Source organism: Passer montanus, unplaced genomic scaffold (genome assembly GCF_014805655.1).
Source record: "Passer montanus isolate IOZ18808 unplaced genomic scaffold, ASM1480565v1 scaffold20, whole genome shotgun sequence".
Classification (NCBI taxonomy): Eukaryota; Metazoa; Chordata; class Aves; order Passeriformes; family Passeridae; genus Passer; species Passer montanus.
In genome coordinates this window covers 2701409-2842621 of record NW_024366592.1, presented here as the reverse complement: position 1 = coordinate 2842621, position 141213 = coordinate 2701409, and the positions used below count along the sequence as shown (strand labels likewise).

The 141213-nt window shown below is 47.7% G+C and overlaps 2 protein-coding genes and 1 long non-coding RNA gene across 4 annotated transcripts in view; 2 read left to right on the top strand and 1 right to left on the bottom strand.

The window, feature by feature from the left end:
• The window catches only part of ADA2 (adenosine deaminase 2), a 20046-nt gene extending 14403 nt beyond the window's left edge, over window positions 1-5643 (bottom strand). Inside the window, exons 1-3 of the mRNA XM_039707908.1 lie at window positions 5111-5643; window positions 3841-4166; window positions 721-946 (exon numbers count right to left, since the gene is read on the bottom strand). Of these exons, the coding sequence (XP_039563842.1) occupies window positions 721-946; window positions 3841-4153 (539 nt within the window). The 5' untranslated portion in view covers window positions 4154-4166; window positions 5111-5643. The remainder of the gene's footprint in view (window positions 1-720; window positions 947-3840; window positions 4167-5110) is intronic.
• Window positions 1-23542, top strand: part of LOC120501540 — a 42143-nt gene extending 18601 nt beyond the window's left edge. The window contains exons 5-8 of the long non-coding RNA XR_005627337.1: window positions 610-758; window positions 13096-13223; window positions 20538-20645; window positions 22817-23542. This is a non-coding gene — a long non-coding RNA (uncharacterized LOC120501540). The remainder of the gene's footprint in view (window positions 1-609; window positions 759-13095; window positions 13224-20537; window positions 20646-22816) is intronic.
• A 7580-nt stretch (window positions 23543-31122) lies between these two features.
• LOC120501596 (cat eye syndrome critical region protein 2) lies at window positions 31123-131020 on the top strand. Of its 2 annotated transcripts, XM_039708093.1 has the most exons (19): window positions 31123-31287; window positions 80331-80425; window positions 100523-100706; window positions 101399-101538; window positions 102008-102112; window positions 102721-102770; window positions 105067-105236; window positions 105960-106037; window positions 110643-110799; window positions 114461-114590; window positions 114876-114913; window positions 114995-115086; window positions 115360-115486; window positions 116869-117302; window positions 118392-118520; window positions 118605-119412; window positions 120904-122308; window positions 123153-123258; window positions 123465-131020. In XM_039708093.1, exons 4-19 carry the CDS (start codon window positions 101483-101485, stop codon window positions 123468-123470), a joined length of 3891 nt encoding a protein of 1296 aa, XP_039564027.1. In that variant the 5' UTR covers window positions 31123-31287; window positions 80331-80425; window positions 100523-100706; window positions 101399-101482; the 3' UTR covers window positions 123471-131020. The 2 variants fall into 2 exon arrangements, with proteins under 2 accessions (XP_039564027.1, XP_039564028.1); XM_039708094.1 differs by lacking the exons at window positions 31123-31287; window positions 80331-80425; window positions 105960-106037 and having other exon boundaries at window positions 100550-100706.
• Window positions 131021-141213: the final 10193 nt, after the last annotated feature.

The following is a 141213-nucleotide window of genomic DNA, read 5'->3' as shown; positions in this document are numbered from 1 at the left end:
GGTGGGAATGAGTGCCTCGTGCTTCCAGGTGATGGGTGCCAGTGGGGTTTATAAGGCAGGCCTCAGAAAGCAAGTTTGGTGTTTAGAGGAACAGTTGGGTTGGGTTTTATTTTGGGAAGTCTGAGGGTTTTTGCTGGTGCAGTAGTTAAATAATTTGCCCAACTTCTTGCTCTAAATCAAAACAATGACTTTGCAAAGGATTTCTCTGCTGTTGGGGAGAGCCGGTTCATCAGCTACCTGGCTTCCTCACCCAGTTTTTGGATACCTCACTGGATGAGGCACCATGCAGCCCCGTCCCACACTGAGAGCCCGTTCAGTGCTGAGGAGAGCTGGGGCCAGGTCTCATAAATTTACTTCAGCATGTGTGCAGAGAAAAATTCAGTTTTTATGGTCCCTGACTCTGGTAAGGGACCATACTTAATGCAGAAGCCTTCAGGCTCTTACATTGCTATTTACTTTTTCACAGCCCTAGGCGGAGTTCCTCACTCGCAGAGCAGCGAGCAAACTGGGAAAGCTGGACCAGGATGAATCAGTTTTTATGGTCCCTGGTTCTGGTGTACTTAAGGCAGCAGCCTTCAGGCTCTTACATTGCTATTTGCTTTTTCACAGCCCTAGACGGAGTTCCTCACTCGCAGAGCAGCGAGCAAACTGGGAAAGCTGGACCAGGATGCTCCTGCTGGCTCCACCACGGAGCACCAAGAGGCCACCCCCTCCACTCACCCTCTGTCAAACTCGGCCACGTCCCTCAGCTGTCCCCGGTAGGTGTCCAGCAGGAGCCACGGGGAGCACGGGGCCGGTGGCGGGCGCGGCGGGCGCGGCCGGGAGAAGCGGAAGCGCACGGAGCCCGTGGGGGTGAAGCAGATGTAGCAGTCGGGCAGGTAGGAGGCATTGAACACCAGCCAGCCCACGCTCAGCATGGCCAAGTCGTGCAGGTGGAGCACGGCACCTGGTGGGGGACAGGAATGCCCTGGTGAGCCCAGGCAGCTGGGGAGAAGGTTTAACGGGGTAGTCTCGGGTTCCCTGTGTTCAGAATGACCCCAAGAGTTCCTTTTTCCCAGCCTGATGGTCAAAGAAAGAGTTGGGATTCTTCAGCTCTGTCTCACAAGGTTGTTTATTATAGATTATCTCAAATACTGTTTTTCAGACCCACACAGGTCTGCTCTGCAGGTCTGTCAAGGGCACACTGTTCTGTCCTGGGCTGGTGTCTACATTTTATACTATGAGTTACATGTACTTTATTTATCATTATTTTCCAATACCTATCACCTATGCTAGACTGTCTACTTCTATTCTAAACCAATCCAAAAGTGCCAATATCACACAGAAGATGGAGGCTAGGAAAAAGGACAGGCCAACACCCAGACCCCTCCATCTTGCCTCCTAGACCCCCTATAGTAAAATCCCCGAAACTCCACTTTTCACCCAGTGACTAATTCATTATTACTCTACTTAAACTTCTGTGACTTGTCATTCTTCATACAAGGTTGGCAATTTGCTCCATGGGTTAAGATCAAAATCCCAAGTGTTTTTGGCTTCCTGCCAGGGGCACGTGTCATCCAGGGCACCCAGAGGGGTGTCCTGGGTTCTGACATCATAGCAGTTTGTTTGCCCAGGTTTAATGGGGTAGCAGTTTGTTTGCTCATCCAGGGGTGTCTGGAAATGCTTCTAGAAGGCTGTGGGTGAGTTCTCCCAGCAAGGACTCCAGTGCTGCTCTGCCTCCCCCAGGCTGGAGGATGTGGCCCCCTCCACATCAGACACTGGGCAGGCAGAGCGTGACAGCTCCCTGGGAGCACAGGGAGGGGGGAAATCAATAGGGAGCTCTGCTTCTCCACTGGGATGGAAAATGCTCTGAGTTATTAAAGGTCTTTCAGGCAGAGTTTGCTGTGAGCTGGCTCAGGCCCCACTGTTTTAGAGAGAAACTTGCACAGGAGGCAGCAGTTCACAAGGCACGCTGGCTGAAGCACACCTGAAGCAGAGCTCTGTATCTCAGCTGTCTGGATCCCAGCTTCAGTTTTTGTGTCTAGTTCTTGTCTCTTCTCTCAGCTCTCTGGAGCTCTGGCACACACCAAAATCCCAGACCACGTTACTCTGGGGAATTGCACTCAGATGCAGAAGTACAGTTTACTTCTGTGCCTTTTCAAAAGCATGCTCACTTACATTGTACATCTGCTGCTGGCCAGCACAGAGGGCCTCTGGGGCACTCTGTTATTGTGCAGTAGGTTGGCAGCTGCCAGCCTTCCTGGCACAGGAAGCATCCTCTGTGTGCTCACCTTCCTCATCATTGCATTTTGCTGAAATCTCTCCTTTTCCAAAGACTCCTGGTGTTATTGGTGCTTGAACTAAGCCTCACCTTTGTAAAGGGAAGGTACTGTGAGAGCTGAAGTCTTAGATATGTATTCCATTAGTCTAGGGGAGACCTCTTAGTCAAAATAGCTTTGATGCCCTCAAGGGTAAAGGGAGGACAGGAATAGCAAGAACAACACTGGTATGTATTTGACATTACATTAAGTTCCAGACTATAATTTATAGTGGACTAATCTAATATAGAGTCTTGTCTATGATATCCCACTACAGAGGGTCTGGCTGTAAAGATGCTGAGGAGCTGTGGTTGCTGCTCTCAGCAGAGCTGGTGCACCAGACTGGGCATGCTGCAAACCTGACCCTCCTCTGGCTGGCAATGTCACCTTCTTCCCTATGAGAGCAGCAACAGACATTACCATAGTGCTTGAAACAACAGGAACTCCCAGGGGCTCTGATCAAATCCTACTCAAACAGCTACAAGGATGTGATCTTGGCCCTAAAAGCTTAACAGCCCTTGCAAAGGGCAAAATTCCAGGAGCCTGTTTAAACTTTGCCAGGATTGAAAAGTGTTAATTATTTGTTTTGACTCCCACTTGGTATCAATGATATTGGAGGTGAAGAGGGGAGTACTTTTAAATTTCTAACTGTTCAATTCAGCCATGAAAGGATAATGACATTTCTGACACACTAATTGTTTATGTTAATGGATTGGGATGCTGCAAGTCTGAGATCTGCAACTCACAGGAAAAACTGGGAGGGAGAAGGTGGGAAGATTGCTCAGGGTCACATCCAATCTGGCTGTGAAAACTTCCAGGGATGGGGCAGCCACAACTTCTCTGGCCAACCTGTTCCAGTGCCTTACCACTCTCTGAGTAGACTTACTAATATCTAATCTAAACCTCTCCTCTTTTAATTCAATTCTGATCCCCCTGGTCCTGTCACTACCTGCCTGTGTAAAATGTTGCTCTCTCTCTCCCTTTTACAAGCTCACTTTAAGTGCTGGAAGTGACAGGCTTTGACTTGTACACCACAAGCAAAGAACATAAAGATTTCAGTGTTAGAGGTAGCCCCTTCTTCCTCTAGTGCCCCCAGACTTTCCAGCACACTTCCAGGTCTGCTACAGAACCAGGTGCAGAAACACTTTTTGGGGGATGCAATGCTTTTGGCTGAGATATAGAATATGGTTGGTAGCCTGTTTGTGGAATGTGTATGTGGGGAAAAAGAGAGGCCCTGGCTGGAACATGCTGAGTAAATGGGGATGTCTGGTATTTCTTGTTGCCTTTGCTTCCTCTGTCCCTTCTCCACTCTTGAAAGACTTAAGGATCCATATTGTAAGTTAAACCAAATGCCACAATTGCTGGAAATGTGTATTCACCCAATCCATCCCCCTCTTCCTCTCCTCAGGGCCTTTCCTGAAACCCAATGAGCCAAATTTACAGCTCTCAGAAGCTTGTCTCCCACATCCTGTGTTTTGTCCCAGCTCAGAAAGCAGAAGATGAGAAAGGATGAGTGAGTTGAGGCTCCTTAAGCCAAGCCTACCTTTAGGCATGCGCTTTATGATGCTGAACACCGTGCTCTGATCAATGAGGCTTTTTGCCCGGAAGAAGTGCATGCTTGGAGGAAACTGCCCTGTAGCTATGGCTGCTTCCACTTCCTTCTTCTTGAGCTTTACGAGCTTTGTACTGAGCTGCTGCTCCTGCCTGCTCAGCACCAAGTTGCCCCCTGTCTGACGGGCTTTCTCCTCCTGCATCAGGGAGTCCCGGTCCTTCCAGAGGGGGCTGGGAAGGCAGGGGGCAGCCAGAGTCAGGAGAAGGCATGCCAGCCTTACACCTTGCCCAGATGGAGGTTTCATCTTAGAGCTGCACCTGGACAGGGAGAAAACATGGAGGCATTAGCAGAGGTCAGAAGGGAGCACCTCGGCAGTGGGGTGTGAAGTTGTTGGCCCATCGTGCAGAGGCAGTGGGTTAATGGGATGCTCAGTGCTGGGAGGGACACCCGGTACCATTGTCCCCTGAATTTAGGGCTAATGGATCAGCACACTCCCTGTGGCTGCACACAGCAAGGCTGGGTAGGTAAAGAGATGCTGCTGCTTGGATCAGACTGGCAAAGGGGGATTGCTGGGGTCAGGGTGCAAGCTGGGATGGAGCTCTCATTGAATAAGGGGTGCTGGCTGTGCTGATAATGTCCAGCTAAGGCTTGAGCTGATCAGATCCCCACTCCCTCCAGCTGAGAGAAACTCCTGTTGCACCCTTTTAGTATATTCCAGCTATCCCAAGGGTTAAATTACAGGCAGGATACCCCAAGGCTTTCTCTGCAGTAACAGAGGTGTGTGCTTTCCTTGCAATCCCAGAGGAAAGGGGATGGAAGTGAGACCATGGGAGCTGTAAGAGATCAGAGGAGGCAGGCACATGTGAACTCTGAGAACCCTCCCTCCCCCCCAAAAAAGCACAACTGCAATATAATCCTTCAACACCAGGCCTTGGTGACTCCGTGCCAATCTCTCCAGAGCAAAACAGGCTGGAGAAGGGCTCAATATTTTGAAATAAGCCTATGTGAATTACATAGAAAGGCCCTGCTTGTGTCTTCTCCTTCAAGCCTCTCTCTCCTCCACCTGTAGGTCCAGGAAAACATCCCCAGGAAACATCCAGGAAAACATCCCCAGCCCCTTTAGTGGGTTGGAGGTGTGCTGGGGAGCCAGCAGAGCAGGGGGGCGGCTGCAGCCCCACCCCAGGCCTGGCTCTGAGCTAGAAAAGGAAACATCCCCCCAAAATGTGATCCTAACCGTGCTGAGAGTGCCTCCGTTACTTACAGCTCTCCTCTCCCGGCACCCGGAGCTCCGCGGCCGCGCCGGGCTCTGCCCGCTGCCAGCCAGCGCTGTCCCGGCACGGAGGAAAACCGGGATTGGGATAAAGAGCAGGGTCCGTCCCGGCCGTGCCGAGCCAGGCACACCGAGTTCCTCTTCCTGTGCGGCCGCCCCGGCTCGCCCAGCTTTTCTTTCACCCCAGCTGCCCCGCTTCATGAATATATAAGGAGGAGGAGGAGGAGGCAGGCGAGGTTGTGGGAAAGTGGGACAGGGGCAGAGACTGAGGAGCCGGGCTGCCAAAAAAGCGGGGTGGCTCAGGGGACCCCCCGGGTCTCTAACCCATCGGTGCCTGGCAGCATCTCTGGGGGTTTGTCTGTGCAGCCGAGCCGCGTTCGCTGGAGCGCACACGCGGCTTTAAAATGTCCTGGGAGAAGCGCACGGGAGCGTTCCCGGTGCGGGGAGACTCCGAAGCCCTGCTCGCTGTCCTGGGAATAGACACGGCCCTGGATATCTAATCCTGACCGGCCACAGAGCCTGGAATGCCAGCGACACTGCAAACTGCTCGCTAATGCTTTTACAGCTGAGAAAGCAGCGGTTTGTACCTCGGCATGGTCCTGCCCACTCTCTGGGAATGGGGCAGGCATCAATCCAGCCCTGGGACACAGGGCTAAACTGGGAAGCGAGTCAGGTGGAGGGGGGATGGACTTAAAAAAACAAAAAAATCACAACAAATACAGTAATTTCAGTATTTTATTTCACACAGTTCAACGGACTGGAGTTTTAAACTGCTTAAATTTAGGAATTTTAAACTACTTTAAACAGGTGTTACATAAACAGCTCTTCCAGGGGAGAGCAAAGTCCATTTGGTTTAGTTTAGTCCAAAAATTTAGTAATTTTAATTATTAAAACAAAAAGAACTGTCTTGTAAGTTAAGAACTACTGGAAACAATCCTCAGCAGTCACAAATTGTTTTTGAGGCAGAGACAGTGGGGTCTGGCCAATAATGTGTTAAATTTCATTAGCTGGCACAAAGGACTGAAAGCAGGGTGTTCAGGTTGCCCATCCTCCCTCCCTGACTGTCCCAGCCAGACACCTGCCAGCTTTTCCTCCTTTCCTGGTCCCTTCACTCTCTGCTGTCACTGGGATCAGTCCCAGCATCCACGCAGGGATCAGCCAGGGATCCCAAATATTCCCTCAGGGCAGCATGTCCCGAGGGTGGCTGTGCCCCTCAGCAGGATGGGTGTCCCTTGAGTCTCTAGGTGATCCTGCTCCCAAAACTAGAGATCAGTGGAGTGGAAAGATGACCCAGATATGCTCGGCAGCAGCTATTGGCTGATGAAAGCAGCTCGAGGATGGGAGGTGTGAGGAGGGAAGCACATGGAGTGAAAAGGGATGGCTCAGTAGGGACAAGAGTTCTGCCTCCAAGTACCTTCCAGGGAACAATATCAGTGAAGGAAGGGAATTGCTTTAATTTACTTTAAAATAGTAAAGCCTAGCGTTAGTTCCATAAAACCAAGTTCAGCCCAGGCAGTTGGAAAACTGGCTCTGTCGTGAGAAATCCAGTGCTGGAGGCAGATTCCCACTGTGGAGCACTGAGGGGGGTTAAAATGCTGTGTGAGGGATCTCAGGTAGCTTACAGCCAGGCAGGGGTCTTGGGAGCGCCTGCCAGAGGACCTCAGAGATTTGTAGTGGTTCATCCTTTCAAATCACATTTGAAAAACAAAACCAAAGTCCAGTGCTCAAACACTTCTTTGATGGGACTTTTCCACATAAGCAGTTGCAGACACTGCCAGGAGAGTTTTGTACAGATGTTGCAGAGGTTGGACTAGGAAATAAGCAGGTGTTAGAGAGGCTTTGCTCTCTATTAAAATGTGGTGCGTGCTCTGAAAATAAAAAATCCTGGTGAAATGGGACCACAGCTGCATTTAGGTGGGATCTGTCTGGACATGAAAGGTGGAAAGAGGGAGAAGAGGACAACCAGGAGCCCCATCTGGGGGAAGATTGGGTTTGTCTAGTGCTTGCAGGCAGCCAAAACCCTGGCTTCAGACTTCCCTGGGAACTGAGACATGGTATAGGAAGGCTTGGCCTGTCTCAAGGACTAACACGGAATGTTACAGTTGTCATTTCCACACCAACACATCTCTCAGCTTCTTTGCATTCTTCCTGAGAACCAAGTAGCCTGGTTGGAGGTTTTGCAATAGTTCTGTGTCTGTCCACAGCAGCATGATTGCAGTTCCTGTCCAGTCTTGTGTGGCCCTGGAATAATCTTCCTCTCCCTGGCTCTGGTCCCATGTGCTGTTTAGCCAGGCATGCCCTGCTCCTTCATCAAACAGCCCAGCTTTGCTTTTCTTTCTGGGGTGGCTCCTGGTCCCTGCTGCCCTCTCAGCTGCTGCAGCTGCACCCAGCAGTGTTCCAAAGCCCCTGTCCTGGGTGTGTCTGTGCAAGCTGCCCTTCTTTATGCCCAGCTGCACCTCAGATGCATCTGAGGCTTGAAATAGCTGGTGGCCAGCACTGAGTGCTCCCAGCGAGTTCCCCCTGCCTCAGTTTCAGTTCCACGTGTGAACTGCTCTCCTTTAAACCTCCTGAGCCCCTTCAAGGTGACAGGGACCATTCCCAGAGGATTTCCCCACCTCTCCCTCCTGCCCCTGCCCTGCTCCCACCACCCTGCTCCTGGCAGCAGCAGCAGCCCTGCACAGGGAGCATGGGCAGCTCTGGGGGTGCAGGAAGAGGGAAGGAGCACAGAGGCAGCAGCAGCAGGCTTGCAGATGTGTGGTTCTCACTTCATCTTTCAGCTCAGGTCCTGTAGAGTCCCTCCTGCTGCTGTGGAGGGTCAGCTTGCAGTGTGCCAGCCCCAGTTAAAGCCTGGCACGTGTGTGGGTGACAGCAAAAGCTACAGAGCTAAATCCAGCAGGGGCCAGACCTAGGGGTGATGCAGACCTGGCTGTGCTTTCTGTGGGGGACACCCCTTTTTGTGTGTGCCAAATGCAGACTGGCTGTGCTTTCTGTGGGGGACACCCCTTTTTGGGTGTGCCAAATGCAGACCTGGCTGTGCTTTCTGTGGGGGACACCCATTTTTGTGTGAGCCAAGTGCAGACCAAGGAGCATTTCTGAGAGCACAGAGGGTGGGGCTGCCTTTTGGCTTCCTAGCCTCTCTGAACATGTTGTAATCTAAGCTGCTTTCTGGAAATATCACTGTAAGGCCGGGAAGAGAGGACTGGAGCCGGGAAATGTGTCCCTAGCTCACCAGTTAGCTGTTCTTTCTGTGCCAGCTGCCTCATTTGTGAAATGGAACCAATTCCCTGCCTAGCTGTGATGGTTATTTGCTGTGTTTGCTGGTGCAATGGCCGTGGTCCCTGGGCCAGCAGCTGTTGCAAAGCAAGTCTGCATAAGAGATGTAGTCTAGTCTGGAGAGGGAAACCATGAGGTGGGACAAGGGGCAGGTGCCCAGGTGAGGGAGGGCAGGCTCTGGGGAGTCCCTGCCTCTGCTGGACCTTCTCCCAGCCCAACAGGGACATCTGTGGGAGCCCTGCAGCAGAGAGAATGCTGGTGTGCCCTGGGTCTTGCTGGCAGCATTGCTCCCCAGTCTGCAGCCAAGCTCTGCTCACCCTCAAGGTGCCCCATGCCCCTTCAAAAGCCCTCCCTCCCCTTTGCTGCCCAAGCATGTCTCAGTGCATCTGTTCTTCCACTCCTCCTCAGCTACATCCATAACTATCCAATGATTCAAAATGAATAAGACACTTGAGATGCCACAGGAGCAGGAGCTGCTGATGGAGAGAGCCAGGGAAAGGGCTAAATTCCCAGGCTAATGATGGATCACTCTGGGAGTGCAGTCATTGATTTGTAATCATTGCCTGGCTCCCAAATATAACAGACATGAATTCCTCTGACCAGCAACCGAGACAAGGTGCTTTGGGCTATTCCCAGCACACCTGCAGAAGCTCAAATCTTGCTCACAATAGCAGGGCTCAGAGCTCCAGGAGCCAAGCAGCTCCATCAGCATTTGCCCTCTGAGAGGGGCTCAGCAGTCAGCACACACACCCAGCTGTCCCTGCTGCTGCTGGAGTTAACATGCAAATAAATAAGTGAAACTGCATCATTTCCTTCCAACCCTCCACAGCTGCCCACCCCAGTTCCCTGCTGCTGTCACCCCACCCTGGAGGTCTGGGAAGCACAAAACCAAGTGAGCAATGGGGTGTATTAACACCCCATGGCTTTGGGGGCAAGCAGCAGCCATTCAAGGGCTCCCAGGGCACGAGCTGAGAGCATTGGCTATTTGGGAAAGGGGCTCAGTGCCATCCAAGGCAGGTCCCAAGCTGTCACCAAGCCTTCTGTGCAAAGATTCCCAGAGCCTCAAGTTTATTATTTGTATTCTTCTGTTCTCTTCCTCTCCTGCCCACAGGGACAAAAATGAGAGCAAACTAGGCGACCAAAACATCCTGGATTAGCAAGTGTACTTGACTCTCTCTCTGGGGGATGCCTTTAGGGAGGGTAGAAGCCCAGTGCTACCATGGGAAGTGTTTTCTTGCTTTTTGTGTTAGTCACATCAGGTTTCCTGCCTGACCTATGGTGTCTGTCTGTCTGTCTATCTGTCTGTGCTGGAGGATGAATACACAGGGGTTAGTGTGGTTTTGGGGGATTTTTCCTAGCATAAAAGCAGGCAAAATTCCTGTTCCTAGGAGCTATATTCCCTGTAAACATCCTCCCCACTCCCAACCTTCTACTCCACCCACCTGACTTCCCCAGGCAGAACCAAAAGCCAACCATGGCTCTGTCCTAATCCCTCCACCTCTGTCCCTGGGGTCCATCACACCTTGACAGAGAGGATCTGAGTTCATCTGTGGTCACTCTGCAGCTGTGAGCTCCCCGTGACCTCTGCCAGGACATCCTGAGTCTGCAGGTCAGCCATCCTCTCGTCTCTCTGCCTCTCCATTTCTCTGTGTCTGCTTCTCCCACACAGCTCCACCATCACCCACACTTCCAGCACAATCAGGAAAAAGTGCAAGGCCTTGCAGGGGCACTGCACATGTTTGTCTCTCTCTCTGACCCCAGCCTCTCATAGAAGTCTCACCAGAAGAGACATTCTACACTGAATCCCAGAACTATGGCTCTAAGGCTCCAGAAATATTTTGGAATGGAGGATAGCAAGGGCTGTGGAGCACATCAGCAGATACACCCAATCTTCAGCTGCTCAGGAGTCACCCCATTTTGTATGGTTTTTTTTTCCTCCTGTGCATGAGGCAAGCAACTCAGGATTTAGAATGGGTTTATACTGAAAAATTAACAGTAGTGAGGAGCATTTGGGTTAAAACACGACTGGCCAAAAGTGCCTGTGTTGTAGCCAAGCTTCATCCTGCCTAGGCAAACATCCAAACTTTATTAAAGCCTTGAGATGTCAAAACAAGGCTTCTGCACAGTTCCCTTTGGAGGTACCTCCATATACCATGCTGCAAATGCAGACACTGGCTTCAAGCCAGTCAGCACTAGCAGCCCTGCCAGCAAAACCTCATTCCCCCAGGCTCCTCAGGCAGGGCTGTGCTCTGCAGGGATCTGTATTGCTCTCAGCTGTGGCAACACCTGAGCAACAGAGTTTAAAGCGAGGTGAAGGGTGCTCATCCCAGCAGCAGTCACCTGCCCAGGGTACACCCTGAACAGCAGAGCTTGTGATGGTTACAGGCAAAGCTCAGGGCATTTCTGGCATGCCTAGGCTTGTTCATCCTGTTCTTCAGAGGCATTTCAGCCCAGCCCAATGCACTCCTGTCCCCTGGCACCTCCCAGCCTTACCCTGCAGGTAGTGATAGGTACAGTCTCACCTTTGGCTAAATCCCTGCATCTCCTGAAAGATGCTCTTCCCCTAAAGCACTGCAGCACTGCCTGCCTTACCACAGCAAGCAGCCAAGTCCCCAGGCACTCACCCCAGCAGGGTGACAAAGGCATGGAGCACACAGCCAGGGCCACTTTTGCAAGACCTTCAGCAAGAAGCTGCAATGACTGAACTCACAAAGTTCAGGCACAGAGATTTTAAGGAGGCTTGTGGGGTCTTTGACCCAAACAGCCCATGTCTTTTGGTAGCCATGAGATGCAACTACTTTTCAGCCCACCCTAGGAACAAAGAGCTCAAGTCCACCTTGTTTTAGTGTTGGTGAGCAAGCCTTGTCTCTTGAACCTCACTGCCAGATCTGAGAGTGGCTCTGTGCTGCTGCAAGGTTCTCGTGGAACCCCCAGCTGTGGGAGCCAGCTCATCTGCAGGGCCCAGCCCACCCTGCATCCCAATCCACACCCAGCACAGCCCCCTCCAGAGTGGCATGTTGGGGAGCCAGTATTCACAGAATCACAGAATGACTGGGTTGGAGGAGACCTTAAAGATCATCGAGTCCAACCCAGCCCCAGCACCTCAACTCAACCCTGGCCCCCAGTGCCACATCCAGGCTTTGTTAAACACACCCAGGGATGGTGACTGCACCACCTCCCTGGGCAGCCATTCCAGAACTTTATCACCCTTTCTGTGAACAACTTTTTCCTAATATCCAACCTGTATTTCCCTTGGTGCAGCTTGAGGCTGTGTGCTCTGGTTCTGTCAGTGCTGCCTGGAGAAAGAGCCCAACCCCAGCTGACTAGAGCCACTTTTCAGGGAGTTGTAGCGAGTGATAAGGTCACCTCTGAGTCTCCTTTTCTCCAGGCTCACCATCTGCCTGAAATTCCTCTTTCTTTCACTTTGTGGAACATCCCTCCCTGCTGTAGCACACATTAAGATTTTGGTATGTGGCACATGGGCGCAGGAATGCTGCTGCCCAATTGCTGCTTTGAATTAGAATATGGGAGAGCTTCTTCCTTTCTATTCTGCCTGACCAATAGGTCCTCTACAGACACAGGGTGACTGTTTCCTGCTGGTTTGCTGCTTTGAATTATAATATGGGAGAGCTTCTTCCTTTCTTCCTTTCTATTCTGCCTGACCAATAGGTCCTCTACAGACACAGGGTGACTGTTTCCTGCTGGTGACAACCCAGGCAAAATTACAGCACCATCAGGGGTGTAGGCATCAATCAGGGTGTCACCTGTGAGGGCTGCCCCATGCAGGAAGGTGAGCCTGGAGCTGGGGGTGGCAGAAGGCAGGCCTGGGGCAGTGGCCAGACTGGCAGAGGTGCAGGCACACAGTACCCAAGCAAGGAGAGCAGAGCAGATCTGGGGATGGCAGCCAGGCTCAGCCACAGCCCAGAGACTGCCAGGCCAGTCCTCGGTGACGAGACAGGTCCAAGGTCAGCTCAGGGAATGAAGTCCACAGAGCAAGGTCCACACAAACAGGGCACATGGCACAGCTGCAGGTGCAAGGCAGCAAGGGCAGGAGCCTCAGCCTGTGAGCAGCCTGACAGGCCCTCGCAGGGCTTCTTAGCAGAGCTCTCTTCCACATCAGGCACTTGTGTGATTATCTAAGGCAGCCCTGAACCCAGGCAGTCCAGCCCCCAGGGGATGATCTCAGACACCAGCTACCATGCTGTGTGAGCCTTCTGAAGGCAGGTGGAGATGCAGGGGATGAATATAATCTGCTGTCAATCCCCAGGCTGAAGCACCACAGCTCCTCAGATGCTGATGGTGACAGCAGTGGGCATTTTAAAGTGAAAGGTCTTTACCAGACTGCCTTCTGCAGCAGTGAATTTCTCCATTTTTATAATGATTACATGGAAAGAATGTGGAAATTTGCTGTTAAGAAAGGGAGCAAATAGTGAAATTGTAAACTGCTTAAAAATAACTGTTTTAATAAAGTTTTGAAACTGAGCTGGGGACAGAAAGCAGTGCAGTGCACAGGAGGGAGCACTGTCTCAGGGATAATGTGTGTGTACACAGACCTTAAACTGAAACAGTATTCATGTTTTCACTCTGGAGAGGGAGAACTATCAGCCAAACGCAGATTCTGACTGATCAGTGGTCCTGGTATCTTCTTTTGTTCACTCTGCTGTGAGTTGACCTGAACCAGATCCTGTCTGCATCTCTTTCAGGTGTTCAAACCCACTTCTGGGAGACAGCAGGAAAGATGAAATGCTCAGCATCCTCACCAGTCCCTGAGGAGGAGGGATGGCTAGCAGCCACCAGCACCTTTTCTGGACCCAGATGATGATGTATCAAGGTACAAAAGTGTGCTAGGTTCACATTTTAGGCTAAATTGCTGTAATTGCCAGCATGGGATGGGGGCCAAAGGGAATTCACTGAGGCAGTCGGGCTCTCCAGCAGCCTGGCAGCTCCTTGGTCCACAATGAAATTAATCACTGAACTGAGGGAAGCACACCTTAAATGAAAAAAAAAACCACCACCAACTTTGCTGAGGCATCACCTTAAAGGGAAAAACCAAATGCCACAACTATGCACGTCCAGCCTGTTGAAATGACACTGTAATTAAAACTTAATGAAAAGTGCCATTTATCAATGAGTTTTATTAACCTTGTCTAAAACCATTTGGACAGATTAAAACTCCTCTTGGTCTTTTCCTGCCACGCTAAAAGCGGCGAGTCACGAAACAAATCAATAATGCCGGCCACATTGGTTCTTTGTTCGGGGCAGAAGGAAGCTTTGCTGCTGGAAAGCTTCAGCTGGCATGGCTTCAGCCACTGGGATGCTGCTCCTGGCCTCTGCCAGGGCCCCTGCTGGCGAGCCCCAAAAGAGATTGCCAGGGTACTTACATGGGCACACAAAGAATGCTCCCAGAAGCGCTACCGGGGACCAGCTGTCCCACTCCGGGGGACACTTCCAGGTTATTTGCATGAGCAGATATCCATCTATGCCCCGGGGAGCACTGCCAAGGCCCCTGCTGGCACACAGCAGGGGCTGCTGCTGGGGTACTCACCCCTCACAAGGGCTGTCACCGACCCTGTGTGTGCCCCTTGCAGGGCGCTGCCCCTCCTGGGATCAAAACCACACAGGGCCCTGCATCCCAGCTGGATCCCTCCCTGCTGCTCCTTGGCTGGCCACAGCTCTGTAAAGCAGAAGGACTGCCAGAGCCTGAGCCCTCCCCTCACCCAGCTGCGTCCGTCCCTCTCCAGCCACACGACAGCTGAGCAGCCCAGCACTGTGCCACCTGCTCCCCACCTCCAGCACATCCCCCTGCAAATCCCAGGCACAGCCACCCCAGGGATGCTCAGCCCGAGCTCTTCGCCCTCCTCCTGCAAGGCTGCAGCCCCACAGCAGCCACAGGGCCACTCAAGCTGTGTGCAGTGGCCAGGAGAGGAGTGGAAACCTTGGAAGGAGCTAAATACACCTGGCTGAGGCGGGCTCACACGTGTTGTTTGGCTCGCTCAGGCTGCAACCCTCGTGCTTACCCTGAGCTCCTGCTGTGGCTGGGGCTGCTCTTCTCCCCCTTCCCCTCCTCTGCTGTACTTGGCAGCACTTGCCACAGGACACCACTTCTGTGGAACCACTGGGAGTGTGGATGTGCTGAGGTGACTCCACAATTCTCACACAATCAAGCAGACACCAGGCTGGGCCCTTTTTGGATGCTGACAAGCCCTCAGTCTCCGTTCCAGCCCAGGGGAATTGTGTCACTGGGCCAGCATCCCTTCAGCAACTGCAGCTGGCACACTGCAGGGGTGTTCAAATGGGTGAAGCACTTTTAGACAGAAAAACATTCAGGAGCTTTCTCTTTGGAAGTGCCACTGCTGTGCAGCAGAGCCAGTGAAATCAACCTCTGGGAGAAAATAAGAAGAAATTTTGCCTTTCTGCTTCCCACCTAAGTAGTTAAGCAGTGGAGCAGGCTGCCCCAAGACATTTGTATAAGGTAAAGGATTTCTTTGCACCTTTTCATAAGTGCCCAAGACGAGCCCTTATGGGGGTCAGGACTCAGTGGACACCTCCCCTCCAACCTTGCATTGCCCCTGGGACTGGTCAGGATTACAGTGAGCATATTTGATGCTCAGCAGTTTAAATAAAATAGAAAAACTGATTTGTGTTAGATAAGACTAACTCTTGCTCTCCTCTAGGTCTTTGTTTTTGCCAGGGATCAGCATTGTGGGCAGGGGCATGCAGGAGAACATCCCTACTGCTGAAACACTTCCCAAACTCCACTGGGAAAGGTTGAATTCAGCTTTGGCAAGCAGGGCTTACATCACTAGCAGCCTTTGTTACTTTAATTATAGCTTTTAATATTGCCTATAAGGATGTTTGAGACCTGCTGAACTCTTTTCTGAATCCAGCTGAGACCCCTGGGCTCCATCACACATGGCAGAAGCACATTCCATAGGTAAATGTACACAGTGTGAAAAGGGACTGCCTCCAATTGCCCTCATATGATTTCTAATGTAATTGAATATCTCTGGCTTTCACACAATGAAACACAGTGATGAGTTCCCAGTGAATCTTTTTGAGCTGCTCATTCTTTCATGGAGTTTTATCAAGCTGCAACCACAATGACTTTTACCCAACTCTGTCTGGGGACTCTGCTTTTGTTTTTACTGTGGGGTTCTGCTTCCTATTTGCATTATAAGAATGCAAATTATAAGTAAGTACTCTGTCTAGTGTCAAAAATAAGTTCTTGATGCTCTTACCTTTCCTGCTCTTTGGGTTTGTCAGTTTGTTTTTTTTGCAGTAGCAACACCAATGTAGGAGATTGATCTGAAGGGTTAGCGAGCAGAATTTGCCATGTTGATAAGTGCATGTGAGGAGGAAAACCCCACTAAAGCCTCAGGGCTCCTGTTTAGTTTGCAGGGTTGCAGGACATAAAAATCCCTCCCTGTTTAATAAATTGAGCCAATGTAGTCCAGAGGAACTAAGAGACAGATGTGGAACCCTATGATGCCAGCACTGCAGACTCGCTTTTCAAGCTAGAACAATACTTTAAAATGAACAATTCATTACTCAGATCCGTGAAAAGCAAATGAAGCTCAGCCTTTCCTAACCTTGACATTTTCCAGACTACTGGCCAAATCCATGGGTAGAACATTTCATGTTGGTAAAATAGAGGAAATAAGGCAAGAACTGTTTTTCTGCTGTCAGTCATGGTTTAAAATATAATAGGATAAAAGCTTTATTTTATTTTAAGTGCTGGAGACACCAAAGGAAGCAAATGCACATCTTGATTTTATACAGAACTTGCTCTGTAGGATGGCATTGTCATTAAAGGTAGTTGAGGAGTTTTTTGCTTTCTCCCTCTATTTGAGCTGGGTTTTTTTTTTTAACAGTAGCTTCAGGGAATTTGTTTGCACTAATTCATTCTTCACAAACATTAAATACTTTCATTTATCTCTGAGATCCTTTGTCAAAGTTGTCTGGCTGTGAAGAGCATCAGAGTTTGCTTCTAACAGGAAAGAAGGTGTGCAGTTGTCTCTGCAGGAAATGAGCCCAAGAACTGAACTGTGGCCTGGGTCAGTGTTGTGTGTTCTCTTGAGTGCAAGGCTTCTCCATTAAAGATTTTTCTCTTTCTTCTAACATGGTTTGTTAGCTTTCTAAAAGGACACCTAAGGATGTGACTTAACCTTGCAGAAGGAAGGAAACCTCAAATCCAGGCTGCTCTCCCATGCTGAACTTAGAGCAAATCTTTGCAGAGGGTTCAGTATTCTTGCTAAATCAATAAGAACCACTGTACAGTGCATGGAAAATAGGGAAAGCCTGGCTATGTGTGAGTGTTCCTTGCTGTATGGAAAAGACATTTGCTTAATGACATCTTGCATGTAACTAAAACACAACAGCAACCTACATGATTCCCATCATTTCAGTCCAAAGGAGTATAAAATCCCCTTCTTCTTATCAAAATCCTTGTTGATACATGATGGAGGATTGGTCCTTGCAGAAGGCTGCTAAGGATTCTGGGGGTGCTGGCTCTAGCCCTCTGATTGGGGTCCCCTGGGATGGAATGTAAAGTTCCCCCTGTCCCAGTCTGGCCCCAAAATCCTCCCTTGACCCCTGATGGGATGGAAAAAGGTTTTGGGGGCTGGTGGTGGCAATACCCTGGGCTGGAAGTTTTGGCCAGTTCCCAGAGTGGGGCTATGGATGGCAGGGAGATTTGGTGGGATGAGGGCTGTGCAAGGTGATCAGCAGGACAGAGCTCCTCATCTCTAAGGAATTGCTGAATTGGGATTATTCAGTCTGGAGAAGGCTCTAGGGAGAAGTTATTGTGGCCTGTTTGTACTGAAATAGCTTTTTATAAGAAAGATAAAGATAGGACACATTTTTTTCATGGAGTATGTTGTGGTAGGACAAGCAGTGCTGGTTTTAAACTAAGAGAGACTAGATTTAGACTAGATGATAATGAACAAATTTTTTATGGTGAGGGTGGTGAAACACTGGAACAGATTGCACATGGAAGTTGTGGATTCCCCATCCCGGAGTATGTTGTGGTAGGACAAGCAATGCTGGTTTTAAACTAAGAGAGGCTAGATTTAGACTAGATAATAAGGAATAAATTTTTTTATGGTGAGGGTGGTGAAACACTGGAACAGATTGCACATGGAAGTTGTGGATTCCCCATCCCTGGAAACATTCAGGGGCAGGCTGGATTGGGCTCTAGTATGATGTAGCTGAGGGTCTCCCTTCTCACTGCAGGGCAGCTGGAGCTAAATAACCTTTAAAGGCCCCTCCCAACACAAACCTTTCTGTGGCTCCATGACACATGCACAGTCCCCCTTCAGAGGGGGAGCTGGCCTGGTTGAGAATGCCTTTCTGATATTACTTATCTTTGCTGAACAGCACCACAGAGTCCCAGAGCATGAGGCATCTCTATTTCTAATGACTAAAACTGGCCTAGGTAAAGGCTTTATGGCTCTGAGTGTTCCCTCTTCTGATGCAGTCCCCAGAGACACAAACCAGAGGAAGACTGAGCGAAAGCAAAGTGCAACAATTAGTAAGTTCATTCACCAGAAGGCCATTTGCATGTCCTGTTGCAATTGCTGCTCCACTTAGCCCCTGCAGGCTGTTTGGGCTGCCAGGGTCTGCTCGCTGGCATAGCTTAATGTCCTCTCTGCTGTTTGTTTTGTCCCTGTCCTCCCCAGTCCTGCCTGCTACGTGACAGTTTCTGCCAAACAGCGTTAGTGCATTAGCCACTTTCCAAATGATTGCTTCCCCATTGGGCAGGGTCTCTTCAGAGCAGGAGGATGGAGACCACGATCCTCTCAGCTCCAAAGAGATTTTTTCCCCTCTCCAGTTAGTGGTATTCCCTGAGCCCTGCTGATGAAAGACACAGATGTGTCTGCAGAGGAGGAGCTCTCAGTGCCTGCCTCATTCCCCAGAGTCCTCTTCAGCCAGTTTGATGTCTAAGTGGAAGGGAAGAAAATAAGCTGACAGTGGGGTTACCACCCAGATGATTTTCTGAATTGATTAGCTGCTTTTTCACAGGTCTCACAGCCACACAAACAGCCACCTCCTTGGATCTCCCCAGCTAAGTAATGACCTCGGCTAGGAGAGCCCTAGAGAAAGACCAGCCATAATGATGTGCTGCTTCCTGTGAAGGAAACAAAGAAAAAGCCAGGGGAAAACAACATGAAGGGAACTAAATAACAGCTAGGAAGAGGCAAGGGAAATGCAGCTTGCAAGAGTGAGGTGAAAAAGAAACACCTTTCAGCAGCAGCTGAAATTTGTAGGTGAGTGGCTGGGCAGGCAAGGAAAAGAGAGCTCAGACCACAACTTTTTGAGGTCAAGCCTGTGAGCACAGGGCAGGCTCCTCAGCAGCTGAAGGCCTTCTTTGGGTGTGTTATGATAGAGGTGAGGTTGTAATAAAACCCAGATCCCTTCGAGCTGTCACGTTCTGACCAGCCCACTGCCACACGTGGGACAGCCAGGAGCAGCCTTAGCAGCTCTGGCCATTACCTCCCTGACAGGGGCCCCTGCACCCCAAACCTTCCCTGGCAGGTGATTTCAGCCCCCGTGGGCATGGTCCATGCTGCAGAATCCCCCAGCAGTGCTGTCCCCCATTCCCAGTCCCTGCCCAGCTGTTGCCTGGCTCTCTGTTGTCAGTCTGTCTGCCTGCCTGTCTGTTTGTCCACGGAATTGCACCCAAATGGCAAAAAGCTCTGTGGTGTGCAAAAGGGAGGGAGTGCCCAGCCCAGCCCAGCAGCCATAATTGCTCAGTTTCTCCCAACATTTCTGCTGGGGAAGGCTCTCCTTCAGCATCCTCGGGCACTACCACTGAGAGGAAGATGCATGGCGGGTGGGGAGGGAGGTGAAGCCCCTGCAGAGGGCTTTGGGGTCCATCAGTGTCCCACAGAATGCCCCAGGGCACAGGGCAGGCTGTGCTGCACTCTGCTGAGGTCGGTGGTTTGTGCAAGTGGGGAGGCTTAGGCTGGCCTTTGAAGGATTTAGATCACACATTGAAAATCTGTTTTTGAATGGGAATGGTCCAGCTTTCCTTATCTTTTCCTCCTGCCTCCTTCTCATACCACAGAATAATGCAGATTAAAAGAGTGCTGTGGAGCCTCCTCCCTCTGCTCCTTCCCATCTGTGCTGTGCTATCCTGCCAGAGGTTTTTAACTTGACCACAAGGAAAAAAAACCCCAAACCAAAAAACAAAGCTAGAAATAAACCCCACAGCCTCTATATTTCCTCTGCAAGTGCCCCAGCCCAGAACTGCAGCCTGCTGCTCTCAGTGCCTCTAATTAGGTAAGCAAGGCAAGCACTCATTAGCCCCACCTGGGTCACTCTGTGACTGGGAAAAGGAGCCTAAACCCCCACACAGCTCTAGAATGAAGAGGTGAGAGGTGGATTTGTGCCCTGTGCCAGCCCCTCCTGGCAGCCTGGGTGCCTTTGGGTGGTGGCAGTGGTGCTGCTGGCAGGGATGTCCTGCAGGGAGGGTGGATGTGCTGACACTGCTCCTCTGCAGAGCTCCATCTCCCGGGAGGTGCTATCAGCTCAGATTCGGAGAGGCACTTTGGGAGGGGCAAATATTTGTCACAGCACTGCAATTTTAGCTGTTCTCGTGCTGTGAATGCCTTGCTGGTAGTGGCTCTGAGGGCAGATCTCTGTGGGGAGAGAGGGAGGCTCTGGCACGGTGGGTATGACTGCGGTGACAGAGTTTGGCTTGACACTCTGTTGAGTGACACTTGATCTGCTGTTTCATAGCCATAACTTCAGAAACAGCTAAGCAAATCCATGTGCCAGCTTAATTTTAAAAATTAGATGTGGGTTGTTTTTTTGTTTTTTGGGTTTTTTTTGTGCTAAAGTTATGGCATAAAGCATAAGTGAACACCAGAACTATTCCCTGTGCTATAACACAACTATTTCTGTCCTTCTCGATCGAGGTTTTTCTCATATCAGCTGTTTCATTCAGCTGTGATTGTGCATTAGTGTAGAGCCCAAGGTGATGGGTAAAACACATACATGTGGGACAAATCAATCAGCCTCAGGCAGTTTTTAGGCTTTAAGTAAAGGCACTTACAGGCTGGATTCACCCAAAATGGGCAGGTGGAATAAGTTTTGGAATAGAAATAAGTGTTTGGTTCCTTGTTAAGTTCATTATTGTTTTCAGGAAATTGGTGCTAAACCATAAAAGGCACCTCTCTAGGGAAGGACAAGGGAAGGATGGGAGTATCTACTCTGCCTGGAGACAGGAGTGGGTGAAGAACACTCAGCACTGGTAAGTCCTCAAAAGAAAATTCAAAAGAAAGGCCTCTGTCCTTCCCTCTTTGTTAGAAAGAAACAGCACAGGGCACAGCAGCTGCAGCAGCCAACAGCAGGAAAAGGATGGGGAGTACCTAAAATACTTCTTGACTCTGACCAGATCTTGGGACTGCAGAGTTCTGCCCTCCTCTGTGTCCCCCACCCTCAGGTGGGAGGAAATTTGGAGCTGAGAAGGCCAGTGGTGGAGGCTGGCATGAAGGACAGCCCTGTGAGCACTGGGATTTTCAGGCAGAATGATCACTGATACTTATAGCACTAAAAAAAACCCCAAAGGATACTATTTTTATTAGCCCTTTTCCTCCTGTATTTTTTTTTCTCAGCTGGATCAAAGGAATTGGTTTGGCTGGTTTCTCTTTTATTTCAAGTCATCATTGCTTTTCTTTCTGTTTGTTAATCTTCCCCAGAATGGTCTTCAGAGTTGGGGTTGGAAAGGCTGCAGGGGAATTTTGGTTGTCTGGTTGGTTTATAATTAATATCCCTGTTGTAATGGTATCTGAATGTTTTGCTAAATGAATTTTTGCTTGGTTTTGCTTTCAACTCGATTTCTATGATGCTGCTTCAGACAAATGGTAGCCCTCTCTCATGGGAAAGAAAAAATCAGTTGAACAAAGTACTTGCTTTGGAAAGATGAGGGTGGAGTTGTTCAGAGATTCTGAATTAGAAAGAGGCCTGATAAATCCTGCACCATAAATCTCCCACCCGAGGTGGGTGAGAGAGCACTTCTCTACCACATCTCTCACTGTGCCCAAACACTGCCAAAGAGACTTTTAACCACCAGGACTGGCTGAAATCTATGTACAACATTGCCTCTTAGAAGATGGGATCTCTAGAAACTCCATCCCCTTCCCCCCACCCCACAAATGCACATTTTCCCTGTGGAAACTGAGCTTTCCCCCCATGGAGTCTAGGTAAGGGTGCACATTTTGTGTCACTGCTAGGAACACAAACGCTAGCTGGGTGTTTGTGGTGACAAGAGGTGGTGGAGGGATTTGCTGTTTGCCTGATTTTCTGGTTCTCTGATTTAAGTTTCTTAGCCCCCTCAGGCTCAGCTGTGGCTCACTGCCAGGATTTGATCATATTTTCAGGACAGGATGAATTATGTTTTATTGTCCATGTAATGGACCAGTATCATTTAGGATGGAAGAGACCTTTATGATCATCAAACCCAAGCCCCAAGCACTGCCAAGCTTAGTGCCACATCTACGTGTCTTAAATATCTCCAGTGCTGGTGACACAGCCACTTCCCTGGGCAGCCTGTTCCAGTGTTTGACAACCCTTTTGGTGAAGAAATTTTTCCTAATATCCAATCTAAACTTCTTGAGGCCATTTCCTCTTGTTACATCATTTTTTACCTGGAAAAAAAAGACCAAAACTCACCTTGCTATAACTTCCTTTCTGATAGTTGTGGAGGGTGATAAGGTCCCCACTGATTCTCCTTTTCTCCAGGCTGAATACCCTCAGCTACTCCTCATAAGGCCGTTCTTTGGAGGAGGAGGGAGATGTGCCCTGTAATTTAGTGACCATTCATTCTAAATGAGAAGGTTAATAGCTTGGCCACTTCATATTTTAACCCTAAGCTTTTCCCCCTCTCTAATTGTAAAGCATAATAGGTTTTATTTCCATATGGCTGTTCCCTGTGGGGCTCTGTCTGGATGTATAAATCGAACCCTTCCTGCCACATTTTGGGGCTTGGGGGCAGGTTCTGCTCTCACAAGAGCACAAAGTAGGGTGACCCAGCTGCCAGCAAAGTCACCCCATTTTCCTGCACTGCTGGGAGTGGCCCCTGGGAGCAGGCAGGGCAGATAACTGCAGGGTGGCTGGGTGCTGAGGACTTTGCAAATCCGATTGTTGATCTGGGTGATTAACTTGGAGTGGTTGGGGTTTTTCTGGTGCCACGGTCTAGCAGGGCAGACGGTATCTTGGGGGCTGGGGCACACAGACAGAGCTGCTGGCATACATCCTTCTCTTCCCAGCAGGAAAAGGAGGCTTAGACATGAAGGTGAACCAGGATGGCTGGGTGTGGGAAACCCAAACCTCGAAAGCTATTAAGTGCAGAATAAGGAATAAATCAGCTGGCCCTTCTCTTGCCAATTTCTCCTATTTACTTGTATTTTCATCGGGTCACAGGTTTAAAACAAGTCAGTGCTTCCACAGGAGCAGCCGTTCCACCACAGGCAGGTGGTTTGCAGCAGGATCCTCATCTTGAACTCAGGGAAAAGCAGAAGTGCACTGGCAGAGCTGTCTGGGGAGCTGGGAACAGGAACCTAGAGGTTCTTCTGGCCAAGACTGTGATCTGTTTATCAGATCTCTGTTCAGGAGCCTACAGCATCCTTCCTGCCTAACCGTAAGGAGCACCACAGCTTGTATTGATATCCTGCTTGCATGGGAACCCCTAGAGCTGAGCCTCAGGTGTTTGGTGAGAGCTGCTGACAGTGAGCCAGATGGAGGACAGTGTCATCAATGGATGACAGTGTCACTGACAGTGCAAGCAGGTCTCTTCTTTCCACTTCTGCACTGCTGGTTTAAACTGGGCTGCTGACAGAGAGAGCTGAGCAGCCACTGCCATTGTGTGGCTGCATCCAGCCCTGGGGGGGCACTGAGCTGAATTTCTGAGCTGAGTACCGGGCTGAGGTAGAGGGATGTGATTCTGGTGCCTTGGAGGATGAAAGTGGTACCTGCAAAGCCTTTGTCCAGCCCCTGTGGAAATGCAGTGGGAGGAGCAGCCTGCCTCTGCCAGGCTGCTGTCAGCCCTTGGCTGTCCAGGCCCCCCACCCCAGCTGACACAGCTGCTGGAGAGCCTGGGGTGACAAGGGGTGCAGGCAGCCCTGTCCCACTTTCAGCATCTCAGGTCTTTTCTAGCAGCCCCTAGGTTCAAGACTGTGCTCCTGTGGGCATCCGGGCTCTCCTAACCCATGACAGAAAAAGCTGAGTGTCAAAACTCAAAACTCCCCAGTTACAAGCAGGACTGCTCTGGGAAAGGTCTGGAGATGACTCACTGGATTAGTCACTAGCTCTTTTTTTTTTTGAGGCTGGGCACCTAAAATCCCTTCAGTCCATGAATCTGCCAGCCGTCCCCCATTTCAAGCTGCCTACAGTCACTTTCCTCCAAGTGACTTGACAGGTTTTGAAAATCTTTCATGGACCTTGTTCTGTTTCCCTGACGCTGGAACCAACATTGTGTCTAAACCAGTTTAAATTAGGTTTATCCCTGGTGAATTTATTTACACATACTGAATTAAGTAAACCAGTAATAGTGCAGCTTAACTGTTTCAAGAGCAACTACATTAGGACTCTGGAAATAAATTATTTTTGTTATATGTCAGGGAGATTTTTCTACAAGTAAGGCAGACCTCACACTAAAGCCAATACTGGGACTGTCAACTCCCTCCCCTTGGTATTTCCAGAGAAACTGGATTAAGTCACTGCACCTCATGTAGAATAATAATGTTTAGCATGTAAGTAGAATTTTACAATTTCAGAGCAATGAACACAGATACCATGTGATGGTAACGAGAACTGGCCAGGCACTAGCATTAACTAATTAAGTCTTGCAACTTCCCTGAGGTATCTAAACATGACCGTTCCCATTTTATAGATGAGGAAAATATACCTGAATTGATCTACTCACATCACAGAATAATTCAGTGAAAGAGCTGGAGCCATGACTCAGTCCTGCTAATGTTTGGATGGCTGCTCAGCCCTCTGTGAGGCTCTGCCTTATTTCTAGGCCCATGCATCAGCACAGCCTGGTAGCCCATCCTTAGCAAGACTTAGAGATCAATCACTTGCAATTTCTGCTGACTGCTGTGGAAGGAATGGGCTTAGAATATCTCTCTAGCCAAATGCAGCAGCCAAGTGTGGAGGCATTGGTGATGTTGGAAAGGGAGGCTGGTGAAGTCACAACAAGTTAGCACTCCCCACAGAAGCAGCATAGCAGGAAAAGCAACTGGCAGGTGGGTGTCAAATGAAGCTTTGGAAAGGCTGTGTTGGCTGAAACCACCCCGGGCTTTGCCTTTCCAACCCCACCACAGCTGCAGGCATTGGTGTGCACACAGCCAGACAATTTCTAATCTGTATGGGCTTAGTGGTTCACACCAGCACTGCATCTGGCCCAGAAACCTCGGTGGGGAGCACAATCCTGGCACCAGCACAGAGCAGAAAACACTTTCCTGAGTGCAGTTGGTGCTCAGCACTTCTCACAGTGTGTGAGATCAGCAGCTTCACACAAGTACAGCTTTCCCTCACATCACCACTTCAGGTCCAGACTGCAAAATGCTGGTTACCACAAAGAGACTTTCAGCCAACTCTGCTCACACACCACTAATCCCCATCTAAGAAGGTGTTGAGCAGAGACCTGAGTTGTTGTGCTGTAAGCAGAATGGTATTTGAATTCCCCTCTAGGAACACAGACCATCTCTGCTGGAGTGACTGATGAGGACGCTGCCATGCATGGAGCACTGCCCTGCTGTGCAGCACCCTCTGCATTTGTCTGGGGCTGTTCCCTCTGCCTGTGAGTGCTTTACTCCTGAGCTGGATGAGCTCAGGCTGTGCTGGTGAGTCCCAAAGAGCCTCTCACTGCTGCAGGCGGCAGGAGCCAGTCCTGGAGCACGCAGCACACATATCAGCACCACTAACTGCTGCTCTGGAAACAATTAAACATCTCCTTGTTTGTGCCCAAATGCTGCTGCCTGCCTGTGGAATAGCTGTGGTCAGCAGGAGCAGAGACAGCAGATCTGGGGAGGCACAGAAGCATAGGGGATTTTGTGTCTCCACTCTGCTTCCCAGTGAGGTTTCCAGGGCAGATCGCTGTCTCCCCATCTTCATTCTGTTCAAGCCAGCCCGTGTCTGACTCATCTCTGTGCCAGATGTACCCAGCAGCAGCTGTGAGCATGGATGGCCACAAACAAACCCCCACACAGCAGAGGGCCCCTCTCTGCTGCTGCTCTTTGGGGAAAGATCCACGTTCCCTGGCTTCAAATCCATTGCCACAAATTATCATTCGCCTGTTGATTGCTCTCTAGGGGACAAAACATCAAGTTACAACCTGTGGTTTTCAGCCCCAATGGGTTAGGAACAGAAAATCTGTTGAGACCTAAGGCTTAGATCTGTTGGTTTGATATGTAGTTCAGTAAAGCACACAGGAGAGGAGCCTTGATGGAGGGTGTTTTGCCACATCAGTGCTAGCCAAATTCCCAGTAGAGAGATGCTTTTCAGGGAAGAGAGTCCATGCAAGCTAAAGAGGCCCAATGTTGCTAGTTTTCTGCCTAAACCAATGGTGATATGTGCAACTGCTGCTTTGCTTCATGGAAAGTGTGGCTACACTTCAGTAATGTGAAATTACTTCTCCTTTCCAGTGGTTTGTTCAGCTCAAAATAGTGTTGTGGAGTAAACATCTGGGATGCTGCAAAGGTAATCTATCAGATTCTCAGATGCTGGGTCAGGTTCTCAGAGTGGCTGCTTTCACCTTGGACAACTGGAATGTGTACATCCAGGAGACAAAAAATAGATCTTTCACAACTGCAGTGTCCATGACATAACATGTCTGTGCCTGAGGAGCTGGAGAGTGCATTCCAGCCAAGCAACAGGTTCTCCAGCAGGTGAACCTCAAACCCACACTGCTGAGGATGCAGGCTGCAGGAATCATGGAAAACCTGGTGACTCAAAGCTGGAGAGAAGTGTTTGTGTCCCAGCTAAACCTGCAGCCCTGTTGGTGGCAGCTGAAGTGTAAGTGCATTGATACCACACATCCAACTTCAGCACCAGACCTGTGCAAGCTGGCTCACTGCACCACAATGCCAAAAACAGTGGGAATGCCACTTTCCTCTTGTTCTACTTCTGTTTCCAATTCCTGTCTCCCACGCTTTCCAGCACTGTCCCTGTTCTTTCTCATGCCTCCATTTCACAGCTGTTGTCTGCACCCACCCATCTCTTTTCTATTCTCTGCCTGAACAACTGGCTCTCCTTTCTATTGACTCCCTCCTCTTTTCTTTTGATAACTTAAACCTTCACATTGTTAGGCTGTTGAGACTGCACATTTTCTACCTTCCTCACCTCAACTTCTTAATCAGCCCTGCAGTGTCCCATTGACCAGCAGACCTTGCCTTCACTGTGCATTTCTTGGTTTATTCAGCTTATCCCTCTCTTTCTCTTTCTCTCTCCTTCACAGTATTCCAGCTTCTTCCACTCCACAAGTGTTTGTGACTACAGACTTTTCCTTACTCCCTGCTAATTAGTATTAGTATTTACTTCCCCTTCCCAGAGTATTTACCAGTTTTTCTCATTCCCTGCTTCCCTTGTGTCTCTCATCCTACACAGTCTCTTGACTGCAATGCTGTCCTCTATTTCAAATCTGTTTTGCTCTCTTTCAACCACTCCTCTTGGCTTTCATGCCTCTTATGTCGGCCCCTTGTGTGCCACTGCTTTCCCTACTTCTTAGGAAATCATAACTAGTGGCTCAAAAGAAGTAATTATCAAAATGCAATATGGCTTTTTTTTTCTCTTGACTCTCCTTGTTTAGTTAAAAGAAGCAAAATTTCTCATCTGCTTCCACACCTCTTCTGTGATCCCTCTGGCTGCCTCCATGATTCCGGCTCTACCACTACCCAGAAAAATCTGTGCCTTTCTTTTCACTGTGCCTCAGTTTCCTTGATTTGTTTTTTGAGTAGGAAAAGCAGATCCAGGGTTCAAAGCCAGTGCTAAATACTGCAGCCTCTGCTCTGTTCAGGATCGCTTTTCCACTGTGCTATGGAAACAAAAAAAACCTCTTTGCTCAGGAGGCATTGAAAAGGAAACAAGGGACTTGAAGATGGATCAAAATATGAATCCTAGAAGGTAGAAGTAGCTTGGGGTGAAAGTAGGTAGCTAAATCACATCTGTCTTCTACTTCATAACTCAGCAAAAAGAAGGGAAGGCAGTGAGAGTTGATGGTGTTAGATTGTTGAGGGAGGTCAACACAAAGAAGGAAGCAGTAAAATTCAGACAGGTTAGAAAAGGGAGATGAAGCTTTTCACAGCCAGAAATGCAAAAGTTCTGTTTTGAAGGAACAGAAATGTTAGGCTTTATCTATTGTTAAATAATTTCCCCTGATTTAAGAAAACTTGAACTTCCCAGAGCCAAGTCCTGAGAACATGCTCCCAGTAAGAACAGAATCTGAGATTTGGTTGGTCCTTCTGCAAGTTTTTCTTCCTTATGATTCCTTACAAGGGAAGCCTGCAGCTCCTCCTGAACCTAGTTTATAGGAACATAGTCCACTGGGCTTTAGCTGAAAGCCAGCTGGTGGAAATGCAAGGAAGTTAAGAATTCTTTTAAAAGAGATCTTTATTAATGGTAATATCACTTCAGCTGGTGAGGAACTGCCCTGTGCCTGCCAGTAATCTATCATCTTTCAGAGGCAGGCTACAAGAGATCTACCTGTCATCAACCTAGCATTACATTCAAGCTTTAGATCAGGCACAGGTGACAGGTGTTTCTGGAGAAAGTGGAAAACACTCCTCCCTTCTTTTTGTTCCTAGATTAAATGATTTGTCATATACAAATGGGGACATGCAGTCCCTGCAACTCTACAACCTTTTTTAAAATTTGCTTTTGGCACTTTGAATTGGGTTTGTTCGGTTGCGTTTGTTTGTTTTTCCTCCAGAAAGTGAGCTCACAAATCCACAGAGGACCTTGAACAATGAAAACAAGAGGTTTTGATTGGGTCCATCAAGCTCAGTGTGGCTCTACATGGTACAAGGACTGAACCTTCAGCCAGTTTGGGAAGAAAGGATGAGAAAAAGCACAAAGACAGGGGAGGAGTGTAAGTATGGAAGGTAGAGAGCAGCCAGGACTGGATATTGAGCTAAAAAATCAGTGGTAGGAGAAAGTCTTAACAGCAGCCTAGGGGAAAAAAAATGATCAGAGGAAGAATATAGCATATTTGGAAAGGACACTGGCCAGAGCAGGCTTTGGTTTTGTTAGTTGTGGACAGGAAACTCATAGCCAAAGGTGGCTTGGAAGAGAAGGAGCACAGGGATCAAAGAAGAGGAAATGCCATCGTGTATTCACCAAGTCTCTGCCTACTGTTGAATAGCAGTGGGAGAGCAGAGCTTTTTGTGCTTGAATAAGAAGTTTAAAGAAGTCTTTTAAGAGCAGTGTAAGAATCTAGAAAAAGGAAGCAACCTTAAGTGATTGTGGGCAGCCCCTAGCATCCTGGAATAAAAAGAACAATATAAGAGAAAACACAGCCCAACAGAAATAATGGGGACGATAGAGGGAGCCAAATTAATTCAGAAAAACATTAGGCAAAATTGGTACCGTAGCTCTTCTGACAAAAAGAGGGATTAGGGGTCTTCATTTAAAGTTCACAAAGTTCTTAGCAGGGTAGAGAGTGGGGATACTACAAAGCTGTTTGACCCAGTGTCAAGAACAAGCAAAGATGCAGCAGTAAGATAAGGCACAGCTGGACATTGCAGGAATTCAGGGAGGAATGTCAGCAGAGAGCAAGACAGAAATGCAACATAAACTCCCCTTACAAACACCAAAAGTTAGCTCTGTGGAAGAACTGAGCATTAGGTAATATTGTAGAATTCTGTGACTAGCCCAAAGGAAAGTGTGCCTGAGGATTTGTCACCTCTAGATCTTTCACACAGGACTGTTGGTATTTTATAGTGATCCTGCATGTTGACAAAGTGCCCTGAGCTGGCCTGCCCTCTCCTCTCCCAGTTACTGCAGGGAGCTGGAGCTGGCTCAATCCAGTGCAGGCAGACACAATACACAAGAGATCAGATTCTGTCTTGCTCAAGACCAAGTCTTGCAGTCATTGTGCCTTGAAACACAGGCAGGGTTTCAGTATAGCGTGTTGGTCTCCTTCAAACAATAAATGAACCAAGTCAAAAGCTTTTAGGGAAAACAGATGCAAAGGCTGAACTTAGAAAGATAACTAACAAACCACTTTAAAAAATAGAGTACATTTTGGTAAAAACCTTGGTGAGGAAGGCATAGGAACTCTATTCTCTGTGTGAAATTTACACAAGGAAAGCAAGGTTTGTGTCTGAATAAAAATCAGGAGTCTGATGACACCTCCTGTGCCATCCTCTTAGCCATGCCATTTCTCAAGTGACCCTCACAGACCCCCAAAGAGCACAGCAGTTGACACACCAGATGAGCCTGGTAGCCTTCCTAATCCAGGCTTCTCACTCCAACAGTTGCTACCCTCTGATACTTCAAAGAAAGGTGCAAGAAACCCCATAGTGGACAATTATAGAATAACCCGCCCACAAGGGAAGTTTTTCCCTAATCCCTCGCCATCGGTTAGTGGTTATATTGTGCCTTGAAGCCTGACAGTTTATATCCCTTCTAAAATTTATTTATATCCTGTCTAATGTGACCATGAATGTTCTTGGTATCCATATAAATGTCTAATCCTTTTCTGAATCCTGCTAATCTCCTGGCCTCAATGAAACCTCGTGGTAACAAATGCCATGTGTTAATTACACATGGTACAAATATTTCCTTGCACCATTTTAAATTCGCTTCCTTCCAATTTCCCTGGTATCCCTTGATCCTGCAATAGGAAAAAGAGCAATGAAATTAGAGCTTGTTCCTTCTTGCTGAGCCACGCTGCTGCTCCTTGATTTCTTTTTTCTCTAAACTAGCTTGTTCCCATCCTCAGCCAGTTTTCCCTGGTCGGGCTGTTAGGCAGTGGCCTGAGACACTGCACAGAGCTTATACCTTCACCTTGTTCTCTGTTGATATGTTCATTTTGAAGGGAAAAAGGGAGAGGAAGAGGTCTCAGGTCGGGGACTCTGAACTCAGACTGCTTCATGTCAGCAGCAATAGGATGGCACTGACTGATGCCACCAGCCTTTCCCTCGGAGTCAGAGCAGGGTATCTGCAATGCATTTTCCCCTCAGGCTGCTCCTGAAAGGGCATATCACAGACCAGGCTGTGGGTGGCACAGAGGTGTCCCAGGGCACAGGAGGAATGGGGACAGGGAGTGTGGGTGACACACAGAGGTGTCCCAGGCCACAGGAGCGTATCCGGCTCCTCACGGCAGCCGCACGCGGAGAAGAAGAAGCGCCGCTTGGGCTCCCTCACTCGCAGACACAAAGTGGGAGCAGAAACCCAGGGGTTCGCTGCACCAGGAGCCATCCCCGGCAGCGGCCGGTGCCAGCCAAGGAACCGGGACCGGGACCGGGACCGGCGGAGCCGCCTGAGGGAGCCACAGGCCCCGCCCCCCGCGCTAGCCCCGCCCCTGTGGGCGTGGCCGGGCGGGCGCCGGGGGCCTGTTGTTGTGATGAGCGCGGGCCCCGCCCCCTCCTCGTGCACGGCCGCGCGCCGCCCCGCCCTCACGCCTTTTGCCCCCGCCCCGCCGGGCCCTCTCCGCCCCGCCTCCCTCCCCATCGCGCCTTCCCATTGGCGCTTCCTCCACGAGGTACTGCAGCAGCAGGCCGGAGGAGGACGGCGGCTGCGGCGGCGGCGGCGGCGGCAGCGTAGCCGGCACCGGCGGCCCCGAGGCGGCGGCGCTGGACGAGCTCCGCTCCTGGTGGGAAGTCCCGGCCATCGCGCACTTTTGCTCGCTCTTCCGCACCGCCTTCCGCCTGCCGGACTTCGAGATCGAGGTGAGGAGCCCGCGGACGCCGCGCCGCGTCCCGCCGCGCTGTGCCGCCGCGCTGCCGCTGCCCGGCGGGTCCCGCACGCCGCTCCCGCTGCCCCCTTCGCGGGGATCCCGCCGGGGCGTTCGCCGGCAACTTCCCCGCGGCCGCCGGGCGCGCTCGCAAACTTTCGGCGCGCCGGTGCCGGGCGGCGGCGGCGCCCCGGCTCCGCGCATTGTTCCGCCGGGCCGGTGTCCGCACACAAAGGTGGCGGGGGGACGGACGCGGCACGGAGCCCGCCGTGCCCAAAATGGTGGCGGCCAGAGGCGGGCCCGGCCCGGTAGCCCCCCGGCTCCCCTGGGCGCTGCTCCTGGGCGGGTTTGCCCAGCCCGCTCAGCTGTGCCCGGCTCGGCTCCTTTTGTTGCGGGTGGGGGTCCGCACCTGGCCGGGTCCTGGCGAGCCTTTCTGCCGCATCCCGGCGAGGCCGGAGCGCTCCGCGGGGCAGCGCGCCGCTCATTGTGCGGCTCAGCGGAGCCGCCGGGGCACCGACGGTGCCTTCACCGCCGCCCCTGTGCCCCGCGGAGCGAGCGCTCCTACCTTCTGACCCGTTTTCTCTCGCAACTTTCTTGTCCGGATTTTACTTCGTTTGTTTTTTTTTTTTTTTTTTCCTATGATTTTTTTTCTATGATTTTAATTCTTATTTTCATGCGCGCCGCTAATGCCCCGTAAATATTTTGCGCGCCGGCTACACATGTTGCAAACAAAGTGTGTCCTGGTAGGAAATCTTTTGTGCTTGCCGTGAAAAGCTATTCTTGCCAGCGCGTTGGCAATAAACCGGGTGAATAACGTGGTGGCGTGTGTTTTTTAAAGACAGTAATTGCCCCGTGAATGCGAATTCCAAAGATGCTTAAAAGTTCAATGAGATGCGCGAAGCCCCAAAGAGCAAAAAACTCCTCGAGCAGGATGTGGATTTCTGAAGAGGGGGAATCCCTTATGCGGCACGAAATCTTGAAAGGGGATAAGATCTCTCAATGATGCAACTTCTTGCGAAAGAGAACTCCCCTCCCCCTCCTATTGATGCCAAACCATTAAAGGGGGAGGCTCTCCGGGCCCAGCAGCGTAAAGTCTTGAAGGAACCTGAATTTACAATGATAAAAGGGCCAAGGCACTAGCCTTTCACCTTTGGAGGCAATTAGCATCTGGCTTGCTTCACAAATGAAGTAAATGTGGGCTCCCCTTTGGTTCGCGGAGCACGCTTAGGCTGGGGGAGTTAACATCATCACTCGGAACAAATTAACTTGCTTTTTTGGGGGGGGATGCCCGGGAGGAGGAGGAGGAGGAGTGCGGGCGCGTTGGTGCTGGGGGTGTTGCGGAGCAGAAGCAGCACGCCGAAAACACGGTCCGAAAAGCTCCGTGCACGTGGATGGCCGCAGCCCGTGGCAGAAATGGGTTTTGAGGCATGGCGTTCGTCCGAGGGGCGGTGGGAATTGCGGGTAGAACCGGGATGCGGCTGTCAGAGCTCTGCTCCTTTCGGGCACGTGGAGTGAATTTCCTTCTCCGCCAGAGTGTGAGCAGCACCAGCAGTTTCAAAAGTTGCTGCTCCTTGAAGCTCACCATCTCCTTTCCTCTCTGCCTGGTGTAGCTGTTCCGCTCTCACCGCTGGTTTCGGGGATGTCTGGGAACAGATCTTTGCACAAAGAGCTCTCTCAAATAATTCACAGTCTGAAACCAATAGCCAGCGATTGGAGTTACACTTTTTCCTAACAGTATTGCTGTGTTTGTTTTTTGTTGCTTTATTTGTGCTTTATTTATCTGCATAAATAAGATTTCTTCCACGGTTTTGGACTGGCTGGTCTCACTGCTACCTCTGAGACATGCCTGAGTTTCAGGGGTGTCTGAATAAAATGGAAGTGGCTATTCTTCTAGGGGTTTGTGGAGATGCCAGGATTTAAAACAATTTTAGGTGGAAATAAAACCGTAGCTATCCATCAAAAAGTGAATCTGTGCTCGTGTATGAATGATGTTTTCTTGCTTTGGTAATTGTGGAAAGGTGTGCTTGGGGCTGAACACCAATGGATTGGGGTATGCCCCTTCCCTCAGAAGTTACTGCTTTTCACGAGTAACCCTGGGTGATTGCCCCAGTGCATGTGGGCACAGAGTAAAACGGGTGCTTGGAGTGACTCTGTGAATGCAGAAGGAAAAATGGAGCTCTCATGCTCAGAGGGTTTCAGCTGGAGGATGCTCAGGCTCAAACCCCTTGAGCTTCACAGCTGATGTTTGTCCAGCTCTGCCCAGTCTCTCCAAGGGATGGCCTTACACTGGATGCAGCTGTCTCTTCTTGGATTTTCTCTTCTTCCTAGGAGGTGTGAGCTCCTCTGAGCTTAAATTCTGGCTGGTGGCGCTTTTCTTGCTGTTTTTCTGATACCTGTGTATCTCCAGGAGGGAATTTGCTGCTAAACTCTTACAACATCCTTACAAAAGGCAGAAGTTTTGAACAAGCCTTAATTCTGCTCGAAACAAATATCCCCTGCTCTCACTCTCCCTCCAATTTCAGCAGGCAGGTCAGGTTTAGGTTTCACTGCTACCATCCCTGCAGTCCTCAAATGAGACAAAACCTGATCTTTCAATTTGTGGTGTTCTATTGGTCATTTTAAAAAAGCTCTGGGTATTTTTTGGTTTTTTTTTTTACCCTCATATCCCCCCCCTTCCCCCCTGATATTTTTTTTCTTCTGGTGGTTTCTCCATAGGAGCTGGAAGGCTCTGTAATGATAGGCCATCTGGACCTATCCCTCCTGTGCTGAGCAGATTTGATGAGGGTATTTGAGAAGTTTGGGGCCTTTAGTCGTCTAGAGAGGCAGAATGGAGCTCTTTTTTTTTCCCCTTTTCACTTTTTAAATGCGAACCCTTTACCCTATACTTCCTGGCTCAAAAGAAGGTGAAGCTTCCAGGCTTCCAGATGTGGGACTGCCATCAGCAGCTGGATGGCAGAAACCTGGGAATCAAATGTTTTTTTCATTTTCTTTTTGCTGGACCCGTGCAGAGCCAGAGACCGCAGGGGAAGGGGTGTCCAAGGAGAAGGAGGAGCATCCATCAGGCTGGACTCTGGGCATTGTTTGGGGAGGGGGTGGGCACAGCTGGCCCTCAGGCTGGCTCTGGCAGATGCAGGCGCCTGGGTTCCTCTTTTTGAATCTCTGCTGCGGCAGCATCACCCGGCAATGGGCTCAGGAGGGGTTCAGCTACCGCCAGCAGGTCAAAAGTTCAGTGGGACAGAAGCGGGTGCTTCGGGACGTGTTCAGCTTCATGCTGTGTTTTCACATGGATCTGAGGATGGCAGAGAGCACTTCTGCCTTCTGGGGTGGGTTGGCTCCTTTTTTTTTTTTTTTCTTCCTCCCCTTTTAAATGGCTGCCTTGTCAGCCATCTGCTGTACAAAACTTGCGTGCCACTTCAAAAGTGGTCTTTTGGTTGTGTTGGCTCGGTTGTCATGGCATATTTCTTGGTGGTTTGTAGAATCACAGATTCACAGAATGGGTAAGGTTGCAGGGGACCACACTGAGTCATCCAAGCTCCCTGCATCACACTAATCTGCACTGGGGGGTTTGTCCTTACCTACTCTAACAGGAGGTGTGGCTGTGTGGGGCACATCATTATTTTTTTGGTTGTCATTGCCTTGATGGACAGAAAGGATGCTTTCCACAGTCAGGTTAGTGCAGGTGATGATGGGTAGTGATTTATTTCCCTCTTTAAGACTGGACTGTAATGTGGGACACCTCTTGTGTCAGAGTATCTCCTGGCCGTGTGCCCTTCCCCTCTGCAACTGAAATGTCCTCCTGGAGGCTGTGGGGATTGTTTGTATCGAAAATATTGGGAGAATATTTAACGTTTTCAACCGTATTTCTGCACAGCTTGAAAATGCTGGACAGGAGCCAGTGTGGTGTGGCCACCCAGATCCTTGGCATGTGCTCTCAGGAGCTGTGGACTCCAACATTTAGCAACTTCTACCTGGGTAGGTCGAGGGGTGGTTGACTTTCCAGAACGTGCTTGGAAATAGTCAAAACATTGTTGTTAACTTAGTTTATTTGGAAAAGGGGGAAAAGCCACATTACACAGGGAAAACATAAATCTTTTCCTGTGGTTTTTAAAAGCACCTTTGGGCAAATTGCCTCTGCTGTTAACTTCACTACAGCTTTAAGATGCTTTTCCTTGCCTCTTGCCCCTTCCTAGCACTTCAGGCTCTGGCTCTGCCTTAGGTACATTCCTCCCACCCACAGGCAGGGAGGGCACTGCTGCTCTTGCCTACCTTTTTCCTTCTCTGGTGTGGTATCTCCGTGCAGGTCCTTGAACAGGCTCCTTCTGTCAGGAATGTTATGTGGCTGTTAGAAACCAGCAGCTGCTGCTGCTCCCCCGGGTCCCCCAGGAGGAGGAAGAGTGTGGAGAGAGGGAGAGCAGAGAACAGGGTTTCTTCTATCTGTGCAAACTGGATACAGCTTTAAAAGAAAAAAAAAATTAATGTGTTAAACAGCGTGTTAGAATTTTAATGCTTTGAAAGGAATTTTTCCTAGTGAGGGCAGGATGGCCAAATATGCTCTGACCTCCACTGTGGTATCATGTTAAGTCCTGCTGAAAATTCTCTGTGGATCCCCTTGCTCTGCCCTTCGGGTGTGTCCCTTGAGATCCATGCCACCAAAATGGCACAACCTTCCTGTTCTGTCAGTGGCTTGTATGGGGTTAATTACACAGACAGGAGGGTTTGGTACCCAGGTACAGCCTCCACCTCTCTGTAGTGTTGGGGTCTGGTGCTGCATTCTGGTTGGTATTACAGCAGCATGTACAATGTCTACTGGTGCCTCATCCTGTGGTAGTTGAGATGGCCAGGTGATCTCACCTTTCTGATCAGAAGAATTTAAAATCTAAGTAAGATCAATGCAGCAAAAAGGTGCTGCAAGCTGATGAAAGTGTTGGTGGATTCATGTAAGTCAGCTGTGTTCACAGTTTTGAGTTTAAATGCCTTTTCAGTAGAATAGTTCAGTCATTAGGATGTCCATCCCTCCTGCCATTTGCCTGATCACAGTAGGCAACATTAAAGTGGAAGGCAGTGGGCAGTGACTGAAGCAACAGCCAACTATAAATCTAAAACTTCCCTCTCATGTGAAGCACCTTGCTTTAGAAAAAAACACATTGAGGAAAGGTAGAGTGACTGGCAGTGCAGGGAGAGGTGCTGTACAGAGAGTAGACAGGGTTGGAAAAGATTGTGGAATTCACATATACTGGAAAGACAGTGTTGATCCTGTTGTCTGGAGAAACCCATTTATGGACCATTCTGAATTTGGGTTATACACTAAGGCCACTCTGGGATGGCTCTGCTTCCCCTGGGCAGCATCAGCTTCATCCGAGGGGGTGAGCTGGCTGTTTGTTGCTTAAAAAAACCAAACAAAATCAAGGGCCAGTACTGGTTTTATTCCTTCTACCTGTCCCATCTGTTGTTTGGTGCAGTTGCTGCAGTGTCCCATCTCTCTCCCCATATTCCAGCACCAATTCTTCCATTGCTGCTTTTGCTGTCTTAGTTATTCTGTGTGTAATAGAATCGTTAGCACTCTACTTGTCAGTGCTGGGCTCTGGAGTTCATTGAGATTAATGGAGGGGGAGGCAGAGAGATGCTGCTCTGAGCTGTTGTTTCAAGTGGTCTGCAAATTGGAAAGCAGTTTCCATTTCAAATGCAAGTCACATATTTCCCAACCGTAGATCTTAAACTTTTACACAAGTGTTTACATTTTATATAATGATACTCTAGTGTAATTGGATACAAAAAAACCCAAAAAACAAAAAAAACTAACCAACAACCAAACAAAAAAAAAAAAACCCACACCAAAAACAAACCAGAAAAACCTAAAAATAACAACCACAACAACAACAAAAAAGGAATAGATAGTTCAGGAGGCTGATACATGAGTTAAAATGTTACCTTAAGCCTGTGAAAAGAAACAAGTAGTGACTGCACGAAGCCAAAGGGTGTCTGGACAATGATATGGAAGGTTATTTTGACAGCAACATTTTGAATGGATCTGAGTTAGGTGACAGGGGAGTTGGGGAATGACTGTAGCAGTAGAAGAGAGAAGGGAAGGAGCACGATAAGAATTTCAGATGGAGCACATGGAGCCTGATATTTCAGATTTTATGTGGTGTTTGTATAGGCAATTCTTCTGCTGGCACAGCTGACACTGAAAATCATGCCTGGTGTTAGCTGAAGTGTTTGTGTACCCACAAGTTTAACAGTTTAAGCTGAGTTTATTTTAAGACCGATTTAAGATAATCAGGTGCAAGTCTTTCCCCACTAGAAAGAAAACATAATAGTTGGTGCAGGAACTTAAATATGACTTTGCAGTTTGCTTTGTTTAAGAAGACCCAAGTACTACAAACAAACCTGTGCCAATTCAGTCAACCGATTTAAACTTCTGCACAGCACATCTAAAGTTTTTCTTTGTGGAATTTGCTCTAAGCGGACCAGCTAAAAGTAACACCTTTAAAGTGTTGCAGCTTTATATGTAGACCTGCTTAACTGTGGTCTTTCTCTCCCAGCACATAATGCCGGCAGAGCTGTGCCATTCTGCCCCTGGCATCTGTTAAGTGCCTGCATGAAGGGTGAAGAATTAACTTTTGTAATGGCAATGGATGCTTTCATAGACTTCTTTCAGGCAAAAATCTCCTCCAGAAGAGAGCTGTGGGTAGAAATGACAACAGCCAAGGAGTTAAAATTCCTGAATTAAAAGTTTATCATGTAAACATTATTGTAGGTATGTATGAATTTAAAAAAAAAAATTTCCCCCCCCTCCTCGTTACCAGAAGCAACAGCATCTGCTGTGGTGGTGGGAACAATGCAGCCTAGTGATTCCTCCTTCCTTACAGTAGAGAATCCTGTTAAACACACAAGGCTGTGCCTCAGAGTGTATCCTTTCAGCAGGCTTGTTCCTTTTAATGGGTGCCCATTCCTGGGGTCTCCATTGTTTCACCAACAATAGCACTAGGGGCAGCTGATTTGGTTGACAGAAAATGCGTTAATTTAACAGATCTATTCCCTTTAGCCGGTCTCCTTCCTATTGTGCCCCAGTTCTCCCCCAGTTCCTGGGGAGGAGGGCCTCGGGAGCAGGGTCTGTTAGGTGGAAGGCTCCTGCAATTAGGAGGGGTTTGCAGCCTTTTGTGTGAGGAACAGAAAACAGCTGATGGGGAGAAGTGGGGAGAGTGCAGTTTGCTTACTGCCAGAACACTCATTTTTCTGCTTTTTGGGGAGGGCTTTACAGGGGATGGGGGAATAGCTCGACACTAGGAGCTGATGGCAGTCAAGGTCTTTGCTTTGCTCAGAGGTGGTCTTGCAGCCCAGTGTGGCAACGCCTTTCAGTGCTGGCTCAACTTCTTGACAAACTCTTTATATTCTATAAATGCTTAGCTAAAACACCAGCTTCCCACCGAAAAAGCAAAGCTGCTGGTGTTATCCGGGGTAGGACTGCAGAGAGCTGGCTGGGGGAGGCAGTATGTAAAGTTAACACCAAATTACTTGAAACATGAGGGGTGTAATGGTCCTCAGGGACCCTTTTCTTGGGCTGGGCCACCAGTTTAGCGTGGTTTTTGGACTGGTCTGGTTTAAACAGTGTAGGTTATTCACCTTGGGTGCACTTAGGTTCAGCTCTTCCCTGTAGTAACTCACCTTCAGTAACATGGGGGTGTCTCTGTTGGTTTTTACATCGTGGTCAAGCAGACACATCCAGCCTGGTGGGAAGGAGGGTGCCTGCACTGCTGAGGGGGCAGTGAAACATGAAGCTCTTCTGCTCCTGGGGGCTGCCGGCTGCCAGAAGGATCTCGGCTGCCAGAAAGAAGATCTCGCTCCCTTTCAAGCCCTCGCTTCAGCCACGCTTCTGACTCTGTGGTTTGCCCCTTTCCTGGCAGCATCCCAGCTGCTGGCTGGGTCCTGGCTGGGTTTTTGTGGGGGTTGTAGGTCTGTGGTGGGAGCAGCACCTCCTGCTTTTGGTGCTGCAAGCTGCCGGCTCAATCCACCGTGGCTCTTGAAACTCTAGCCCTAGTTTAGTTCTGGTTTGCTGGGGCTGGTGGTGTAAAAGGAGCTCTGGAGGGTCTTTTTCCTCCTCTTTGGTAAAGCTGTTAATTCTCTGGCTCCTTCTCTCCAGCTAAGCCTGCTGTAAAGGGGCCAGAGCTTTGTATGGCCAAAGGGTTGGAAGGCAGACCTAGCATTCTCCTTTCTGCTGAGCTCTGTATGTAGGGAGTTGTGTGGCAGCAAAAATATTTATATATCCATAACACAAGGCAAAGAGGGTTGTGGTCGGAGGTTTTTGGTTTTTTTTTTTACTTGCTTAGTTTTTTTTGTTTGTTTTAGGAGGCAAAGGGTGAGAGTTCACTTAAAGAGCTTGACTCTTAATAGTGCTTGTCATTGTCGCTAATATAAAACAAATTATGAGCATGGGAGAGGAGTCAAAGGCTCCCTCTTCTGGTGTTCTGAGAAGGTTCAAATACTGAAAAATAAGCAAGGAAAAAGACCCCTTCCATGCTTTCTTGTGATATTTTGTGACCTCACTTAGACCTAACCCTTGCTGGCCCACCACGTAAGTCTCTTCGTGTCTCATAAATACAGAACCTTAGTGGCTCTCAGTGGAAGTGAAATGCATTTTCAAATGCAGAATATGTTGCACTTGTAAGTAAAAGTGAGTCCTGGTTCCAGAAGGGTTCCCAGTCTGAGCATGGAAAATGCATGTCCCTCCCTGCCTGTGACGTTTCTCAGTGCTTCCCTTTGCTTCCCCTCTTTACTGCACCCTCCTCTTGCAATGGTAATGTCATTTGTGTCCCGTGCATTTCCCAGGTCACATGTGTGCATTGGCATGTAAACATGTTTGGGATGATTGGAATGGCCAAGTATGCTGAGCACTCCCTCTAGGAAAGCCTGTCTGTCCAAGGCTCTGGCATGCTGTTGCTTTAGCTTGAGTCAGTCCAGAACTCAAAACTTATTAGTGGTTGATTGATGGACAAATGTGCACAAGAAGTAACAGTTTGTTGGGAATTTTAGATGAGTTTTCTAAAAACCATTATATAAATTGTAATATCTCTGAAATTAATAGGATTTGAGAGCATTAGAGAAGGGACTTTTTTTCCTTTAATTTTTTTTTCTTCACTGGAGAGCTGGCCATCATGGGGCTTATTTTTCCCTGTGTCGTTAATGTGGACTCATGAGCAGTGTCTGGTGGAACCTGAGGACATCAGTTCTCAATCTGCCTTCCAGGGCAGCAGCTCCTGCCACTGTCACAGCCGCCAGCAAAACTGCTCACCCGGATTAAAAACTTCTCTCCAAAGTGAGCTGTGCCTCACCAGAAGCAGTTCCCCCAGCCAGCTCCCTCCACAGCCCCACAAAAGGGCTGTACCAGCATGACTGAAGCAGTGGCACAGGAATGGAAACAGGCAGCGGGGAGGGGAAGGGCTTTTTATAGCTGACACTTCTGCTGAAAGAAACGCTTATCGCACTGGGAGCAGGTGGAGAGAGCCTGCACAGGTAACAAGAGGTCACGCAGCAATGAGGGCACCTGGGGAAGAAACCTTATCAGTAAGACCCTCCCTGAAAGGGTTTTGGGTTGTATCAAGCCTTGGTACATTTCTTTTTTCAAGTGAATATTCTGGTTAGAAAAGTTTTAATTTGGAGTTAGGTGGTGAGCCTTTAAATTGTTGATTCAGTCCTGAATGTGCAGCTGAAATCAGTTAAACTTCACTGTAGCCGAGTCTTGCACAAAACCAGAGTAGTGTAAAATTCTTTTAGAGAAAATTCAGGCTTTATCTAAAAAACAAAACAATTTCCCACAGAGAAAAGGGTTTCTCTGTGGCCCTGGTCGCCCAGCAGTGCAGATATCTATCCATCAGGATTTGTTTGCCTGTGCTGAGGAGGCTGGAGCAGCTTGCCTTGTCAGACAGGGTAGCCATGTAGAATAAACAGGGAATAGCAGTCTCGATTTCCTTTCTTTCAGCCTGATACAAGGTGCAGAGGCACTGAAGACTATTTTGCCCTTAAGATAATTGTGAGTTGGAGAGGATCAAAGGGCTTGAGGGGGCTTTTTTGGTTGAAAGGGGATTTTCTCCATGGACAGCTGCAGTAGTGCATTAGTAGTGCAATGGATTATCTTTCCATGATCTGTAGGATCTCAACCAGCTATCGAGGGGCCCCACTGAAGGCTGCTGCTTGGGGGAGGCACAGTGAAAGTCTCCTAGCAGGGAGACCTGTAATGCCTGGCAGCTCGGACCACTTGACTCCCCCTGCCCCAGCAGGGTGGGTGGTGCTGGATATTCTTAGACTGCAGATAGTGCTGGGAGCATGAGGAAAGGGAGCCCAGCTCTCCTTCACGACTAAATGCAGCTGATGCCCTGCATCCACCCTGCTCTCCAGTGGAAGTGCTTATTAAGGAATGTGAGAAGCGAGCTGATTCCAGCTGCTGTGGCATCCCCTAAAGGGAAATGTGTAATTTGGGAGGGTGTTGCGAGTCCCTTGGTGGAACAAACTGCTCTCTGTAGTAAACATCTGACCTGCCAACTGCCCGGACTTTGTCATTTTGGGAAGTTTTGGATGATGGCTGATCTGCAAATAGCTGTGGCGTTGAGAGGGTGTCCCTGCACATGCCTGGATGGGTATCTGGATCCTTCCTCTGCGCTGCAGGGAGGCAACACATCTGGCCTGACTGTGGCAAGGGTGGCAAGAGGGGATGGGACAGGGCTTGGTGCTATCAGAGGTGGAGATCAGGTCACGCTGTGCCTCTCTGACCTGGTTTCAGGGCCCGGGGATGAGGGGGCTGGAACGAGCTGTCAAGGAATGCGGGTTCCCAGGTGGCCGGGTCCCCAGGTGGCCACTTCAGTGCTTAGGCTCAAATTGCATCTGTGCTGGTTAATGAGTGCTGGGGCAGCCCTGCCCCACCAGGTCCCCCTGTGCACACCTCCTCAGAGAGTGACCAGCAAGAAAGGGGTGACCACAGCATCTTGTGGGGTGTTAAACTCACCCTCCCAGCACTTTCAGAGTCTTCTGTTAACTTTAATGGTGGGAGCTTTATGGCTTTTTGGTTGGTTGGGGTTTTTTGGGACTAGTGAAACACAAGGTGGGATGAACCCGGCTTTGGATTTCAGGGCTGAGGGTTTTTTTGGGACAGGCAGTTAGAAAGCCTTGCCTTTATTTGTAAGCAGGACTGGTTTCAGAATTTAAGAGCCGCCATATGATGTTGTGTTGTTTTTCCTTGGAGTAGCAACTACAGTTTATAATCATTGCCTAGTCCTTAGCCAGTTGGCAGGGAGACTGCTGTGAAGGGATTGATTATTAGTGGATGCTTCATTGTGCTGTCCAAGCCTGACTTTCTTGCTCTAACCAGTTTCCTTCAGTTGGAATGGCCGTAGTCAGCAGAGGGAGGAGAGGGATGATGTCTCTTCCCTCTCAGCAGTGCTGTTTCTTGTTCATGGGATGTATTCAGGATAAGAAGGGTCAACAGAAAGTGTCAACACTTGAGCATTCTCATAGAAAGCCAGCTGGCTGGCTGGCTGCTGGGGACTGCTCACAATTTTTCTGCTTCCTCTTGTGATTCTCTATTTGTTTTCGGAGTGGTGACTTAAAACTTGCCCTGTTTGGTGTGAGCATCCTGGAGGCTCCACCCTTTCCCTGGGGGAGGCACCGACAGAGTGGAAACATAATCAGGAAGATGATCTGGAGCTCAGAAAGGCGAAGACACGCTGGCAGCTGTGGCAATTGAAGATGAGTTAGGGTTTAAACTGGCAGTGGGGACACACACAAGTACAGAGCAGCACAGGCTGGAGCTTGGGCAGCAACATCTGCCAGGCTCCTTGGAGAGGAGCTGGGATGGTTTGGATGTGCTGAGCCACATCCTGCTGCAGCTCCTGATAAACCTGGCCTAGCTAATTAGAAGCTAGAATTTGTGCAGCTATGCACAAAGCAGCTTTGGGAAAGGGAGTTTGAGCTGGGTCTGGGCAGGGGTGGTTTGTGAGGAAGGGGAGGTGTGTGTCGGGCTTGGGCTGGGCTGCACATCCCACCCTGCCACGCTTAGGCTGAACAGCAGCAACTGGAAGAAAGCAGCTGAGCTAATGCTTAAAAGGTGGAGGGATGAAAGACTCCACACCAGGTCTTGGACGTGTGATCCTAACCCTCTGCTTGTCTCCTGCTTTCCTCCCCCACTCCCAAAGCCCCTCTTGGGCTGTGTGGAAGTGTCCCAGTTCTTGCAGCTGTGTTAGTTGTAATGGGTCATTTAGTCCTGAAATCCCTGTTTAAAAGGGGCAAGTCCTTGCCTCGTGTGACAGCTGCCGCCCTGCACTTTTCCCCAGGCTGGAAATAACTGCATATGACACAGGCTCCCGTGGCATGGGGGAGGGAGGAAGGTTTCTGGGTTTTTGGCTTCCTCTTCATGCTGTAATGGCTTTGCCGTGTGCTTGCTCTCCCATGTGGACCATAGTAGAGCCATGCCCCACATACTGAGCAGGCATCTCTCAGCTGGCAGTGCCCAGGCAATGCCCTTAAGAGGCTGGCACTCTCCAGGCTCTGGAGCCTTCCTGTGCATCTGGGGGCAGGACAGAAGGCATGGGAGGTGGTGGTGATGCTTGCCTGGAGCATCAGGGAGCCTGTTCTGTGCAGAGGCAGGGACAAGGAGAGGGAAGGTGGGAATGTTTCTGCTCCCTGCTTCCCTCTTCGAAATCCAAAGCCTTGAGCCCATGGAAACCTGGCCAGCTTTTCCTTCCAGCTGAAGGGCTGTCTCCTGATTGGAATGACAGCTTTGAACTGGAAGACATTATTTCATTAGCGTGCTAATCAGATACAGAGATTACCTGATTGGCTACTTAATAATTAAATGAAGTTGCCTGTAATTCTTTGAGCACACACAGAACTAATTAAATTAACCCTTCACTGCCCTGCATGCCTGGGATGCACTTGTGTGAAATGGAGAGGGCAGCTTCCCCAATGTGGGGACTGTGATCAGAAGGGGGTGGTGGTCATGAAGTGGGCACTGCAGGACTGCCAGAGTGGTCTTATCAGGAGCCTGGAGAGGAGACGATGATGCACTCTTGTACCCTTTCACTTTAATTTGGCACACCCGGTATGTGATCAGTGTGTCTGGCAATGGGCTACCAACAGAAGCTGTGTCCAAATAGCCAAAAGAATGCACTGGGCTCATGGAGTTGATGCCAAGGCAAGTGCAGAAACCCATCCCATCACCTAGGATCACCTGGTGAGAAGCAGAGAGAAGGAAAACCTGCACTTTACAGTTTTTGAGGAGAGACAGTCAAACAGAGACCTGAAGCATTATTCTTCCCTGTCCTCATTGGCACATAGGCACAAGCCAGGTTCTCTCCTTGCATTTGGCAGGATTCCACCAGTTCAACTGGTTGACCACCTATTTTTCTCTACTCCTGCAGTGTCTGCTCCAGGAATTGCACTTTGCACGTGCTCACAAGGGTGCATTTCCAACAGCTTGAAGAGGACACAGAAGTCATATCAGTGCCATAACTTTCTTTTATTATAGATTGAAAAAGAAGTGAAAATAGTAATAATCAGAAAGTCTCCTTGTGTTCTCCAGCCCCTGTGCTATGCCCAAGCTTTCAGCTTCTGTAATGCTAGAGGTGTGGCAGTTTGAAATGTATAGTGAAGGGCTGATTTTTATAATGTGTGAGAGAATTTTTACCATGTTGAAGACACTCTGTGTTTGATCATTTCATTGCTAGGGTGAAGAGTTAGTATCTATAATTTTTCTGTATCCATTTTTAGTGCTAAGCACTGGGTTGAGGCAACAGAAAAGCTACCTTATAATAATCCAACTCTCTTCCCTTGCTGCTGCCACTGTCTCCTTCTAGACTTTGCCCATACATGTTAAAATGAAACTGTCAAATTAAGCACATTTCACTGTCATCCAGAGCTAAACTTGGCAGAGAAGAGCCCTTGGACCTTCTGGCCTGAGTTAACCACGGCTGGCTTCAGCTACCCCAGTAAGGAATTGCTGTGGCATGCAGAACAGCTTTCCCCTTCCCCGTGGTCCATGTTGCTGACTCTGTCCTCTTTTTCCCTGAAGATTGGTTGTAGCAGAAGTGTCCTTGGAGCCAGCAGAGGGATAAATATCTCGAGCCACTGCTTTGTCTTTAAAATCTGGCTTCCACATGACAGGCAGCCCAAAATGCTTTGGAAAACAGGTCAGGAGACAGAAGAAAACAACGAGGGTGGGAAACAAAAGGGCAGCTTTCAGGGTAATTAGATGGTTTCACTGCTCCTTCTGGCAGGGAGCATTCGCTGGTGAGACATGACCCCCTGTGCTGACTCCCTACAGATGTGGGTGTGCTGGCAGGGTTTGAAGGAAGAGCAGAGAGAACAGCCAGCGAGCCTTGGGATGTCCTTGTGTCCCTGCTGATCTCTGAGATTTAGCATCTCCACTTCCAAGCCCTTGGATGTGCTCTCCCCACAAGCCAACCTTTGCTGTCCTTCCTCCAGTCCCCTCTGCCTCCTTGGGTCAGTCCCAGGTCTGGGATTCCCACCTGCAGCTCCCAGACAGGGTCTCTGGGAAGGTGCTTACCCCCATTTTATGAGCCATGGTGTTAAAAGTGTTTGAGGGAGGCAGGGAAAGTGGGTACAGGGCGAGCTGGAGCCCAGGTACAGCTAGGCTTTATAATTTTATAATTATATCAATAATTATATATCAATATATTGATATTTGATGGTGTCTTGTAAAAGGGCAGTAAGTAAGGGCTGGCGGGTCTGGGCTGTTGCTGCAGTAGAAAGCTGTTCTCAGAGATTTCTGAAACAAAGGGCATTCCAGTGTGTGGTGGAAGTGGCCATTTAAACACGTCTGACCATAAAGATGCTCCCTTGGAGCAATTTCGATATCAGAGCTTGTGGGACTCTCCTGTGGGCAAAATCCTGCTCCATCAGACAGAGCCTGAATGCTGGAGATTGGGCTTGGGGATGGAGCTCAGCGAGGCTTTTTACCTCTTGTGTCCTCCTCTTTGTTTTTGTTTATGGGTTTACAAAGTCAGATTAGCATTTCAATGGTGGAGGCAAAGCCCTGGGGCAGTGGTGGAAGGCAGCCTGGTTCAGCAGGTTTGGGATTACTGCTCCTTTCCCAGCAGCAGTGAGGAGCAAAGCCCGAGGCTTCTCCCTGCTGGGAATGCACCCAAGCTGCAGCAACCCCTCCAGCGTGTCTGAAGGTAGATGGGCAGTGTCATCAGGAAGGGCAATTAGACTTCTTTTCAGGCGAGGATAATTGTTTTATTATTTTAAATAGTAGCACAAGTTCTGGAGGAATAAAAAAAAAAAAAAAAAAAAAACCAACAACAACCACCTCCCAAGAGCTCTCGGTCCAGAAGCTGTTCACTTTTTCTGGTTGTAGCTGCTGGTCAAATAGGTGTTGCCTGTCCACAAGCTTGGCTTTGCTGTAATCCTGAGAATCTCAGAATCCAGAGTCCTTTTACTTTAGTAAAACAGTAAAGGAGAAGTCCATGCCCCTTTCCTCTCCCTGTCAGGCATAATAATGCTGTACTCAGTCACACTGGTGCAAATTTAGGGCAGGTCCAGTGGGTTCAAGTCAGTACTCCAGACTCCTGTTTTAATTGCAGAAGGTAGTGTCTCTTCTGAAACCAAGACCAATAGCCCAAAATTTTGTCTTTGGGCTGTTCTGTGTCTGTTCACCAGAGCTGGCTGCTGCTCCATGCAGTACTCAATCCATGTGCTGAGAATGCAGTGCATGGGAGCAGGCTTAGGTGCTCCTGCAATGCAAGACTCTTGCACGTGGTTGAGCTTGCAAACTTGTATTCACACAAGAAGCTTAAAGAAGAGGTATTTTAAGCATAAGAATTTATTTGTGTTTATTGCTGCTTTATTCTGAAGAAAATGTGAAGATCTTTTTGAAATGTTGGATTAAATTGTTCTTATTGCTTTTCTCCCCATGTACAAAGATGGCACTGTATTCTTTCTTGGAGGACTCTAAAAAATCTTCAGCTTGTAGCTGTTAACAAAAAGGAATCTGAGTCTGTGTTAAAAAAAAAAAAATTCTTTAGATTTGTTCCACCTTCTCAGGTGCCTCAAGTCAAGTTCTGATTTCTTTTGCTCTAATATATTTGATAACCACCAGTACTTTGTGCTGCCTCACACTGGGACACTGTGCACACACCTTCATTCCTCTCTGCCCTGCACATTGCTGTTTGTCTGCTGTCTGGGAGAGGAGTCCTTCAGGGTCATAACCACCAGTACTTTGTGCTGCCTCACTTACACTGGGACACTGTGCACACACCTTCATTCCTCTCTGCCCTGCACATTGCTGTTTGTCTCCTGTCTGGGAGAGGAGTCCTTCAGGGTGCCAATATGTTAAGCTGTTGAGAGAATAGGGAGAGATGAGATGAGATGAAGGTATTGTTATGCTGGAAGGTGTTAATTGGTGCTATCAACCACTTGTTTGATTTCTAGACCATTACAGCAGTCCTTGAAGTTGTGTCTGAGCCAAGCAAATGGCAGGGGCTCAGCAAGTCCCCCATCTTGTCTTTTTTTTCAGTGCTTATTTCCCCACTGCCACTCACAAAAATTAGCAGGGCTCTCTCTGCACATCCCTGGATGTTGAGGAGCTGGCTGGGTGTACTGCACAGAACTTATCACATTGCTTGGGAGCCCTGGCCTGGCACCCTGGCTTGGCAGGGGATGGAGAGGAGGTGCTGAACGGTGTGGGGATATTTCTGGGTTCCTTAGAAGCAGAGGAGCTCGTGTACTTGGGCGATGTTTCCTTCTGTGATGTTTCCTGCTTTAGAGGCAGACACTTGATATGATTTAGGGCAGAGCCCTCCTGTAGGGCCCTCCTCCAGCTGCCAAATAGAACCTCTTATTTGTAGTCCAGGATTTGTGCCCGGAGAGAGGACAAGTGAGAGTTCCATTCCTCCCCCTGTAGCAGGAACAAGAACTGCAGCAGAGGAGATGCTGGCTCCTCTGCAGCCAGGGGAGAAATCCTCTCTTCACCCTTTCTCCTGTAGCTGGGAAGTAAGGAACCATCCTGATTTCCCTGATTTATTTACCTACATTTTTCCTGGGTGCAATAAGAAGTGGGATGGGGAGTAGCACCTGCAGAAGCTTGGAGACAGGGTGTATTAATGCCTCCCTCTTCCATTCAAAGGTCCAAGGTGTGTTGAACATTATTCAACCATCATTGTGTGGACCTCTTGGCATACACAGAGGCACATGAATCCAGCCCCAAGTGCCTGCTCCTGGCATTCCTTTGGTCATGGTGGGTGGAGTGTTGCCACCCCGGTGTCCCTCCCTGGTGTCATGGCTTTGCTTGCTGCTTTTCCTGAATGTTCATGCTGTGCACCCGGTTTTGTGTTATGTCATACGAGGAAAATGGAGTGAGAGAAGGCAGCTGAACACAGAGGTGATCCTAAATGGAGGCTGAGAGCTTGAAGGTGTGAATGACTAATGAGGGCCATTATGAGGGGAAAGTCAGTCAAACTTGATTTCAGAAAAGACTGATAAGGAAACCCCAACATAAAATCACAAAAATGTACAGTCAGAGTGGACCCTCTGGAAGTCTCTTATCCAACCTCTTTGTTGGATTCAGGCTGTCACCAGCAGTAGGTCAGATGCTCTGAAGAGTGCATAATTTCTCTGTTCTTTTCTATTCTGTGAATGCTCTTCTTTCCCTTTTCCCATTCCCCCAAAAGAGAGCAGAATTGTGAGAAGAGTTAAGAGGTTATTTAGCAGTGTATGGTCTAAAACTGCTGAAATTCAGCTTGGGCCAAAGGGGAGCTTTTAGTTCTGAAGCAGGGATACACCTTTAGCTAGCATTTTTTTGAAACTCCATTTGAACTATGACTGACAAGTCAGGGTTGGAAACTGCCGGTTCTTTTTTCCCATTCTGTAGGGAATAGTTTGCCTTTGAGGGATGGTTGTTGCTTGTGCAGGAATACCTGACTTCAGGAGTCATTATGCAGGCACTCCAAATGGGACCTGTGGGTAAGCACCACACAAAATAGCAGCTGCTGCCTTGAGAGAAATGCCTTAGGCCAGACAGGAAGATTTTTATTTGTTTTATTGTTGAGAACAGATAGCCAAGGGTTCTGGCCTTTGGTCTTTTAATACACAGCTTGTTTTCATCCACTCCTACATGCTTGAAATCTGTGTGATTATCTAGTCTCTAAATCCCTATCAGCACCTCCACAGGTGCTCCAGTGCATCTCTTTCTGGGGCTGCACTGAAACAGGTCAGGCAGCTGATCTGGACAGAGGATAAAAAAAGCCTAAAACACCTCAACTCCCATTCCCTCCAGTTATTTTTTGCCTGGATTAGTTTCATGAGCTGGCTTATAGAGTGGCCTGGCAAATAGATGTGCCAGCCATACCGTGGTATGGAGTTTGGATAAGCAGTGGGGATGAGCAAAGGGGCAAGAATAATTTAGTGTTCAGAGTGGACTGTCATGTCAGCCTGATCATGCAGGCATTTATCACTGTCAGTGGAAAGAAATTGAACTTGGAGAGATGAGAGGAGTCTATTTTAGAGTGACATGAATCACTCTGAAGGTGTTCCCCTCTTTTCTCCGTGGATGATGATGGGGAACTGAGTGTACCAGCTCTGACAGGACATCAAACTTAAACCTCACTTTTGGACTCTTATATTTAATAATGAAAGTATTGGCATGCCTGATTATTGTTCATAATGCTTCACCTTCAGTGCTGTTGTAAATACAGAAAATGTCACCAGCTGGAAGCAGAATCCCAAACTTCCCAGCAGGGCAGTTGTGAGCAAGTGATGCCATGAAAATCCAGCTGCTAACCATATAAGTGGTTGAAGAGCTAAATATTGGCTCTGGGTGGGAAAAAAAGCACTTTTAACCAGTGCCCATTGCCTTACCTTTGGGTAAGGCTGCCCAGAAAATGGTGGTGTTCCTGCACATTTTTCAGCATTTCTGTCCTGCAGTGCTGCATTCAAAGACCAATATTGCCTGCTAATGTAATTTATATTTGAGCTCAAGTGGTGGTGATGGTAGAGAAAGTGCCTGCTTCAAATCACCACTGTGACATGAGAGTGAGGGGTTTGTTGTACATTATTGGGGTTTTTTTGTGTTGAAACCGATGCTAAATGATTACAAATTCAGTTTCTTGACAGGAATCACTGCAACCTTTAATTCAGTGCCTTGTACCTGTAGATGATGATTGGTTTTAATTACGGGGTGATATGCTTTTTCCATGGGCTTGCTCTGTTTGGTAGGTGGTGCTGGGAGTACAAACCAAGGCTGTGCACTAAAGGAAGCTGTTGGCTGTGTGGTTCTCGTCTTGTTTGCTGAAGGAGCTGGGAAGTGGGCAGGATGTGAGAGATGGAGGCTGCCACAGGGAAAGAAAGGATGTCTGTTGGTTACCTCAGGGTGCAGTGCTTTATCTGTCTAGCCAGAGGCAAAGCAGATGTGAGGTCCAGAGCTTTCCCCTCTTCTGCACTAAGAGATGACAGCTCCTTTTCATCCACCAGTTCAGCTTTGTGGGGCTGTGCTTGGGCAGGGAGGAGAGGGAGTGATACAGGTTTCAGAAGCTAAATTTTGGAGGGATTTTGGCTTGTTTTTCTTTTTCAACTGAAATTGCTTTGGTTGTCTGGCTTACAATAAAGCCCTAAAATGAGTGGAATAGGAGTAGGAATAGAGGAATAAGGATAGGTATTTCCAACTGAAACACACTGATGTTAAGTTGCATTTTCAATCTGAGCACTCATTTTTTTGCAAGTTTATGACTCTGGGTAAGTTGCTTATGCCTCATTTCTCACAAGAAATCTTATTTACCTGGCTGGGTAGTGGTGCTCTCCCCCAGAGCAGCTCAGGAGATGTTTCTGAGCTGTGGAAACAAAATGCTTTACAAACTGTTGTGGAGCTGAGAAAGAGCTTAGGTGAAGCCAAGAGAGACTGGCATAAGTTACTGCATCGGCTGAAGCACAGAGGGCAAAGGCTCCTTCACCCACCATTTGTGCTCCAGAGCTCCAGTTTGGGCCCTGGCTCCTTCCACGTGTCTCCATTCCCTGCAGCTGGTCATCCAGATGATCCAGGCAAGGACATGTTTCTCATTTGCTGAATTAGCCAGCTGAGGAGCAGCCGTGGGTATTGGCCAGTACAGGGAGCCAAAACAGGGAGATGTGTTTAAAATGGCAGAGTTGAGTTTGTGTCAGTGCTGCTCTGGCATTTCTGGTTCAGCCTGCAGCATCCTGCGTGGCCAAACTTCAGCTTTGGGAAGTGTTGACTGTTTGGTGCTGAAGCTGGGATTGGGCACAGTGCTGCAGGGAAGAGCCAGCTGCTGTCACAGGTTCTCTGGGTGGCACACACTCCTTGCTTTCCCTGCCTCTGGGGTGTATTGCTGCCTCCCCACCCCCTCCCAGCCCTGGGAAAAATAACAATAAAAATAATAATTATTCTGTTATGTTTTAAATGCTGCCATAAAATTGCCATGGATGGAGCCTGTGGGATTCTTTTCAGGAATGGGCAGGGCAATCTTAAATAGAGGTGCACCTCTTAAATAGAAAGGTGAATTTTGCTGGTCTTGATCACTTTTTCCCCCCACCAATTTCTCATTTGTCAAATCAGATTAAAAATCATTAAGTTGTAAGTAGATTGAGAAAAAAGTTAATGCTTATTGGATTGAGATGCTGTGTGGAGGCCACCACAGAAAAAGGTCTGTGAAGCAATTAATAGCTTATTTGGTGGCCAGGCGAGGAAGCAATGTAGCAAATTAACCATAGGGGTACATAAAGAATAAGAAGGATAAAAATCAATATTGAACAGCTGTCTTTACTTCCTAGTCTCACACTCCCATGCACTGAATGAAGCGTAATGGAGATGTGATTACTCATTTTATTACTATTGTAAAGGGTTTGAATGATGGGACAGACCTCAGGTTGGTTTTATGGTTCTGAATGTAGCATTTCCCCCTTCACACACTGTCACCTGAACCTTGCAGAGAGTCAGCAGCCTGCACAGAATACATGAAAGAAGTAGGAATAAGTGAGGCTGTGCAGCAATGTAAAACCTGAAATACACCACTTAACAGTGAGTGAAGAGTGGGATAAAGCTTTGCTTGTCCTCATTTTGGGGAGGACAGGAAGGAACAGGGGAAAAATGAGTACCGAGGCTACTGGAATTGAAGGAGCTGAGAATGGAGGGAATTGCCTGGATCAGCAGTACGCAGAGTACCTTACTGGCTGTTGGTTTGAAGTGTGCTGCTATCAGATGGCTTTCTGACTGTGTAGTTACTAGCAGACTCAAAATTGTAGGATATGCAGCTCAGACTTGAAGACAAATTATTTTTTTCTGGTACACATCTGTAAGATCTAACTTTTTCTTTTTAATAACTTAACTATTGTAGTCTCAACGGATCCGTGATTGCAAAAATGCAAATTTCTGTATGTCTGATGAGGTCGGCTGTATGGGGTGGATGTTGTCAACAAGCTGGCTGGTGCTGCTGCTGCTCCAGTCTCTTCAGGGATAATAGAATCTGGGAACAATTAAGAGGCAGTGTAATCAGTTCCTGGGGGCAGGAGCATACCCTCTTGCTTTTCAGCATTCCCTTGGCTGACTCATGAACTCTGTTGATTGACTTGGGAAGCAAATGAATCCAGCTCTCCTCCACAAGGAAGAATTATGGAGGCAAGGTGGTGAGAAGAATACATCAGATCTCAGGCAGCTTCTGCCCTCTGTGCTGTGAAATGTGTGGAATTTACAATGGTTACTTAGCTGCTAAGCAAGTGGGATTTTTTTTTTACTTTGTTTTTGCCCTTAAGCCCTGTCCATCCTTTAAACTAAGGACTACAACAAGCTATAGCTGGGAAATACTCACACATAAGCACAGAGAACAGCCTTGGCAGCTTGCTAGAAAAGCAACTGTAACTAACTATAATTGTCCAAAAATATATGCAGCCATAAGATTTGCCAGCACTTTGTATGGGCTCTGGTAAATGAAGGAAGTGGTGTGTTTGGATTCCCACCTCCTTGGGCTCTCCTCTGTTGTTCAGCTGTTCCCCAGCTGGCAGCTAAGAGCTTTAGGGCGCAGGTACACATCTCTGATGCACTCTGCTTCCACATTTCCCTCCTCCCAGGACTCCTAAGTGTCCGTGGCTGGTTAGTGAGTGCAGGCAGCAGGATCCCTGGGAGCCAGGCAGGATCCTGCTCTCGCAGGTGTGGTGCAGAAGGCTGAGGTGACGTGCCACGAGCCGGCTGCGTGACCGTGGGCAATCTGCACCACAGACCAGATCCTCCCTCTTCCAGCCCTACATGTGGGGAACACAAGAGCACTTAAAGCACGAGAGTGCTCAAAAACGTTTCTTTTTTTCCTTTAGCGTTACTTAGTTCTTTTGCCAAGCGGTCTCTTCTTTTTTCTTTTGATTTTTAACTACTCTGTGTCGATGGTGGTGTGCTCTAGGTAGTTACTCATCTCCCAGGCACATGGGGAATAAAAGCTCGCAGTACACCAAAGCAAGGAAGGGATGGGCTGCACGAGCAGGGCTTGCCCCTAACCAAGTTTGGTTTATGGTATCTCATTCTAGGATGAGAAAAAGGCCAGTGGTAAAAAATGCTCCTGGAGGCTGAGTGTACTGGTGACAGGAGAAGCCGCTGAGGGAAGGAGAGGAGACAAGCCCATGGAAAATGAGCTCCTGCTCCCTCAAAGACGTGCGTGCAGAATGATAGTGGGGTGGGTGTGGGGGCGTGTAAGCAAGTAACATCCCAGAAGCTGGAAGAATAAAATGAAAAGGCAGCAGGATCAGCCCGCAGATGAAAGGCAGCCCCTTTAACATTTGCTCCCGGACTCCGGCAACTCTCAGCAGTTGGCTGGAGACTAAGCTGGACAGTCCTGTGGAGCTCCAACAAAGGGACGAAACAAACCCCCGTCCCCCGGGGCCCCCCTCCCCGACAACGCGTGAAACAACTTGATAAATGATTGCTCTGTCAGGGGACGAGGGGATGGAGACGTCTGGGAGTGCAGGGGGAATGTATCTAATTCAGGCATCACGGCTCATGAGGGGTGGGAGAGGGGAGCAGGCCAAGGGGCAGTGGGATGGGAGTGTGAGGGTCCCCTGCCTTGGCAGCAAAATTAATAAATACAGCAGGGTGGGAAGGGTGAGTGGCTCTCTGGAGAGGTTTCTGGGGGGCAGGCTTGCTGTCAGGGCTTGGGGGGCTCGGGTGAGTCCCCCCTGCTTCCAGCCCCCATGCTCGCATTACCTCATTTACTGGGGATGGCAGGAAATACAAACCTCCCCCCAGTGCAGCCCGGGCTGCTGATAGCATTGAAAGCTGCAGAAACAGGAGCCCATGCCCCGGCTCTATTCAAGGGAACATTAATTACCCTAAAACAAAAACAAGAGGAGTTCACAGCTGGGGCCCAACACTTCAGATTCCCCCTCCCTCTGTCCCTCCCTCTCTCCTTCCCTGCTGCTCCTCCAGTTTGTGCACACCAGCTATTTGTACAGTCTCCCCTCCGAAATGACTGAAACTGGGCCTGAGCACCCTTAGTGCCCGAAACTCTGCCAGCAGGGTTTGTAGGGGCAAAACCAGGCTGTGTGTTCTGTGAAAAGCTGTGGCAGCTGGAATAACGAGCACGGTCCTGCATGGTCCGGGTGGCTGCCAGCAGAAACCAGGCCTTGGGAAGCTTATCCTGGCAAGTACAGGAGGGAGCACTGGGAGTCCTCCTGGAAGAAAATAAGGATTTGGTGGTGGCGTATTTTTCTCCCTCCCCCTCTCTGGGAGTGGAGCAGAGAACTTAATTTAGAGCCCTCCCGAGCTTCTGGTTAATAGACGCTTGATCCAGGAGGCAGCTGCTGCCACCACTTGCAAGGTGACCCAGAGCCCTGTTCCAGCGTGTCCCAGGCCACTATGTCATGAGCACCAGTTGCCAGGAATAGAGAGTGCAGCAATGTGTATAAATAAATAAAATAGGGTTTGAGTGTACTTCTGTGTTCGGCCGATGAAGAGGAAGGGCCTGGCTTCAGAAGAACTGAATGCTGAGCTTTGTGATGGTTTTGGTAGCTGTCACCCGTCCAGAGAAGTTGGCCCCAAGCCCAGCCTCGGGGGCACATCAGCAAGAAATGATAGCAAAAATAGGTAAAGCGTGAGTAGGAGTGCTGTGAAACATGTGGAGGGCAGTGCTTGCCAGCTGTCAGCTTCCTGTCTTCACTGGGGAATTTGATCTCCCCGGGAGCTGCCCTTCCCCTTCTCCTCTCTGCTCCTGCCCTGCCATGCTCTGGCACAGGGTGAAGTGGCTTCCCTGCAGTGGAAGCGTTGTGCTCCTTTAGGCTGCTGACCCTCTGACTGTGCACTAAAGGCTAAAACACCTGAGTCTTCAAAATCCTCTAGGACCTTCTCTAGTGTCTCCAAAAATTACCAAATAACCCACATTTTGTCAGAAATTTTTTTAACGTCTTCAGTTTTGGTGTGAAAGCTGTGAGAGGAGCGCCTGGAAGTGCTGAGGTGAGCAGCCCCTGGCAGAATCCAGCACCTGGAGTGTGTTACTGCAGGGTAGCCACTGGCATTCATTTTGGGTTAAGTGAGATGGTGTTCAGCTCAGTTAAGCAGACCTATTTATAATGTGGAGTGGCCTGGTTCAAGCTGGGCTGCAGATTAGGAGGAGAGGAGATAGGGAATTAGTCAGCCCTGTTAATGCTTTACCTGGCAGTGAGGAGGAGCTGGGGATGGCCGTGCCTGCTTTCCTCCTGGCAATGCAAAGGCCACCAGTGCTTTGGTTTGTCACAAATTGCTGTCAGCCCTGGTAACCCCCTCAGACTTCACTTTTACAGTTTGCCAAAGTTGTCCTGTGTCAGAAAAACCCAATGTGTAGAAAGACTCTTTGTGCTATTTGGATTGTCAAGAAAGGAGGCGAGAGTAGAAAGAGGTTTACAGAATATTCTTTCCAGAGTGTTTTTCTGTACTTTGGTTTATTTCTTGTGGACCTGAAACAGTGAGAATAAATAGCCACTAAACCCACAAAAAATAATTATATTAGCAAGGCTAAAGAATGATGTTCTTTATGATGACTTGCATTGGGTTGTAGCAGTTAAAGTTATGCAAGAGTAACACAGGATACTTTTTGGAATGCAAGACCCTTTCGCAGTCTAGCAGGGAACAAATCCTGTCCTGAAACGCTGGATTTTTGCAAGAGTATACAACAGTCAGGAGTTTAGGCAGGCTTTTTTTTTTCGACTTGGGGCAAGTTGCCAACTAGTTTAGACCATCATCCACCATCATGGTGTAGAGCTCCACCTCTTTCCCCAGCACCCTTGTCTAATACTCTGGGCAATAACCTTTGCAGAAGGCCAGAGGGGACAGTGGAATGCAGTGGTTTCTTCTAAAGCCCATACAAAACTACCAGAACTTGGAGTCTTACATAGTGATAGTTGTTGGTTGATGGTTTTGGGGGAGGTTTTTTTGGTGTTTTCTTTTTTTGAAGGAAGTAATTTCCTTCACAAAAGGGAAGTATTTTTTCATGCAAGACATAATTAAACTGGAATTCATTGCCACAGGATGTTGTGGATGCCAGAAGTTGAGATAGGTTCAAAAAGCAATTAAACAAATTCATGGAAGCGAAGTTCATCGAGGGCAATTAAGCACAAAGATACAATCTCTGGCACAGGAAGTCTTAAGCCACAGCTTGCTGGAAGCTGGTAGTGGGGAAGCCTTATGGTATGCTTGCACCATTCCTGCACTCACCAAGCATTTGCTGCATGCCCCTGTCTGGGGCAGGATCTTGGGCTCCCTGGACCTTTGGTCTGGCCTGATCTGGCAGATAGATTCATCTCTTGTGCTTGAGGCATCCCAGTTCTGCTGAGGAAATGCTAACAGCATGTGGAGATGTGAGTGATCCTTCAGAGTCCCTTTCCTGTGTCTTTTTTTGCCAGCAGAAAGCAGAATCAGGACCAGGTCTTCTGGTGGCACAGAGAGCTGGGCTGGCAAGCGAGGGAGGGGGGCAGTGGGGAAGGAAATGAAACCAGGCTGCTCCACCACTGTCCTGCTGGCACATGACGTGGTCTGCAGAGCTCTCGTGGCGTGGTGTTCGTGGATGAGCTCCAGACCCTTCATGTGCTTCCAGAAAATTTGTCTGTGTGAGTCCTGTCTTCCAATAACCTGCCCCCATCAGCCAACTGCTTCCTCTGGTGTGCCCAAAACACAGGGCCTTTGAAAGTGGACTTAAAATGAGACTTCATGCTGATTAATAGCATGTAAATACATAGAGCAATTCTTCAGGTGGAAGTTAACTTGACTTTTAGCCTTTTCTTTAATTTTAGGCTTCCTGCTTTGCTTGAGAAATTTAAGCACTGCTAATATGACGTTGTATTAAGTGGTGTCACTCAACGTAGATAACACATGATTATGACTTAGTTATTAGAAAACACCTGATTTATCTCAATTGTGCCTCTTAATTTATACTGAGAACCATAAAAGCAATAATCAATCCCCCTCAGGTCCTCCCTCCCTCCCTCCTGTTGGCAAGCCTGTAACTAACCTGTGCTGTGAGAGGATATTTATCAGGGTGCCACAGGGCCCAGAAGTAGTTTCTGTCTCCAATTCACTGACAATTCAGAGGAAGAAGTAGGCAGTGTATTAATTCATTGATGTAAAAAAAAAAGCTAAAGGAGTACTGCTTAAAAATACAAGAGCCCAGAGAGGGATTAAAAGTATGGATAAAGAAATGCAAGTTGGAAAGTTTATGCTATCACACGTGGACATAAATGATATAATCCAGAGATAGTTGTTGGGAACATTCTGTATGTGAGAACAAGCGTGCCATATCTTGTGAATTTTAGCCAAAACCACTATTTCATATTTGCTTGAACCTTCCATTCTTGAAAATACTTAAAGAACATGATCCAAGTGTATTCCCAGTTCAGAGAACCAAATTGCACCCAGTATTTATTATAATTTTTAAAACATTGTGAGTCCAGTGGGTCATGTTTGTGTTGTTTTGTGGAGTAAAGCAGGTCACTGGATAGATCAAGGGAGGCTGGAAAAGTGTGATGTTTTTCTTCTTAAATGTAGCCCCTGCCCTTTTGTGTAACTTTGTTTCTGGATGTAACAAAATAATGTTAATAAAAAAGAGGGTACAAAAAACACTTTAAAAATTGTGGAGAAGTTACAGAGTATCAACCAGAACAACAATGTTAAGAATAGAGGGGCCTATTTCATTTTTACCTATAACAACAACATGAGAATGATCCTATTGGAAAGAATTATATTGAAAGGCCTGAATATACTGGATACTTACCTCCCTCTGTAGGACAGAGACACCAAGAGAGACAAGGAAACTGGATGACTGAAATAATGGAAAGGACATCAAAAATGATTCTAAGCACAAAGTGTTCCTAAGCAGGAATAGGAAGTTCTGCTCTTGAAACACTTAAATTAGACAAATACATTGTGTCTGGCAGAGAGTAGCCTACAAATAGTCCTGGGTTAGAAATGGAATTTTGTGTGCCTTTTATGTCTGAATTTTATCCCCAATAACTTGGATTGGAAAGCAGGGGATGGTTAATCTCATGGGTCCATCTCAGTAGGCAATACTAGAATTATTTGAAAAAGTAGGAGAACGGACACTTGAGGCTAGGTACTGAACAAGTGCCTCGGGATTTATTGGAAAGTGAGAAGGAATGAGAGGCACATATACAATGGTTTTGCTGTGCATGTCAGTGCTCTGGAAAGCAGCCAGCTGTGCTCAGAGGTTGGTTTTTGATGGAGATGTTTTCCCTCACCACAGGGAGAAAAGGTTGGCATCTCATTAAATACTGTTTTTCACACCGATGGTGGATGGCCATCAGGTTGGTAATCTCACACCCACCTCTTTCTCTTTGCCTGAAGTGGGCCATGGTACATGACCTGCAGGGCAGAAGTGCATTCCTCCTCCTCTTTAACATCTCAGTGTCCATTCCAGCTTTGCTCTGTGCACCTGCAATTCAGCAGCAGCTGTTCTGGTTTTCAGGCCTTATTCCAGTCTGAGTTGATAGGAAGGTGTTGGGAAGACCTGCAAAAAAAGTCTCCCCTTTGGTTTGGATGGAAGAGTTGGTGGTAGTAACTGCAGAGTTGATATTGGCTCCTACCACTTTTCATAGAAGACTGAATGTTTTAAAGATGAAAAGTTCTGTTTCTCAGCATTTTTTTCCTGCTGTTCTTGTGGTGACTTAAAACATCCTTTCCTTGAATGTAACTCACACAATGAAGTTAAAATCACGTCTTCCCGGTTTCCTTCCTCTTTCATTCTGAGCTACTTTCATGTAGAAACCATCTACCTCCTCAGAGTGAACCCTCTGAGCAGGTCCTGGATGAGGCCACTGGCCCAGCTTGTTCTCATTTCTAGTCCCAAGTCATGCCTAATATTGGGTACCTTGGAAGAAAGAGTAAAATCCTACAAAGACAAGTGGGAAAACTGCAGAATTCTCTTGACTCCAATTGCTAAGACTGTTGATGTTTTTTGTTTTTAATCTCATTAGTGTTATTGCTTCAATAAATACCTTGCAGAGAAGAGTTCTGGGGGTTACTTTTGTAAGTGTGGGTGCAGCAATATTTTCTTTCATCACTTCTAAATCTATTGTCTATTATTTAGTTGGATGACTCCTTGCTTCTGTCCAATTGGGAGAAAAAGAGGGTGGGAATGGAGAATAAGTGCATCCAGATGGCTTTCTCTGACTGTTTTATGTTATCATATGGTTGGATTGTTTCACCTCTTACTTACCGCCCCTTGAACGTAGCCCAGAAATTTGAAAATCATTAGAGTTCCTATTCAGCAGAGTTTTTAATGGACTGTAGGTCATCCAAAGTCATGCTAACAAGGGTTCAGTGAGTCTTGAGTTTTGTAACGTGTGTGTTTTGTAACTGTGTTCTCAGATGAGCATCTTACTGGGGCTGTAAATTTATGTCTGTTCCTTCTGGACTTTTAAGTTTCTGAAGTTTTGTTTTGTTACAGAGGCAAATGGGTTGAACGCCACGTTTGAGAGGAAAAACTGTGTTTTCCATATTATTCTTTATCTCTCTCTCTAATACAAGCTCCACATCTGGTTTGTGGTTTTGACGATGACTGGAAACTTAGCAGATGTTTTCCCTGTGCTGTCCACAAGGCCATTTAGATCTCTCTCCAAATGGTTACAATTAATGCAAAACTCATCCGTGTCTACAATTAGTTCAAGCTCTCCTTGCCAATTTACATAACCTTGCACTTGTGTGCAGTAACATTTATTTGCTGTAACTTGGGTGGATGCTTCAGATTCATACTATTAGTTCTTGCTGGTTTTATTTAATTTATAGAGCAGTATCATCAACAACTTTTTCCCCCTATTTCACATTGTATATGCCCCTTTCCAGATCATTTAATATATTAAATGTTGATCATAGTATCCACCCCTGGGACTTCCCCCATTAACCTCCTTGAAAACTGGCCATTTATTCATGCTGTTCGTTTTTCCTAAATTAGCTTTAATCTATTGACAGATGTTTACCTCTCACCCCATGACTAGTTTCCCTAATAGACTGTGGTGATTAATATTACCAAAGGCTGTTTGAAAATTCAAATTAATTATATCTACCAATTTTTCTTTACCCACTGTCTTGGCACTCCTTATAGAAAACACGCATGTGCCCATTTTTCTCATGGAAATACCATGCTAATCTGAGCCTGCTGTATGGCATTAATCTAACTTTCATAACTACCCAGTTGAGCCATTTTACCAGCTACTAAAGTAAGGTTTACAAGTGCCTGTAATTCCCAAGTTCGCTGTTGCTTTTTATACACAAATCCACGGTATCACCTGCCCTGCAGCTTTGCCACTTCCTATTTAATTTTAATGACCAAGCTGCCAGCAGAACGCGTAATGCGCCGCTTAGCTCCTAACATTGCTTGAAACCCATGTGAGCGCTACCTGGGCCAGTTTGTTTCCAATTTAAATTAATTTTATGTGACTCCAGGCATCAGTGGCAGGCTGCCCTGGCTTTTTACAGCGCCTGCTCTTGAACTGCTTGTTACCGGCGCCCGCCAAGGGCCCCTGCTGGGCCGTGCCTTCTATACCCTTCCTATACCTCTGCTATGCAGGGCTGTGCTCTCTGTGCCTTCTATACCCTTCCTATACCTCTCCTGTGCAGGGCTGTGATCTCTGTGCCTTCTATACATCTCCTATGCAGGGCTGTGCTCTCTGTGCCTTCTATACATCTCCTATGCAGGGCTGTGCTCTCTGTGCCTTCTATACCCTTCCTATACATCTCCTATGCAGGGCTGTGCTCTCTGTGCCTTCTATACATCTCCTATGCAGGGCTGTGCTCTCTGTGCCTTCTATACCCTTCCTATACATCTCCTATGCAGGGCTGTGCTCTCTGTGCCTTCCATACCCTTCCTGTACATCTCCTATGCAGGGCTGTGCTCTCCGTGCCTTCTATACCCTTCCTATACATCTCCTATGCAGGGCTGTGCTCTCTGTGCCTTCCATACCCTTCCTGTACATCTCCTATGCAGGGCTGTGCTCTCCGTGCCTTCTATACATCTCCTATGCAGGGCTGTGCTCTCTGTGCCTTCTATACCCTTCCTGTACCTCTGCTATGCAGGGCTGTGCTGTACACCTTTTCTATACCTTTCCTCTGCAGGGCTGTGCTCTCCATGCCTTCTATACCCTTCCTATACCTCTCCTATGCAGGGCTGTGCTCTCCATACCCTTCCCATACCTCTCCTCTACCTCTCCAGTTTGGTGTAGCCAGCCCAGCCTCTCGCTGTGGAGATGTTCTTTGAAAAACTCTTCCAAGGATCTTGACAACCCCTTACCCTCAGGCTTTTGGGGAGCTTGACCAGCTCCGTTAAAACTAGAGTTTTAAACTTTTTAATGCAAACAAGCAAGTACTAGAGCATCATTTGAGTATGATTTTAGTGATTTTTGCCTTTTATGTTAGTTAAAGTTGGATTATTTCTGGATCTTGTTGCAGTCTGAAGGTTTACAGCCAAATTAAGTCTTTACATTCAAGGCAGTATTTTCTTCTGTGCATGTCTGAGCAATTTATGGCTATAATGTACATGTCCTTGAATTTGTTTTAATGTTGCAAGTTACAAAATCGTAATTGTTTCTTCCTGTTTGCAGAATGAACTGTTTCTTTTGACCTGTATCAAAGTGCTTTTGGTTAAAAAAATTGAGTTTAAAAATGCACTGCAACTTTTTAAAAAATTGGTTTGATGATGAAGTTTAGTATTCCATGTCTTAAATGAGATGCTTAGCACCTAAACCTGATTTACTGCAGTTAGCCAGCTGTTCTGGTTTGTTTCCAGTCTTTAGGGACTCTGTGGCCCATCTCAGCATCTCACCCTCCCCTGAGCACTCAGGTCGGTGATCAGACTGTGGGTAGGTGCTTGGCAGCAGCCAGGGCACTGTGAGATGAGCAAAGAAAGGCTGATCCACTGCAAAATAACACAGCAAGTAAAACTCAGCCAGATAATCATTTTCAGGATTAAAAACCCTAAAACCTCCCCATAGCCTGGCCATCAGTGGTGCCCAGGGCTGTGAGCAGGCACAGGGGTCATGCAGGTGGAGGAGCTGGGCAGTGTTGCTCTAAAGTTCCCCCTGAAATTTCACCCAGAGTGGGGGGGATAAACAGAAATGAAGCGCATTCTCCTCGTCGCTCGCAGATGGGCTCCACACATGTCAAGGCTCAATTTATCCTATCAGTAAGGTCTATTCTGGGCTCTTCTGTGTTTTCTGCCAGTTCAGTCTGGGAGTTGTTTTACACCTCTTGGCAAATATTTGGTTTGGGAGTTTCTAAGTATAATTTAAGTGATTGATTAAAAGGCAGGGAAAGCTTCAGCTCTTAGCGGTTAGAGTCATTTCAAATTTACCATTAGATAAGTTTTAAAGATATTAGTGTATGTTAAGCATTTAAGAGTAAAGCAAGGGATCCAAGCAGCCTGTACTGCTGTTCTTGAAGACTTTGTGCTGCTGCTGGTATTCCAAGTTTATATTCCAAGTTTATATTTGCTTTAGTGATACAGTTAATATTCAAATGACTAAAGATTTCTATTCCTGAGAGCAGGGGATGGGAAATCAGTAGCAGTCATTGAAAACATTAGGCTAAGCATTGTTTCTTTATTTCTGAGTGTATCGTGGATGTAGACAGACCCTGCAGTTCTTGGTACATTATACCAAATTATCCCTTTTGCCTCTCCTCCTGTTAGCATCAGGCTGATTCCTTCCTATAGCATTGCATTAGCAGCATTGTCCTTCAGAGGCATTGCAAACTTGCCAGCTCCTTAAGCACACTTCCTGCATCTTATATTTTGGCTGGCTTGGAAACCTGTTCCCCTCACACCTTCTTGGGTTTAATTTCCCTGAGTCAATTTCCTGCAGTGGAATTCTTTCCCCTGTCCCCACGCTGTGGTTTCATCCCACGCTGGGTGTTTGCTGTCCCAACTGTGCTTCTTCAGGCCCCACAGTGCATCCTGGATGTTTAAAGAATTCAGCCTCACAGCTTTCCTGTGCATTAAGAAAATATTTTCTCTGTTTTGTGGAGCAGCAAAGTGAAATGCCCAGCATCATGAAGGAAATCTGTGGCTCAGCTGGGGGATGAACTCTGATCTCCACATGTCTGTCCAGTACCTTGATTACGTGATCATCTCCACTGCTTCATCTCAAATTCATCTGTGCAAGTTGAACCAGCGTGTCAAACTGCATTTTTCATCTCTTTTCTCTCGACTCTGCTTATAGCTTGAGGCACTGGAGGAGAGTGGAGTTTTTACATGTTGGGAGTCTTCTTCAATACTGTTCTTTTATCCCCTCTTTTTGCCTCCCTTCTTGCATCTCAAGTTGTGTGAAATCAAGTCTTTATTCCCTTCTACATCTGAAATGCAGCTTTCTGTATTCATGCACATACTTGCCATCAAAAGTTTAATCTCTGTACTCCGTTTTAACGCTGTAACAAGATTTTATTATTTTTTTTTAGGACCCTCACATTTTCCTTCCTCTGCGACATTCAACCCTAGGCAACCAGTATTTTCTGCATTTAGCATCTAAGTCACGTTCTTTCCTGGTCAAATTTTAGTATCTCCAGCCTGATTCAGCATGGAATAGAAACCCTTTTCTGCCTTGTACACAAAAATGGATGTACAGGGTTAGATTAAAGGTCCCCCTAGCCCAGCAGCCTGTCTCTTGCTGTACAGCAGATACCCACAGAAGAGTGTCAGTTCAGGGAAATCAAGCAATGATACTTCCCTAGACTGTGCTATCAGTCTCTGGCTCATTTGCAGCTCAAAAAACTTCATTTTGTACTTAACAGCTGTTGATAGATTTCCCCCCCACCTTCTGTTAACTTGCCTTTCCTCTGTGAACCCACATACTCTTATAGCATCCATAATATTCCATGGCCAAGAGACAGAAGAATTATTGCTTGTGCAAGGAAGTGTCTCCTTTTTGTTGTTTCTGTCCTGATAATTTAATTTGCTGTCTGTCCATTCTTTTATCATAAGGGACTACAAGCACTCATTCATTTCCATGCAATTTTCAGCTTTTAATTGCTTTGCATAATTGTTTTTTCCTGCAGAAGCTGTTTCATGCATTTAATCACTGTTGTTCTCCTCTACCAGCTTATCAGTTCTTCTGTGTCTTCTTTTTCCCCAAATCTGGGGTCCAGAACTGTGTGCAATGCTTGTGGTGTAGATTCATACAGAGATGTATTGATGTTTTATGTTCCTTTCCTCAGCATGCCTACTATTATTATTTCATTTTTGACAGCTTCCACTATATTGCTTCTACTTTCAGGGTTCTGCACACTGCTGCCCAAGCTGCATCTCTGCTTCTTGCACTCTTGCTTGTGATCTGGACCCTGACAGTTACTCTTCCTTCACCTGAATTTTCCTTTTCCTATTTTTTCTGCCTTTTTATGCTCCCACCATATCTGAAAGGGCTTTTTTCCTCCAGTGCTCCTACCCACCTTGATCTCTAAATTTCTGTCAAAGAGTCACACTACAAAGCCCTTCAAAAGCATCTGCTCTTTTTTCCTCCCTTATCTAGTCTACCAGCACTGTCAGGCAACTTTCTATTATGCTGGAAATAAAAAATGTCTCTAAGATGTGTGCCAAGCTCACAGAATGTAAATCCACATATGTATATCCAATCCACTCTTCTTTTTTCTTCTTTCCTCTTCACCATCTGTCTTCTAATCTGGTTTCTGTGGGCATTAAGGTATAATTTTACACCAGTCCAGTTAATTCCAAGTTTAGTTCTAGTTTCTACTGTTCAAAAGTGTCTCATGCTAATGGAGCTTAATCTGCTCGCACCGTGCACAGCATCTCAAGGAAAGCAGCTCTGATTTGAAGGAGCAGACCAGGAAAGTCTGGGGCCTCCTCTATTCCTGTCTGGGAACTTTTGGATAGAAATCACTCACACGATCCCTGTGAATTCTGCCTAATAAGCCTGATGTTCCTTTGCTGGGTTGGACCCCGTGCAGCCCTGATGTGCAGATGTGCAGCCTGTGTGTCTCCCAGGCACGCTGATGGCACACAGACAGGCTCTGTGGTCAGGGAACAGCACGGGTCAGCCTGGAGACACACCCAGAGCATCGTGCTGCTTGCTTGTGCTGAGCACTGGCTCAGCACGTAAGCATTTGTCCAGAGTTGTCTTGGATTAGCAGTGCTGGCTGCACCTGTAGGAGAGGAATCTGCCATCAGCTGCAAGTCCTAATGCTGCTGTGAGCTTTAACCCTGACCAAGGTATGGCAGGGAAACTCTGTTTTTGTAGCAGTATAACCCACTGTTATACTGCTATATGTATCAACATTGCAGAGGATTAAATTAGCCTGATTCCCTCTCTCTGCCCTAAAAGTTTAGAACATCTTCCTGAAGGGAGTTGTGATGGGCTCTGAGCATTTAAAAAGTTGAGTGTTGTGTCCAGTTGCTCCCTTAAGGACTTTGGACCTTTGTGACAGGGATCTACATCACCCTGTGGATGCAGTGATCAAGGAACAGTGTTCTCCTTCCCCTCTCCTCACAGAGTTTAGCTGCAGTGTGGTTTGGAAGGCCAGCAGCATTTCAGGTCCTCCAGCTGTGGAGGTGCTGAGGATAACTCTGTCCTTTAGGCTGCATCATTACATTTACACGTGAGTCACAGAAAAGCCCAGATCTCTAATGTGGAGCTCCACACCACCCAGTAGTGGATTGGCAGAAATCTCTTAGCTGAGCATTAAGTTCAGTTAAACTGAATTAGAAACTGATTAATGCTGCAATGGGCAGAGGTCTAGCCTGAGAGTTGTTGTGCTCAGTTTTAGTGCTCTGCATTTGGCTTCCTGTGTGATCTTGGGCAAGTCACTTAGCCTGTCTGTGAGAAGCCCACAGGGCTGTTGTGAGGTTAAATGCCATAAGGATGCATGAAGTCTTCTTGTGTGTCTATTACTGGGCTCATACAGAATTTGAAGATAAAGTTAGCAAAGCCAGTCCTTCTTTGTCAGCCCTTTCTGTGTCCCAAATGGTTTCTGTGGTTGGAAAAAAACCCACACTTAAAAGCTGCCATATAACCAAATTTCACAAATCCACTTGCATGTGTACCTGAACAAATGATGTCAGCACTTCAGTGGTTACTGCTGAATCTGATGTTGACGGCGATATTGGCAGTGTGATCTGCTTCTGCTGCAGGGAGTGTGGCTCAGAGCCATTCTGATGTTAAAAAAGGGACAGAAACAATCAGTAACCCCTGCTGCCAGGCAAAGGAAGGATGAGGGCTGGAGCAGACAAAAGCTTAATCTTTCTCTTTCTCTCTTTTTCTAACAGTTGGAGCTAATCGCTGATAACCAACACTAAAACATCTGAATCATAAATCTGTTCAGCTGCTGTGTGACTCACAACAAACAGAGTATGAACTGTTTGTGCCTTAGCTATTCTCTTCCCTGCTGAGCTCTGCCATGAGTTATCTCACATATAACCCCTTCTCGTAGTCTTTTCAGGTTTAAAGCAAAATTCCAGTAATGCTTTTTACATTTTAAGTTGCTGGGGCACTCTTTCCATGCTAGCTCCCTTTTAAGGTAACTTTAGGCAAAAGATGAAATCACAGCAAGGAAGTCCAAAGACCAGGGATGCAGCCTACACACTCATCTTTCTCCCTTCTCCCCCACTTACCCCCCCAAGAGCTGGGACTCCTGCTTCCCACTATTGTGAGAATTAATCCTTTAGTGCTCCTTGCTGCTCTACCTTCCATATAGTCAATAAGCACAGAGTGGCTGAAAGATTGGCTCTGTGTCCAAAGGAATGAATAGCAATGGATCACACTCCTCTAGCTCTTTTGCAAGTGCTGTTAGGAAAATATAATTTGGTTTTGTTTGAAAAATAATTAAGATATCTCAGTTTATACAAAAGTGAGTCTGAACATATTTGGATTTATTTTTTCTTTCTTTCTTCTTGGATCAGTGGACTGCTGGGGAAGAGGGGGGAAGGAAATTCCTAACTTTGGACCCCAGCTGGAAATCAATACAAAGATAGTCCTGAATGCTATTCCTTGCCTGCTGGCTGTGGATGTGCTCCTGTGTTGACTGAGGCTGCTCACAGTAAATGAATAGGTGAACTTTTTCAACACTGAAATTTATTTTGGAGGAAAAGGAAGTGACGTTACTTTGTTGTGGTTGTTTAACTGTCTTCTGTGAAAGAAACCCTGGAATGAGTAAATTTTGTAGGCTGCAGAGGAGGATGTGATTTTTTTTTTTGTTTGTTTGCCTTTTCTTGTTCTATTTTGACTGTGTGGAAATGGTGTGGAGGTTATTGAGTTCAAACGACTTCCTGAGATTTCTGCATGCTGGAAGGGAATGACTTGGGAAACAGTCTTTGGAGTTCCTCTTTCTGAAGCTTTATTATATTAGCAAGGCTGAGTCAGAGGAAATGTTGCCAGACATCAACACAGTGGGACCGAGTTCCCTGGCAGTGACCAGGTCAGAGTCACCTGAACTCATGGCCAAGTAGGTTTTTTAAACAGCAGCAGCATGTGAATGCAGTGATCTAAGGGCAGGGGTGTGCAGAAAAGAGCTGTGCTCAGCCTTGGAAGATGTGAGTCTGGAATGTTGCAGTGCAGAGCACAAGAAAAGCTCTCCATGCTCTCCTTTGAGGAGCTTTGAAAATCATGGGATTGTTTTATGCTCAAATGTTTTGTATGTATTTTATTTAAAAGTTGGAAGGCAGCTACTACAGGGACACTAAAATGTGAGGAGTCTGTAACTATGACAGTGTGGGAGGGATGGCAGGCACCTTCTGAAAGGAGACTCTAAGCCAGTGTTGATTTTCACAGTGGAGATGCCCAGGATGAATTTGTTAGGAAGGAAACTAGTGATCCTTGCTCCCAGCACTGAATGTTCGGTGTCATCTCACACTTTTGGTGTTTTTTTGTATTGTGCTTTTGAAATGCTTCATTATTCTTTTAATTGAATTTATTTTATTGTCTTTTGAAGTTGTTTTTAACATTCTTGCAGTGAAATCAGATCCTGAGGAGGAAAGCTGTTTGTTGAGTTGTCCAGGCAGCAGCATGGCTTTTCCTAAACTTGAACTTTTCCTAATTTCTCAGTTTTGCTCCTTTTGAGCACCCCCTTTGCACAGTAATGCTGGATAGGATAAGGCATTTCCTTCACTGCTGAAAAAAAAATGTAGTTGGTAAAATTGTGACTCAGGATTCTTGCCCGTATGAGGTGCCCAGTGCAGGTGTCCTTTTCTGGTGTCCGTGGCACTTTCTTTTTGGAGAAGTTTGAGCAACCCTGCTTGTATGGAATGGCTCAACATCTTCTACTTGGAGGGGTCTGTGAAGAGTTAAGCTGTATTCAGCCCCATGGGAGATTTAGGTATTTGTCTCTGCTGTGCACATTGAGAAAGAGCAGAGAATAGTCAAGTGGGTTGCCTGAAGTCATCCAGCCTGGCAGAGCTGGGAATAGGTTTCCTGGCTCACAGTACTGTACTTTAAACCAGTTTTTTGAAAGGGATAATCTGTATGTTCAAAGAAGGCTTTATAAAGCTCCCATTAACCCCGGTGCCATACCTAGTGAGGAATCTAATTTATGTTCTGGCAAATGAAAGCAGTTTCAGAGACCTTGGTGCTGCAGGTCACTGTCAGACCTTCAAGGTTCGTTGCCACCAGTTTAATTTTTCTCCTGGTTGGATTTGACTCCATTGTTCCTGAGAAAGGAGGAGCAAAATTTACTCCTGAGCAAAGTGGATAACTGAGAACAAGGGTTCCCCATGCAAGGGGTTTTGCTCTGCTATGCATTTTAATGTGTAGAATGTCTAATGTTCCCATTCCTTCCTTGAAAGAAAGAGAGACCTTCTGGCAAAGCTGTCTCTTTTTTATTGCATTTTATCACTTAGTCAGGATCTCAAGATCTGAATTCCAGTAGCCAATGACTGGAAATGTCCTTTCAAACTAAAATGTTGAACTTTGGAGTTTACCCCTGAGTCCTCAAGCTACCTTATCTGAACGGCAGGGGAGATTTTTTTCCAGTTTTCTCTTCTGTTATCAAGGTGGAACACAGCATCTGAATGTTAGAGGAGTAGCAGTACATTAACCCCAGCCTTGCTTTTACTCAAAGATTGCAAGTGTTCTACAGGGTTGGCTAAAAATTATCTAACATTTGGGTGGGGGAGGATGGAGAGACGGACAGAGATTTAGCTCTCATCACTGTGAATGCATGAAGTGAGAATAAAAACCAGCCCTTTCCTGATCCCATGCCCTACTAATAACACTTTTACAAGCTGGTTATATAATTATCTGTTATTGTGAGCTTTTCCCCCCCACTTCAGGCAGATCAGCTATTTCATCCAACCAAAGTGTTTTGTGCAGATTTTTGGGTAATCCAATGTCATAAGTTTTGCACTGAATTGCAGAAACAAAACTAGCTATTACAGTTTATGAGATGTAACAGATTTTTTGGGTCAGTTTTTTGTTTTTAAGTATAATGAGACAAGTCTGGGGATTTTTTTTTTTCTTTGTTTCATATTCTGGATGTCAGAAAAATTTAGAAGAAAAAGGTACTCCAATTAATGTCTGTAGAATAAGTATTATAGCAATAGAGCTGGTTTCCTCTGTGTCTGGGCAATAGTTTGCTGTCCTTCTCTCAAATTACAACTCTTTTTATAATATGTATTTTAAGAGTGTAGTTAGCATTAACATTTATGAACATCATAATGATAATTATTTTCCGTTTCTGGCATATAACTATTATCGTGTAAATAGCCTAGTGTTTGTAGCAATCTGCAAATTTATTGGCTATAAAGACCGCTTTAAATTAAGCTAGAGAAGAATTCCTCCATGGCGTGTGTGTAGAAGAAGATTTTTATCCCATGCTCTGGAAGGAGAGCCACAAGCACTCCATCACCTTTTTATGGAGCAGCCCTGCCAGATGTGGAGTGAAACGCAGAGCATGACTCCTAAGCACGCAATGGGCTCTGTGTTCTTTCCCTTGGCAAACACAAGTGTGAGCCAAGCTCCTTCCAGATGGGAGTGGAAGTGGATGGTGGTTCATGGTCACCTCGGGCCATGGGGTTGCTTGCAGTGTGTTGCAAGAAGCAGCTCCTGAGTTTTTGCACTTTACTCCGGGCACCGCCAGCTTTTTGTTCTGTTTTCTTGAGCACCTCCTTCTCCCCTCTGCCTTTTCCCAGATCTGGGGAAGGGAATGGGAATTCCTATGGGGCTCCTGGCTGCTCCTAGCCCCAAGAGCAGTCGCAGGCAGCCCTGTTGGGTCCTGTTTGGGCTTTCATTAGGGCAGCACCTCGTGTTCCACAGGATGTTTGAACAAGTGCTGGATGGGGAAGGTGTAATAGGCAGCAGTGACTGGGGTAGAGGCTCTGAGCCCAACCATAGCTCTAAAAGCTATGGCAGGGTAGTCTTTCCCACATATCCAATGAAATACAGATCTTTTTGGATGGGGATGAAGATAGGGTGTGAATTGGGAGAGATAAGTTCTTGTATTTATTTTGACATTGGATCCTGCAGTGACGTGCCTTAGGAAGCCAGCTCTGTGTGACTCGCATTACAATATTCAACTGGCTGGAAACACCATTTCCTATTTCAAGCTTATCCCTTAGTGCATGTACAGCTCATTAAGTTGGTAGCATCTGTCTTTGTTGTAATAATTTTTTAAAATTGTATAAAAACCATTAATTTTTGTATTGAAGTATAGCTGGACTGCATAAGCATGGAATAAGTTCAGAAAGTCTGATAGATAAACAAGATGATGCTTTTGGCAATCCAGAGGAGAGCAGACACAGATCTAAGAGTATGGAAAAGACCCATTAGCTCTAGTTCTAGCAATTGTTATGCCACGTGTTTTTAAAACTTTTTCTTAGGCTTGAGACTAAGCCTGTTGCAAAGAGGCAGCTCACACATCTGAGTAGCTGCCTGGCTGCTTCATCAGGCTTGATAGCAGAAGGCAGCTATCTCATACTTTTTCAAATCCTTCTTTGCTAAATTAGTAGGAGCAAGGAAAGATGCTGGAACTTGGATTTCATGGTGACTGCTGGCTCCCTCCCTGTCTCTCTTGGTGGCTTTCCTTTTGTCCCACCCGGAGCAAGGAAGAGTTTTCAGTGCTGGCAGCACTTCCAGGCCACTCTCCCCACCGAGCCCCAGGCAGGGTTTGTTTGTGGTGTGTGTGCTGTACTCTGCACAGCATCCAAGGAGAGGCAGAAGAATGGCTGGCTGTGGATTATTTATCAGAATAAAGGGAAAAAGCAAGGCTTTACAGCCTCTTTCTACCTGGATGTGTTTTACTGTTTCACCCTGCTTTTTCAGACAGTGGTGAGCAAGGACCTGTCTTCCTCTGTTCAAAAGCCAGGTTGTTGTTTTTGTTTGAGGGGCAGAAGGGATGCAAGGAAATCACCTGACTCCTTAAGGGATGATCTGGACTTTCTGTTTATCTCCAGGCTCGTGGAGATAAGTTGTTTCATGGCTTGCATATCACCTGGCAGCTAATAACATCCTGGAGGGGGGAGCAGTGTAAATGCCAGAGGAGCAGCACTGGTTGCTGTACAGGAGAAGTTTTTTGGGGAGTTTTGCAAACCAGCTGCATCGTTTGAATGCCCTGGTGCCTCATGTGACAAGGAGTAAATCCCCCGAGGGTTTTGGCCAGTGCAGGAACTACAAAAGTGGATGTTGCTTAGATAGACCAAGCTTGAATGCCCTGGTGCTTCATGATGACAAGGAGTAAATCCCTCGAGGGTTTTGGCCAGTGCAGGAACTACAAAAGTGGATGTTGCTTAGATAGACCAGTCCAGCTGTATCAAAAGCAGTGGAAATTCCCTTTTAAAAATTATTTTCCCAGTAAGTTTAAAAATCTTTGCAGAAACTTTAGCCAAGCAATCCATTCCAGATTTTGGCACTCATCCTTCCCCTTCCCGGTGCTCATGCTGAGCAGATGAGTGCAATGGCCAGACCTAAAATGAAGAGCATCTACAGTCTGATCTCATCCTCCCTTGCTGCCTTTGGCTGGAGAGGGAGGAGGAGCTTTGAAATCGGATTATTACTTCGAGCCTCTTGGCTTTGGAGCTACAGACTGTTCCCCACGTTGCCAATGGGCTTAAAAGCTTAGCAGAACTCCCACTAGGTACCCAGGAAGCCTCTTACCACAGGAGATGGTGACACGGCAGGATCAGCTGTTCTTTATTTATCGTGCAGCTGAATTGTCTGGGGAGGGACCATCGCTACCCCGCTGCTGTTGTTTCCAGAAACAGCATCAAAACAGGTACAGCTGATGCTGTTTCCCACCAACAGGGCTGTGCTCGCCCTAACTCCCGTGTAAAACACTTGCTAAAATTTTTAGTCTTTAACTGCTGGTAGTACTTAGCCCCTAAATGGGAATGTTAAAGCCAGCATATGTGGAGAGAAAAAGTTTGGGGTTCTTTTGGTGGAGTTTTACCAGCAAGGTACTGCTGGCATGGGACTGCAAGAGCTTAGTGATGTATAATCTATACAATATTTTAGGTTAATTTCAGAATGGTGCTCATCTCTGGGTGCCTGCTCACCACTTTTCTCACCCCATCTTCCCACGAAAGAGAAAACCAAACAAAACAAAACCAGAATCCTAAACCAGTCCAGTCTGCAAGTAGTTTGCTGATCTGAATACTTCTGATACCCCATACAAGCACAGCTATTGGGAGAGAGCTTTTCTAGGCAATAATAAATGATACCTTTCTGTCTGAGGGTGAGGCAAACAGGATGCAATTCAAGCAGACTGTGTTTCCCCTCACACTGTTGTGTTTGGAGGCTATTTTCAGCTGGAGGAGTTGAACTTGTGGCTTGGGCAGTAGTAGTCAGTCACTTTGGGATGGTGGGGAGGAGAGCAGTGTTTTGGTTTGTTTGTTTTTTAACACCACAGTGCCAATAATTTCACCATAAAGGCATAGATCCCTGATTAGAAATTTAGGCAGACTGCTGATAGACTTGCTTTTCTTATTTGCCCTTCACAGGCCTCTTGGAAGTCTTCCACGGGGTCTGCAAGAGGTCTGCAAAGCAAAGGCTGGAGGTTCTGCTGAGCCTGAAATGTGCTGTGAAGCCAGCTCAGTGCCCAGTGCAATGCTTGCCCCTCAGCCAGCATAACTGGCTTATGGTAAATGGCATAGATTATCTGCACTGAAGGAAGAGGGGATTATTTTGAAAGAGAGAAATTATCCTTTGGAGGGAAATAGCATGATCTCCAAAGGCTTCGGCTGCTCGTAAAACTGCAGAAAAAGAAAGATGATTGCAGTGGCATCCCGTGTCAAGCCTTATGGCTTCTCTCTTAGCCCCAGCAATGAGTGAGGCACACCCATGTGTGGATGCTGGGGCTTGTGCCACTTGGGCTGTCTGCAAAATTGCTCTCCATGTGGGTGTGTGCCTCCCCTTTCTTCTCAGGTGATACAAAGCTTTACTGAATGATCCTTGATGCTCTGGGATGGAAACTGCTTTAGAGGCATAAAGTACTAATATGTAACTACTAAACAGAAACCAATCACTTCAGAGCTTCAGATGCACCCTGTCCATCTGAAAAGGTTCTTTGCCAGGGGCAAGAAATGGAATGAGTAGCAGTTTTACATCTTTAAAGTGATGACAATGCATACATTCATAACAAATGTAGTTCTCAAATCATTTGCGCTGCAGGCAAGATGAGCTAGGAGGAGAAGAAAGCATTGTTAGCACTGGCACATGGCTATGGGGCATGAGGGAGTCTGGATTGATCAGCCTGAAATCTCTTTTCAGTACAGTTTAGCCACCCAACGTGAGTGAGCTGCTCGTTGGTGTTTGTACTACACAGCAGTGAAAAATTCCACTTGGAGAGCAAGGAGCAGTGTGCTGTGCAAATAGGGGAGGGTCCCTGTCCCAAGGGGGAGATCAGGCAGCAGGTTGGTGTGGATGGAGAACTCCAGCTCTTCTGGCAAGTGGGATAGGTGGTGCAGAGAGAGCACGGTGAATCTCGGGGTTTTAATCCTGTTAGAGGGGGTAAAGGAAGACAAAATGTAAGTTTGCCTATAAACCAAGTCTGGAAAATTCTAGCCTGACCAAAATGTCCACTGGCATGGCAAAGAGTTTGCATTTGCAAACCTGCTTAGGCTGAGCTGAGCAGAATTCAGTGTCTGTTGCATCCCCTTTCATAGCTGGAGGGAGCTGCTGGAGGAGAGGATGGCTGACATTACCCCTTGTGCTGCTGGCACCAGCGGGGACCATGTGGGATTTGTACTTTGCAAACAGCCATAATGTGGAGGCAATGTGACAAATTCTCCCTGGCTTTCTGTTTATAGCCAATCTCCCTCATACAAAGCTGTCATCTCACACCTCTGCCTAGCCCTGGAGTAACATTATGCTCCTATTTTACAACATGTTTGAAATAGCCTTCAAAGTCTGCTCTCAGAAAGTCAAAGAAGGTATACATTTCAGAAGGCTCTGGCAGACATTGAGGGGGAACCTGAAGAAACAGGAAAAGGGAATACCTTTTCTGCTCTTTCTTTGTCCCCCTCCCCAAATGACAGTTCCCTTCTGACAGGATAGCTTTTTTTCCTCCCTCAGGTATTTGCTCTTTATCCCTTGACCTCGAACACACGAAAATGGAGGCTCAGAGAGCAGCTGGGACCACTGTGGTGATGAGTGTCATTAACCCCTTCCACACACCCCTTGGCTCCCTCTGAGCTTGTGGTCCTGAGGGTGAGGTGAAGATGATGGTGTTTCCTTGAGGCAGCTGCTGACTTCATCCTCACTGCCAGCAGCACAGGGAGGGCATTCAGCACCCATTTTCCCTGCTGTGGAAAGGCGGAATGAAGAGATTGGGGATCCTTTTAGCTTAGGAAACCTTGAAGCCCTGGAGGATCATAGAGAGGGCAGCATGCAGGCTCCTGCAGGACTCTGGGGAAGGTGGGAGAGGTGCATCCAGCTGCCCATTTGGATAACACAGTGTTTCCAGCAGCCACTTAAGATGGCATGTCTGGGAGACTCCAGCAGGACCAGGAGCCATGACTTCTTTCTGAATTTATGGCAGCCAGCTAAACCCACTGCTGTTTGCCCTTGTAGGGTACCCTGGCCCTAGGAACAGCCCTAATGCCCTGCAGTGCCCTCCTGCCTTGTCGTGCAGAGCACTCTCAGTAGGCTTCATATTTTGGAAACTATTTCCATATGATGGCAGGGATCCCAGGCAGGGAGAACACAGCACTGGGCTGCAGGCAGCCTGCTGGGTGGGGGCTTGGTTCCCTCAGGCATTCTGAGAAGGTGCTAGGAGCTGAGCACACTGACTTCACATAGAATGGTGCTGCTTGGACTTGACTTTCCATCTTCCTGCCCAATCCCACTGCCCTTTGGCACGTGTTTGCCAAACTTTTGCCCAGATGCCTGTTGTCATTTATTATCTGTGAGGGGAAAAGAACATCCTGACTTGACTTGGTGACAGCATTGAAATTTCAGAGCATGGGCTGGGGCTGGCTCAGCACGTCCCGCTGGTAGCTTTTGGTGATCTCCTAAAGCCTGTTGAGTCACTTTGGAGCATTGCAATGGAAAGCTGATAACGGCAGCTGTATGGAAATAGAGCTGAAGGGATTGGGGTTTTTAAACTGATGGCTAACTTGGACAAGGCTTAGCTGTGCTTAAACTCGTTATGTCCATCACATTCAGTTATAGATGATTCAGCTCCAGAAGAAACTTCTAAACTGTAGTGCTGTACCTCAGCACCCAGCCTGCTCACACTGAGCTCTTGCAGGTTTGGAGGCGTCTGTCTTCTGAAACAAAGCTTTGTGAGGCTGCCCTTTGCACAGTCAACTTGGAGCAGGAGCTGGAGGCTGGCTGGCTGCTTTCCACAGCCCCGTGGTCACCCCATGGCGACAGTGGTGTCGCTGTTGTGGACTCATTTGTTTACTTTCATCAGGAAGGTTCACTGTCCTCCCTCTCAAAAATCCGGGCAGATATCAAAAAGGCATCCAAAGCAGCGTTTGTTTCAGCCAGTGGGGTTAACCATCCCTGCCCAGTGCTGGGTGTGGGGTCCCCAGGGAGTGGGGACGGACGGGCTGGTGCCTCCTGCCACCCTGCTGGCCCCGCTTTGGGCCAGTGCTCCTCCTGGGAGAGGTGGTCACCCTTGCTCCCATCCTTGCTCCAGCGATTGCCTCTTCCCAACAGTCCTTGCCTGACTCAGGGGGGATTTAGTACCGGGCTGGGGGGAGGGAAAGACGTTAAACAGGCTTTTCCCTAATGAGGTGTGACGCCAGCTGGAGAGGGGGAGAATCCTGCTTTTCTCCTGTCTGTTGCTCTCTCCAGCTAGAGGAGGAGGAGATGTGTGTCCCCCCCTTTTCCTCTGCTGATTTGCTGCCTCTTCTGTTTCCTTTCTGTGCTGTCCCCAAAGCGTTTTGGCAAGGTTCAGATTTCTGTGCTCACAGCTCAGTGCTCAAAGAGAAAAGAGGAAAAACAAAAGGATTGGAGGCGTGGGGAGGATGGTGGCGGGGAGGAAGCTGAGCTGCTGGTCCTGGCCAGGCTGGAGGAGTGTGGGGATGGGTTACTGAGGCAGGGTTTGCCCTTAGGACCAGGGGGGTTTTAGTGGCTTCTTTCTCCTGAGAGTCCCTGGCATCAATTCATCTCCCTCTGTTTAGATGTGCTGCTTGAGCAGTGTGCTGCTTTGCTGGCTGTCCCTTGTTGGAGGGAGAAGGCTGGAAAAATCCTCCTGCTAAATGTGGGCTGAAGCATTAGGTGAAAACCTGAAGGGATACTAGTTCTTTGTTTGTGTTCCTGAGATGTTCAGATTTGCATCACATCCTCCTAGTGTGTCTGTCATTCCCACAGCACTCTGAGTGTGTGGGAAGAGTCTAGAATGTAGGTGTTTTGGGACCGGAAGCTGGAGAATCCAGTGGGATAGAAAATCATGACATTCAGATAAACAGATGGACCCAGCCCTGGGTTCATTGTTCAATCCCTGTGTTCATTCATCAGGTTCCTCTCACTGCTCTTACTCTTCTGTCACAAGCAACAATAGTTGAAATGTAGACAGAAACATTACAGGACAATGTCAGTGACTTTTTTTCCAAGAGAAATAATCACAGTAATACTTGGACTGTGCCTTTACTGTCATATTCTGGCACTGAATGTTACTGTTGGCAGGGAGCAGAAGGTCAGGATGGGCTCCAAGGAAGCACCCATGGCATATTGGGGAGCACCATGCAAGTGTCTTTCTACAGAAACACCAACAGGCTCATGCCTGCCAGGGATGGGCTTTCACTGGCCCCATGCTGTGTGTGCTGATGAATCTTGGCTTGTTCCAGAGCCCCTTCACCCAGCATGGCACTGGGGCTCTGCATCCAGAGCCCCTTTTATCCCGTGGCTGTGAGATCCATCTGGGTCTGGGTTGGATCCCCAAAATTTGTGCTACGCCTGCCATGGAGACAATGACAAGGAGCACCCTTCTGGGAGGGGGAAAGCAGGAGGAGAGGCAGGGAGAACAGCCCATCCAGGTGTTTTAGTCCCTGCCCAGGAGATGGCATCTTGCCCAGTGCCCCAGGAATGCCCCCCTGCTCCTGGGGTGACCTGCCAGCTCCAAAAATGTAAAGGTCACTCTGGAAAACAATGGCTGCAGATAGGGGCTATCTGAGGCACTTGTGGCCACTGCTTAAGGAGTGTTAGTCAAACAGCAGGCTGAAAAGGCTCACGGGAAGCAGTTTAAATATTCCTCCATACAAAAGGCTGTCACATCCTAGCAGGGGCAGGCTGCTGACTGACAGCTTTAATGAACAAGTGTATGTGGATGAGGGAGAGGCTGAATGCAGGGAGGCATCCTGGAGACTTACTTTCCCCCTGCCCATCATTGTGGGTTCTGACATGTCATTTTTCACAAGCTGCAGGTTTATTGTGGTAATGTGGTAACACACCTGGGATGGTTTAGCATATCATGTGCTTTAGGCCCTCCCTGCTCCCCTCTCCTCCAGGGATACTTATAGAAGGCATATGTCCACTAAAAATTTTTACAAATAAAGTCAACTTCTAAAATACTGGCCACTTACCAGGTGGTATGCAGGGCCAGGAGCAGGGCTCAGTCTGAGTCTCAGTGATTCTCAGTGAATTCACTCGGTAATTACTGTTTATATAACATGATTACTATTTATACAACAATAATATCACTCTGTCCAAGGGATGGCAAGCAGCAACTGTAGATTTTGTGTTAACTTGTCATTAAGCAGGGTGCTCATCTAGAGGCAGAGAACAGAGATTGCTGGTCCTTTCCCTGTCTCTGTGGCAGGGACAGCAGGCTTTGGCTGCACACTGCCCTTTCCTTACCTCCAGTTTTCATGTGCAATTGATGTGTTTAGTGCATTCTTCACAGGGCAGGTGTCAGGCTTCCTGAAGCACTTTGCATGTTGCACAAGAGGTAAATAAGAGCAGTGTTGGTAATGAAAATATGCCATTAATACATTTCCAATAAAAAACTACAAGCGGCATTTAAGCTGCAATCTGTTATCAATAATTTTATTACTGCAGTTACTGCGGTCTAATAAAAAAAGCACTTTCTCTTCTTTATTGGGTAAGTGCCAAAACGTTTATCCTTTATTCTCTGGCCATTAACCTTTATTCTGTAGCCATTAGCTTAGCTATTTGTGTAACAGTCTGTTGAGTAACATTCAAGTAGGAATTTGTATTCAATCCATTATTTACTCTGAAACCCAAAAAGAATAGCTTCTTATGCCTATATTGTTTATCCATATTAAATCTTGTTAAATGCTGCATGCTAGTGATGATAAGTCTTTGAGAAAGTGGATTTTTCTTACTGTGAATAATTTTCTGGCATGCAAATAAAACTGTTACTAACCACATGATATTTGGAAAACAAAGCTTGAAACTGCTAGCTGAAAAAAGATATTTCTCACAATAGGTGCAAAATTCATAATAACTAAATTTCAGGAGTTTATCCTTCTTGTGGATCAATTTCTGCATCACATCTTTGTGAACTCTGCTGTGCTAGAATAAGCCGTGATATTCTCCATTGAGGATTGAGATTTTGGGTCACAAAATCTGACATCCCTCCATCCTTTCTCTCTTACTGGACTTGGGAAAAAAATGAAGTGTATAAGAAGTAAGTTAAATAATCAGAATGCCTGCTTTTCTTTGAGGCATTTGCTTGCTTGCTTTCAGCCATTTCTGGCAATCCATCTGAAACTGCTCCTTCTGGGTTGTAAGTGGCTTTTAGTGCCCTGCTTTCTGAGCACATCTTTTAAATTGAGCTCACCAGCCTCAGTGAGTGGAGGCAAGCAGAAGAATGAAACTGTTGATTCCTGCCCATCAGGTGAACATGAGAGAAATCATGCCTTTCTTATTAGGCTGTAGTGTATCTCAACCTCACTGAACCCTATTTTTCTGCGTCCAGACAAAAGCATTAGTCTTCTGGCTGGAGAGTGACATTCAGTAAAAACCTTTCAAGGTCTTCCCATAAACTCTTGCAATGAAGAGGCAGTAGAAGCAGTATTTTTAATGATGAGGAAGGTCAGTTTACCCCATATGTGCTCTGCTGCTGTACACATACATGAGACTGTTTGGTCCAGATGAGCTAGCAGGAATTTTAAGGAATTCGTTTAATGGTTGGATTTTTATTTTTTTTCTTCTCTCCTTTCTACTCATTAGGAACTGGAAGCTGCTCTTCACGGGGATGATGTGGAGTTCATCAGCGACCTGATCGCTTGCCTTCTTCAAGGTTGCTATCAGCGCAGAGACATCACGTGAGTAACCTGGCTCTGTGGCTGGAGCCCTCTGCAAGGGGAGCTAATTAACACGGTGGCGGGATGTTTCACGGCTTCCGAGTGATGACATGGCACCAGCAATCAGGCCAGATGCTTCACGGAGTGAAAGGGAATTCGGGTTCTCTTGGGTTGAGTTGTAGGCTTTTTAATTGTACAGAGCCGTTAAGCAAAGCCCTTTGTTCAGATGCCGTGCGAAGGAGTCTTTGGTGCTCTGCTGTAGCACTGGTGACACAGTGAACATTCACATCTGCTGCCATGCTCTGCACTCTGCTTGGTCAAATTAGTGATATTAAGTCATCACATATGTTTGCAACGTTTGTATGTGTTGCATAGCATAAAACTTGGGGCTCTGCACACACCTCACTTGCATGAAAGATCCCATTTGCTTTACATAGGGCCAACAGTGATTATTTTCTTAGAAGTATTGGAATCACTTCAGCTTCAGGATGTTGGAAAGTGATTTGACATCTTCTCTTCTGACATCCAGAGACACTTTTTCAGTGTCCACTAGAGCAGCCTCCCAAATGGAGACATCTGCAGAGCATCATTCTTTAGAGGACTTCGCCTCGCACAGCAAAATGTGCTTCCAGTGATAGCAAAGGCTTGTTGCAGTGTGTTTTATTTGTTCTTTTGTGAATCATGTTACTAACAAAGCATAATTGTGGGGACAAAGACAGCTTGGCAACACGTGCAGTTGCTTGGAAGCAGTCCTGCTCCCTAAGATCCCCCTGTTGTGGAGAGGTTTAGGCCAGTGCATAGGCAGAACCATAGGTGCTTGCATTGAAAACTCTATTTCTAATTAACTGATTATGTTCAACAAAATCTATGTAGTTGATTTATATATGCATATGCCACTTAATTAAGTTCTCTTTCATTGCTGCATAGACATTCAGGACCAGTGGGTATATCAGAAGCTGAACCAGGCAACTTTTTAAATTTTTTGCACTGCTTTTACTATCTCCAAATGATTGATTGTAAAGGGTCTGCAGTCATGTGTATCTTCTTCATCAAAATAGCCACAGAGCAATATATACCTGCTTGTAAACATGCAGCAAGTTTATTTCTTCATGCCAAAGCCATCAGAAAGTAGAGGCTTAAGTGTTTTGCCCACCTGAACCAGCTTACCCTTGTAGCAGCAGTGGAAGATTTGTCTTTGATAAAATTCATGAATTTTGTGAGGTTGTGAGGTTCTCCAAAACTCTCCAGATCTAAGAGTGTCCACTGAGTGATTGCACTGTGTAATTGCCTCCCCATTTGCAACTCTTTTAACTAAGAAAATTCAGGGATGAATCATGGATCAGTTGGACACTGGCAAGTTGTCTGTCTGTCACCCAAACAAACAAACAAAACACAAAACCAAACTCCCAAATGCCTCACCCAAACACTGCTGGGGAAAACCTGAGGTACCTGAAGGAGAAACCAGCTGCACCATTTCTGCAGCCTCCTGTAAAAGGGGTTACCTCGTGGGCATGGGGATAATGAGGAAAGAAATTTCTGCAGAGGAGATGGGGCAATGTGGTGGGAATGGCTTAAAGGATATATCAGGAAAACTGCCTGAAACTGCTGGGATGTTAAAGAGGTGAGCTCTGAAGCACTGCAGAGGAAGCAATGGGAAAGCTGCCTAAAAACAAGAGGGAAAGATGCTGTATGCAGAGGGATGTCATGCAGGAAGAAGCATTAAGATGAGGTCTAAATATGAAAATCTGAAGATAAATAAGAATAAAAGTAATGGCTTGGAAACACCTCTCAGAAACAAACTTGCCACACTGTTTCACACTTAAAAACCCACTGTGGAATCCAAAAGCCTAAAATTCTCCATGTTCCTTACATGTTTCCTTGCAACACCTTTTTTCCCCTCTAACCTCAGTTCAAGAGGCATAGGCCTTGGCTGATGCACAGCTTGTTTTTCCCTCTCTACCTTGTTTTTCCACAGTTAGTGGTAGGAAGCTGAGCCTCTAATTGATATTTTGAGTGCTGAGCAGACAATACCATGCAGATGTGAGAGGCAGGATTTGTGTGGTGTTTAGACTTGGCTTTTCACAGTGGCCCAGGACTCCATACCTCTCTGCTGCAGACAGATAAGAGGTATCAGTCTTGGTGGGAAAAATCAGCAGTGTCACAGATCATCCTGGTGGTGTTACTGCAGCATCTCTCCAGGCATTTGTGCCCTGCTTCCTCGTGCTGAGGCTGTGAGCTGTTACTACCAAGGCTGTAAATTTTTGTTCCTTGTTGCACCTCAGAGAGAAAGGCAGGAGCTTGTTCTCATGCCTGCTCTCGGGCTGGGCCACTGCAGCTCAAGCATGGGATGCTTCATAAAACCTCAGTTTTCCTACCTCTCTGAGGGGTTTTGAGGTTTAATTAGTTTTGTGTCGGGTCTTACATCTTTGATGGCCAAAATGTTATCTGCCTATGCTTTCTCACAGTCTGTCTGGGAGCAGCTTGCAGTTCTTGTCACATCTGTTTTGACGGTGCGCAGGACTGGGCTGCCTGGCTTTAATCATGCATCATAGAGGGGTATAAAACTGTCACATACCTTTGCTAATTATAATGTGCTCTCAAGTAATTTTGGAAGTGGCTGAGAGCCCTTCTAATGCCTAATTTAACATGCTGTAGTTTGATTTGCTTTCCATTCTTTGAAAAAAAAATTATTACTTTTGTAGGCTTCTATGATCCTTGGTTTTGAAGTAGAGCAACTTTGCCTTGATTTTGATATTATTTATGACAGACTTTTTAACAAAAAAAAAATCACATACAAGAGAGACTGCTTTTTACCCTGCTTGATGTCTAAGGAGCGTGGTCTGGTAACATAAGACTTTCTTTGAGTTATGGATTTCTGTGTTTAACTACAGAGACTACTTAATGGGATGCTATGTGATCTTCTCCAAAGTCTTATTTATCATAACCTATCATAGCTGTTAGGAACACTCCATTGACCTGGTTCTTGCTGTGTTAAGTCCTGCAGAAGTGCAGAACAAAAACCAGTTGCCTGCATTTCTGCATCTTTAGCAATGACCTTGTAGCTGTCTTTGCCTGGCACCAGGTAGTTTGAGCACTTGGCCGGGACAGTTTTCCTATTGCTCTCCTATTTTTACTCTGAGCCAAAATACTTGTGTGTCATGATCTGCAGCTTTTGTTGTTTTATAAATACCCCTCATAGTATCCATATACCATCTGTACCATCTGTATGTAACTGCTATGGCTGCAATAGGTATCCAAGGCATGCTTGGTTTGATGCCAGTGAGATTGCCCCCAGGTTTTTCCTGCTCTCAGCTTTTTTGCACAGGTCTTAAAATGTCTTTATGTTTTCTTGTAATTCCTTCAAAAGGCAAATGCCCAGAAGAACTCTTATTAGAACTTGGGGATTGCAAAAAAATAAATAAAAATTAAGCAGTTGGAGAAAAATCCTGGTGCTTGCTTCGGATTCTCTGTGATATAAATTGGGTAGCTGCATAGTCCCTAGGGGCTGCCACTTTAATTCCAGCAGGAAATGTGGCTTGATGACTTGTATGAAGACAGGAAGATCAGAGCTTCAGCTAACGGCAGCGGCCGCAGCAGGAGCCTTCTGCAGCTGTTTTTAAGTAAGAAGTGATGGTGTGACATGGATGTGTACACTCAACTAAAATATGCCAGAAAAGCTCCTGCTGTTCAGCTTTTCTTTGGGTGAAACTCATTCTTCAATGTTCTGTGGTTGCACTTTTGCTGTTTTTCTAATGTGATGGCATAAAAAGTTTTAGTAACTTTGTCATGTTTCTTATTGGGAGGCATTTTGTATGCTGCTACTTTGTCTCAAAAAAATCTTTGCTGCTTTTTCTTCTGTTTTATTTTTTCAACATGCACAAAGGCCAGAATGTGAGGAGGAAGAAAAAACATATCTCTTGCCTTTTTTTTTTCTTTTCCCCTTGAAATGTTTTCTTTTTTAACACCTCAGGGGATTGGTCCATCAGTATAGCTGAAAACTCTTTTTTTTACTTCTGTGCCACCAGAGGGGATTTGCTTCCTTAGGAATCTCAGTTGTTTTTTTCTTGTTATTTCTTCCCTAATGCATTGGAATTTTTTTTCCTCCCAAGGGGATCATTGGTTTTGCACCTACCTTAAGCTCTTATGGGATCCCTAAACGATCCTTGGAGTCTTTGGCTTGTAGTTTGCATCTGATTTGTTCTACTAAGGATAATAAGAGGATATTCCTTAACTCCCTTTCCTCACAATTGTTTGAATTATTTCTATCCTATTCTTAGTGGTGGCATTGAGAAACACTCCCAGTATGGCATCTGAGAGCTGAATTTTCTACGTCCTGTGTTGCCAGTCAAGGACACTGTGTCTGTTCTGTGTATTTTCTAACACTTGTTCTGTAATCACTTATTTGAGCTTTCATCAGAAAGAGAGAGATAACCTGAAATCTTCTAACCTACTGAGGAGCAATACCTGTTTCTGAAGACTGTATTTAATAGCTCTGGGTATTTTTCTTCTTCCTTCTGCTTTGTCATTTTTGTCCAGCCTTTATTCTGTGCAGACTGTGTCCTTACAGGTGCTTTGGGGGTTACCCCAAGTCCCATATTTTGGTAAAAGAGACCTCAGTAAAATGCTTAACGTCTTGAAATCACCCTTGTGCATGTGCCTACATGAGCTGTGTCCTTCCAGAACTGCTGTTTGTCAGTCTGGTCTGGGGGATGAAGTGGCAGGACAACAGGAATGGCAAAGCAGAGCTGAGATTTCAGTCTCGTGGATACTGTGTGAGCTAGGCTGTGGAGAGAGCTAAGCCAAGCTACTGAGACTGAGCTGAATGAATTCACCACTTCAGCCCATGCCATAACCCCTCAGGAGCCAGCCTGAGCTCAGTGACAGCAGAGCTGGTGCCCACCACCTTTGGAAGGATTTTTTAGCAGCCGGTTCTTGCAGTTGTGCAGGTGACCTTGGTTATAACAACTGCTTCCATGGCCTGGCCACAAAGCACCTTACTAACTCAGAGTCATATTCATGAATGCCAAGTGAATATCAACAAGATCAGCATTATTTACAGTCTGACTTTTAACAAGTGCTGCCTTGCATACATCATGGATATTGGTGGATGGCCTCTGGAATCAGCCTGGTATCCTCAGCACAGGAGATGCCGTGAGGGGGCAAGGGAGATGAAGTGGCTGCATTGCTCATCTTGAATCTAATTTTAATATTTATTATAGTAATAGCCAAGCCATGCAAGGTGAGCCTTTTAAAGGGTAAAAAGTGAAAATGAAGCAGCTGGCAGGTGTTGGCAAAGGAAGGATGAGATTACAGCAGTAAAATAACACGGTCATTCAGAGATTAATGAGAAGCACAGTGGAATAAAATTATAGAGTTGAAATATAACTAAAGCTAAGTAAATGTCTTTGATTCTCAGATGGATAAAATGAATCTTTAAAGAAGAATTTGAAGAAAAGTTGGTAGCATGTTCTGGAAGTGCTATTCCATGGATGTGGTGGAGAATAAGGACAGAAAATGGGGAAAGAGAAAGAGGAAAAGCTGTGCTGTTATTGTCAGGGCAGATGGATGGGAGACAAACAGATTGGATTGCTGGGGAGAGGGAGTTATGCAAAACATTGACAGGGAGAAATAGGTGGCTAAACTTCAAAGGAGGAACAGGGAACAGTCAGCAAAGGGTCTTGGAGACTGCAGTGATGTCATCATGCCAGTGTCAGAGCATGAAATATGAAAGGGACAGCTGTATTTATAACTTCTTGATGTTGCAAACCGAGTACTCTGGAGAGGAGGAAGAAAGCAATGATGAAAAAAGAAACTGAGAATGCAAGTGAAAATATCATCTCCTTTCAAGGAAGAAGGCAAAGGGTTGGGTAGAGAGACAGATGGGGTGTGGAAGTTTGCCTGATGTGAAACCTTTGCCCTCACATTTGAGGCTTGCAGTGATGCTCCAAAACACTGGTGCAGGATTTTTGCTCCAGCACAGCTGGTTTTGCAGGCCACTTCCAGCACCTCATCCAAATTCAGAAACCAATGTTTAGTCCAAGGGTGAATACTAGAGAAGATCTGAAGCAATTTTTTTGGAGCCTTTTAGCCTCAGTGGGCATGAACAGCTGGAATAGCTGCTGGCCAGCTGCTAGGCCACTGTATGATGTGCTGTGCCATGTCAGCCTCTGTTCTAAGTCACCCATACTTTTACTTTTTCTCCCATGTTATCTTCCAGCCTTCCTCAGTTTCTTTCTGGCTCAACCAATGTAGTGGTTCAAACTTAAAAGAAGATGAAAGATCTGTTCTGAAGCAAATCCCAAAAGGGGCTTCTTTAGGACCTATTTATCTGTAAAAACTTGGGTTTATCCATGGTCTCCAGAAACTTAAAATGTGTGGGGCTGGTTCTAAGAAATGAATTTACTAAGCTTATTTGCTTCAAGGCAACCCCATGTTAGGTATTTTGTGTCTCCCAGGGGACTCTTTTCTCTGACATTAAGTGTATTTTTCTATGAGCAGTAAAGCAATAAGGGCTTGTTTCATATGGATTTGTGCTGTAATACAGGCATGCGTCCTATTTCCTCATCATCATCAAGACAATAACTCCAGCTTCTTCCCCACAGTGCTCATCATCACTGTAATACCCTAAGGTCCTCTCTGCAGCCCCCAAACAATCAGAAGTGCTTATGGCACAGCGATACTGTTGTCTTTCCTTGTGGCAATGAATTGGGAGCATGCTTTCTGTTGATGGGCACTAGGAATGAACAATGCAGCATTAAGCTGGCTTCACTTGTTCTTCAAGGATCCAGGAATGAATAGTAAGTAATGATCCTCTTCCAGTCTCAATGTGGAGCATGTGAGCCCCATTCCTATTTGCTCCTTCAGAATATAGGAGATGTATTTGGGTCTTTTGTAAGTTAATCAGCTCCAGCCCCCAAGGAGCTTCTCCTCAAAAAGAATCAAATAACAGGAGCAGAAAGAAAGAAACATATGGATTAAAATTGGCAAGTACATATTGAAGCCTGGCTAGATGCAGGTGAAGGTCATCGATGGGGGATGTGAATTGTCGTTGCAGAAAAACCAAAGCTTGCTGTTCAATCACAAGGTGAAATTTGGGCTGCAGGTACATGCATGTATTCTGGACCATCCAGAAGACTGTGTTCATCCCTCCTGAGATAAAGGGGTACTGTGTCTTGATCTTCATTTCATCGTGTCCACAGTAGCTTCTTGTTGGGGCTGATAGGAGAAGTGAATTGTTATTGCAGAAAAACCAAAGCCCTTGCTGTTCAATCACAAGGTACATTCATGTATTCTGGACCATCCAGAAGATTGTGTTCACCCCTCCTGAGATAAAGGGTACTGTGTCTTGATCTTCATTTCATCGTGTCCACAGTAGCTTCTTGTTGGGGCATACCTTGTGTGGTTGGTTATTGAGATCACACAGAACAGGACACTAAACAAGGAAAGAAAATCCATGCTTTAAAAGCCAAAAACATGCACATGAAGCAGTGTGTGGCAAGAGCAGAGAGTGCAGCAGCCCTTCTCACCCTTCATTTGTCTGTGTGGCCATCAGCATCCCTCCCTGCACTTCTCCAGCTCAGAGCAGTGTGTGCTGGCTGTGTGCCCAGGTGTCCCTGGGCAGAACCCCTCAAAGCAGAAGCCAGCAGCCAGTGCATCACCCCCACCAGTGTTACCCAAATCCCCCCAGACATCTTCCCCAAAGGAGCTTGTTCATTCCTTTTTAAACACTCAGAGCTCTCTTGCTCCCTTTGCTTTTTCTATCAAACTACAAGTAACTAGTTTTTGGATTAGTTTAATAGTTGTGACACTGACTCTTTTTGTTTTCCGTTTGGATCCTTCAAGAGATTGCCCTTTGTTATTCAAAGCCGAAGTACTTGACACTGCAGCAATGCAGAAGCCCCCGGGCTTCAGGCTGTGCTGGCTGTGTGATCCTTGTGCCTCTGAGCCATTCCCATCCTTAGTGTCTGATAAGCCTTGGGGAAGAGATGGGAAAAGAATGCAGCACTCCGAATTCCTGAGGGGTGCTGGCAGCCATCCATCCGTGTGGGGACGGGAGGATGTTCACCTGCTGACCAGGGCCTTTCAGATTCAGCATTTCACTGAATTCAGCTGCTAGGGCACCCTCCTGTCTTTGGCTTTCCTTACAAGGCCAGACAAAAATCTGGCTTCCAATCTACAAGTTAGGGAGAAGGGTATCTTGCCTTTGCTAAGTTGTTTGCAGAAATTTCCAGGTCAGATGGTTTTGTGTTCAGGTCCAGGAATTGCTTTTTGAGCTCTAAAACTGACCCTAGGAGCTGCTATCTTGGATTTACTGCTCTCTGGAGAACCCAGACTCTTTGGTTTGTGTTGCATCCAGAAAGTGGCACAATTTACTGATAACATTAACTCTGTTGGTGTCATCCAGCCCGCTGATGTGCCTGTAAAATCTCCAGTTTGGCATCTGCATGGCTTAATCTTCTCTTGGTGATCTTGAGCTTCAGCAGGGGACCAGCTGTTCTCCACAGGTGAGAGCATTGCTCCTTCAGTCTTACTCTGCACCTCTGTCTTGTGCACCAGTACCAGCAATATCAGAGCCTATCATGAAAACATCTCTTTGCCATTATCTTCTCATCCTTTGGTTCCAGTGTTTATCTTGTGCCTTTAGCACACAGCCTCTGTTGGCTCTGAGGCTCAGGACCTGTCTTCTGCCTCCTGCCATTCTGTCTTGGCCACTGTCTCTGTCACTCACTTTCTGATTTTGAACGTGACAGACTTCTCTGTACCTCAGGGTCTCGGGAGATTCTTGTCTCTTGTTCTGAACATGCTCTGAGGGGAAAGTTCATATTCCCAGTCTAGCTGTGGTGATAGATCTCTCTGGATATGGAAGTGCTTGGCTCCAGCTCTGCTCAGCTCTCCAAGCCTGTTCACCAGCATGCCAGGGAATTCATTGCTTAATGAAAGCCATTTCCCTGGCCTTCCCCAGCCAAGATCAATGTCATCACGTGGCAGGAGATGGCCTACACTTAGACATCTCCCTTGTGTGTTCTTGTAGAATCACAGCTTGACAGCAAAGCTTTTTAGATGTGATAGGCATTTTCAGTTCTATTGTTAATTTATCATAGGTGATGGTGTGAGATAACTTCTTCCCTTGGGCCTTTGCACCTCAGATGTAAAATGTGATGGCATCAGGACAGGAGCCACCCTGTTGTAGTACCTGCTGTGCTTCCCTTGCTGGGGAAAGCTTTCATAACTGATATTGCCTCTTTTTTGGGCTCACTTGGCTCAACAGGTTCTTAAGGCAGGAAAAGGGTAGCTGATCCCTCTGGGGACACTCAGCTTGTGTCCTCTTTGATTGCTGAACCGTTCAATGCAGCCCCCACAAAAAAAAACAAAACCCAAAACCAGAAACCTTTTACTTCTAGACAGACACTGGAGTTTTCTTTCCATTCAGACAGGCAGGAGTCTGACCAACCTTCTCACCAGGAGATTTCTGAAAGTTCCTGTATATTTTCAGATGCACAGTATTTTACCATTTCAGCCATTTCTCAAGGAACCGAGGTCTCTATTTTCAAGCCTTTCTCCGTGCTGGAGCTGTAGTGCAAGTTTCAACGTGATGGTTGATAATGCATGTCAGTGACTGATTACAGAGCTGTTTTCCTCTTGGAGTTTAGAGCTACCCTTGCTGCTTTCACGGGCTGTAGGTCACACTGAATGCAACTGATTTGTTCCTGCTCCCTTTGAATAATGGTTTCAGGGTAGTGCCCTAAAGGTAAAATTGAATAAACTGTGAAGTACAGAGTATCTGTGGGGTTAGTGTGTCAGCAAAGCTGGGCAGGTGTGTTTAAACACACATTTGGTGTGAACATGGTCACCCTGAGTCAAAAACAACAATGCCCATGGAAAATAGCATCATCACTCTTAATTTATTGTATTTATGCAGATAAAATTACGGGACAAGACAGTTCTTAAAACTGTCTCGAATGGTCTGTTCTTTCTATGCATTCAAGGTAAATAATCCTTTCTGTTCATCTAATGCTACATTAATTCATGTTTTTTACAAATATATGTAGCAATAGAGTTTGTTCAACGTAGTGATGTTTCAGGATCTTTTAGCAGAATTCTCTTCCCCCTCTTTTAATCCACTTATCCAACTCATTGATTTGTCTTATTGGTTTTCACTCAAATTGCAGCATCAGTAGTGGGGGGTGGAGTTCCTGCTTCTCCAAAACCCTGCATGTAGTGAGAGCACAAGTCATCCCTTGGTGGGGATTGTGCAGAGACTTACTGAGTTTGAAGGAGGGGTTGAAAATTGAAAGGCAAATTAATTTTAGTTTAGTCCTATTAATATTCCATTAATCTGTCTGGGCAGTGTATGTATCCTGCTTATTCCTTTTGCCCCAGGATTTTCTCTTCATGTGGTACCATGTACTTTCAAGTGTTGTTTGGCATGTTTCTGTTGCTCTGGTTTCATTGATACCATATTCCTATTTCTTCCTTTCCCTAATCAAGCAACAAAAACTCTGAAGCAGCCCTTGCTCCTACCTAAAAAAACATATGCAGGCCCCTGCACCCAGCATGCATCTAGTTAGCAATATGTGTCTTCCTCATCCTCCAAGAGCTGCATAATCCACCAGGCTTGGCAAATCCATCCCCTTTTCCCTCCAATGTTTCCCATCTTCACACCAATCACTTTCCTTGCCTGGCTCACTTGGCCACGTAGGCTGCTGGTCTCTTGGGAAGGGGAGATGGATGCTGGGCATCTGCTCACCCCTTCCTCTCTTGTGGTGGGGGTGAGGGAGAAAACAGCAAGGCAGATAAGGGCAGCAAGGAGCAGCTGGGCATAGGTGAAAGAAGGGCCATCAGTGCCTTCAGGTCGTGTTTCCTGCACCTAAAATTACTTTCACCTTCTCACACGGGAGGAGAAACAACAATATGCCTTTTTGTTGCCTCCCTGCACTTTGAGGTGTTAGAGACAGGGCCACAGCATGAAACACTCGTGGCCCCTCCTGCTGATGCTGGGGATGGTGATGAAAACAGAGCAGCCCTGGCTCACAGAAGGGTGCTTGGAGCTCCTGCAAGCAGGGAGGCACAATATGACAGGACAGTTCAAAGTAACAGGTATGTGTGATTTCTCCTGCCAGTGCTGCCTTTCTCTCACACAGCCCAATTAACAGGGGTCACAGAGCACTGATTAGCTGCCTTGGCGTTTTGTGAACATAAAGCAGTGAAAAGCCCAGGGTGAATTGGGGAAAAAAAGATCAAATAGACACTTATCTCAGCAGTCCTGCCTGTCCCTGGCATTTGCCAGCCTAAGGAAAGAGCCTTTCCAGAAGAGACCAATGCAGGACAGTGCTGTATCTGTGCTGATATCTCTGCTGCTTTTCTGCCTTTCCTCAGCAAAATAACAAACAAGGCACCCCAGCAGCTGTGCTGTTCATAGGGTTGTTGCTAGATAAGAGCCAAATCACTGGAGAAGCATGGGCCACAGGCAGCTGGGGAAGATCAGAGCATGCCCTTCTGCCACACTGGTGTGTGAGATGGCTTCAGCTCCTCCTCAGGAGGAGTGGACTTGCTGCCTCCTGTCCTTCCTGCAAGGGAGAAGGGCTGGGAGGCAGCACAACCAGCTCAGGGGAGGTAAAAGGGCATCTCCCTCTAGTTTGAGACTTGCTGAGAGAGGTCTAGTAATGCTAAGGAGCCCAAGCTGGGAACTTCCACGGCTGCTCAGGCTGCGGCTGGGCTGAGAAATCTGGACAAGCATACCTGGAATGTTCCTGAAAGGTGGGCAGCTGTGATGACCTCGTGCCTTCCCCTCTCTTCCTTCACACCCCCCTTTTTTTGGGGTGGCAAAGCAACACTCCCACTTCAGCTGTCATAGCCAGGTTAAGTGGCTGCACTTGCTTCTGTCAAGCCAACACACGCTCCTGTGGTGTGATCCCTTATTAGAGCAGACAGCCCACATCAGCTCTCCACTCTCCCTGCCTCCCCAGAGACACTGCCTCGCTCCAGAGCTGCTCTATTCTGCTTCTCTGTGGGATGCAGCATGTCTGCCAGCTCCCCTTCCAGCCTCCCCAGGGTTCATTGCATGGAGGATGGAGAAAACAAGGAGCAGGAGGCTTCTTACAGCTGCTGACAGCCACGGGTTTTCATTGACTATTTTTTCTCTCTCTCCTAAAGATGAACACTTTTGGAGTTCAGGTGGGAAGGCCATCATGGAAATCCAACCATGTAAATTGGATGTTTTTAGCAGGATTGTGCCGCCCTTCTGCTGGTGAACCTGCTGTCCTAGCTTCATGTTACTGTGTTGGAGGAAAGGTCCAGAACCCTGATGTCTTCTCTAAGTGTCACTTCAGCATATTCACAAGGTGGTCTCTGGTCTCTGCCACATTTGAGTTCTGGAAATGAGTTATGGGATGGACAAATGAGGAGCAGGGAACAGGAACTGATAGGGTGCTGAAATTACTCTGCTGTCCTTTACTTTTGTGGAAGACATGGATCTTTCATGGATGTGGGAGCCTCCAATTGGTCACATTTCAGACTGTCAAATTCTGGAGTTAGAGCAGATTGTTTTAGAGAAGAGCTGCTGCTACTTGATATTTGCTAACTAGGTAATCTTTTGTCCTTCTATTTTGGAACAAAACAGTGGTTCTAATATAGAAAGATTGTATTTCCATGTTCAGCAATCATGAAGACAAATGTCCTTGTGTGGAGAGCCCAGTGCCATCCACCTGCTTAACACTTCAGATGTCTTTCTCTTCCCTTACCTGTTGGCCACACAGGTAAGCCACAGAATTACTGAGGTTTGGGCAATGTCTGCATTCAAAAAAACTAGTTCTAGCTTTCCATGGAGGACAAAAGGCAGACCTGTACATGCCTTGTGATGGTCTTGTGCTCCAGCAATCTCTGCTGTCTTTGCAACTCTGGGAGGAGAAATTTCACTCTGGAGGTCTGATCAATGTAATTTGAATTTTTCCCCCCCTGCTTTGTGATCTCTTTCAGGGTCCATTAATGTCAGCTGTATTCCTCTTGTTCGCAGCCACTACAGCAGGTTTTCTCCAGGCATGATTCAAAACAGGCACTGAAAAGCAGGATGTGTCTGTGTTTTTTTTCCTTCATCACAAGAGCTCTACCTTGCTGGACCTTGCTGAGGTCTGTCACAAGTGTGGTGTGGAGTTCCTGCTCCATTTAGACTGTCCTTGGCTGGAATTTTTGAAGTCTGTCCCCATCAGTGGTGCAGCTAGTGACACTGCTGTTAAAGCCCAAGGTCATGACTCCTGGATCTCCTTGGTCATTTTGCTCTGCTGCAGGGGATGTTCTGTGCAGAGACCCTTCAGGGTGCTCGCAGCCCTTGGGGCTCAGTTTGGTCACCCTGATGACAATTTGGCCCCTGCTCTGAGCAGTATGTGCTCCCTGTTGGCTTGCACACCTCCTGAGCCAGCTGCACGCACAGGGCTTGCAAGGATTCCTCTCCAGCCCTCTTCTCCCCCTGGAGGATGGGGTAGTATCTCTTTCCCCCTGCATCATACTTGACTTAGTTTCTCAGTAGGGTAAATTGAAGGTGAAGTACAAGCTGGTCCATGAAGCTTCCTCCCCCACCTCAGATAAGAAAGCTCATTAATACAGTAAAAAAAGGTCTCCATTGTTACATGAGAGCTCAAGGTCAGGCTGGTAGTAGTAACTCATATTGCTTCTAAGGTCAGCCTAAGCTTTCTCTTTCTGACAAGCCACGATAGATTGATCATGGGGGCCTTTACATTATTTTTTTTCCTTCTGAAATAGGCTTTGCTTCTCCTGACCCTGTTAATGATGTTTGACTGAGGTCATCCCAGCAAACCCTGAATCCTTCCCATTCCCTTCCAGAGGGCTTGCCTTTGTGCCAAAGCATTGTATGCTTGTTAAGAATTAAGCTTTCCTGATCTCTGCTGTGGCAAAGAAGCTGTCTTCATTGGAGAGGCGAGAAATATCTTGAATGCCATCTGTCAGTTAATGCTCTCATTAACACCTGAGTGACTCCCAACACCAAGCTGGTGCATTTTTGCCAATTCAGAACTTAAAAGGTGCCAGCCCATAAGGTGAAATATCTTCAGTCCATAAAATTAATTCCATTATAAAACGTCTGTTCTGGTAAGACCTAGATTTTTGTGGTTTTTCTTTTTTTTTTTTTTTTTTTTTTTTAACTGGTTTCTTTACAGAGGTAAAGCCAGTTCTCTTGTGTGCTGTGAATTAGATGCCCAAGAAGTCTTTTTTCATTTAGTACTGAGAACCTCCTAAAATCCACACTTGTGCTCAGTGACTGAATGCATTTGAGTCTTTTTCAGCTTTTAAAGCCTTTACTGGACAGAAGTATCGCCTCTATTACTTCCCTTAGTGGCTAACTCTGTAATAGGAACTTCAAGAGTAATTGCATTTTTCTTTAAATGGTCTTTGGTAGAAAGGCTGAGCTCTCCCAGTCTTGTTTTCCATGTTCATCCCACATACAACTCTTGGACAGGAGTGGGAAGAGGTCTGTTGTTGTTCCTGCTCTCTGTCATCCTCTGGTTTTGTCAGGGTTCTTGGTGTTAATCTCAAGAACAATATACTGTCTGGGATTAGATGCAGGTCAGCCTTGCCTTTTCCCAGCAGTTTTAGCTCAAGAGCTTGCCAGTATTTACTCTTCCATTGCATTTTGTAAATTAAATGAAACAAGAGACTTAAAACACTGTCAACATGATAGATACTCTAGCTAGTTGGTCCAGGCAATTATTTGGCATCTAAACTTTCAGAAGGCTTATTTGTGTGTGCCAGCAGTGTCCAAACATGATTGGTAAATTTTTGTCTCTGGTATTTCAACTCCTTACCCTAATGTTTCCTTTAATCCAATATTTGCTCCCATAGGACCAGAGATTTTGTGAGGGGTGGGTTTTAGGGTTTTGGGTTTTTTTTAGAGATGTGTGTGGGGGAGGTCTTGTAAAAAAATTGGCAGCAGCAGACCAGATAGAGCAATGTGCTGTGACAGTAATTCCACACTTGGGCCATGGCATGCTGCCTGCAGGAAGCACAGATTGACACGGGGACTCTCTCACTGAATCAGTGTTTGGTTTAGCTTTTGTTTGTTTGGCTTGATTTTGTTTACAGTTTTCCAGCCAAGATTTGATTTACTTTGGAGTCTTTAAAACTAAAAGCACAAGTGACTCCGCTTCCTTTGGGCATGAGGATAAAAAAAAATAAGCATTGTGTGTCTGTACACATAATTCCAGCCCCAATTTGCTCGGAAGGAATTTCACATTGAGTTTGCTCCTCCAGGGTCCCTGTGGGGCTGGGGTCTCTAGGTGCAGCTGTTCCCTGCCAAGCATGCACACCAGAAGCTCCGACCAAATTTTTCCATGTATCCCATCAGCTCTGTGAAATTCTCACCCTCTGTTCCTGAGGTCTCCAAAGGAGCCCCTCTAGGAAGCCGGGCACGGTGACCAAGCTTCTTTTTTGTGACAGCAGAGCGTGACCCCACGCGTTCAAAGCTGGGGAGATGGGAAGGGTTGCCTCTCCTTTGAGCAGGGAAAACGCTGGGATTGCCAGGCAGGGGGAGGAGTCCTCAGCTCCCCTCTCTGGAGCACAGAGAATCCTCCCTCTTTGGGAGGCAGCCGGGCAGCAGATGGCCGGGCTGCGGCGCTGAGCTGTCAGGGCTGGATCATTTCTCTGGCTGCTCTGGGCGCTGATACCCATGGTGGAGAGCAGCCCCTCCCTCAACTTGCTCCATCTTCTTTATGCCCTGATTTTTTTGCAGCTGCTACTAAAGATCACAGGCAACTTGAGCTGCAGCCTCGGTGGTACTCTTGTGGATTGTCTGACGCTGTTCCTCCCCTTTGACACAGATGTGCTAGGTCGTGTCCTTCCCTGTGCCCCACATTTCTCTTTGTGTATGCAACATACGATTAAAACTTTCAACCACAGATGCAATTCAGCTTCGACCTCCTTTCTAATCTTTGCTACAAAAGATAGGGACCTCTGACAGCAGCCCTGTGGTTTCAGAGTGTAGCCAGGGATAAGGCTAAGAATTGTACTGGGCTCTTGAAAAATCATCTGCATCCACGTGGGATGTACCACATGGATATGCATGTACCATTCCACCACTGCCCCACTACAGCTATCCAAAAATTGCTTTGCACATCGGGGGGCAACTGCAAAGCAAGGGATGTTTTGACAAGTGAGGGAAAGTTTATCTGTTTTATGAAATATTAATGATGCTAGTCGAGTTGGCACGGGAGAAGTTTTAGAGTTGCAGAGTTCTTCGAGGTACCTTTTCTGATCTGTTGTAGCTGGTTTCTGTAGTGCTTTTCCGTGGTTACTGAGCTGTGTGGAAGCTGCCTGTGCTGTACATCAGGAAGTGGTGAAGAGGTGGTGAGAGTTGTGGCCCGTGGTCTCACACTTTTCTTGTAAATTGTTTCTAAGACTCCCAATTTACTTTCAAAAGAGGGTTGGTTTTCCTTTGGATAGATGCCCTGAGACAGAATGTGCCCATGTACCAGTTCAACCTCCTTGGGAACACTCCAGTTTGTAGAGAAAAAGACACGACTGACCTAACACTGCCTCCACTTGCTGAGTGGTTTTGCACATTTCAGTGATGCTGAGAACCTCTGGAGAAGAGATACATCTGTCTCCTCAGCTCAGTGATTTCCTTCCTGCCCTCTTCCCACTTACAAAAGAGTCTTTGGAGGTTCTCAGCTGCAGCAGAGACTCTGTAGGACTTCCAAGTGTATTGGTGTCCTACTGCTGAGCTTGAAAGAAGGGTATTTAACAGACTGTATCCAGGTAATTCCATTCCTGGATCCAGTCTCTTATTCTTGAGTTTTAATTTTATAAAAATATAACTGTTTTATAAACAGTTATTCCTGGGCATTTCTGCTTTGAGCAGGGAAGAACCCCAAGGGCAGGGTTCTCACAGATTGCTGTCCTCCCTGCAGATTTTCTTCTCCAAACCAAGAGAGCTGTTTCAGAAACTTTTTCAAAGGAAAATATAAGAGATGGGGTAAGTGAAACTCACTGTAGGTGTGGCAGACAGGGGGAAGACGAGCACCATACATTTATCTGGAGAAAAAAGGTCAGTTCCCATTAAGAAGGAAAATATAAATTGGGTAAGATTGAGAGTGATTGGGAATGCCTCGAGACATCTGTTTCCCATCTCTGGTTCTTATTTCTATCCTTATTCAAAGCGACAAATGCACAGTAGCTGTCTTTGAAAATTGATGGGGGTAGGAACTCAAAAGTACTCTTAAGAACAGAGCTTGTAATGCACTGAACACCGGGTGGACGGCGGAAATTTCTAGTGTTAGCCACTTATGTGAAAGTCAAACTAAAACCAAATTGGTTAAATCAACAGAGCCAATCCCTGGGGGGAAGGAGAGTTACATAGGCAAAGATTTCAAATGATCTTCTGGAATTAAACGGCTTCCTGGATCAGTTTTCTTTGAGAGCAGCCAAAATGATAGAGCAAGATAAGTGAACTCATGCAAGTGGTAAAAGTATCTGTCTGAGCCATGCCTTCCTGCTTTTTTTTAGGTAGGAAAAAAACCAGGAGTAGATAGAGCCCTTTTACTTTTGTGGTTTCTTCCTGGCAATCCTTTTCATCCACTAGTTATTCAGGATCCTAGGGAAACTGCTTTTTCAGTCCATTTTATTGGAAATAGCCAGAACCTCTCTATTAGATTTGATTAAATAATCTTCTGCCTTGAGCTCTGGCAGAGTTGAAAAACTGAACTTGTGGGGCTGGAACTTGAATGCTGTCTGAGAGCTTACAGTCATTTGCCTTCTAGTTCTGGACTAAGTATCCAAATACAAGTGATACTTTACTGCTTTCAGGAAAAGATATTCTGGTTATTGTTTCTGTTCTGAGTAGCAAATCAAAGCTTTCTTTCTTTCTTTCTTTCTTTCTTTCTTTCTTTCTTTCTTTCTTTCTTTCTTTCTTTCTTTCTTTCTTTCTTTGTTTTAATCTAATGGCTTCTGTAAATATCTGACATTTAAGATACATTATCAAATTCCACTCTTAAAAAGTCTGTAAAGGGAATCTATTATTGCCCTCTTTCTCAAATCAAAGTCCTTGCTGGAGGTTAGGTCTTGGGATATTTGGAAAACACGATGCAGGAATGCACAGCTACTTCAGGTAGGTGTACTGTGTACTGAATACCTCACTTTAAAAAAGGATGTTCGTTGTAGTTTTCACCCTAAAATTACTACTTGAGGCAGTTCTGAGGCATTTCATAAAACATCAGTCCTCCCTTTCTGTCTGAACTTTGTCAGCATGGGGGCCTGTTCCAAGTTATATTTGTGTGATTGCTGATATTAGTGAAACAATGATACTTGGGAACACTGGTTCTTTGCTTGTGTCATGCAGATGGAGCAAGCTCCAGGTTGCAGAGGGCACTAGATGCAGGTACACTCAAGCATCTGTGGTTAAATACAACCAGAGGGCTGGTAACTGGTGCAGTGAGAGCAGATATCTCTGAGAGGTCAGCTTGCGTTTGACGTCAGAAAGAAGCAGGCTGGTGGGGAGAGATCTGCAGGGTGATCTGCACTTCTCTCTACCCAAGGAGGAAGGGAAATGCTGCCAGGTGGACATGGCTTGAGGCATCTGTTCCTTCATTCTCTCAGTCACTGTCCGGTCGTGGTCCTTGCAAAGAAGTCTGGTCTTTACCAAATGTGTGAAGACCCCTGTCTAATAGCTAACTTCTTGTTGACTTTTAATGATCTTTCTTCAGCTGGATCACACTCCTCCACCTCTTTGTTAAAATATAATAGCTTTTGTAGAAGTTAGCAATTTCTCAGGGAAATGCAATTCTGTAGTGCTGGCGCCGTTCCATTAATCATATAGAGTAATCTGCTTGTGCCAAAAACCTATCAAGTGGAGCTGCCTTTTTGAGAGCTGGTGGGAATGTGTACCCAGTGGTGTTCTTGCTGGCATATGGACTTCCCGTGTGTGCAAGAATGGCTGGGGCATGGGGGGGTCCCCTTTTGCTTGCTCAGGGTACACAACATGAGCAGGCTGAGCGAGCCTGGCAACCCTCAGGACTCAAAGTCATATGGACAGATCTTCAGAGAGTTTTATATTTAGGGACATGGCCACTTTCCCTGAAATTCCTTCCCCTGAAATTTTGAGCATTCATAGTAATGAATGCTCAAAGTGTCATTGAAATATAGACAGGAGTTCTTTTAGCCTTAAGCTCCATCAGTGGTCTTAAATGTGTCATATAGGGACATTCACCCTCAGTGCAAGATGAGGGTGAGAAATATCTGCTTCCTTGGGTTTTATGATGAACTGCTGGCAGTGAAAGTAGGACTTAATGTGACCCAGCTAGAAAATTAGAAAGATCATTTTAATAGTAATGTTTATGAAGAGCTCAAGTGTTCATCTTGATGATCTGAAAGAGTACAGACGGGGGAGTCCTCTGTATTGACTCCTTTTTTGGGAGGAGCACTCCTGTTGGGGATGAGCCTTGTGTGGCAGCATCCAAGCCACGTGTGTGAGGTGGGCTGTACAGATGTCCTGACAGAGCCACCAGTGGAGGAAGAAAGTGGCAGCACCTGTGGGGATGGACAGAGAGGAGGCCAGGGCCCACATCAGGAATAAGGGAAGCATACAGCAGCAAAGTGGGGAGGAAGCAATCAGCTATGCAAAGGCTCAAGCCACTGAACCAGGGCATGAAAACTTCTTTAGAATTAGAGAGAAGCAGGGCTTGGCAATGACAGATGTGAAGGGCAATGGGAAATCAGAAGAAAATTGTCACCATATCAAATGGGAAGAGTTGGAAGGGGAGCAGACTCAAATTTTGTTGCACTCCATTTTAGTTAAGGGTGGGTGTTGATGCTAGCACAAGGCACTGCCCGTTGGGATAGAAAGGAGATGAGTTGCTACCATGTTTGGCTCATTCTGCTTAGAAAGAAATAACACTGTGTATAAGAAGCTTCCTGTGACATGACATCATGTGATGCTGCAATGAGATTGCTGTGTTTTGGGAATGTGAATGACAGAGCTGCACCCAGCTATACCCAACAGTTTTCCTTCAGGTACTCTCTGTCTCTGCATTGTGTTGGTTGCCATTGCTTGCTGCACCAGGCGTTTCTGGACACGGAAAACTACAGTAAGTGTCTGAGATTTCTTTCTTCCTTGGTTAGATCCCAGACGTTTCACAGCTACCTGGAGGACATCATCAACTACCGCTGGGAGCTGGAGGAAGGGAAGCCCAACCCTCTGAGGGAGTGCACTTTCCAGGAGCTGCCCCTGCGCACGCGGGTGGAGATCCTGCACCGCCTCTGTGACTACCGCCTCGACGCGGACGATGTCTTCGACCTCCTCAAGGTGCTTTGGGCAGCAGGGATGAGGGAGACTCTGTGGCCACAGAACCTGGGCCAGATCAGAATCTTCCTGGGATGAGAAGGGGTCACAGTGGGTCAGCAGTTCCCTTTGGCCTCCTCTGCCTTGCTCAGAACTTGGGGCCTTGTCCCATGTGGGTGTATTCATAACATTGGAGTCGTTGAGGAAGTTGGCTTCATTGGCTACTCTTTCTGCAAAGAGTGAATTTGGAGATGCTTTAATGGTAATGGCAGGGCTGTGAGAGCAGAGACTGCTGCCTTGCTGAGGGATGCTGTGAGATGAAAGGATGGGGATGAAGTATACTGGGGGAGCTGGGGGAGGGTAGAGCAGGGGAGGGGGGAGGGAGCTTCTCAGGGCTGTGCGTGACTGTCGCCAGCACTAATTAGACCTTCCCTGTCAGGAGCACCAGAGATGAAATGTTAAAACGAGAGAGGCCATTCAAATTAGAGATGCCAATCTAAATCCCTCCCTGGACAGAGAGAGAACGTCATCTTCCCCCTGGAGTAACATTTTCCCAGCTCGGCCGGGAGGAGCAGCTGTACTGCTGCTGTGGCATGGTGGGAGGGAGAGAATGAGGGAGGGAGGTGTTTACGGAGGGGGTGTCATCATGTTTTGTGTGACAATGTGGCCGCTTTTCAACTTGTCACCGTCTGGCGGGGGGCTCCCGGTGGGCGCAGGGCTTGGACGCCGACAGCCTCCGCGTGGAGCCGCTGGGCGAGGACAGCAGCGGTGCCCTGTACTGGTACTTCTACGGCACCAGGATGTACAAGGAGGACCCGGTGCAGGGCAAAACCAACGGGGAGCTGGCTGCAGACAGGTAACAGCCCCACGAACACCCCCTCCCATGCCTGGGTGCAGGGGCAAGGGGGGCACAGCCCAGCCAGCCCGGCTGGAGGGGCTCCGCCTGACTGCTGTTGTGCCGGGGGGAGCGGGGCCTGGAGAGGGGCAGCGCGGGCGGGACCGGAGTTGCCAAGCAGACTGGGAGCTGCCCCGCCATGCATTGTGTCCTGCAGCCTTTGTGGCACCGGCAGAGCCTGCCCTGGGAGCGATACTGCCTGCCCCACTGCATTCCTGCCTGTCTGCCCCGCACCGTTCCGGCTCCCAGATCAGGCTCCCAGCCAGTGGGAATGCCTCCTCTCCCCTCCCCGTCCTGTTGCTGCTCTGATTTAATCCCTCCTTTGGTTGGGATCCTAGCAGCTGTTCCCATTTCCGTGCCCTTTTCCCATCCTGCCAGCCTCGGTTGCCTTGCTTGGCAGATATTTCATGGTGGTTTTGCCATTTTTCAGGGGATGTGGGGGGCAGACAAACACCCCAAATGTTCCTGGGAAAACGGGCAAGAGACGAGGGCGACCTCCAAAGCGGAAAAAACTACTGGAGGAAAATTTGCTGAGGTATGGAAGGGCTCTTCCTGCAACAGACGTAAAATACATACATTCCCAGAGGGAAGTATAATGTATTTCTGGGGTTCCCCCAATAACTATGTATATACCATGCAACCATAATTTCAATGCACTTCAGAAGTGAAGCAAGCTCAGACTTGGTGGATGCTTTGATTACTCTCCAAAGCGAATTCTGACTGAGCTGGAAGTTTGGTGAAACAGTGGGCATCACTCTTCCTACCACCTCTCTTCAAATGCAGTTCCACCAAGAGGTGCCAGGGAATTTGCTTCTGATAAAGAATACTTTCATTGTGTGGCTTGAAGCCAGAAATCCTGGCCAGTCGAGTCCATATAGATTTTGGGATGCTTCCCTTGAGAACTGAGATATTGTACTTGCCAAACTTCATCCTGCACCCTTCATTTACAAAAATTTTACGAAGCTATGATAAATATGTATTTAAAATATGTATCAAAGGTGTGTTCTGCAGTGTTCTTTTCATGGTTTTGCTCTGCAATGAATAATTGTGGTGTTCCCTATTCTTCTCCTCAGAAACAGCTACATTTTGGTGATGTGAAGTAATGTACTTTTTGTATCACTCCTTCTCTTTCTTTTTTGGTAGGGAGAAGGCAGAAGAAAGCTTGCTTATCCACGAGACTCAGATAAGAAATGGTAAAGAGATTTTGCAGTATTGGGGTTGATACGACATGCCAATAAGGCTCTTAAATTATCAAAACCCAGGGAGATGCCTGAAAGACAGCCCAGCTTTTCTCAGGAGAGTCCTTCTGCTGGTGGTTGGGGCCAAGTTTGGAAAGGAGGGGTTTGTGTTACAGACTGCCTGGCATTTGGGAGCCTGGGCACCTGCAGGCTTCCTATTTTGTCATGGCTGAGTTTGGGATGAAGAAACCTAACCTGCTGGGATACACTGGAATTCAAGGGCTCACCTAAAAAAGCAGGCTGTGAATGGTCCTCAGCCTCCCAGGGGTAAGGTAAAAACAAACCCCTCTTGTTAGCAGGTGTGTTTTTTCAGATGGGGAAGAGTGTGGAGTCAGTGATGCCAAGACAGGGAAGGAAGAACCCTTTTGATCCTCTCACTTTTCCTTCCTCATGGCCATTGGGTGCCTGAGAGTGGTAAATGATGTCTTTGGGGGTACCCAGCTAAGGGTTAACGAGGCAAAAAGCGAGTTAGCAGCATGATGTGAAAGTGAGTTCAAGGGAGCTGGGACTCATTTGTCATACATGTGTATCCACTGGCTTCCACAAAACCCAGGGACTCAGCCTGCCTGTTGCCTCACAATAAAAGGCAAGGGTGGCATTGTCTTTCCCGAGCCTCCTTCCATTTGCTCTTTGTCTTCAGATTTCCTGGCGGCCACTCCGGCTTCTCCGGAGCCAGGCAGCAGAGCCGGAGCGATGCGCGTGAGGCGCTGGGGGTTTTATCAGATCATTGTCTCCCAGCAAATTGTGTCACTTCAGCTGCAGAGTAATCTTCTGCTGGCACAAAGCAGTGCCTCAGTCCTGTTTGCTATTGAAATGAGTTGTCCGTGGGCAGCTGGCAAGGGAATGAGAAACAAGGATGCAGGCTTTGGGGCAGCATGCAGGTAAGCTCCCTGCTGCACGTGGGCAAGGGATGGATGGCTTTGTGTAGCCACAGCAGCAGAGCCAGCACATGGCTGGACCTTTGCTGTCTCAGTTCCCAGTCCCCAGTGCATTCACAGAGCTGAAAGTCTGTGCCACTGCCACTGCAGCCCAGGCACCTGACAGAGGGCAGGTGCTGGAGGGAGCCTGCAGCTTTCCAGCTTTCCTAGGACAACCTGACATCATGTCGGAGCCACTCGCAGCTCAGATCCACAAAGGGCCCAGAGTCAGGTTCAGGTTTCTTACTTTTTGTTTTTCACTGTTAGTTTGCTTGAGAATGTGTTCAGAAGGTGCATGACATCTGCCAGTGGTGCTGATGACCATTGCTTTCTTTCTGGGAGCCAGTGGTTAGCCCTAGAAAAGTCTGGAGTGAGCTGAGAACCCCTCAGCCAGAAGGTGTTTGAATCCCTCAGCCTGAATGTGTTTGATCCAAAACTTTCCCCACTACAAAAAAAAAAGGGCAACAACCTTTTTCTGCTCAGAGAGCGTCCTAGGGCAAAAGCATACAAGTTGCAACCCATGAGGCTTTCCCGCTCTGTGTAAACATTTGTGGAGCAGGAACCACATTCCCTGTCTCCAGGTGGGTGTTCCAACCACAATGCAAGAGAGCCCTTCCTTCACAATTAATATTCAAATGTTTCACACAAGGTGGAACAGCTCTCAAAGTGTCTTGGTGGTTGGGACATGCTTCAGAGCAGTGGGTGATCTGCTTCAGTCCCACTCTGGATCGAGCAGGGATGGGATGTGAACTTTTGGAACTTCCCCCTCATCTGGCAGCCTGATGAACCCTGTCCTTCGCTTCCTCTTCTGCTCTTTCAAGTGCCTGGAAACAAAATATTTCATTTGCAGGGAGCAGGAGGATTTTTTTCACTGTAGAAACAGTTTGCAGTACTTTAAAATAAAAAAAAATCTTATTTCAAATTACATTATTTTTTGATGACTTTATTCTGCTGCCAGACTAAATCAGACATTTTCAGTTCCCTATGTCCTGCTCTGGCTGACAGCCGCCATTAAAAAAAAACAAATTAAATTCTTTTCTCCAGTTTGCAGTGACTGGAATGTGGGCTTGCTACAGGGATGTCACACTACCTGTGTGTTGCCATGTGGCACCATTATTTCTTCACCTGAGTACTTCCTCTCTATGTTGGCATCACTCTCAGAGGCAGCAGTGCTTCTGGTGCATGAAGAGAGCTTTGGGTCTGTAGCAAATGGAATGTTTTCCATAACAGTGGCCATTGCCAGTGTCTTTTGCTCTTCCTGAGCCCTGGGGAGAGAAGGAGAGGAGCTGTTAGTCATAACTGTGTGGAGATAACATCCTTTCATGTTTTTGAAGGGTCCCAGGGGCCTGGCCGTGGGACATGGTGGTTGCTGTGCCAGACGGAAGAGGAGTGGAGGCAGGTCACAGAGAGCTTCAGAGAGAGGACTTCCCTTAGAGAGAGGCAGCTCTACAAACTCTTGAGTGAAGACTTCCTGCCGGAGATCTGCAACATGATTGCACAGAAGGTGAGGAGACATGACATCCTGTTTACCTCTCTTTGACCACTTCCAAGAGTATGGATGCTTGCTGAGTGAAGGAGAGCTAAATCCAAGCAGCCTGTCAGCCCGTTCTGCTCCCTGCACCTACAGCCTGCAAGTGTCATGGATGTTGGGGCTTGTGGATGGGGGGAAGACTCTCCCCCATGCAGTGGCAGTGCTGGAATTGTGCTCGAGGATCTGGTGCAATCACAGCAGTGTAGGTAGGGTGGCTGAAGGGGTTACTGTCTTCAGCCATGTTCTGTTGCCCTTTCCTGCTAGCAGGGGATCTCTGTGCTTTTGAACTGCTGCGATTTACAGCCTGGCTTTTCTATGCAAACTGCCTGTCATTCCTCTTTTACTGCCCTTTCTCTGCTGGCTCTGCTGAAGGGGCACTGGCTGCTTAGCTGTCCTAGCTAAGTCTGCTTTGAGTCAAAGCCCCAAAACTCTGAAGGGTGTTGGCCGTCAGCTGAATGTTTCCAGGTGGGACAGATCTGGAAAGGAATCCTTTGGCTAGATGCTTTGTAAAACAGGCTCTGCAGTCAGCGTGATGTTCTTGGATTGAGTTCAGTTTCCTTGTTTGCTACCCTTGTAAAGCTAATAGGGATTTCATGGTCACTTCTAGCCCTCAGAGTTTCTCCTGCCAGTGTCACCGATGTGCCCTAATTTCCTCCACTCTCTTTTTCCTTCCCTCAATTCTCAACCCTGTTTCAGGAGAAGCGTCTGCAGCGGACAGAGTTTTCTCCCAGGTGGATGTCTGACCATCAGCCCATCAAACCAATCAAGCAGGAGGTGAGGGGGGGTGCGAGGGGGAGGCCGACGGAGGGAGGCGAGAGCAGATGCCTCCTGGGGGAAGAAATAAACCGCAGCATCGCCATTCAGTGGGAAGGAGTCGCTTGAAAGTGCCTGTGCTGAAAGAGAGATGGGTGGTAATGCCCGTCAAAGGCAGGCTGACACCCGGGGTTTCTATGGCGAGCAGGGAGGTGCTGCCCTCTGCATCGCAGAGGTAACCGGCCTTGCTGCAGCTGCATATGGAAATCTGCGCTCAGTCTGGGGAATTCCACTTCAATGAAAGTGCTGGCACATTCGAGGCAGTTCAAAGAAAAGTTGAAGAAGGATGAGAGGGCTAGAAGAACCGGCTTACAAAGGGAAATGACAGAAATTCAGCCAAGGGGAAAACGTGAGGCTGCAAACACATGAGGGTGTAGATAGCGCCGAGGGAGAGAATGACTGATGCAGTATGGAGCTGAGCTAGGAGGGGGTCAGCTGGAAATGGAAGTCACAATTTAGGGTACTTAAAGAAATGCTTATCAAACTGCAGCCTTGTGGGCTCAAACGGCGCTTTCTGTGCCTCCTCACCCTCATCTCCTCTCTACCCCATCAGTGCAACAGCACTGCTGCTGCTTGAGGGTCTGTGCAGTGAACCAGACCCAGGAAAATGACTGGAGTTAAATATAACCTTTTTCTTTGGTCGGGGTTGTTTTTAACATAGATCAGTTTTCCGATCCAGTTCACCACACAGCCCCTAACAGTCACGCCGGCGCAGGCGGGGACACGGGGCCGTGGAGATGGGGGGGTCTTTGAACTGGCAACTGCTACCCAAAGCAATCGCTCAGACAACACCAGATGAGCTTCAGAGGAAAAAATTGTCTCAATTCTATCAGGCTGGGGCATAATCTCTCGCCCTAGATGTAATGGAAACGTAGTTACCTGGTGTTTTGTCAAACCCTGGGAAATTAGGCTGCAGGGAATATGCCATGTGAGCTAGAGCCAGGGGTTCCCCCAAAACAAAGGAGAAAGTACAGGTCCCTGTGCAATAAATGTAATTACTTAGAAACAGATGAATAAAAGGAAGGAAGAACCTCTCATCATGCTGCAGATAAAAGCCTGCCAAGAGGAAAATAAGACCCCAGCGATGGTCAGTTAGGGGCCAGAATTGCTCTCTGCAAAGCCCACCATGCAGGAAGCACAGGGACACGTGTTTGTTCACAGGCAACAGAAATCCCAGAGGAGGAGGGGAGTGGGAAACACATGGAGCCTGAATGATGCTAATCAGTACCGCAGGTGCTCCAGGTCTGCAGCAGCAGAGGGCTGTTAATTGCTGCCTGTGGGCCAGTGAAACGCTTCCAGCGAGCAGGGGGCCCTCCTGGCACCCGCTGTGCCGGGACACAGGGAGCCAGCCAGTGGCAATGGCGATGCTTGTGTTGCTCCTCAGCAGGATGGGGCAGCCAGCCCTGCCATGGGGCAGCCAGGGAAGGTGCCAGCATGTCTGATGGCTTGTTCCCCAAGCCAGGGTGGGCAGCTGGCGAGCCTGGGGGTTAAAACCTCAGCCCGTGCAGGTGACCTCTTTCTCCTGGCTGCTGCTTGAGTTGGACATGTAACTGCTCCATGGGCTCCTGATCCTGAGGGGGATTTCTCAACAGGTGGTTCAGATTAGCTCCTCATTAAGAGCCGCCTGAGCAGCACCCTCATTAGGAGAGCGCTGCGGAAACCTGAGCGGGAAGGTTTGGCGGATGAGGGGCCAGGGCACCCTCGCCTTCTGGCCTTCTGCCCCTGAAGTCTGATACCCAGTGTCTGGAGAGCAGAGCTAAAGGCAGAAGTTGGGCTCTTTCAGAGTCCCAGGGCCAGGGACAGTGGTGATGTTGTGTCCTGGAGTGCTCTCTGCCGGAGGGAAGGAGGCGGTGATGCCTCGGTCGCCGTGGTATTTATCCTCCGAGCATGGAGGAAGCTGGAGAAGCCTTTTGCCACCTCTGTGGTCAGGAAGGAAGTTTAACTTGTGCTTGGTTCTTGCTTTTGTTGTTCCAATAAGCGTCTGCTTCCACCAATCTAGTAGGAGTTTACTGGTTCATGTCTGTGTATTTTTTTTAAGCCCTGAGTTGAGCACACTCGTCCCCAATGGACCTAGGTGGGACACCAGGCAGTCCTTGGGGCTCACTGCTCCATGTTTATGGTTTCTGCTTTTCCCTTTTCTGCTAGGATGACACCCTCTCCTTTGTTTAAAAGTGCTTTGTTGATGCCACATTTGTGGTGGGTTGATCTGGAGCGTGCTGTGGATCCTGTGTCATGCCTTTAAAGCTGAGTGTGCCCTGCAGGCTTGGAGAGGTCCTGGTGTGAGCACTGCACCTGGGATGTTGTGTTCCTGTTTCCATATGGCATGAATGCTGGAAGTTGTTTTAATCCAGGGAAAGGGAAGGTCTCACCTGTGTACCAGCAATTAAAGAAATCCTAACATGCCAGGCTGGCTTACCTCTACTGGTTTGAGAATGTAAAGGCTGATGGTCACATCCTCATTAAAATATCTTAGCATACCAAGTTTGGTGGCGGGTTCCTGCTCACCTCTTTCTCTTTACCTGACTCTTTTGGTTCCTATTCCTATTGCAATTTAAAGATTTATCAAGAAAGTCAGAGGATAACTGTTTGACAGTGGTCAGGATCAGGTCTGACAGGAAGTTGTTTGCAGCTCATGAGTAGCAAATCAGATGGCAGAGCTTTTGAGAAAGGGATATAAAAAGAATCAGAAGTGGAAATGTGGAACCCAATTCTCTAGGTTCTTGATCTGTTGTCCTTGTCATAGCACAATCCTGGGCCTTCCTGGTGTTTAGATATTGATCAGGAAGGAAAGGTCTGAGAGACAACTGGAATAATCATGGAAAGGAGCTGAAAGGATCGCTTTATAAGAAAACATTTAATCTAACTGTAGAAATATGGGAGTAGTGTGTGTCTGAGGAAGTCAATAAGGTAAAGGCTGGAATGTGACTGCAGAAAAGGAGAATTTGTGTTCAGCCAGAAGAGTGTAACTAGGAATAATTGGATGGAATGAGGAGTTGAGAAACAAACTTCAAACTGATTGTGAGGAGAAGCTGGCTAATCTCAAGGCACCTGAACTCACAGAATGATTTCCCTAGGAAAGAGATAGATAAGTAAAGTGATAACATTTTGACAAAGATATAAAATGGAAAATAAGAGAATGGTTCCCTCATGGTGAGATGAAGCTCTGGGTTTCACCTTAAAGGATCAGCATAGAACAGGTGGGGTTTATCGCTCATATCCTAAATGCAGGATGTGGTCCTAATTTTGTCAAGAGTCCCATGACCCTCTCTTGGACACTTCTCTGTGACTATTGGTGGTTGAAGCATAATTCTCTTAATGTATTTTTTCTGCTGGAGATGATGCATGGTGCTCATCTACAGAAAACTGGAGTGGGAGTTTGTAGGGCAGCACAGGATTGTGTAGGGGAAGGGGGGGCAGAGGGGGAATGCATGTGCAGTGAAACCAGACAACATTTCTAGGCGTTCATCAAAACACCCCCAGGTTCCATTCCTGGGCAATGAAACAAGGACAAAATAGTAATCGTGGTGCCAGAATATGTTTTTTTTTCCCCTGGGGATTAATAATGGGCCTGGAGAAGTTGATGGTCTGAGCAGCAGCCAACGGACCCCAGCTGATTGCTAATCCTCAGGAAATGCCTTCTGCCTAAGTGGTGGTTGCTGGTTATTCCCTGAAAATGAAGTTAGGGCAAACTGTATGCGTGTTGTTCTTTTCTGGTTGATATTCCCTGCTGATAAGGCACACATATCTTGGTCACAGGGGTAGGTATGGCTGGTGGATGACTGATACATTTGTCTTAGAACTAAATTAAGGTAATAAAGATAATTCCACACTTCCATATACATACCTTATACTTTACTGGAGAAATAGGAGCAGGCAGTCCTGGTCTGGGAAGCCTGCAGTCTTAAGTAGGATCAAACAGCCTTGCAGCCTGCTGGCAGTGGGGAGGTGAGAAAGTGGGGCAATAAAGAGCCAGGTGTCCTTGACTGTGAGAACTGGTTTTGGGACCCAGCAGGAAAACTGTCCAAACAAACAAATGAGAGCTAGTTCAGGGGAGATTAGCACACAGAAATTTTGAACAGGAAAGGAAAACATTCCTAATGATACCTTGACGCAAGGCTGTACCAGACACTTTTCCTATTGAAGTATTCTGTGTTTTGCAGCAGAGACAGGTTTGGCAAAGTAGTCCTTCTCACACTTACAGGCAGAGCTCTGCTAGCTGGAAGAGGTAGAGGTGTTGTGTAAGGGTGTCAACAGCCTGGATCCTTTGCCCAGAAGGGAAGAGAAATGCGCACGGTGCATCCCTGACAGAATGGCAGCTTGTCTAACCCATCGCTTCTCCTTCCATTGTCCTTGTGTCAGTAGGATTTCATTGCTTGGCAAATAACTTCCCTTTCCATGTCGCTTTTCATCTAGGAAATCATACATACAAATCCTTTTTTCCCCCTTTTTTTCCCTCCCAGTCATTCATTGTAGGTGTGCTTTAATACCTCCTCACAGTAATCCTGCCTCTGCTCGGCTTTCAATGAGCCACTGTGTTACAGTTTTTGGTGCCTCATTTTGTTACAGGTAAACCCGAATGTGCTGAGCTCAATGGAGAAGCAGAGGCGCAGAGAGGAAGAGGAGGAGCGCCAGATCCTTATAGCAGTGCAGAAGAGGGAGCAGGAACAGCTGCTAAAGGAGGAGAGGAAGAGGGAGATGGAGGAGAAGGTCAAAGCAGTGGAAGGTAACGTGCAGCCAGTGTGGAGCAGGAGTGGAAGCTTTCAAAGTCAAGACTGAGATCTTGAATTAAAGTCTGCCATTTGCATTCCTTTTCTTGCGCTTACCTCTGATAAATTGGCCTGACTGTAGTTTCTTTTCCTTTGTCTGTCCTCTCAGTGTTAGTGGCTGTTCTCTAGGGCACCTTTAGACTGTGCTGTCTTCTTCAAATTGTGCTAATTTTCTTCCTTGCCCCAGCTGTCAAATTTTTTTCTCCTGCTATTCATGTTGCTTCTCAGTTCTGTCTCCCCACTTGCCTCCTGATGATTTCCCTGTGTGCAGGATTAGCTTGCTTTGCTCTCACTAGAATAGCATTTGGTTCTTTTGGCCCAGTGCATGATGAAAGAATTCTTTTTGAGGAGAAAGGGAATGGGATAACATGGGGGTAGCAAGAGTAGTATTTTTATATTGCTGCTGGCCTTACCAATTGGAGAACTAAAGATGAAGGGACCAGGTTGCATAGAGCACCAGAGCTGGCAATTTCAGGTGTTGGTCTAACACGTTGATGGTTATGAATTAAATGTTGATTTAAGCTGTTCTGGAGCAAACAGCCATGTGTTGAATACATCAGATCAAGGCACAGACAGCAGGCAGTCAGCCAGGATGTGTAGGTGTGGGTGTCAGAGCAAGCTCATTTCTGACCACCTTCATTTCTGACCACCTTCCCTCTGTTAGCCTCCCTTGTGGGGGATTCCTTCAGCTGCTGCTTTAGCCACAGTGACTGGCTGGGCTGTTGTAGTTCTACAGAAAGGCTGAACATCCTCAGAAAACTGAGGCAACATGGGGCAGTATCAGTATCATGAGTCCCAAAGTGGATAAAGAATCAGAAAAGGAAAAAAAAATTATTAAGTTCATGCTACCCTTGTAAACTTTCCAAAATGAAACAGTTTGCTACCAGATGTTTGGTAGAAGGCCAGATATTATCTAAGAATAGCTTCTTTTACCTGCTTACCTTTCTAACCATTAGAAAAACCAATTACTTCCTTGGCCTTGGTGTATTCCTGGTTGCTAGTCCTAGCTAATCAGGTGCCTTGAATCGAGACTCGTCCAGCTTCCATATCTGCCACAGATAGCTGTTTCCCTTGGCAAATTGCATATTCTCTGTGGTTTAATGCTTCATCTTTATAGACAAAATTAGTCTTGAAGTTCCACAAGAGCTGCAGAGATAAATGTTCCTGTAAAATGCTTTTGTTTTGGTATAAGCCACTTCCTTTTCTGGGTAAATGCAATCATTACATCATTGGATTCAAAGGAATCAGAGCCATGCAAAGAAACTGGTGTGAGGTTGAGCAGTAGCCTCTTTCAAGCCAAGTTAGCATACATTCTTGCTTTTATTGGCACAGGTGTCTTTCACTTAGTTTAAACTCTTTCCTAGACATTTAAGTCATTTAGGCTTAGTCAGGAGAAGTCTTCTTTTAAGCTGGTGCAAAAGCTGTTTGCAAAGGTTATGTTGACTTGTTCAGTTAAATCACTACAGTATTTTTTATCCCTAGAACCAGCAGCTCTCCAGGTAAAACTGGCTTCTCAATGATCTTTTCTTAGTGCCAAGCACAGCCACCACTAGCATTAGCTGCCATGACAGTTCTTATAATGGAGGGGAAATTATTTGAAAATTATGTCATTTATTTTACTTGGTTCAGACTTGTTAGAACTGTACATCCGACAACAGAAATTTTAGGGTAACAAAGATTTTCTTCTAATTTTCAGTCTGTTTGGAATATAATATTAATTTTATATGGCCTTCTGTAGAGGGGAGGTGGGAAATACCTTCTCTGTGATGAATTTCACCTTCTTCTCAGTTTTGGATGGTATTCCTGTTTTAACATCACATTCCTGTTTCCAGCCTGAGATTACACTTCCCCCAACTCCAACACACCCCCCAGGTAGCAACTTTCCTGCTGGGCCCATCTGTACTCTGCTGAATTTATAAGTTAGGGAAGCTTTCTAGATTTCTGTCACAACAGCAGGTTAGAGTTTCCCAGTTCTCTTTCCAGGTGCTGCTTCAACATAATCTCTCACATATATGACTTTGTAGCTGGTTGAGGTACTTTTTAGGGCATTATTTAGATTCTGGAAGCTGCTGGGTGGGACTCAACCCAGACCAACAGTATGGGAATGAGCTCTGCCAGTGACCTTGAGCACACTGTGTTAATCACTAGCTGTGGTAGAGGCTCCTGGTCTTAATCCTAGCTGAGATCTGGTACCAGGGTAGCACTCCTTGATTCCTGTCAGTTTACCAGGTCAGATCCTTGGCAGACATTGGTGCACTTCTAAAATCTACACCATCTTTACCTCTTGTCTGCTGTTGTCACGAGATTTTCCATTTCCTGCCCAATTAATCACTTCATGTTCTCCTCAGCTCTCTCACCTAGGCATCCATTGCAATGCCATCTAAGGATTGCAAATTATGAAACAAGCATGAATTCTGAACAGTGACTCAGATAGTCTCTGTTACCTGAAACTGGGTGTTGGACTTCGGATCATGCTATTCTCTTAGATTCTGTAGGACACCTTAGATGCAAGTCCTATAATCCCAGCTTCAGCTACCCTGAGTCTTCTAACAAGAAATTCAGGCTTTCTTTTACCAGTCTTTGACATATCTGCCAATGAATCTCCCTACAAACACTCACCTTGTAGCTATTCTTACTTTTCTTGTGCTCTCAACCTCCATCCCAAATTTATTTTCGACTGACAGTGTAGGACTTTAATAAATATTTTCCCGCCAGAGCTGGTATCTCTTTGGCATTTGCCAAAGGCAGAGCCTCTGCTAGAGGGTGTTAGCCAAGTCTTCCTCATGTTTCTTTCACTCTGGGTGTTCCTTGATGTGGCCTGTTCCTGTGACATCTCTCCCTGAGCATTACTTTCACAGAATTCTGCTCCTGCAGAAGGTTGGTCCAACCGCAGGTGTTTCGCAAGTCAAATGAATTCAGATTTCCTATAAGAAAAAGGAAATGAGGTTCATAAGAGCCCATAAACTTTCTATTATGAAGCAATCTGTTGGCCAGCTGTCTGGTTGCAAACCACAGGTTATATTACCAGCATTGCTTCTTCCTGTGTCTCACTTCTTTAAATGAAAGCTGTCCCAGTGGCCCTCGTGTGTGGCAACTTGCTCACTCTGGCTGCTGGCCATGAAGACCTACCTGAGCAATCTTCCCAAAGCCAGGCATGGAGGATAAAAATGACCCCAGTTACTCATTGCCACTCAGCTGGTAGAACTTCCCTCCCTCAGCACTGCTCTTCATCCTGTTCAGTGTAAAGGCAGCTGCCTCAAGTTCACCTGCCTGAGGTGAAGCCCCTAAAAGAAGATAACAATGAGCCAGCTCTTTCCATAGTGCCTAGGGCTGGTGTTGAGCTTCCCTCTTTGTACCACACCACTTCTGGAAGTTGCCTGAGGCAGCATCTGTGTCACAGTGGTGCTCCAAAATTGGTGATTGTTACCAAGGGAGGATGATGAGGCGTGTTGATGGTGCACTGTATTCTCACCTCACCTGCTCCTGTGCTGGTGCTGCTTTTGCTGAAACAACAAGACCATCTCACCAGAGCTCTTGAGAGCTGCAGGAGCACCTTCTGTTTCCCTGCAAAATGTGGGCAAAGAGTGCTGAATGGTTTTTCATCTCTTTCCACTGCAGAACGGGCCAGGAGGAGGAAACTTCGTGAAGAGCGGGCCTGGCTGCTGGCACAGGGGAAGGAGCTCCCCCCTGAGCTTTCCCACTTGGATCCCAGTTCCCCTGGCAGGGAAGAGCGAAGGACCAAGGACATGTGAGTACACAACGGGGCATTGCAGCACACAAGTGTATGGAAGCAGAGTAAGTATGGCAAGGAGAGGCGTGTGATCGTTCACAGGAATGCAGAAGAAGTGAGGATGGAGAACAGTGAGAGGAGTAAGCTGAGAAACATCTGGGTTTGGTCCGTATGAGAGGAGTGTTTGTGAGGAGGTTCATTGGCCAGCATTATGGCACTGCATGGGTGGAGGAGAAGGTGAACTACAGAGCATGTCTTATCTATCCTCAGTCTGCATATTCACTGTGGTGCTTCCCATTACAGCTTTGAACTGGACGATGAGTTCACAGCCATGTACAAAGGTTAGTCCCACCCCAGCTTTCTCAAAGTGAAATACTTCTCTGTGTGTGTGAGTGAATTCACCTTTCTCTTGCTACTGCCAGTTCTAGATGTGGTGAAGGCTCACAAGGACTCCTGGCCCTTCTTGGAGCCCGTTGACGAATCCTATGCTCCCAACTATTACCAGATCATTAAGGTATGGAAAGTGGCCCAGCCATCTTGAATGATGCACTTTGTTGACTGGGATGCAGTTTTTGGGAAGTGTTTTGAAGTTTGATGGGCTGTGTTACTCTCACTGTCAATCTCCATGATTCTGGCAGTCCCTTCTAACTTTACAAATCAAGAAAACCAAAGATGGATGGCTGCCTCTCTGGAGAACATCCTCTGCTGCCCATGCCCTCTCTGAGCTCTAACTTTTCAAGCCCCACTGTGGTTTCTGTAACTGAAGGGAAGTTTGGTTGTATTCCAGGCCCCCATGGATATCTCTAGCATGGAGAAGAAGTTGAATGGAGGTCAGTACTGCACCAAGGATGAATTTGTGGGTGATATGAAGACCATGTTCAGGAACTGTCTTAAGTACAACGGTGAAGGCAGTGGTAAGAGCAGTAAGATGCTAGATTTGTCTATTTGCAGTGCTCAGCCAAAGCAAGCAGTGCCCTCTTCCTCCTCACCAGTACTTGATTTGTGATTCTTCCCTTTCAGAATATTTTTGGCAGACCAGATGAAAGGGTAATAGTTACTGAGACCTGCACTGGGTTTTAGTGAGTCCTTTAGCACAGTTTGATTATGCTGAATTGAGGCATGGCATAGTAAGGACTGCCACGTTGGTAGATGGTGAAGGCAGAACACAGAAAGAGAGGAGAGTCTGTTTCTTTCTGAGCTCATTCCTTCATGTGTTGATGTGTGCCTGTGTGCCCCTTTTCCTCATAGTGACTAAAACAGACTTTGAAAAGCATTGGAATCTGGTTAACTGCCAGTGTTTGTTGAGTACCACGGGAAAGTGAGGAGTGAACCATGCCTGTCCTTTGGATGGAAAATGTAGGTTTTAGCTTCCTTGGCTATTGAAGGAACAACGTGTGTGCAAATGGGAAATCCTGGGCCTAATTGCCGTGCCAATTAAAATTCTATGTGTTGCTTAGATAAGAAATCAGTTCCCATATGGTGGGTCATCACTGCAGACTGTCTCACCAGCAGCACCTGGTGAGAAAGGGAGAGCAATATTAAGAACAAATCAGCTTGTTGCTGTTGGCTGGAAGTAAAAGCATACCTGCACCGCCACTGGGAGAGCTCTGTTCCTCAAGGAACTTCAGGGTTAGTTTAGTGCAAACAACTGGAAAGTCACTTGCTTGTTACCAGCACCTCTCACATGTCTTTTCCTTCCTACCCACTCAACAAAAAGTAAAAGCTCATCTCAGCAGAGCTGTCCAGTAGAAATGATGCAGTGGGGACACTGGTGTTTGCAATAGCTTTTGTGTCAGGGTCAACAAGTGCTTTGGAAACTGCACAGATGAATAAATGTGTTTGCTGATTTTCCTCTGTCTTGTGGCCCACAGCAGACTTCTGAACAAGTCCAAGAAAAGCCTCTGAAAGTAATCAAATAGCATTGCTGGAAATTCACATTTCTTCTCTCAGCACTCCTGCTGGCTAACTGTGCAGGTCACACATCTCTGTGAGCAGAGGTGGTGCTCCCCTAATGTAATTCTTGGCACCAGGCTGGAACACTGCGTTAATGCTGACTCTGCAGGCCCTGCTGCCAGTGGTACTTTGTCATGCCTGTGTGCCTGTCCTCTGCTGGGGTTACTGAACAGAAATGATGCTGTGTTGCTTATGGAGTTTAGGAACCAAAGCCAACTAGTTAGAAACAAAAGTCTTCCTTGGAGAAACTTGGCAGAGGGGAGATGATTTATCTGATGTTGCATAATTGCCTAATTGCTTCTCTCTACGAGGCTCTGACGTTTTTGGGGGGTTTTGACTGCAGAGTATACAAAGATGGCTTACAACTTGGAGAGGTGTTTCCACCGTGCAATGATGAAGCACTTCCCTGGGGAAGACGGAGACACAGATGAGGAGTTTTGGATCAGAGAGGACGGGAGACGAGAGAAGAGGAGCCGGCGGACCGGCCGCTCCAGCACAGGCAGCGTCTGGACTCGGTCACGGGACCCAGATGGGCATGGCAAGAGACAGCAACGCCTGGAAAACGGAGGCAAACCTCCACCATATCGAGCTGCTTCCAGGGCTCCCGCTTCTTCCTCCTCTTCCTCTTCCTCCTCCTTCTCCTCGTCCTCTGTGGATGACCCAAGTGGCAACGCAGTGCAGAGTGCTCGAGAAGTGGGCCCTTCCAACGGGCGAGGCTTCCCCCGCTCCCTGCAGTATGGAGGCATGCCCAGCCCTGTGCCACATCCTGGGCAGATGGTAAGAAGCAGTTCTTGCTGTACTTTGCCCATCAGGACAAGGGAGGGAGGTAACGGGGAGTGAAACTTCCTACCATGAAATCCTTGGTGCATGTCAGGAACCTTTTCCCAGAGGTAAAGGGTCAGAGCTATGGTTTCTCTAAGTGAAACCTTTCAGCCCTTAGATTTAATTATTTTTTTTTTTTAGATTTTTAATCTCCTAATGTTTCTTATGGCTGGCATGTCCCAGTGCAGACTTGCACAAACAGATTCCCCCAGTTCTCTTCTCCCCTTGGAGGGTAACCCCAGTGTGCATGGAAAGCTGTAACATTTCTTCCCTAACCCCCCAGTTTATGAAGCTGAACAATCTGGTCTTCTTTTGTCTCAATTGTTTACAGATGCCTGGTAACTTCGTGCCATCTGTGTACTACTGCGTTTCGTGCTTGAGTATTTATAAAAGCAGTAAACTAAATCAAACAAAGGCCACCCTGGACTGCAGCAGTGACCTATCTTTAGCCCAACGTTTCTTCTCTGAATGCCACCTCTGTTCTGCCTCCCTTCTGGGCTGTTCCTCACCCACCCTTCACTGCCTTTTCCATTCTAACTAGTGATGGCTTGTGGTGTGATGTACCTGCTGTTTTCCTGAGATCTAGGCTATGCCTTGCCCTTTTAGCTGGAGATCAAACAAATTTTTTAGAGTGATTCTTGTGCTGCAGATAGTGGGAGGCAGTAGGAGAGCTGGAGGCATTGAGTATTTTGAAGGAAATCCAGCACATTCCCTGTTGTCTTCCTGCTTCCAAGCTCTTGTGGTCCATTCCTTTTCTTGAAGCAAACCACTGCCCTCTCCAGCCTTCTTTGTTCCCCCCCACCATTCTTTGGGTGGCAAGTGAGAGTATTGCAGCCTTAAGTTTGGGGGTGAGTGGCTGAGGTGTGACAGAATGGCTTTGATAACACTGTGTCACCTCGTAGAAGAGAGTGTAAAAACAGTCCAGCAGCTTATTTGTGTGGTTACTCCAGCTTTGGCTTCCCCTCACCTGCAGTATTTCTGCTGCTTTTATACACTTCACAAATTGTTTTATTTCTCCCCCCTGCATCCCTTCCCATCCCTCAGAGACCAGCGGTGCCGGGAACCTTTGGCCCTTTGCATGGATCCGATCCCACAAAACTGTACGGCTCTCCGCGAGTGCCCGAGCCCCATCCCGGAGACCCGGTCCAGCAGCACCAGCACTTTGCCATGCAGGTAAGCCCCTCCTGCTGAGGGCTGCAGCACCCCAGGCCCCGCAGGTGCCGTGGCTCTCTCTGAGACCCCCCTCTCTCTCCGCAGCCGGCCGTGGGACTGAGCGAGCACCGCGGGCACCGGCTGGGCACTCCGGAGAAGCAGCCGTGCGCGGCGCCGGCCCACGTGGCCGGGCTGGGCCCCCGCCTGGGCTCCCTGCAGCTGGGGCGCGTGGGGGGCCCCCCGCCCGACGCCGTCTACCCACCGGCCCAGTTCCAGCAGGGCTTCCTCCCGCCGCGGCACAACGGGCCCGCGGTGAAGGCGCCGGAGGGCTCGGAGGTGCCCCCGGGACACATGTACCGGCCCTACAAGTACCTGAACCGCACGCATGCGGCCCTGTGGAACGGCAGCCACGGCCAGGCCGCTGTGGGGCCGGAGGAGAAGGCGCCCATGGGGCCGGGGCCCTCTCTCCAGCCCCGGGTCCTGGGTCATATGATGGACCCGCGGGCCATGAGGCCGCCGCTGCCTCCCAGCCAGTGGAGCGAGCAATCAAATTTCCTACCTCACGGGGTGCCTCCCTCAGGGTACATCCGGCCGCCTGGGAAGGGCGCGGGTCAGAGGATGCCGCAGCCGCCGGCCGCTCTCTTTGGGGGGCCGCCTCAGGTTCAGAGAGGGTGCCAGGGCGGGGACTCCATGCTGGACAGCCCGGAGATGATCGCCATGCAGCAGCTGTCGTCCCGCGTGTGCCCGCCGGGTGTGCCTTACCACCCTCGCCAGCCGCCCCCGCCGCACCTCCCCGGGCCCTTTCCCCAGCTGGCTCACGCCGCCTCGGCCGGCGGCCAGCCCCCAAAAGCCATGGGAAACGGGAGCTCCCAGGAGCCAGCCGGCCACGCCATGGACATGGACAGCAACCAAGGTAACGCCCTGAGTGCCCACCGGTAGCACTTGTCCTGCCCTGCCTGCATCTGTCACCTCCACTGCTCAGAAAATAATGAAAACCTTGATTAAATATTTGGGAGTTTTTACACACAGTTTTTTTTTAATCTAAGTTGGAATACATTTTCTACTGAGGGCATTGCTTATGTTTTTCTAGGACTGTTTTGTTTCACAGAGGTCCCCTCTGTCCCAGCTTTACCTGCAAGTTATCAGTGTGCCACAAGGTGCAAATGCAAAGCATAGTCTGTAACGCTTCTAGAGCTCACCTGGAGTTAATATAAAATTTGGATCTGCAGAGAGTTAGGCAAGGAGAGGAGATGTTATGTGAGTAAATGCCTTAAATACACTCCTTTGAGTGTGTGTAAGTATAGCTTCTCCTCTGAAATGCACATCTGCCTTATGAGCTCTCAACATCTTAAAATCTTCACATGCCACGGCTGCCCAAAAGCCCCTGAGCAGCTGTATCAGTTCAGGTGGGATGGCAACATGTCATGCATGCCCTTACCAGTTTCTTTCTGGTTGAATTTCATTTGTTCTATCCGGTAAACTGCAGATAATAAAAAAGAACCTTAAAAATAAAACCTAATGTAGAGATCAAAAAAATTCTGAGATCAAAAATTTTTTTTTCATTAATTCTAGCTGGTAAACTAGAGATCAAAACCCTTGTATCTTTTATCAATCCCTTGTGTGCCTTGCACTGAGAGGAAACTCTTTCCTTGTGTGGCATTGCTTAAAAGTTATCATAATTTAGCTTGCTGGATACAGAACAGAGAGAGGGGAGAAAGTTGAGTGATTGCAGGACAGAGCAGTCTCATCTCCAAACCACAGTTGGTTAAAATATGGCTGTGATCAGCTCTGCAGTATCTCAGGGCATGGTGGTGCTCCTGCCCAAGCTGGATGCAAACAGGGTTTGTGGAGGGTGGGCTTAAATTTGATGTTCAGCAGAAATTCTTTTCTATGAGGGTGGTGAGGCACTGACACAGATTGCCCAGAGGAGCTGTGGATGCCCCATCCCTGGAAGTGTTCAAGACCAGGATGGAGGGGATTTTGAACAATCTGGTCTAGTGGAATTTGTCTCTCTCCACGGCAGGGGAGTTGGAACTATATGATCTTTAAGGTATTTCCAACCCAAACTACTCTATAATTCTATTACTGGAAGGGATAAGGCAGCCTGAAATCAAGCTGCCAGTACACCAACACCTTATGATGCTGTCATGTGGACCCCAACTCTGCCTCTTCTTTAGGCAGCACACCTCTGTGTCAGACCAAGCATGCGTGCCATGTTACTCCAGAGGGGCTGTGACTTAGCAGTGGCTAGCAAACTGCAGTGTCTACCTGTGCCATCTTTCAGAGAGAGATACAACCTCATGAGCAGTTTTTAAAAGAGCACTTTTAAAAGAAGCACCACTTAAGGATCCCCCAAATTTGCAAAAACGAGACTGTGTGGTTGACTTTCTTCCCTCTCTTTCAGTGGACGCGCTGGCAGGCATGGACGAGAAGGCTCAGTGCATCAGCATTCCCGACGGGCCCTACGCCAAACTCCTACCTCATCCCAAGCCCCCGCTGCCCATGGAGTGCACGAGGCGCGCCTTGCCCCCGGATGGGGAGGGGGATGGCCCCGCTGGGAAGGGCGACCTGAAGGCAGGGCAGGGCAAAGGCGCGTGGTCAGCAGAGAGCGGCTACGCCGGCGACCCTGGCTGCGTGAGGGACCTGGTGCCCGCCTCCGAAAGGGGGGGTCCCCTGCCTCAGAATGGGGCGGCGGGCGAGGGGCCGGCAGCCGGCCCCGAGGGGAAGGGGCTGGCTGCCAACCTGCTGGAGAAGCCCCTCTGCGGCGGGGGCAAGGCCCTGCCCGAAGCAGCCGTGCCTTGCATGGGACAGGGCAGCGGCCTCCCTGGCGTGGATGCCACCTCCATGGGGGCCACCCCCAACCAGTTTCATCCTCTCTACATGTCCAGTCTGGAATACCCGAATTCAGCCGGGCGGTACCACATCAACCCAGGCCTGCAGGGGTTCAGCCCCGTGATGGGGGGGAAGCCACCTCCTCCTGCCTCCCATCCCCAGCATTTTCCCCCGCGGGGTTTCCAGCCAAGCAGCGCCCACCCCGGCGTCTTCCCACGGTACCGGCCGCCCCAGGGAATGCCGTATCCCTACCAGCCACAGCCCCAGCCTTCCTACCACCACTACCAGCGACCGCCCTACTACGGCTGCCCGCAGGGCTACTCGGACTGGCAGAGACCTCTCCACGCCCAGGCCAGCCCCAGCGGGCACCCCGGTGCCCACCCGTCCCTGGCCAGGCCCCCTTTCCCAGAGCGGGGCTCCGCCGGCCTGCAGGGCTGCGAGGCGCTGAGCGCCGCCCTGGCCTCTCCCAGCCGCGTGGATGGAGCAAGTGCCAAAGAGGTTTCTCCAAGCGACGGGCAGGAGCTGGGCCCTGAAGATGAGAAGTCCGAGGAGTCCCAGGAAAGGCCGGAGAGTCCCAAAGAGTTTCTTGATTTGGACAACCACAATGCAGCCGCTAAGAGGCAGAGCTCAGTGGCAGCGGGGGAGTTCCTCTACGGGGCCCCCCCACCACACTTGGGTGCAGGGATGGGATTCGGCCCCTCGGCTTTCCCTCCCCACGGGGTGATGCTACAGACTGGCTCTCCTTATGGATCCCGGCATCCTGCCAGCCACTTCCAGCCCAGGACGTATGGATCGCCCATGAATGCTCACCTGTCTCATCACCCAGCCTCCAGCCAGGCCAATGGCCTCTCTCAGGAGGGCCCCCTGTACCGCTGCCGAGAGGAGAACGTGGGTCACTTTCAGGCCTTGCTGATGGATCAGAGAGGCAGTGGAGGTGGCATGGGGGGGCCACCCCAGGACTTGTATAGACCCTCGGGGTAAGATCGTGTTTTCTGCAAGAAGGCAAGGTGGGAGGGGGGGGATGCCTGGGTGACCATCAGTGGTGGATACCCTTGTAGGGATATGGCTTCAAGTCACGGGAGATGGCAAGTCAAGTTGAAAGGCTAAGAGGTGACTCTTGGAGTAAGAGTGCTAAGATGGAGAGAGAGTCTCATTGCATCTCCTTAAAGCAAGGAGCACTCGCTGTCATGGAGAACCTGTTAGCCTGCTTCATCCATCCCCACACCAGTGCTGAGTTTCCCCTGACAGTTTTGTTAATGTGTCATCCAGGGTTGAGCATCTCTTAATCACACAGACTCTTGCCATTTTCGTTGCAAATGTTTTTTTTTTAATCTTGCTTGTAGTGGGGCAGAGTCACTGACTAAAGTGGAAGTTTGCCTCTTGTTATGAACATCCTTATGTTGCTGTCTTTTTCCTCCTCTTGCTTTGCCCCTTTTCTCTGTGTCAAATTTCCATCACAGGAAATTACCTGTCACTGAGACTGCGTATCACATTTTATTTCCAAGTGGAAAATACTGCTACTCCCACCAATTCCCTGTTTAGTTTTTATAAATGTGCCTCAACTGTTACTGTTTTGTCATCACCACAGCATCAAGTCCTTCATTCTTCTAATATTCAGGGAACTTGGATTAAAGCTGAGCCATTGGGGGAATGGTGTGGGTTGAGGGCTGTGTTTTGGGGGGAAGCCAGACAGAATATACAAGACAAATGCTTGTATGCTAATGTTGTATGTATGCCTTCAGTGAAGTAGTTTTAACCAAGAGTGGGGATTTGCTCCTGACATTCATGTGCTAAAACTCTCTCCATTCAACCTGACTCCAGAATGCAAATGCATCAGGCTCAAGTTCCTTTCCCGAAGATGCCTACAGCAACCATGTCCCGGGAAGATTTGACACCACAAAAACCATCAGCGTTGCCTCTGGATCAAGTAAGGGCTGCTAGAGAGAGCAGAGCTGAAATGCAAGTCTTTCTCCCCGCAGTGGTTAAAGGATTGTGGTGTTTGGTGAGGGTGGGAAGAGCTGGAGGAAGCTGTGAACTTGGGCAGATCACTAGTGTTGGCTTTGAACTGGCTGCGTGCAATCCCGAGATGATTCCTTCCTAAAGCTGCTCCAACTCTTTTTCTTCCTCTTCCAGAGCTAGTCCAAGAAAGGACAGACTTCACCAAGACGAAAGCCACACAGGATTAGGAACACGGAGAGGAGGGGCAGGCCTTGCTCCCAGCCTCCCCCGCCCGAGCAGCACGGAGCTTCCCGGGTCTGCGGAGCGCGGCGCCGGGCCGGATTTTGGGCTGGAGACCCGCGGAGGTGCTGGGCCCCAGCCAGCCGAGAGCTGGCTCACCACACAGGGCACCCCAAACTAGTGGCTTTCTGTGACCGGAGACTGCGTCTCATTCAGGGTTTGAGGGAATTTTCGGGTGGGGAGGGCGGGGGTGGGGGTGGAAACTTTCATTGACTGCTAAACTCAGGTATATTTTTCAGGGTGGAAGAGGACGATGATGGAATTTTACTTGTAGTATTAACGTGTGTGTTTTGGAGCTGGATCCAGTTTACAGAATTTAACCTGTTGCCTTTCTAAATAAATTTCTGTTGTTGGTGAATGTATTGTACATAATGGGGGAGGGGGTGGGCCCAGCTTGTAGTGGGCTTAGCACTGGAGGAATTGTTAACTGTTTACAATCATATCACACTGAAATCTTTCAGGAGAGGGTGACAGTTTGGGGGCAGTGGGGAGAGGTGAGGAAATGTTTGATGGATGACTTGCTGTCCCCCTTCCTGTCCTCTGCAACCAAGACACGACCCCATGGCTGGTTGACTTAATAGCGGGAATTGCTCAGGAGCATAACATGTCCTCCTCTTTCTCTTGTCTTCTTCCTCCTTCCCCTCTCACCCCCACCTCCACCCCTCTGGATCCAGGGCCTGAGTGCACTTCCAACTCCTGTCATCATGGGGGAACAAGGAATCTAGGACCAGGAATTGAAACCAGGGCAGGACACCCATGGCATTGTCCCTTCTGCTAGTATAGTACCCTTCTCCCTGCCTTTCTGGTAGAAGAAGTGTGTGCTCTAGAAAAGAGAAAATGGCATAACTGGTCATCTTAAAACTTATTTTGGTGAAACCAGTGCAGCTGCAGGTGGAGCAGCACCTATCCAGTAGAACAAGGGTCCCCACCTCTTTCTCTGACCCTGGGCTAAATTCACTTCTTAGCAGCAGTGAAGCAGAAAGTGCCACAGGCTTCCTGAGCACTCTTGCTGAGGAGGAAGAGCAAGAAGCTGCCCTGGGGGAATGGTAGGATTACTGCAGTGAGCCATTTGTTGGATTTGGCATTTGCAAGTTGCAGGTGAATTGGGAAGCACTCAGGCACTCATTCAGAGGTAGAAGTTGAGGTTGATTGGCTCAGAAGCTGAGGGACCAAAGGGCTGCATGCTCCAGTTGAGTTGGTTTTACTTTGTTGTCAGGCAGCAGGTCCTACAGGGCCAGTGGCAGCTTCCCCGAGTACAGTGGCAGTACTGCGCTGGGAAAACCCCTCTGTGCCAGTGCTTGGACAGCCACTGCTTGTTCAAGTGAGTTCTGTAGGAATTTCATCTGCATTTATTCACATCTTAAAGCTAACACGCAGTTGATTATTCTTGGGGAAGCTGGAGTAAAAAAGGGGAGTTTTTGAGTTATGAGCCTAGGCAGCAAGAGTTGCTGGTTGCACTGGGAGAGGACAGTGCAGGTTAAAAAGAGGATCTGGCAAGGAGTGGGACACAGAGTATGGAAGCAGCAGGAGCACAGAGCAGCCTGCTCTTTAGTCTGTGTGATACCAGCTAGAGGAGGAGTACTGTCTCCAGTTTCTGGAGAACTTTTCTGTCTGATTTCTTATTTTGGATGGTGCCATCACCCATGTCTTCAGCTGGATTGCACCAGGATGCATGACTGTACTGCCTTTGTCCTGCTGTGTAGATCTGCCACAAGCTGGCAGAGCTTTTCAAGGAAATGGCAGCTAGCATCTGACTGAGCCATTGCTCCTTCTGTCCTAACCTTTTGGAAGAACAAAAAGCCTAAAAGATGAGAAATATTCTTTCCTGAAATAGTTGGGCAAAGGGAGGACTGCCATGTTAGTGCTCAGTGAGCCTCACTTCTCTGTTGCTATACTTACTTTTGCCTCTGATGAGCTGTGTAGGGCCAAGGCATTTTCCAAGCCTAACAGGAGTTAAAATTCCTCGTGTGACTGCACAAGTGTGCTTCAGATGCAGTTCTTACCCACTGCTGCAGCCAGTCTGTGAGCTGTAGCTGCTGGCTGCTTAGGCCAGGCAGTTGCCTGGGACATCTGTCAATGTACTGTGGATGACTTCCAATATCTGTCTACAGATGCCATTACATTAGGAAAGGGAAGCTGGGGTTTTTGGTGTGGATTGTTTTGTTTTTTTTTCATTTGCATTCATCTGTCAGGGAGCAATTTTGACTGGTGGATTGATCTAAACTGGAGGAGATAATCCTGGAGGTTGGTCTTTGACTGAGAAATGGGTAACTGCTTTCCCCAGCCACAAACATCATGATATGTCTCTAAGTATAACTCCTTTAAGACAACAAACCTGGGACAAACACAGTTGCTTCTCCTTGTAAAGCAGTCTTTACTTCACTGTAGATATAAAAATAATTGGAAATAACAGCTTTAAAAACAGAGGAACTGGAAAATATAACTTGCAGCAAAGCATTGAAAACTGGAAATGGGAATGTAGATTCTGCAAAGAAGCCCTGCCTTACTTCAGCCTGTCTTCTGTGTCACAGCCAGCTGAATATTTGAATGGGCCTCTCCTTCAGCCCATTGTGAATGTTGCAGAACAGGAGGTTTTTAGATGCTACAAAAACTTTCCAAGCAGGCTGAAGCACACTTCAGCTGGAACTGGCACTGAAAACATGGTTCTAGTGGTCATGGCCTCTGCATGGGTACCAAGCCTCAATCAAAACAGGAGCAGCTAAGGAGAGCAGGAATTGCTTGTGGTCTGCCTGGAGAGGGTAGTGCAGTGTTAGACAGTGATAGATACCCTCACCTGACAGGAGGCAAATCTGGGAGAAGGGTTTGACTTGCAGCTGTGGAAAACAACACCAGGTAGTGAAGCTGACTCCTCTGGAGGCTTTCTTGGTAAATGGCTTTGGATGTAGTCAGTAATTTTTGTTAAAGTGGCTAACAAGCTGCTGTTTTGAGGACAGATGGTTTCTGTTGGAAAAGTACTTGTAAAGAATACAGGGAGCAATGGCTGGGCTTTCCTGAGGACAGGACATGCTGAGGTGGAGAGATGCTGCTGGAGTCTTAGATTGGAGTTTCCAGGCTTTCAAATGCTTTGTTCATAAGTGAGGGTTGGGAGTTTTTCCTTTCCCTCTTACAATATCTAGGGATCCCCTCAAAATCAGAGCCTCATCTCGCTAGCTACAATCTGAGCAAATCACTGAAAACTGACTCCTCTCAGAGGGAACAGCCCTGGGAGAGGATTGCTGGGCTGGAATACCCATGCAAATGTAAGGAGGAACAGATAATGTGAATTTTATGATTTCCAAACCTTGCTGCTTTGTAGATATTGTGGCAGATAGGTTTGAGGGATTTAGAAGAGTAGTATCACAGCTGTTTATGTACAGAGTGGTGTTTTGTGCCATGGGTTGGATTGCAGTGCAGGAGAAGTGTAGCTGCACTTTAAAATAAGATGGCTTTTGAGTGCCATGCTTGTGCCACTATCTTAAATTTTGAACACAATACAGAGAAACTCCAGTGCGTTCCCCAGCATTGTTGTAGTACAATAGTTTACCAGGTGGTCCTTCTTCAGAAACCATCCTGAACTAGTGACTGCAAAATTTCCTGCAGCTATTGCTTTTCCCATCTGGAGGATGTGTTTTGCTATAATTACAGATTTCATGTTAAATGAGTTTATATAATACATAGAACAATTATGAAGTTGACCATGCTCAAGCACGACAAAAATTTCCCATGTTCTCAGAAGAGCTTTGTGTGCTCCTGTACCTTTTTAGCCTCTTGCTCTCCCCACCACTTCCTCCTTTCTAAGTGGTGTGTGGTGTTCCCAAGCTCCCTGGATGTCAAGTTGCCATTGCAAAGGCTGCTGTATAAAATCCCCCTGAGACTCTGAATCTTTGGGCATCTTAGGTGATACAGGCCCTAGCAATTCAACTGGAAAGGGCAGTCACTGAGTGTGACTTTTAACAAACTTAGAAGTTTGCAGTCTATAAATTCCATGGTGTGACCCACCAAACCACTCAGTAGCAATCCAAGGCACAAGCCTGCAATGAGGAGGACAAAAGAGGAAAGCAAACTTGAAGCTTCAAGGCCCAACTAGTTTGATTTGTGACTTTGAGGAGACACTTTTTCTTGGAAGCTTCTGATTCTTTCTTGTCTGCCAAATGCCTTTCCCATGCAGGCTTTCCGAAGCAAATCGCCCATGTATATTTTTGTAAGTGTGGTTTCTCAGGGTCTTGGAGAGCTATCAGCTTTGTGATGTCTTATCTGAAAGCAAGTCACAGTGACTGTCTTTCATTCTGCTGACTGAGGCAGCTCCCCTGCAGGTTCTCACCCCAACACTTCTCCATTTAAAATGAAAGTATAATTAGAAAACAATCTTATAATCTTTCTTTATTTCTCCACTGATCCCTGTCAGGTTTTTGTTCATCTCTCTGTTCAGCCAGAGTGGTTTCTTTGTTCTTGATGGCTTTGTTCTGCTTTCCTTTTCTGAAAAGACTGTGTTGCTGTATGCTTTGTGGAATTTCAGAGAAGGTGCTGAAATGAGTGACAGGGAAGTGTCATCCCAAAGGATGGCTTGGAGAAGACCAGCAGTACAATCTGTGATGGTGTAGTTGGTCCTGGCTCCCCTTGCTGCAGAGCAGCCATGCAACTGGGTCTGCACTTAATCAGAGCAACCCCTTAAAAAGTTTTTATTGTGGTGCATCAGTGGAGGAAGAGGAGTTTACTCTTGCAGAATTCCTGTTTTGCTTTAAGGCGGGTGCTGGTGCTTCAGAGCAGTTGTGTGAGTGCCAGGTCCTTCCTGCAAGGCCAGGGCTGAGATAGCTGTGCAAGGAGGGCTGCAGCTGCAGCCCCTGTGAGCTTTGAGAGCCTGTGCTTATTGCAGGGAGAGAGCATCTCAAAGGTTGCCCTCACCCCTCTCCTCATCTGAACCTGTTTCACATGGTGGGGGTGAGCACGCTGAGGAGGAGAGCTCTTTTAACCACCACATAATGAACTGTTCCTTTTGGTTTTCACTCTGCCCACCTCCCACTCTGAAAAAGAGCTGGGGAGGGACCCATTTCCAGCTGTGTCCCAACAGGAGCTGCTGGGGACAACCAGGACAAGGCTCAGTCCACGCCTAAGCAGGGAAACTCAGGACAGGGTTTAATGGATTTGAGACTAGATATTAACATCCAAGTGTACCTTTGAAGTGAGCTGTGTTGTGCCCTTCCCTTTGTGGTCACTGTCTTGCCTTGGCTGACATGCAGGATTTGGGAGACCGTGGAGCATTTTGTAGATCTAACACTGATGGTCTTGCATTGATTGAGGGCTTTTTTCCTTCATTTGCAGCCATGGCCTAGATTTCTTTTGGCAAATGTCTTCCTCTTTTTGAAACGTGGATATCAAAGTGAACAGCCCATCCAGGAGAGAGCTACGTCCACCAGGGAAAGAGGGGACAAAGGATTAATTAGGACTGAGGCTTAATTGGGATTTTCACCAACTCTAGCATGTCCCTCTGTCCTTTGCCCCTTTTATTTGGAAACACTTGGCTCACTTAGCATGAGGGCAGTAAGTGGAATATCTTCTAAATAAAAGCAGAACTGACTCTGTGTGAGCACAATTCCCCTGCTGTGGACAAAGTCAGACCAGAGAGCCACTGGGGACTCCTTGGGACATCAAATGAGTAAGGGGCCTGCATCACCTGGTGCACCCAAACACTGAGACACGGCAGGGGAGCCCAGGCCTCAACTCTCAGTCTGGAAAGTCCTCTTGATTCCCTTTTGTATCATATGCCAACCCTTCCCCTCTCCTTTCTTCCCAGCTTTCAAGCCTGTTTCCCTCTGCTGGCCTCACTGCAGTCGGTGCTGTCAAGTGCAGGGATGAAAGGGCACAGGGCTGGCCTTGCCAGCTGCCTCCTCTGCACACACACACACACACAGAGCAGCTGGGGGGAGCACATTTACTCTCCTCATGAAATCAGGGTGTCCTCAGTGGCTCATGAGTGTTCTCTTGTGTGCCCCTGGGGTTTGCCACCCAGGCGTAGTGCTGTCTGCCCATCTGCCAGTGCAAGGGTTTGCTCCTGGTCCCACACGTGATCCTGGCATGTCTACCTCCAGGGGGGTTTAGGTTAAAAATGCCTGTGCATGTACTGTGTACAGCTGTGGAAACTCTTGTCTCTCCTCCCTGATGATCAGTGAGTGCTGCTGCCTGATTTTCTGAGCAATAATAACATGCAGCAGTGCAACGTTGACCTTCCTGTACTGTTTTAGGGTAAGATGGCTGTGGAACACACTGGGGTCTCAGTCGGAAGTGAGGAGCTCTCTGTGGCCCTACATTTTATCATGCCATGTTCCTGCTTTCCCAGAGACTGGTGGGTGGTTGATTTAGGTAGCCATGAGAGAGCTGGTTGCTGCTTCTGTGTTTGGGAAGGCAGAGAGGGAAGGGAGCAGTTGGATAAAGTTGAGCCTCATCCACCCATCCATCCACAGAGCAGAGCACATGGAAGAGGGGTGGGTGGACCACTGATTTAATGCCTCTGGGGGAGGAGAATGACCCACTGCTGCTTCCCTTGGCATCGCTGGGGAGGGAGTGGGGGAGCCTATGCCACTACATCCGTTCATTTTTCTGAAGTTGGGTAACATTGGGGTTGTTTTTGTATTATTGTAAGTTTGTAAAGAATGTAATCTGTCTGTCGGGGGCACAAGGAGAAAACGGGGGCCTTTCTCTTTTTGGGTGAGGCTGTTCTTATGTTGCTGTGCTTTTTGTTGTTGGGCAGGGAGGGGTCTAGTGGCCATGGGGGCAAGAGCCTGGCCCTTGTCAATGGCTTGCAGCTGTCCCAGGGTGACAGGAGGGTGAGCTGAGGCTGCTGCAGAGACCTCCCACACCAAGCTGTGAAAATGCCTCTGCCTGAGTCCCTCACTGGGGCTCTGCACTGGCAGGTTTTGCTGGGAGTGCTGGGATGTCACACTCAAGGACTGGGCTTGCTGGTCCTCAGCTCAGCTGGAAACTGGGCTGAACAGCTGCCCATGCTGTTTGGGAAAAATTGGACTGGATGGGCTCAGTTTATCAGCTCAAGAAGGAGTTCATGCTGGAGCTGCTCATCCCAGCCCTTCTGTCCCAGCAGGGCCTCAGGGGCTGCACCCTCCATCACCTGCTGCCCAAGCCCTCGCCTCCCTCCCCATCCTGTAGAGCACAGTGTCAGGGATCCTCTTCTCTCTCCTGCTGCTGCAAAGTTGTGTGAACTTTCCTGGTCAATACTGGAAAGGGGAATGCTATTTATTTTTATATTGTGTATATTTTGTCTTGGTCTGCTGATTACCTTTGTTCCCCAAGAGCGACAGTTACCTCAATAGTTAGTTTAATACTGTGTGTTGGGTAATTTTTTTAAAGAACTTTTTTAAAATCTTGATCCTTGGAGGTCTGTAGATTTTATTTCCATATGAATTGGTTATTTTGTATAAAGTACATTCTTAAAATAGCAATCACCCTTGCTGTATGTGTGTTTTCTTGTCTCCTGGATGGTCTCCCCCTTCCTTTGCAAGGGGAAGCGGATGAGGGTGGGAGGATAACACAGAGGGCTTTTTTTTCAGAGAGACAAAGCCCTGGCCTGCAGTCAGACACCGTTGTACCACCTGTAATCCATTTACAGGGAGCACCTGGAAAGCTAATCGGGATCATTTCCCGTTCAGGAGCACAGCCTGTGAACAGCCCAGCTGTGGGAATGAGATGGTGTCACTGCTCTCCCCCCACAGTCCCCGGTGGGCTCTGGGTTTTCCTGCAGCCCAGGTGTGCCAGGAAGCCTGCCTCTCCCCCCAGAACACACCCTGCTTTTGGGGCACAGGTGGTCTGTGCCCCCACACCCACGTGAAACCTCTGCTTTAAAAGAGGTGACTGCCCTGAGTGGATCCCACGGAGTGATGCTGCCAAGGAGGAGCCGATGGAACCCCTGTGAGTCCCCTTTGTGCTGGTTAATGCTGGCCCTCGGGGGCTGTTAGAGGAATGGAAAGCCTTTGGAGCCCACTGTGCTGCTCCAAATGAATATTGGGCCCAAAAGGGCATTGCTGTTTGCTGCTTACTCAATCTCCCATGCGAGGTGGGGCAGGGGCTGCAGCCCTCCCAACAGGGAGGTGTTCCAAGACAGCTTAGCTCTTTCTCCCCAGGTATAGCATCACAGCCAGGGACTGCCATACTGCTTCATGCTGCAGGTGCATGGAGGCAGCTTGCACTTGGCCACTGCACAGCTGCTCCCTGAATAAATAACTTGCTTTATTCTGCTGATTGTGCAGCTTTACATCAGGACAAAATTAAGGTGATTTTCCTTAAAAGCTGGTGCCAGCAGAGGCATGTGGGGATGAACAGCAGAAGGATGGGGGGACAAGGATTCCCAGGCCTTTTCCTTCTCCTCAGCTCCATCCAGTGCAATCTCCCTCTGTTTCCCCCAGGGCTGGTAGCAGACACTCCTGTCTCCTGCCAAAACAGCCCTGCAGTGTAGCTGCTTGCTCTGTGGGCTCCATCTGCCCCTCCTGTGGGATCCTCACTGGGGCTGGGGCTGCTCCCAAGCTGAGCACGCTCTCCTGGCTCTCAGCACCAGAGCTGCCTCTGTAAAGAGATGCCCAGGAAACATTTTTCCATGGTGCAGGACTCCAAACTCGCTGGCCCAGCCAGGGGCCAGCATCTTTTCTGGCCAAAGAAGCTCACAGGAGCACACGTGGGCAACTTCCCATCCTGGGCCTTTGGAGGAGCCTGAGATGTGATCTGCTGACATCTTGAGTACCCCAAACCCACCAGGCAGAGCTGTCCCTGCTGTGCAGGGCAGGCAGATGGAGTCAAACATCCTAGCAGGGTTTTTCCCAGCAGGGCTGCAGCTCCTGGCCCTGCAAAAGCTTCTCAGGACCTTGGCTCCTTGCTGCTGGGGAGGATGAAGAGCCTCTCTCTGCCACAAATTCCCCCTTCCCCTCTCCCCTCCACAGGGGCCAGGGTTTGGGGAGGCAAGAGCAAGCTGTCCAATTTAGGAAGGGGAGGAATTTGGTCCCCCCATCAGTCCCAGGAAGTGTTTGGGTCAGAGGGGATTGGCACAGGGAGATTTTTAATCCTGGGGCTAAGCCAGCACAGAGTGGGGTCGGCACTAATTGGAACCAGTCCTGGGGAAGGGGCAGATGGAGCTGCTCCTTTTAGAACTGCCTTGCAGCCCAGGCAGAGACAAAGCTTATCTGTGCTATAGGAAATGCCTTGTCCTGATCTTGACAAAGTGTCAAACCAAGCCACGTGTCCCTTTATTTTTTTTCTACCTTTCTTTCTACTACTATCCACAGTTCTTGATTATTCTCTTTCCTTTATTCCATGGGCTGGCAGAGCTACTCCCACCCCCTTGTACAAAGGGAGCTTTCCTGAGCTCTTAGGCTGAGGCTTTAAACTCTCTCTCTAGCCCCCTTCTCTCTGAGAACAGGGATGCTTCCCAAACACAGCTTTTCCTCCCAAAAAAAGCCATTTAAAAGCAACTTGTTCATGTAGGCTTGAATTGGGGGTGGATTTGATAAATCAGTTTCAACAGGGCCCAGTTTGGGTGTGGAAATAAATGGCAGCTGCTCACCCCCATGATGGGGCAGACCCTGGGGAAAGCTCTGATTCCAGGCAGGCTGGAGGATGATGCAGCTGTAATGGAGTTAAATGCAGCATTTTGGAAATGCCTAATGGTGAAGGAAGACCCAGAATATCTGCCATGATCAGTGGTGGGTGGGTTTTTTGGGTTTTTTTTTTACGTTTGGGTTTTGATTTTTTTTTTTTTTTTGTGGGAGGGGTGTTGGTTGTTTTTGTATATTTCTCAAAAAAATAAAGCATCCTGCAGGTAAAGTTCCCATCTTGAATTTTCTCATTAGTCACCACACTTTAGTGTGGGAGAGACTATCTCACAGTAAGGCAGAACTAGGACTTTTGGGATAGCTAGGAAGAGTCAGTTTTAGGCTAAAACAAATTATCTCTAATCACAGAAATCTTCACCTATAGGTATTACGAAAAATAAATACACTCATAAGTTTAAAATTTTGATTTTTTTTTTCCTCACATTGGGATGTAAAATGCAACTTCTCCAAGCAGGAAAAATAAATACACTCATAAGTTAAAAATTTTGATTTTTTTTTTTTCCTCACATTGGGATGTAAAATGCAACTTCTCCAAGCAGACAGGGATCTCTTGAAGGGTGGGACCCTGCTGTATCTCCTCCAGCCACAGAGCTGCAGTTTTTGCTTGGTGGAGAAGGCAGAGGCACAGGAGGGCAAAGCAAAGCCTGGTGGGATGAGAATGTACCTGAACCCCTTGTTCCCAGCCATGAGCTTGGTCTGAGGTGCAGCGTTGGTGCCTGGATGTTTATACACTCACAAAACGAGTGTTGGGGTCTCCCAAGTGCTAAAATAAAAGTAAACTTGTTCTGGACCATAACAAGAGCCCCAAATGTCAATTCCCAGGGCAGAGACAGAGAGGTTTTGCTGCAGGAGAGGGAGGAGGTGGGAAGGGGCAGGGGCTGGGGTAGCATTTCAGGGCTGCCCCCTCCTCTTCTGTCAGCTCCCCCGGAAGCCTCATGGCCACTTTTTAAAATTCCTTTCCCAAAGAGACTGCCAGGGTGGAGGGATCATAAAAAGTTCACCCCCTTGTCACGAATGCTCCCGTTCTTCCGGGGCTGGTGGGCAAAAGTTGTTAGCAATTTCCTCGGGCCATGACCTTTGTTTTGACCATGGCAGAGGAGGATTGCAATCCATCAAACCTGGCCTGGGGAGAGGGCTGAGCAGAGAAGGGAGAGCCTTTACCAGGGGCAGGGGGCACAAGGACATGGCTTTGCCCCTCAGGTTTGGTGAGGAGCAGGGAGGATGCTCAGCTGGAAACTCAAACTTCCCAATGTGGGAAGCTTCACTGTGTGAAATTTGAGAGTTTGCTTTCATTTTCTTTCCCAAGAGGGATACTGGATTACAATTTACTGCCTCAGCAGAGTGGGGAAAGATGTCCTGCAGAGCTTGTGGGCAGACCAGGCAGCTGCATCAGCACCTAATTCCAGCAGGAGCTTGGGCAAAATGGAGATGCCAGTAGATTTATAACCTCCCAAGTCCCAGCCCTTATTGATCCCTGGCTGCATGGGTTTTTGGAAAGTCCCATAGGACTGTGTTTTGTTAGGAAAATCAGCGGCAAACTGGAACTCCCCCCTGGGAAATGGCTGGCTCCCACAGACACCTGCCTCTCCACTCAGGTTCCCAGGGGGGCAATTCATCCCTGGAGCATCCCTGGTGCTCCCCTGCACCCTGGTGTCCCCTTTGAAGACATAGCTGCATATGAAACGAATCTCCCCCGAGGAAATGCAGCCTGTGCATACCAGTCTACTCTGCTTTCCTTGGCTGCCTGCCCCTGCCTCCCTCCTTCTGATCTCTGCTTCCCTAGGGAAAGGCGCAGATTCCCTTGGGAAGTTCCTCCGTCTGTTATCCCCCTGATGAGGCCCTTGGAGAGCACCTAGGTTTTGGGATCAGCAGGGAGGGTTGCAATGTTTCACCTGTCCCCTTTGTAACACCCAGACCTTCCTTTGCAGCCCAATCACCTGCTTGACAACCAGGGTAGTTTTTTCTCTAGGAAACATCTGTGTGCTCACTTCCAGCCATAGCACAGCACGATATGGAGAAATGTCCTGCTTATTTCCTTGTTTGACAAGGATGTGTTGAGTTTGGGGAGAAGGAGAGAAAGGAAAGGACTTTTCACACCTCAAACTGAGAACCTTGGGCTGTGTGAGGTAGCTCCTTGGCCTGGGAAGAGCAGGAGCTCCCCAGAAAGTCTGGAGAAGGCAAACCAGACCTCTCTGCAGGAATGATTCAATGATTCGCAGCTCCAGTGTCAATTGCTGCTGTGCTTGACAGCCTGTGTGCCTGAGTGCCCACCGCACTTCCCTCTGCATCTGTATTTCATCTCCTGACTCGCGCCAAGCCCACACCGCTCTGTCTGTGTGCTCTGCAGCCAGCAGCGCTGGGGTTTGATGTCTGACATCCCCTCACACCATGATCACTTTGTGCACTGGGTGCTGCCCCCAGGCCTGTTGGCATTTAGCACCTGCCACCACCAAACCCCTGAACACAGCCCTCCTTGTCACCCTGTGTCCATGCCCAGAGGGCTCAGAGCACTCCTGAGGCCTCGCTGAAATCAAATTCCCAAAGGCAGCTCTCCTTTGCCCAGGCCCTGCTGTGCTGCTCTCCCTGCAGCCCAGACACCCCTCAGGCCATGGCCACAGCTCCAGGAGAGCTCTGAGGGGATAAAGCCGGGCACCCACTGGGAACAGCGAGGAGCCACGGCTGGAGCCACAACTGCCTGCCTTTGAACAGGGCTGGTGCCGCCTGGGGGCTCTGAGGGGGCCATGGAGCATGGGGAAGAGCAGCAGGCTCTGAGGGGGCCATGGAGCACGGGGAGGAGCAGCAGGCTCTGAGGGGGCCATGGAGCATGGGGAGGAGCAGCAGGCTCTGAGGGGGCCATGGGGCATGGGGAGGAGCAGCAGGCTCTGAGGGGGCCATGGAGCATGGCGAGGAGCAGCAGGCTCTGGAGGTGCTCTGAGAGGGGCCATGGAGCATGGGGAGGAGCAGGAGGCTCTGAGGGGGCCTTGGAGCATGGGGAGGAGCAGCAGGCTCTGGAGGTGCTCTGAGGGGGCCATGGAGCATGGGGAAGAGCAGCAGGCTCTGGGAGTGCAGCCCCCTCTCCCTCTCTGGCTCTGGGCCTGCCCCACAGGTGCCCGCAGATGTTCTGGGAGATCAAAGGGGCATCCTCGGGCTCACGTGTGTGCACACACCCCTGAGCCTCCCAAGAGACTCCTCATGCTCTCTGTCTTCTCTCCAAGACATTTTCCTTCCCTTTGTTTGCTTTCCAAACCCCATTCCTTCTTTCGCGCTCCCAGCAGGGGAAGGCACCCTTTGCTCCCACTCACCACATCCAGCCTCACGGGTTTTCCGCCCTGCTGCCCTGCCTCTGGCTCTTGGTGCTTCTTGGGTGGGAGGCACAGGGAGCTGTCACCCACGGGGAGCCTTGCAGCACCACTGAACCTCCTCCCCACCATGGCTGGGAGGAGCTGAGGGCCATCAGCTTCCCACAGTGACCAGGAAAACTCCTGGAGACATCTGCCTTTGGCCCCTGCAAATTCCTGCAGCTCTCATCCCCTCATTGTCCTGGGGGTTTCTCAGCCTCTGCTGAAGTCCTGAGCCCCCTGTGGATGCACAACACCTCTAGCACAGGGGTTACTACTGTTCACCAGCATGGAAAGCCTTTTTGGTACATCACAGGTCTCCAAAGTGAAGTGTATGCAGAAGAAAACACTGTTGGGGTGCAGGAGGAGAATACAGTTTGCACTATTAATAAGTAAAACATATTAATTTTATATTTATATAATAATTTTTTAATTTATAATTTTGTTATGCTTTATAATATAATTAGTACAGTAGTACCTGCATATAATTTATAAATCAACATATTTATTTGGGGCAGATGCCCCTAGTATATACTTTTTACTTTTATGAGTGCACAACCAAAAGGGCTGGCTTAAATTACCAGCCAAAGGGTTGGAATCAAAGCAAAAAGTGAAGCCTGAATGCCAGAAACCCACTCAGCAGCATGGACACCTCTTTATGGAGATAAAGTAGGCAAGCTTTGGTGAGGTCCAAGGTTTTGCTCCGAGGCTTTGCCTCTCTCCTCTTTTTCCCCCAGCACAACACAGACAGAAACCTTCCAGTGCTGGTGCTCCACGGAAAGGGAAACACAGGATGAAAAATGAATGCTTAGCACAGAGCAATAAAACCATTCAGATGCAGGGAGATATGGCAGCAATGTATTAAAAAAAGCCAGATGTTTGATCCAATTTACTTTACAACTCCAGGTGACTTCACAAAGAGGTCACCTGGTGAAACTGAAAGGCAAATGCTTCAGCTTGGGTGAAAGCAAACAGCTCATGCCTGCCAATGTAACGTGGAGGAGACCCAGGAGTGTCCTGCTGCAGAACAGCACTGACAGAGCTGGAGAAGGAACATTTCCAAAGTTTTTTAATAGGCTATCACCTTTAGCCTGCATTGCAGCTGTAGCCACTGTTATGCTGGGATTAACACTTCAAATGCCAGGATTTTAGAGCATGAGTGATGAACTGCTCATGCTCTTCATCAAGAGCACACAGAAGAGCAGCACTTCCTTCCACACAGAGGTGGGATGTGGATGTCTTCAGAGCTAAAACTCTCATATGCCCATTCCTGAAGTCCAGCAGCTCAGCAGTCCCACCCCACAGAGCCCAGCAGGGGCAAGAACACCTGGGGAGTCACCCAGGCAGCAGGTGAAGGGAGCCTCCCAATTCCTGGTGTCCCAGCCCTGGCTAGTGATGATAGCCAACACTTCAAATTGTTTGGAGCTGAGAGCAGTGGCATGGAACAACTGCCTGTGCTTGAACTGCTTCATTTCTTGTGCATGTGGGGAAAACAATCATAATTTAATTTTTTGGACATTATTAATTTTCACTTGCTGCCACCCAAACACTGCTTTGGGATTATCTTCTGTCATATTGCTGCTGGACATGAGGATTCTCTCTCCTTCTGCAGCCCTTTGAGCAAGAAGCACCAGCCTTTCTCCAGAAGATGTTCCAAAAATGTTTTGTCTGTATCCACCTGAGTAAAAGTGGCCTTTGCTGGGAAAAGGAGTTACTTTGGCACTGCAGGAAATGGTGCCAAGCAAGCTAGGTAGAGACTTGTGGATGAAAGTTTTGCACAAGATAACTGCCCCTCTCACTAGCAGGAATACTCCACTGTGTCCCTCTCTCCTTTACTGTGCTCAGTTCTCCAGCTAAGACAGCTGCTCCCTTCTCCTGTCCACTTCCAGCCTCTGCACTTGGGGCCCTGCAGCCACAGAGGAGCTGGACAGCCTCAGGGTTGGGTTGGTGCAGTCACTTGGTGCTCAGGCAGTGGCCCAGGGGCTGAAGAAAAAAGGAGCTGATCTCCTGCAAACCTGGGACACAGGAAGGAAAAACAGCCCCTAGAAATGCTGGGGGGGGGACCACCCTTGATAGTTTCTTTGCAGTCTCTCCCAACAGATCAGCCTTGAACTATCTAAAATAACGTGGTAGCCTTGATTTCCACAGCTTTTGATTTCTAGCATGTAACAAGGGCTGGGAAATGACATTTTTGGCACATTGTCAGTATGATTTTAACCCGAGAATGCTCCTGTACAGATGTTTTTCTTGCTTTCTCTAAAGCAAAGCCAAAGAAACAGTATGGGATGCTCTGGGTGAGATGCCTAGGAAGACAGATTTGGGGTTTCCCAGCCAGCTCTACTTTGGCTGAGAGCAGCAGGAACGTCCCAGCCCTGGAAGGGCCTTCTTGTCACGGCCTGTTCCCTGCAAACACGTTTGAGAGGCAGCATGGGGCCCCCACCTGCCTCCCTGAGCTGCCTGTATCAAGCAGCACACCCAGCCAAACCACGCTGAAGTCTGCCTGGGCTCTTGCTTAGGGCTAAACACCTTTTGCCAAGTTGCTTTACTGCACTATCGAGCCTTTGCTCTGCAGAGTAACAGCTCAGAGTTCACTTAACTAAAGAATTTTTTTTTGAGTTTTCCCCTGGGGTGGTTCACTTTTTATTTCCCAATTTTTTTCTGTTCCTCCCTCACTGTGCTTTCTTTGGGAATGAAAAAATGGGTAATTTTCTTTTAACCTGCCCAGCTGTTTCAGGCACAGGCACAGGAGGTGGCCCCAGCCTGGCTGCTCTGTGTGTGCTGCTCAGCTGTGTATGGTATGAGCTTACACTTTCCTGTTTTCCAGGAGATGCATATTCAGGAGGTCAGGACAGGGGCATGCCACAAGCAAGGCACCATCCTTCTGCCAGCTTCTAGCTGTTTTCTTCCAGGTTTTCTCTCTTCTGGACACTTGCATGCACTTCCAGGGATCATTCATGCAGCCTGATTAATGTTAATATGCCTAGGTGTGAAAACTGCCTTCTAAAACAGGGATTTGATTCAGATGTGCAGGAACATTTCATCTCCACTGGTGACCACTTAAGTGTCAAGCCCACTCTTAAATTTTCCACTGCCAACTCTGCAGAACAAGTGCAATATTGTCCATTTCCCTAACTCCCTTTCCATTAGGCTGAACCATCTCAGTATTAATCTGCAGTGCTTGCCTCTCCCATCACAACTTCACAGAGAATCCTTTTCCTGATTTAATGCCTCCTTTGCTCCCTGTATTTGTCCAGTTTCTTAATGTGTTGATCTGGCTCATGGCTTGTTTGCTGTGCCCACCTGGAATATTATGCATGCTTATACCAAGATGAATAAAGATCAATATTCTCACTGCTTTGCCCTGGGTCATCAGGCTACCTTCAGCAGCACAGTTCAACTCACAAAACTGTGCTGCAACAATGCTCCAGGAGAACTCTGAAATTGTCCTGAAGTGCTGCTTTTGTTTCACATTTGGCTTGCAAAAATCTGTGTACAAACACTGAGGGAAGTTTGGGTGAAGACATAACAGGGATGCTAACTGCACTAGGTACACCTGGATGGGACATCCCATTTTCCTCTGCATCTCTACAGAACTTGGTAATAGTTCCTCTTACCAGGAATAAAAGACTAATATGTTCCAGATAATGCCTCATCAGCTTGGGGGCAGCTATAGGGGGTACAAACCCCCTGGTCCTGGACTTCAGCTGTGAGGTACATAAATCTGAGACCCTTTCTTCATGACCTGCTCTGAATCACTGCTGGCACTAACACTGGACACATTCCTGAGAACACCAATTTTTGAATCCAATAAGCTTCTTCCCCTTTCCTGAGAAGGAAGATAAAAAACTAACAGAGAAAAAGTAAAAGGTAAGTAACTCCAACATCTTCCAGTGGACACCAATTTTTGAATCCAGTAACAAGCTTCTTCCTCTTTCCTGAGAAGGAAGATACGAAACTAACAGAGAAAAAGTAAAAGGTAAGTAACTCCAACATCTTCCAGTGTGAGAATGTCAAACACTTATCTAGTTACTATTTTGCTTTTCAAAAGTATGCAAGACCTGGATTTGTGAAGGTCTTGCTACCTTCATGAAAGAAACAGACCATCAGATCCTGTACAGTTTCATTTTGTCAGAGACAAGCATCTGCAGATAGCTTACTGATGAGCTGAAACCATCACAAAGGAATAAAACACTTCTGTTTCAAACAGTATGCACATGCAAAGGCTTATCCTGCACTACATGTGTGTCACAAAGCCAGAACCCAGTGCTGGAAGCTGGATCAGCAACTGTTGCAAAGATAAAAGCTGTAACAGGTATCCAAAATCTAGAAAGAGGGGGACTTTAATCCAGACACATTTATTGCCCAGTCACAGAAACGTGCTGAAAAGCAAATGAAGAAATAAATACCATAACCACCTATGTGGAAAACAAGAGCTGGCACCTAAATGCAGCAGCAAAGAGCAGTAAAACCAAAAAACCCAACCTTGCTAAATAATCTTATTTCCTGAGAGCAAATTTAAAGTATTTCTTCCAGAAACAGATTAAATAAGCTTGGAATCAGGATGTCCTCAGCAGTCAGTCTCCATTTGAGAGGAATGAGACAATAAAAGGCTTATCTAGCATTTAGAGTCTACTTTACATGAGAGCACACACATTAGAGCCTCAGGTTAAAACCCCTCCATAAAACCAGTGTTGCTGC

Coding starts and splice junctions, on each gene's coding strand:
- LOC120501596 (XM_039708093.1), top strand. CDS start 101,483: ATGTACAAGGAGGACCCGGTGCAGGGCAAAACCAACGGGGAGCTGGCT. Junction 114,914..114,994: donor GTTCACAGCCATGTACAAAG/GTTAGTCCCACC, acceptor TGCTACTGCCAG/TTCTAGATGTGGTGAAGGCT. Junction 122,309..123,152: donor GACTTGTATAGACCCTCGGG/GTAAGATCGTGT, acceptor ACCTGACTCCAG/AATGCAAATGCATCAGGCTC.